A 134,425-nucleotide genomic window follows, 5' to 3' on the forward strand; every position below is an offset into this window, starting at 1 on the left:
ATTGCATCTAGCACCTCAAAAGATTGCATCCACCAGTAGTACATACCGCCGCCTTGAGATCAACAGTTCCCACTGCCCTGAGTGCTCCGATTATTTTTGCTCGAGTCCACTGCTTTGGAATTGACTTATAAGAGCGACTCCAAGGGACTTGCCATTTGCTTTTGTATATTTTGATTTGGCTATTTTGATACAAAACGCGTCTCCAACAGACTGTCTATCGCGTTGTGTAAAAATAGCCATTGGCTATCCCTCGTTTTTCGCTCGGCAAAGAAAGCTAGCGGGCTCGCTGGCTAAACCTTGCGTGAATTGCGTGGCAGCGGCCTCTTCCGCACGTCATCTCCCTTTCCCACGACACTGAGCTTCTTGGCCACGAGCACCGTTGGCTTCGTCGGGACGGCGCCTGTGACGGACTCCCAGGCAGGGGCGGTCGAGCGGTAGCGGCCACCGACGTTGCCCATGACAGACTCACGGGCGGGCCGAGCGAGCAGCAGCGGCCATCATCATCGTTGCCTGTGGCGGACTCCTGGGCCTGTGACAGAATCCCAGTTGAGGACATGCGAGCGGTAGTGACCACCGTCGGCTTCCCTGGGACGGACTGAAGATCGGCGGGCAAGCGTCAGTGACTATCGGGCAGGGGCTAGCGAGCGGCAGCGGCGGACTCCCGGGCCCATGGCAGACTCCCGCTGGAGGGCGGGCGGCAGTAGCTACCAGCTTCCCTGTGACATGGAAAGATGACGGACTCTGGATGGATGAGCGGCAGCCATGAGCCCATCACCATCAGTTTCCCGTACGGACGGGAGAAGACAGGAAGACGATGACCTTTTTTGTTCTCCTTTTGGTGATTGATAGCAATTTTTAGCTCGACTGTTGGAGTACTTCAGTTTTTTGGGTGGCCTTTTATTTTACAAAATAGCTAAATCAGCAAATTTAGAATATGTTTTTAGCCAATCTCTTGGAGATGCTCTAAACCGTACTTTTATTTTGGTTGGCGCATGCGCTGATCCGCATGCATCACCTCCTAATGAGGCCAGCTTGAGCTTGACTTCACCTCCTAATGGCGGCTGCTGGCTGCACAGCCTGCAGGTAGTGTGATTAGAAAAACAGTGAGGCACCGAACGCACCGCACCTCTGTCAGAGCAATAATTTGCATCGGAAAACCACGGAATTGGATGCGGTATAATCGGCTAACTTTTCGGTAAGGACGTACGTATAGTAAGGTAAACAGTAAACTCGTACCACTGCAGGAGGCTTGGGTGGGAGTCGTGAGAGCATCTGTCGAGACAGCGAGACACCTTGTTGGCTTCGGTCATGGAATAATATTTTCTCCCACTACCGATCACTTCGGCCAGCAGCCGTAGAAATCATCGCCCACGCAGAGATCCACCGATTTGGAAGTCGCTCGCGTGACCTCGTCAGCAGAAGGAATGCCCTCTGTAGTCAGGTCTCAGCAGTCAGCAGCCCACGAGTCGTCGTCAGCTTTTGAGTTGCTGTATCCAGGTGCAGACGTGGCCTTAAGCACAGTAGTAGCGCGCGCAAGAAGGCACTTTACCAGTAGGCAGTAGCTAGTGTATGGTACCTTTGGCACGGCTCTCGGCTGCTCCGGCTCTACTACTGTAGTACAGAGCCGGAGGAGCTTTAAATCGTGTCTTCACCGGCTCCGGCTCTTCCCAGTTTATTTTCTATCGCGGGATGAGGAGCCGGAGCCTTCAGGGGCTGCATCAAAGAGGGCCTATGTTTCGCTCCAAGCAGAGCAGACATCACCTTCTAGCGAGAGACGAGAATTGCTGGCTGCCCGATTCGGTAGCTGAACTTCTCTGATTTATCAGTTATAAAATAATATTTTTTTTCATAATAAATTAGTTTCAGCTAATTTATCCGTCATAGAAACCATGAACGGAACAGCTCCTTGATTACAGCTAGGCGCATCGCATCACGGAAGATCTTTTTTATATGTATATACTATAAAAAGAAGGAGCTCTTACCGAAGATCACGGGAGATCCTAACGAAGAATGTCAAAAACTCTACTCTAAACTACAGTATGTACCAGTGGTACACACTCTACGAGCCAGGCTGGCGCGGCAGGCCAGATCGCCATCGCCCCTCGTGGTCTGGTAGGTGAAGCTGATACCGTGCCACTAATAAATTAAAAATGCAAAGGGAATGGAACAGATGGAATGATTATATGCTGTGATATATTCTCCTTCATTTTGTTCCACACGTGTTTAGTGAAGCTGTGCCTAGTATACTCCGTTGGTGCAGTACTAAATTCTCTTTTAGATGCATGTTCGGCTGTATTAAAGTCAGCTGACTGAAGCTGTTTTGTTGTGAGAGAAAAATACTATAGATTTTCAGTGATTGGCCTTTCCATTCTGATCAGCCCAAAGCAGGGCTTAGCAGTTGACTAATCCGTCAACTTTTTTTTTTTTGCTCCTAATCCGTCAACTTTTGGCACCTTGCGTTTCGTATGGTTATGTTTCTTATGGTTGCAAATTCCATCCAAGGCATCCAAATCACTAAAAGACAGGTCAATATATCTAGTTAATCTCACGAATGAGTTGTCGTCTCTAGCGCTGCTGGTGCGTGCGTTTGGTGATGTGTCCATTAGTTTTTTTTTACTCCGTGCTGTTTCCATATAATTGTATGTCTGTTCTTTTACATTTTTAAATGCTATCATCAGTCTGTTCGGCTGGGGCTGAAACGATTGTATACGATCGTGGATTATTACTATTGGCTAATTTGGTGTGAGAGAAAAATACTATTCTGGCTAGAAATTTACAACCATTTACAACCAAACGAACAGGCTGCCTATCATCTTTCTACACTCCTCTAATCCTTCATAAAGGAGGTATTATCCCCTTTTCACCTTGCTTTCCCTTTAGTCCCCACTGTCCCTGGAAGACAAACACAAAAAAAGAAAAAACACCCTTTAACATGTGCCGATTCATTAAAGTGAAATCACCTTTTCCGATCTTTCCTAGAAGGAGGAACGATCCAATTAGCTAGAGGATCAAACAGTTCTAGGTTTAGATGGGTGGATCCAAACCGCGCCTATATCATCGCCCATCAGCTCTCCGGTTATGTGATCAGGAATAAGTTCTATACGTTATAGCCATGCGGATCACGATGGTGAAAAGATCCATTTCGTCCGAATTGAAATAACTAAATTGGAACAAAAGGACAATTGAAGATAATATGATTATGGCCTTATGGGTCTTGTGCCCGGGCCCATGCTGTGGACGTTTCGATGATCACTACGGTGGTGCGGACCCTTTGATTGAAAATGTTTCACGTGTGGTAACGTGTTCACGTACCCATCACGTCCAGGAGGAATGCATCTAAACCATTGTAAATTTATCATAATTTTATTTGGAGCCCGGTGAGCATGCCTAGCTAGTTTGACGTGAGCTGTGAGCTGTAATATGGCCATATCTGCCGTTCTCTGCAGTATGGTATTCCTAGTGTGCAGTACACTAGGTATCTTAAATTCGATCAAGTTGCCAATCGTCCAAGATGTATGATCCAGTTGTGCATATGATATCGGTAAGTTGGATAGGATAGTAGGAGTTGGATACTCCATATAGCGTCAAGCAAGCCGTCAGAAAAATCTAGTGTGACCCGGCGAAGAATCTTCTCCCATCTGAAAAAACCGCTATCGACTTGTTCTTGCACTCTGACCTGACGACATTCAACTCCAAGCCCTGAAATATCACCCACGCGCCTTTCTGAACTTGGTTTACAAGCAAAGACATATGCAGCATGTTCGGTTGGTGCAGATACGATCATATACGATCGTGGATTATTACTGCTGGCTGGTTTGGTGTGAGAGAAAAATACTATTCTGGCTAAAAATTTACGTTCGTTTACGACCAAACAAACAGGTCGCTGGAGCAGAAATGCATTGCGCCGTTTCGATGGCTCGCCTTCACCAAATGGCCTCCGACATTTCAATCCTATCGAATCGCTCCTCTCGTACGATCCGCCCTCGATTAGCACGCGAAGCACCTGCCGTTTTGTTAATTAATATACTCTGATTCTTCTCGAACCGCTGCCGCAGAGCTTGAGCAGACGATTTTTTTTTAATTTTAACACTTTTTCGAACTTAATTTTAAATCTAACACTCTCGATTTTTTTAAAACTAACACTTTTGGCCGCGCCTATTGCCCTGGCGCGGCCAAATACCTGTGCCGCGCGGATGCATGGTGGCGCGGCAGAGGTCTGACGTGGCGCCGACCAGAAGCGCCGACCGCTGACGTGGCGGGCTCTGCCGCGCCATCGATCTTGGCGCGGTAGTGCCGTGCCCTGACCCATGGCACGGCAGAGCCGGGTATAACCTCCGCCGCGGCCCGCGTGCCCGAGCGTCTCCGTTCTCCGAGTAGCGCAGCAAGGCTGGCCGCCGCGCCCGCCTTCGCTCGCGCCTGCCCGCCGCCGTGCACGTCGTCTGCCGTGGCCGCGTCCGCCCACGCCAGCAAGCCAGCCGCGTCCGCCCGCCCGCGCCAGCCTGGCAGCCAGGCCGCCGGCCGTCGGGTGCGGCCACCGTGCCCGCACGTCGGCGCGCCTCCCCCTCCAGCCAGAACCTCCGATCACGCACGGCGGCTGCCCTGCGCCCGCGCCTCCCGGCCCGATCTTACGCGCTGCAACGAGATACTCCACTAATATAGTTAGCACAGTTAATAAAGTTAGTAAAATTATTAAAGTATAGTTAGTATAGTTAGTTAGTTTAGTTAGTATATGTAATATAATAAGTTAGTATAGGTAGTAAAGTTAGGTAGTTTAGTTAGTACAGTTATAGTATGCCTTGTATAGATGTTAATATTTGATTAGTTAGTATAGTTATAGTTAGAAAATATATTAATGTTAGTATGGACATTACGTACGATGATTTCGACGACTTAATGAAGTTTCTTGAAATACTTCTGTAGATGGATTGTTGTGTTAGAGTTTTGTACGGAGGAAGTGTTAGAAGAGAGGATAGTATGTTTGAGGATATGGAAGAAGAATTGGAATGGTTTGATGAATCTCCTAGCTTCAACGACCTTTGTGTCCGTTTGAATATAAAGTTTGGCGGTGATTGCACACTAAAGGGGAGGTTTGATACTGGGAAGACTAGGGCACACTATGTCCTTATGCCCTTGCGCGACCCTACTCACTGGTCCCGCTATACTAGGGTTCTCTAAGGTTCTAATGTGCCCATGGCTGAGGTGGTGGTAAAGAATGGGTACAGGATGCATGGTGTTCAAGACGGCCCGTCCATTGATGGTTTTGGAGGTAATGAAAAAGAATTAGGGGTCGAAGGGGAAGCAACTCAGGATAACATGGATTTAGACGGTCAGTTGATGCAGGAGCAGTTTCATTCAACTGTAGTAGGCTGTATAAGAAATGACTTCATGTGAATGAGTTTGAACAGGAAGAGGATGAGCAGGAGGAGGAGGACAGGATCAGTGATATAATTAGCAGTGATTTAGACGATTCTAATGATGACCAAGGAGGTACAGATGCTATGGCAACAACGGCTGATGCCATGCCAGTATCGGTACATACTATGCCATTACCAGTACCAACTGAGGTTTTGCAAGGTGTCCATGCTCAGGGTAGACTAGTCATAGATTTGGCTGCAGATGATATCCCCTATGATTCATGGACCAGAATTAGCGAAGCGCAGCAGTATGTTCCACCATCACCTTACACAGCGATTGAGCTTGAGCAACTAAGGTCTAAGAATGTACCTTTCAGGGGCGTTTCGAATTATAGGGATGTCAGCATAACGGATATGACAGTTTGTGATATCGGTCTCTAGATGTGTAGGAATTCATTGTATAACCATAAGACAGAAACCCTTAGGAAGGGGATAATATTCAACACAATGTGAGAGATAAAACTCTTCCTTCAGGACTATACTGTGTACCACCATGGACCGTACACCATCACTCATTCGGACCAGGAGTTGACGTACCACTTGATATGCAAAAATGGTTGTCTGTGGAGGTTAAATGCACAAAGGAGACAGAGTGATGGCAAGTGGAGGATAACTAAAGTTGTTGAACCCCACACTTGCCTAGACAGTAGGGGGAATGAAAATCATCAGTAGCTCACTGCACGTTACCTTGCTCGTCGTATATTGGAGCTCATTGATGACAGTAACGATATATCGGTGTCTTCTTTACAACAGTCCATATCTAGATTCGTTAGGTACGATGTGATGTACGAAAAGGCTTGGCATGCTAAGCAAATTGCTCTGGCAATTCGATGGGGTACTTGGGAGGAAGCGTACAACAGGGTGCCCCGCATCTTATGTGCAATGCATTATTATAACCCTGGCTTGAAATGGTTTGTGGATACCGGAGGGATGTTTTTTCGGGACCCATTGAGACATGTCCTCTGTCGTGTGTTCTGGTCATTTGCGCAAATGGAACATGCATTCCAATTTTGTTGGCCAGTCATACTTATTGATGTCACTTTCCTGATAGGAAAGTACAGGGGCACCTTGATGATGGTTGCTGCTGTTGATCCTGAGGACCAAATAGTACCCATGGCATTTGCTTTGGCAGAGGGAGAGAACAATGAATCGTGGTCATGGTTCATGCGGCTTCTACGTGTGCAAGTGCTTGGCCCAACTCGCACTATATGTTTGATCTCCGACCGTCATGCAGGGCTTCTTAATGCTGCAGCTGAGTATATAGATGGGTTCCCGCCTCTAGTACATAAATGGTGCATGAGACACTTTGCCGCTAATTTCTGGTGGCGTCAGCGGAAGCAGGAGGTATGTGACAAGGTAAAGGCTCTATGTTGTGTACGTACAGAGCACCAGTTTAAGAAGGCAAAGAGAGAACTAGACAAGATGGTAAATGCAACAGGAAAGGTCTGGTTAGAGGCGTGGATGGAACAGAAGGCTCAGTGGGTGTTAGCATATGACAAGGGGGGTTTTAGGTATGGCATCATGACCACTAACTCCTCAGAGTCCTTCAACTGTGTATTCACCGGAGTTTGATCGTTGCCTGTGTCTGGAATTGTTGAGTTCTCCTTTCATAAGTGCAACGAATATTTTGTGAAGAGGTACGAGCTTGCGCAGAGGAATATAGCTGAGCAGGGGCGTTTTGGAAAGGTCGGAGCTGAACATTTGAAGGAGGTCGAGGAATTGGCCAAGCAGCACACCGCCGAGCCGTATGGACCCCGCCGCCATATCTTTAGTGTACGATGCAAGGGTGGCACAAGCCTGGGCGGCGAACGTTATGGTGGACGAAACTACTGAGTTGATCTTGAAAAGGTAGAGTACAGTTGCAACGTCCCTCAGATCATGCATGCCCCTTGCTCTCATATGATCATGGCCTACAGGGTTCGCGGGTACAACTATGAGGATCTGTCATATATGTCACCCTTGTATCTCCGTTTAAATACCGTTAGTATTTGGGAGATGAGCTTCGAGCCATACCTTGACCCAACACAGTGGCCACCTTATAATGGTTATGACTACGTGCCGCATCCAGATCTAATGAAGGTAGGAAAGGATAGGAGAAAGAAGAAGTGATTGAAGGGGGACATGGACGCTATGAGAGGGTACGGCGAAGACATGTACGGTGGGGGAGACTTCAACGAGACCCGTGGCAGAAATATTTGCTCCGTTTGCAAACAATCTAGCCACAAGGCTAGCCGGCATAGAAGACAGCAGGTGATTTCATATTATGTTCGTATTGCATAACAAGTAGTTCAAATTTTACAATGCTACATAATGTTAATCTAAAAATTGTTAATTTGAATACTCCAACCCTTTGTTTATCATTTTGTAACAGGATGGCCCCTCCCACGCCGCACCAGCTGATCCCCCATCTTGATGTGGAGTACGACGACCTCCTTCTTATACCGGACGATGAGGTTCATTACGTCATGGGACTTAGTTTATTACGTCGAACTTATGTCGAACGAATATTGTCATCGAAAACTTGTAGACTCATAAACCAATGAAAATATTATATGGCAACTTATCATCTATTTATTTGCTTCATGTTCATTTTGTACAGCACTTGTAGTTTTATACAACACCTTCGCCTGTAAGCCCACCTCCGCTTGTAGTTCTATAGTTTTGTACAACACAGATGCACCGTGGGTTATGACGCGACAAATGATTACGTTCGTTTTAGAAATTTTGAACGCATGATATAAACAGATGTGATCACTTAAGATCGATCATGGGTAATCCGAGTACATGATACATGGGTATAATACATTAGTAGTTCAAATGGAATATAAGACAACACAATAGAATTTTTACTACATGGCTACATTAATCATTAATAAAGCATGGAACTAACAGACGGCGTAATTAAAAATCCTCAGTCAGAAATATACTGAGTAAGCAACTCGTCGTCCGAGTACCAATCCTTAACCACAACCCTGATGCTGTGGCTAGGCTCACCTGCGTTGCTCTGACCCACCTATCGCCTGTAGTAAGCGGCCTCTACTTCATCTGCGACCGCTGCGGCCTGAGTGAAGAATGCGTCGTCATCCTCCTCCGTTTGTAAGCCCACCTCTGCTAGAGCGATGAGCTCACTCAGTCTGTCAATGTTGTCCTCATCCTCCTTCGCCTGCAAGTTCGCCTCTGCTAGAGCGATGAGCTCGCTCAGTCTACCAGTGTCGTCCTCATTCTTCTCTACCTATAAGCCCGCCTCTGCTACATCAATTAGCTCACTAAGTCTGGCAGCGTTGTCCTTATCCTCGTCCCCCTCATCAGACAACATAATCGGTGATTCAATGGTACGACCAGCTCGCTTTCTATGCTCATCTAACTTATTTTCCTCGTACCTTGCACGAGCCACCTCTACAGCATGTTCCTCGCTGTATCCAATCTCTTTATATATAAAATGCAATCAATTAGCAACGTGATTATATTACATTTACAATCAGGCAATGAAAATAGGCGTTCAAGCACTCACTGGCACATAATGCAGCAACATGCTCGTTCAAGACCTGCATCTATACTCTTGTCTCCTCCCTTGCCTCCTTCCTTGCCCTCTCCTCCTCTAACGTCATCCGTCTCTCTAATTCACATTTGTTAAGCCCAACATCGATCCGGTTACAAATACCGTGCTGTCTAGTAAACTTACGTATCTTTTCTTTGTGATGTTTAACGAATAGGTTGACGTAGTCAGGTCCATGTCCCCTCTTCCTTGTAATTAGTTATCTCTTCTTCAGTTCATCCAAGAACTTAGCTTGACCATCATAACGTTCCCACATGTATTTCCTAGTGCTCTGTTAAAAAAAATATTATATCATATATGTCTTAGCAAAAGAAATAAAATACGATTTCATGTTTACCATAAAAATAACGAACCTCTTTGTACTCAACCATATGACCGTAATAATGGCCTATTTCAAGCTCCGAAGGGACTAGGCCATAGTTAGAATTAACACCACATTTGCACTTGACTGATGGTGCTTTGTAAATTAACATTTCTTTCTTCTTTTGTTTTGTTTTTGGAGGTTCTTCGGGCCATTTGTTCTTAGGACCATACAACCACTCTTTGAAATGGCACTTCGTCATTGAATACATCTAAATAATGTGACATTAGTACACGACACATATAGCTCAACATTTCAACACATACACTTTGCACTTACTTCATGCTTGTTTGGACACACAAACTCCAACGTATTGTCAGGATTTATCACGGCTCGGTCTCCACAATGACATAGAGGAGGCTCCCCGAGTCGTCTAACTGCGGCTAAGTGCTCTCCTTAGCCGTCATTGGAAGGGGTTAGAGGGAGGTGGAACCCACCGCTCGAAGTCCTCTTGTGGATGTTGCTCTCTCCATCAATCATCGAAAAGGAGGTACCTGGGGTCAAATTTGTCTGCACCGTCGATCCACTGAAAGAAAAAGCACCTCTTATGGGCCTACACAACAAAAATTCAATAAAATATTAGTAACCTAGTAATACAAATGAAGAAGAAAAATATACGGAAACAATTACTTACATTAAAACGGCTGCACATGTAGAAGCAACGAGTCGCTGTGTCCGGATGTCTCGATTGAAACACGTCGGCCGGACGACCACAGTCATAATTAGAGACAGGGAGTTTAGGAGGGACGGGGACATCTTTGCTAGACTCGTCGGGGTATATTTGTTTAGGATGACCCCATTTTCGCCATAACTGCTCCCGAAACATGCCTTCCATCTAATAAAACGATTCAAATTAAACACCAATCAAAATAACGTAAATTAATGTAAAATGTAATCATTTGCAATGCAACTAAAATATTATAAACAACAATTATAGCAACAAAAATATACATGGCAAACATATTTTTAACTAAATAATTAACCTTAACATTGACAAAATTATACTAATATCTTCACCATAGTTCCCAAACATAATTTTTCTACTAACCTTAACTCATATTCATAATATCATATCCACCGTTCAAACGAAAATAAAATATGCGTCATTACCTTGAACTAGGACGATGAGAGAGGGAGGTGGCCGGGGAATGGAAGGGAGGGAGGGAGGCGGCAATGGAGGGTCGGGCTGCCGCCGTTCGTGGCGCGGCGGCCGGCGTGCTTGGCGACGGGCGGGAGCGGGAGCGATGCCTAGGCCGCTTTGCTGCTCAGGCAGCGGGACTGGCCGCGGTGAAGGTTATACCCGGCTCTGCCGCGCCATGGATCAGGGCGCGGTACTGCCGCGCCAAGATCAGTGGCGCGGCAGAGCCTGCCACGTCAGCGGTCGGCGCTTCTGATCGTTGCCACATCAGACCTCTGCCGCACCACTATGCATGGCGCGGCACATACATTTGGTCGTGCCAGGGCAATATGCACGGCCAAAAGTGTTAATTTTAAAAAAACCGAAAGTGTTATATTTAAAATTAAGTTTGAAAAAGTGTTAAAATTAAAAAAAAAATCGAGCAGACCTGCTGGCCTGAGATCCGACGAGGATTGAGGAAGTTGCTGCCGATGACGACGACATCAAATGTTCACGGGTTAACAGTTTAGTATTTTTTCAACTATTATAAACGATTATTAGAAGTGTACAACCAACTACGCAGACGTTAAACGTCCATGGCAATCGTTTCAACCGTTAAACAGCCATGCCAGTTGGTGTTGGCGAAATGTGAGCGCGGCTCGAGTGGGGCCTGGCTTCTTGTCGAGTTAGGCCCCGGTTTAGATTCAAATAATTTTGGATTTTAGTTCACTGTAGCATTTTATTTGTATTCGGTAATTAGTGTCTAATTATGGACTAATTAGGTTCAAAAGTTTCGTCTCGTGATTTCTCGACCAACTGTGTAATTAGTTTTTTTTTCGTCTACATTTAGCACTACCGTAAGATTGGATGTGATGATTACTGCGCAAAAATTTTTGGATTCTAAACAGGCCCTTACACGGTGTCTATTCCGTGGTCGCGGCGGATGCAAATGCACTGCCATCATTCCCGGGACGACGATGAACGCGCAGCAATTAAGACCCGTAAATGTCCAGTCCCTGTTCCCCTGTTCTGTTTCCAGGACCACACCAGTGACACCACCGGCAAACCCGCCACGCTCGGAGTCTGCTGATCTTCGAGTATCTCTCAGCTGTGTTCGTTGTCTAGTATAGTTGTAGGTCTATTTGTATACCGTGTGTGTGAGGTGTGCGTGTGTGTGATGGTGTGTGTCTGTATCTGAACAGATACTACAGTTATACTTAGATAAGAGGCCAAAAAAAAAACATTCAGCACGGCACGCGACCGCCGTGTACGGTCGACGGTGGTCACCACGCGCGGCCCTCACGGCCACACGATCATGATCGGCCACGACAGCTCCGTAGTTCGTACACCGCTGAAGCCAGAAGAGTCTGCACTCGCAACGACGTGTCTCGTCTGTCTCTGGCCTCGCCCTCGGAGGCGACTGAATTTTTTACTTTTTAGCTCTTTTTTTCGAAAGTTTCTCATAAATAGACCTCTGACAGAAAGAATTTAAAAAATAGACCCTTAACTCGGCGTCATCGATGTTGGCGCCGAACTAACACGTCTCGACGCTAGCGTCCCTGGCGCCGAGTTCTTAGGCGCGAAGCAGACGTGGCGGTGACATGGCAGGCATCGGCGCCATCGATGCTGGCGTCGAGCTAACACGTCTCGACGCCAGCGTCCCTGGCGCCGAACTCTTAGGCCCGAAGCAGACGTGGCGGTGACATGACAGGCAGCTCGGCGTCAGCAACCCTTAATTCGAGCTGCCTGCCTGCCATGTCACCGCCACGTCTGCTTCGCGCCTAAGAGCTCGGCGCCAGGGACGCTGGCAGCGAGACGTGTTAGCTCGGCGCCAGCATCGATGGCGGTTAAAGGTCTATTTTCTGAATTCTTTTCGTCATGGTCTATTTGTGAGAAACTAAAATAAAAAGACTAAAAAGTAAAAAATTCAGGCGAGGCGACCTGATGGCGTGCGCTAGACGCCGCTGCTGGGGCCAAGTCCGGTCCGGCCCGGGGCGGATGCGCATTGCATGGCACATTGGCACCACACGAAACACGACCCGGTTGACCGGCGAAGCAGCCCGCGGGTTTCCACCGTTTCCGCGGTTTCGTTCGGTCCCGGCGCTTTGGACAGTCAGCTCGGTCTCTCGGCTCGTCTCGCGTGCACCTGCGCGTTGCTGGCTGGCTTGGCGTGGACCTGGCGCCGGAGACCCGTTAGAAACCGCGCATGTGCCCGGGCCAGCCGCCAGCTCCAGCCCGATGGTTTTGTAATCTCCTTTACCTGCCGGATCACCATTACCATCCCAAATCCTGTAATGCTGACGTATATCATACTGTACCATACAATAAGGGGATGTTTGGTTACACCCCTAAAGTTTAGTCCCTCTCACATCATATATTTAGATACATGTATAGAGTACTAAATATAAACTAAAAAATAACTAATTGTATAGATTGAGATTAATTTACGAAATAAATTTATTAAGCCTAATTAGTCCATGATTTAACAATGTTGTGATACAGTAAATATGTGCTAATAATAAATTAATTATGTTTAATAAATTCGTCTCGTATATTACTACGGATTTCTATAATTTATTTTTTTATTAATATTCAAACATCCTATACGATATTTCATATGATATCCGATGCGATAACCGCTAAACTTTAATCCCTGCATCAAACACCCATAAGAATCCCCTCGTTTTTTTAGTTTCTCATTTCATCATCAATCAACTTGTTCTCACTTTTCCTTTTCGTATACATGTCGCTGTCGCCTATCGCTGCCTGGCTGGCAAGAGCAGTAACCAGCAAAGCACGCGTAGGTATAAGCCGAGGAGGCGAGCAGCCGCGGCGCCTATATATCGCCGCGCAGGGCAGCCGCAGTTCCATACCCCTGTCTTCCCTTGCCTTGCTTTCCGGCACATCACATTGGCAGGCGAGGGAGGGAGCGAGCAGGCAAGCCAAAGCCATCCACCAACCACCGCGTTCCGCCCCGCCCGCCGCCGCCGGCTCTCCCTGTCCCTGAGGAGCGAGGAGCGAGGAGCGAGAGAGCGGCCATGTTCTGGCACGGGGTCGCGGACCGGCTGACGGGGAAGAACAAGAAGGCGTGGAACGAGGGCAAGATCCGCGGCACGGTGAAGCTGGTCAAGAAGGAGGTGCTGGACGTCGGCGACTTCAATGCCTCGCTCCTCGACGGCCTCCACAGCATCCTCGGCAGGGACGACGGCGGCGTCGCCTTCCAGCTCGTCAGCGCCACCGCGGCCGACCCAAGTAAGCGCGCCCCCAGCCTCACGCCACCCCTCCCCCTTATCTGAACTCCCGCCCCCGGCCCCGCTCCCGGTGGCCGCGGGCCGTGACGCCGGCCGCGCGCGCGCGCGCGCGCTCGCTCGCTGGCCGTGGCCGGAACGTACGTCATGCGTCCGCCGTGCGTTTCGGTTTACCCTTTCCTCTCTTTTTTTCTATAATAAATATATATAGGATAGGCAACATTTCATCAATAAATTCAATCAACGGTGACGAAATCTGTAGAATTTGTGCTCGTCCAACAACAACAACCAAAAAAAAAACTAAGAGTACCAAACCAGACGAAACGAAGGCTTAATAACCGCGAGCCGTGAGTTGGTCGCTGGTATGTGGGACCCGCAGAGCCATTCAATGCGATGGCGCGTTTGGCGGCACTGCGCAACACGACACATGGAACCTCACATTCGTCATCGCTTCCACGGCAATACACCAACGTCATCTGCTTAGGGCCATGTTTAGATTGCAAAAAAATTTAAACTGATGAATAGTAGCACTTTCGTCTTATTTAGTAAATATTGTCTAATCGTGGATCAACTAAGCTCAAAAGATTCATCTCGTGATTTCGAACTAAACTGTGCAATTAGTTATTTTTTTTACCTACATTTAATGCTCCATGCAAGCAGCTAAAAATTGATGTGATGGAGAGAGTGAAAAAACTTGAAATTTGGAGGTGATCTAAACAAGGCCGAGGTCCTATTTAGTTTCCAAAAATTTCTACCTACCACAGTAAAAAATCATGTTTGGACATACGCATAGAGTACTAAATGTAGACGAAAAAAAAACTAATTACACAGTTCTCGACAAAATCGCGAGACGAATCTTTTAAGCGTAATTAGACCATGAAAAAACCTTAAGTGCTACAGTAGCTCACATGCGTTAATGACCGATTAATTAGTATCATCAGATTCGTCTCGCGGTTTCTTGATAGGTTCTGTAATTTGTTTTTTTATTAGTATCAAAAATCTCTCCCGACATCCTTTCAACCTATCCAATGTGACGTACAAAAAAATTTTCACCTCCCCCAAATTAACACACCCTTACTTGTAAAAAAAAAAAAAAAACGTCATCTGCTTCGCGCGAGCGTCGCAAGTCGATGGGTCTACTATTCCACTTCCACCATGGATGGATCGAGACTTGCAGGCGTTTAGGACCCGTCGAAATTTTACTGCAATGTCCATAGGAATTTTACTGGAATTTTCACTGCAAGCGACAACATGATGGTGATTAAACGAAACTTCAGGCAACGGGGGCCGTGGCAAGGTGGGGAAGGCGGCGCACCTGGAGGAGGCGGTGGTGTCGCTCAAGTCCAAGACGGACGGGGAGACGGAGTTCCGTGTGAGCTTCGAGTGGGACGAGTCGCAGGGGATCCCGGGCGCCGTGCTCGTCAGGAACCTGCAGCACGCCGAGTTCTTCCTCAAGACGCTTACCCTGGAGGGCGTCCCCGGCAAGGGCACCGTCGTCTTCGTCGCCAACTCATGGATCTACCCGCACAAGCTCTACTCCCAGGAACGCATCTTCTTCGCCAACGACGTGAGTATTCTTTCTTATGACATCTGCGTCGTCCTTCATTTTGCATTGGGTTCGCTGGTCCAGTGGTGGGTCCAGTTGCTGATGCACCACGATCGTGCCTAAAGAAAAAACTGCGATGGCCTGTGTAGGGAAAATCACCATCTAATCTAAGTGGGAACATGCGAAATCTTGTGTTTTGATCAAATGTGCACACCAATCTCTGCCCTTGGAAAAAACTGAAGCATCATTTTAAGTGGGGGAGAGGGGTGCAATATGTGTTACGATTTGTGCTCACGCAGTCATGCTAGATACGATTACGAGAAACTTGCATATACATATGCCATTGAAACTCGAGGGTTACATTTTTGCTGCTAAGAATAAAAAATGCTTTATTGATCAAATTCCAAAAAGAAAAAAAAAACACTTGCTTCTGATAAACGCATTCAAAGCTGATTTGCAACGAAACGTGGTTAGGGACCACGGATTGGATGCTGATCAACTATTCATTTTAAAAGCGAAAAGCCTTTTTATGAATTATGTACCATATTAGCTGTACCTAGATCCTAATGTTACGCATTATCTACTGAAAAGTGCATAGAACCGTGATTAGAATAAGTACTATGCTATTAGCTCTTTTTTTTTAATGTTCACCTGGATTGGATAGATCCGGTTTACTAGCTGCCAAATTGGCCAGCTTGGTCTTCGGGGTAAGTCACAGATGACCGTAGCCTCCGTTCAGCTTGGTCTTCGGGGTAAGTCAGCCTGTTCGGTTGGCTGGTTCGTTTCGTTGCTGGTTTATGAAGAAGCACTGCTGGCTGATTTGTGTGAGAGAAAAATACTGTTCCGGCTGAAAATTTACGATCGTTTACGACAAGCCATAGCCAAACGAACAGGTGAGTATTGCGCGTTTTTTTGGACGAAGGGAGTACACAACATGTACTATCGAACACCCGCACCCACACACTCATCACTCATGTTACGGCTAGCCAGCAGCAATCAAAGTGTTCGGCTGTGCTTGCTGCCACTGCAGCTACAAGGTACGGTTACAGTAATTTGTTGTGTGATTTCTGTATAGGGCTTCACTAGATGCATGTGCATCGTTAGCACTATCTAACATTGTCTTATCACTGACACAGACATTAAAAAAATAGGCACTGATTGTTTCCACGTGGAAGTCGTAGTCCTTGTAGTTGGAGATGATAAAACATTTGGCTTGCCTCATGCACTCAACAAGGCTAAACGATTTTTACTGATTGCCTTGGATTAAAACAGCAAGTTGCTCATGATCAGCAGCTCTTAGTACCTTTAGTAGCACATGACTAAAGTATCTCCAAGTTGTGCTGCTTAGTTAAGCTTTTGGAAAGGATCCATCGTGGCATATTCATTATGCTCATTTGTTGATCCAGAATTGGTTGATGGATATCAGAAGCAAGATAACGAGTCTTGTATAATGCTCTCCTATGTGTTCATTCTGGTACCATCACATTATCACAGATTGAATCCTGAAATCTAAATTATCTCATGTTGCACTATTTTTTTTTCACAAACACGAAGGAGAGCTGCATATCATTATATTGAGAGGAAGGATGTTCTTCTTTTTTAACACGCAGGAGAACTATTTGGTTCATGTTGCACCATAACAAATACACATAGATAGATTAACCCAGTTGTGGAAACAGTTTGATGGTTGGTATGGCTTGATAATTTGCTGAGTGGAATTAAAAATTATCACTTTACTCACCGTGATTTTCATGGTTGTAGTTTTTCTCTTTGGGTATTATCGGTACTAGATCCACGCAACAGAAAACACTAGAACACAAGTCAATATAGCCTTTTCTCTCCTCTCATATGATATTGCGGGAAATAAGCAGACCTATCAGCTAATCATCATACGCTTTACTTCTGCCAGCACTATATTTCTCCAAGGCTATAAAAAAACAGGCCAGTCACTCTATTCCTGTGTTGCAGACCTATCTGCCAAGCAAAATGCCTGCGACATTGGTGCCTTATCGGCAAGATGAACTCAAGATACTCCGTGGTGATGATAATCCTGGACCATACAAGGAGCATGATCGCGTCTACCGTTATGACTACTACAATGACCTTGGTGAGCCAGATAAGGGTGAAGACCATGCTCGGCCGATCCTTGGTGGCAACCAAGAACACCCATATCCCCGTCGCTGCAGAACTGGACGGCACCCAACAGAAAAAGGTAAATTGAAGTCAGCTACATTTTGGTCCATATATGATGTCAGAAATTTGGCTGAAATCCTTGTTGGTTAACCTTTTACGCAGACCCAAATTCAGAGAGCAGGCTTTTTCTGCTGAACCTGAATATCTACACCCCGCGTGATGAACGATTTGGGCATCTCAAGATGTCAGACTTCCTTGGGTACTCACTGAAGGCAATCATTGAGGCTGTTCTTCCGACATTAGGGATCATCGATGATACGCCAAAGGAGTTTGATTCATTCGAAGATATCCTCGGGCTCTATGAACTGGGTCCAGAAGCACCCAACAATCCACTAATAGCAGAGGTTAGGAAGAGAATCCCCAGCGAGTTCCTTAGAAGTATTCTGCCAAATGGTAGTCATGACCACCCCCTAAAGATGCCCCTTCCAAATATCATCAAATCAGGTAACTGAACTTCTTGGTAATTTTCTACTATGTTAATCCGGTGTTTGAACGAAAAATAATTATCATGACTAAGGTTCAATCTTGGTATACACCAGATGTATTGAAAAAGGCTCCAGAGTTTAAGTTTGGCTGGAGGACTGATGAGGAGTTTGCGAGAGAGACACTTGCAGGCGTGAACCCAGTAATCATCAAACGCCTGACGGTTAGCATCTTGTATCATATGACCAGGCAATACACTTGCCCCAGAATCGAGTAAAGAGCCTTAATTTTTTTTCTTCTTCATGATCGCAGGAGTTCCCTGCTAAAAGTACCCTGGACCCAAGTCAATATGGAGACCATACCAGCAAGATCACTGAAGCTCATATTCAGCATAACCTGGAAGGCCTGCCAGTGCAGAATGTATGCTGGACTGAACACATGCACATATAACTCAAAGATTCAATACAGATAATTGCTTAAAACCATCGATTGATTGCCATAACAAACACTGTGCAGGCACTGAAGAACAACAGGCTCTTCATCCTAGACCACCATGATAGTTTCATGCCTTACCTCAACAAGATCAACAAGTTGGAGGGAAACTTCATCTATGCAAGCAGGACCCTACTGTTCTTGAAGGACGATGGCACCCTGAAGCCCCTGGCCATTGAGCTGAGCCTGCCCCACCCTGACGGTGAGCAGCACGGTGCAGTCAGCAAGGTGTACACCCCGGCTCACACTGGCGTGGAGGGTCATATCTGGCAACTTGCCAAGGCTTACGCCTGCGTAAACGACTCTGCCTGGCATCAGCTGATCAGCCACTGGTACAGAGTTCTTCCTTTAATTGTTCTGTTGCTACCAAAACACTAAATGTTTCTGGTGCCTTTTTTTTTATGTATGGAGATACCGAGACAGTAATCTTGTGTGTCTTCATGTGTTTGCAGGCTGAACACGCACGCGGTGATCGAGCCATTCGCGATCGCAACAAACCGGCAGCTCAGCGTGGTGCATCCCGTGCATAAGCTGCTGAGCCCACACTACCGTGACACATTGAACATCAACGCCCTGGCACGCCAGACACTCATCAACGCAGGTGGCATCTTCGAGCTCACTGTGTTCCCTGGAAAATACGCGCTGGGGATGTCCTCCGACGTGTACAAGAGCTGGAATTTCAACGAGCAGGCTCTCCCCGCAGATCTCGTCAAGAGGTACGTGCTTACTACATTGACAGTAAAAGCTTTATAGAAGCGACGAGATGGTAATGCAGAAGAGCTTCCAAAATCAGTTTGATTTTGACGGGTTTACTCTTCTGGTTGTGCTTTCAGAGGTGTGGCTGTACCGGACCAGTCAAGCCCATATGGTGTCCGACTGCTGATCAAGGACTACCCATATGCCGTTGATGGGCTCGTGATCTGGTGGGCGATTGAGCAGTGGGTCAAAGAGTACTTGGACGTCTACTACTCTAACGACGGTGAGCTCCAGCGTGATGTGGAGCTGCAGGCATGGTGGAAGGAGGTGCGTGAGGAGGCGCACGGCGACCTTAAGGATCGAGACTGGTGGCCCAGGATGAACACCGTCCAGCAGCTGGCTAGGACGTGCACGACCATCATCTGGGTGGCATCTGCGCTGCACGCAGCTGTCAACTTTGGGCAGTATCCATACGCCGGGTACCTCCCGAACCGGCCGACGGTGAGCCGGCGGCCGATGCCGGAGCCGGGCAGCGATGACTACAAGAAGTTGGAAGCGGGGCAGAAGGAAGCGGACATGGTGTTCATCCGCACCATCACCAGCCAGTTCCAGACCATCCTGGGCATCTCGCTCATCGAGATCCTCTCCAAGCACTCCTCCGACGAGGTGTACCTCGGCCAGCGTGATGAGCCTGAGCGCTGGACGTCAGACGCCAAGGCGTTGCATGCGTTCAAAAGATTCGGAAGCCGGCTGGTGGAGATTGAGAATCGGATCAAGACGATGAACGACAATCCGACCTTGAAGAACCGAAAGGGGCCAGTGGAATTGCCGTACATGCTGCTGTACCCCAACACGTCGGACGTTACCGGCGAGAAGGGCGAGGGGCTTACTGCCATGGGCATTCCCAACAGCATCTCCATATGACCCTGGTCAGATTGTATCTTCGTAGGATGGTATATTGGTATGTAAATGCTGTGCTGCGCCGTACAATGTGTTTCTTCGTTGGTTTTGTCAGTTTCAGGGTAGGGGGTGGAGATGAAGATTGTTATCTGTTACCATGATCTGTTGGGTTGAGAGAGGAGCCACGCCTGAATAATGTTCGCATGTATGTTTTTTCTTGGTTAAGAATAAAAGTTTGCCAGCTCATTTCTTAGCCTATCAGACTACTGTAACTCTTCAGATAGGGATTTGATTCCAATATAGAGAGTAAGACACACCAATGTTCACCAAAACGCACGCTAAACAGTAAACAATTGGACACATCGTATAGCGCTTATTTGGTCTATATGGCCACTTAAACGGACTACAAAATTAATTAACTTAATTAAATGAGATAAATAGTTGATTAAACGGAAACGGATGATCACTTAACATTTAAATGACAGGAAAACGGACTACACGACCGTTTAGGACAATAGAAAATCCATTCATATAACAGCTTCCATGGATCCTGAGAAACCATGGATACAAAAAAATCGCATACAGGAGAAAATTCAAATACAACAACAACACCAAAGCCTTTTAAGTCTCAAACAAGTTGGGGTAGGCTAGAGTTGAAACCCAGCAGAAGCAATCAAGGTTCAGGCACGTGAATAGTTGTCTTTCAAGCACTCCTATCTAAGGCTAAGTCTTTGGGTATATTCTATCCTTTCAAGTCTCATTTTATTGCCTCTACCCAAGTCAACTTCGGTCTTCCTCTGCCTCTCTTCACGTTACTATCCTAGCTTAGGATTCCACTACGCACCGGTGCCTCTGGAGGTCTCCGTTGGACTTGTCCAAACCATCTCAACCGGTGTTGGACAAGCTTTTCTTCAATTGGTGCTACCCCTAATCTATCACGTATATCATCGTTCCAAACTCGATCCCTTCTTGTATGACCGCAAATCCAACGCAACATACGTATTTCCGCGATACTTATCTGTTGAACATGTCGTCTTTTCGTAGGCCAACATTTTGCACCATACAACATAGCAGGTCTAATCGCCGTCCTATAAAACTTGCCTTTTAGCTTCTGTGATACCCTTTTGTCACATAGGACACCAGATGCTTGCCGCCACTTTATCCACCCTGCTTTGATTCTATGGCTAACATCTTCATCAATACCCCCATCTCTCTGTAGCATTGATCCTAAATATCGAAAGGTATCCTTCCTAGGTACTACTTGACCTTCCAAACTAATATCTTCCTCCTCCCGAATAGTAGTGCCGAAGTCACATCTCATATACCCAGTTTTAGTTCTACTGAGTCTAAAACCTTTGGACTCCAAAGTCTCCCGCCATAACTCCAGTTTCTGATTCACTCCTGTTCGGCTTTCATCAATTAGCACTATATCGTTCGCAAAAAGCATACACCAAGGGATGTCCCCTTGTATGTTCCTCGTGACATCATCCATCACTAAGGCAAATAAATAAGGGCTCAAAGCTGACCCTTGATGTAGTCCTATCCTAATCGGGAAGTCATCCGTGTCTTCATCACTTGTTCGAACTCTAGTCACAACATTGTTGTACATGTCCTTAATGAGCCCGATGTACTTCGTTGGGACTTTATATTTGTCCAAAGCCCACCACATAACATTCCTTAGTATTTTATCATAAGCCTTCTCCAAGTCAATAAAAACCATGTGTAGGTCCTTCTTTTTCTTCCTATACCGCTCCATAACTTGTCTTATTAAGAAAATGGCTTCCATGGTTGACCTTCCGGGCATGAAACCAGATTGATTCATAGAGACCCACGTTATTGCTCTCAAGCGATGTTCGATAACTCTCTCCCATAGCTTCATAGTATGACTCATCAACTTAATTCCCTGGTAATTAGTACAACTTTGAATATCCCCTTTATTCTTGTAGATCGGTATCAATATACTTCTCCTCCACTCATCAGGCATCTTGTTCGATCGAAAAATATGGTTGAACAACTTGATTAGCCATACTATAGCTATGTCCCCGAGGCATCTCCACACATTGATTGGGATACCATCCGGTCCCATCGCCTTACCTCCTTTCATCCTTTTCAACGCCTCTCTGACCTCAGATTCTTGGATTCTCCGCACAAAGCGCCTATTAGTGTCATCAAAAGAGTCATCCAACTGAAAGGTTGTGTCCGTATTCTCACCACTGAATAATTTATCAAAATACTCTTGCCATCGATGTCGGATCTCATCCTCCTTCACCAAGATATGCTCCCTTTCATCCTTAATGCACTTAACTTGGTTGAAGTCCCTTGTCTTTCTCTCATGAACCCTAGCCATCCTATAAATGTCCTTCTTTTCTTCCTCCATACTCAAACGTTGGTAAAGATCCTCGTACGCTCTACCTTTTGCCACACTTAGAGCTCGTTTTGCAGTCTTCTTTGCGACCTTGTACTTCTCCATGTTGTCCACACTCCTGTCATGGTACAAGCATCTATAGCACTCTTTCTTCTCCTTAATAGCCTTTTGTACTTCCTCGTTACACCACCAAGTATCTTTAGCCTCGCCTCCACTTCCTTTGGTTACTCCACACACCTCTGAGGCCACCTTTCGAATGTTGATTGCCATCTTCTCCCACATGTTGTTTATGTCCTCATCTTCCTTCCAAGAGCCCTCTTTGATAACCCTTTCCCTGAATATCTCTGACGTCTCCCCTTTCAGTTTCCACCACTTTGTTCTTTCAATCTTAGCTTGTTTATCCCTACGGGCACGCACCTGAAAACGAAAGTCTGCCACCAAAAGCTTATGTTGAGAAACAACACACTCCCCTGGTATCACTTTGCAACCCAAGCATGCTCGTTTGTCCTTTCTTCTTGTGAGGACAAAGTCAATCTGGCTAGAGTGTTGTCCGCTATTGAAGGTCACTAGATGACATTCTCTCTTTCTAAAGAAAGTGTTGGCTATCATCAGGTCAAAAGCTACCGCGAAGTCTAGAACTTCCTCCCATCCTGATTGTGCCTAAATCTTGCATGGTTTCTTGGTACTGCTAGACGCGCGAAACAAGGCTCCACAAGATAAGTTTGGCTGGAGGACTGATGAGGAGTTTGCGCGGGAAATGCTTGCAGGCGTGAACCCAGTGGTTATCAGACGCCTGGAGGTTAGATGGTCTTCATCTTCTCCTATAGTAGTGACTTTTTTTAATGTCTGGTCTGGTGTTAAAACTTGTCTTTCATGATGGCAGACGTTCCCTGCTACAAGTACCCTGGATCCAAGAGTGTATGGTGACCATACTAGCAAGATAACTGAGGCTCACAGCCAGCACAACCTGGAAGGCCTGACAGTGCACGATGTACGCTGAACAACTCAGCACCATTTTAACTGAAACATTCTGTGGCAGGAACTGTGGATTTATGAACTCTGGATCTCTGATGTGATCACAAACCATTATGTGCAGGCACTGAGGAAGAACAGGCTCTTCATCCTAGACCACCACGACCACTTCATGCCGTACCTGGACCGGATCAACAAGCTGGAGGGCAACTTCATCTACGCCACCAGGACCCTGCTGTTCCTGAAAGACGACGGCACGCTGAAGCCCCTCGCCATCGAGCTTAGCTTGCCCAACCCAAAAGGCCAGCGGCACGGCGCGGTGAGCAAGGTGTATACCCCTGCCCACACAGGCGTGGAGCGCCACATATGGCAGCTCGCCAAAGCCTACGTCTGCGTCAATGACTCGGGCTGGCATCAGCTCATCAGCCACTGGTACGCACAGTACAGAGTCTGACCATGATGCTCAAGAACCAACATCTCATAGGGCAGTTGATCCTGAAGCTCGCCTCTCACTGTCTGCATTCCGCGATGAGCCAAAATTTGTTGAGGTTGACTGGACAGAGCCAATGTCAAAGGTTTGTACTGACACCATAGTAGAACAAAGTACTGCAGAGAACATCAAAGTGAAGAGCGCGACTGAGAAGATTGTTCAAGTGGAACCAGATGTTGGCACACAGAAAAATTCTGAGGTGTCACGTGATTTGGAATTTGACAAGTCCTATGGGGGTAAGGTACCTTCTTTCCCTTCTGGTGGTCCACCATCTCTTATGTTGAGCAGGGGAGATGATACTGATGCTGGTAATGTCAGTGGTTTCATCTCAAAACAGTCTGGTTTGGGCCGTGCAGCAAGGAGACAGTTAGCAGCAATTCTTGATGAGTTCTGGGGGCAACTTTTTGATTATCATGGTAAACTTACACAAGAGGCCAACACTAAAAGGCTGAACTATTTGATGGGACTGGACTTGAGAGCAGCTGGTTCTGCTGTGAGGAAAGATAGACTATCAATTGAAGCTTCCAGTAACTCAACGATGAGAGATGTAATGCAAGGGTCAGCTACTGTATTGAACACATGGGATTCTCATGATAAAGATATCTCTAATCAAGACATGGGTATCGGTCTGCAGATGCGTACCATGGATCCACCAACATGGTCTCAAAGCATGCATTTACCAAATAGAGATATTCCAAGTTCAGGCAGAACCTTCCTTGAGCAAAATGCTAAATTATATTCAAATTTTCATACTCCATCTTACTCCAGTAACCAGTTTTATCAGCCGGCTACCATTCATGGGTATCAGCTAGCAAACTATTTGCAAGGGATAAATGCAAGTCGAAATCCATACTCTAGCACTCCACTGGACCCATGGCAACCTCCTAGATCTTCTGAATCTGCTATTCCCAATTATACTGGCTCTGCGATGAATGCTCATACCCATAATCTCCTTGGTTCATTTGGAGATAGCTCTTTGCAAAGCCCGACATTGAACCGCTTAAGTACAATGGCAGCGGAAAGATCCTACTATGATCCTATCTCCATTGGTGGGAGTGAGAGTGTTGGCTCATCTGCTAACTCAAAGAAGTACCACAGTTCACCTGACATATCTGTGGTAATTGCTGCGAGCAGAGACGCTTTGTTGAATGAAACAAATTTGGGTGGTCCTGCTGCAAATCTAGCATACCTGAGTAGATTGGCATCTGAAAAATCACGGTATGTGGACTTAGCAGTCAGGCCATCATCTCCACTTACTGAGCTGTCACAACATAATGTTCAGAGAGATATGCTCTCTACACAGTCAGGCACGAACACCAAAACCAAATCCCTTTGGTCCCAGCAGCCATTTGAACAATTATTTGGTGTGTCAAGTTCAGTGTTGAATAGGAGTGAGGTGAACACTGGCCGGGGAGCAAGTAGTGCCATGAAGGATGATTTCTCTTGCACACAGTTTGAGGCAGAACTTCTTAAGTCTCTTAGATTTTGCATCATGAAGCTCTTGAAGCTGGAAGGATCAGAGTGGCTGTTTAGTCAGAACGGCGGTTGTGATGAAAATCTAATTGATCAAGTCTCTGAAGCCGAGAGAGTTTCACAGGAAGGAACCAATGATGACAGAGATACAAATTCTGTGCACAGAGCGCCCAATTGCGGAGATGATTGTGTTTGGCGGGCTTCCCTGATTGTTAGTTTTGGTGTCTGGTGTATCCATCGGGTGCTAGACCTGTCCCGCGTGGAAAGTAGACCAGAACTTTGGGGCAAGTATACATATGTTCTCAACCGTCTTCAGGTGATCCTTTTGACTGCACATCTGTTTTCCAGCGAACTACACATCGTGTTCTTATGCCACTAGAAAAGGGTAAACCTGAGAAATAGATTCAGCCTTTGGTTATGCCAGTGCCTCGTTCATGTAGCAAATTCTCGGTGTACGTGAAATTTTCTGTTTTGTTCATTGATCTGGGCCTTTAGGTAGGCCTATCTGTTGCGTGAAAACGTTTACATCAAGGGTTACAGGATCATGAGGTCCCCGTGGGCAAACCCATCCCTGGCAGCTTCATCACGGCAGCCATGATCCTGGAGGTGATCAAGGGCGTGGAGCAAGCTGTCTCAAGCCGCAAGGGCCGGAGCGGCACAGCAGCTGGAGATGTGGCCTTTCCCAAAGGGAAGGCGAACCTGGTCTCTGTGCTCAAGCGATACAAGCGAAGGCTTGGCAACAAGACCGCGGTAGAACAAAACAGAAAGGAAGACAAACATGTTCCATTTTGCTGCTTCTGGAGTCATGGGCGCAACTGTGCAAGAATGCCTGTTTCTTTTTCTGTACCCCTTTTTAGCATTTGGCCCGTACAAGTTTTTGCATATGATGTTCGCACGAGGGGCCAAACTGCCAAATGTTGTCCGGTGTACAGCATGAATTTTAGTTTCCTCAAGCAGCATTGTGAAATGGTGTACAGTTATGTGTAATTCTGTTTATGGGATTGGTCTACATCCTGTCATCCTGTGTGAAATTGTAGTTAAGTTGTGGTTTGCGTCCAGGCCCTTTCGCCTGGTTCCTGAAAGTCCTGTGGACTGGTCAGGTTAGGGAAATTCGAGTTCGGAAGCAAGTCATGAATGTCACCGAGGCTCGCCGCTTTCGAATTGCAATGGACGATGGCTATGAGCTTGCATGCGTGCAGGTGAAGGTGATATGCCCCATGGGAAGCGTCACAACCTGGGTGGTGGTGGTGTCAGTCTCGTGGCGTGCGGTACCCCTGCAGAGCCGGCACGCGACCGTACGTCTCATGGTCTAGGGGACGCAGTCCAGTGGGACGCACTAGGGTCGACGTTACCACTAGGATTCAAACTGGTGTCGCTTCCGCGCACCGAAGGTCTTCCAATCTCTTCTTTACGTGCGTATAAACGTGCACGCGGGTGATGTGAGTGTGAAGTGGGGCCTCCATCTCGGTCCCGTACAGCCTCTGCGACGCGTCGGCCCATCCCTGCTCGCCGCCAACGCAACGATGTATGTCCGAGGAGCAAATAAGAGAGAGGGGTCAGTTGTCTTCTTGAGTTCTTCTCTCCCATTAGCCGAGAAGGAGAAGGCACCGTAGAAAGATCCCCAAAACTTTTCAGTAGGGCTCTCAACTTTGTTTGCGCAGCGCATTTTTCGGTCTTGCCTCGTTCCTTGTGTAGAACTCTCGTAGCAGGGGAATCCCAAGCGAAATAGGAAAAAGAAGTACGTCTACTACTATACCGTTTGAACACATGAATTTTTTGCACCATAGGATCAAGATCCAATAGCTTTCACCTTTTTTCTACATCTAGCCTCCAGCCTCCACAGATCATATATCACAATTTTTTTTCTACGGAAGGATAAATCACAGATTTGCCGTATTAGTTCTTTTTGGTTTTATTACTACACTTGTTGGGAAGAGGATTCTTAGTCTGACTACTTGCTGCCTTGATGCGTGTTTCTTTTTCGATTGCTTCGGCTCTATATGATGTTGTGCTTTGATCACGTTGCAGGTGGCTCGGTGTTAGCTGTTAAGGTTTATTGCCTCCATGGGCGCAAGATCTGAAAATTGTGGTACAGAAACCTAAGCTGTGGCCCCTCTTGAAGATATATATTGGAGATTTTGGTTGGGAGGAAGACACCCCATCAGTGCTCTCACCATTTCCGTAAGGAAAGACATGCTATCCTCTCAGCCATAGTATGATAGTAGTCCACATCCTTGCAAGAATTATGTGGTGTAAATCTTTCTGAAAAAAGTTAAAGGCTGTGGTTGGGCGGAAGACGCCCCATCACTAGTGGCATGCCCTGGGTTTTTACAGTGCTGTGGATGGTCGTCTTCTCTGAAGATTGGTAGTCGACTACTAGGATCATAAAGAGAGTCAAGAGGGCCTGAGTTTGATCAACTGTTGGTTATTAGGCTTAGTGGTCTGGGTCCATATTCCATACTGAAATTTTGCTGATTAGCGTTCTGCACCATGAATTGTGTGCAGAGTATAGAATCTCTGGCCGCTGGCGATGCTCAGCATAACCTTTTCCGAACCCTTGGACCAACACTCGTGATTTCGATGGCATATATTGACCTTGGAAAGTGGTTGGTAGCAGTGGATGCTGGATCTCGGTTCGGCTATGATCTTGTGCTACTGGTGCTGCTCTTCAATTTCTCAGCCATTTTGTGTCAATATCTGTCAACTTGTATCGGCATGGTCACTGGGAAGAACCTTGCCAAGGTACGAGCACTTTATTGTTCTTGCTTCAGAGACAATTTGTAGAACTCTTGCCAGTCACTACAACCACCGTGCAGAGATCTCACTAATTTTAACTGATATTCTAGAGCTTACTAACTTAGCATAACCTCGAAAATGTTAACGTTTCTTATGCAATTCGTAACAATGATTTGGCTTCTCACCTTGGGCCTGGTAATTATCTTCGAGTAGACAAGGATGGGCTTGGATTCTCAAGTCCTGGATGCTTGTATCACTGCTGTTAGATGCAATCTAAAGAGGTCTCAGAGCCTGAAAAACAAGTGTACCACTTTCTGAATGAAACACTGAAACGCAATGTAACTAAATTAGTTACTTTGTGCTGTGTGCCTGTATTATTACTTGTTATTGTTAACATTATTTCTGGGTTGCTTTTTTTTAGATAAAGGATAGAAACTATCCGGCTTCATCTACCCGTGGGTAGAATCAGACCAAATTATTACAGCATCAAAAATTAAAGAAAGAAATTGACCGAAGAAAATACATCCCCAACAAGGAGCTCAAGTAGTCCTACGTGACCTCTGACTTCCACCGTGATGTCAATTCCACAGAATAAGATCACCAACGTCAAGACGAAGCCGCCAAACACGTTTGTCAGACCTAATAAAGGTACTGAAAACGTTGGACACCGACCACCATTGAAGACTGGATGCTTCTTCCTTGGCAACAGCACGAAGCACTTGGTGTAAACCACCAAACGCCGAGCTGTTACGCCAACGAATGCCGCCTCCGCCTTGAGTTGAACACCGAACAGGGTAACCACACGGGAAAACTGCCCGGCCTTGGCGATCAAGAACTTCGACGACGCGCCTGCGCCATCGCCGCCGGCCCGAAGAAACTAGGCTAGGTTTTCACCCAGTTATTGAACGCCCGCGGATGCAGCAAGGGACGGACTGACCAACGGCTTCAGCGGCGCCTTCAACAAGGTGCGTGGCACAGAAGTTCCACTGCCGCCGGCCCGGCGTAACACGCCAGGCAAGGATTTCGCCCAAGCCGCCGCCACCACCGTCGACACTGCGCCCAGCCAACGTGGAAGACCGCCTTCACCGGAAGGTCACCATCAGAGACGCTCAGAAGGCGGGCATCCCCGGCGCTGACCGTGGATCAGATCCAGACCCAGGGGGCCCAATCCTGACCCGCCGCCACCGCCGCCAGACGAACGGCACGTCGGCCGCCGCCGACGATCCACCACCACACAGAGCAGGGTACTGCCGGCAGAGGGACAGCACCAGCCCAGACCGAGGACGCCAGATCCAGGCCCGCAGGGCCCAAATCCGCCCGTCCGCCGCCACGGCGACTGCACACCGATGACGGAGAAGTCCGCCACCACCGCACCGCCCTGCGCCCGCCGCGGTCGGCGACCTCGCCGAGCCCCACGCGGCTCGGGCGAGTCGCCCCACCTGGCCGCGTCGTCCAGCGCCGCCACACAACCGGCTGAGAGGGCCACGCCGCCGCCATCCCGGCCGGCCGCGCGGCCCTGCCGGCGGACCGCTCTGGCGGCGGCGCGACTGGAGATTGGAGGGGAGGGAGAGGGCGTGGCGGCTAGGGTTCGGATCAGGAAGGCAAGTTCCGTTGGACACAGTCCATAACTCCTCGAGCACTGGTGAGGACTTTCAAAAATACAGTATTTACTCACAATAACCTCAGTTTCATGGATACAATGAGAGTATATATCACAGGAAACCAAGTTATCATTTTTAATCTCTGACTTTTCTTTCAACTAGCAAACATGCTTTTGCGTTGTGTCATCCGTTCCAATACGTCTTGGAATCGGACTCTACTGTGGCTAGACGCGCGCTATTTTGACTCATATGAACACAGGTCGTGAGTTCAGGTCACGAACGAGATAGTAAACCAATTAGGATTCTTATCTCTAATTCGTCACGTACTCCTACTCTTAGGGAAACCGACCAGGACTCTTATGGTCGGGGAGTGGAGGGATAGACATACTGGGGGACCAAGTGATGGATGAAAATTTGGAGAAAGAAAATTCCTTCTTTTAATATTACATATTAGGTGTAGATAAGAAACAAGGAGAACTGTCAACGATAAACTTTATAGCTTGGGGTTAAGTTCTATCAAGTAAATGCTCCTTTCATTCTAAATCATATTAAACTATTTCCTGCATAGGCTTTGGGAGATATTAACCTTACTTTCTGTACTTCTACATGACTGATAGATCTGCTGCCAGGAATACAGTCAGGTGATATGTGTTGTTCTCGGTCTTCAGGCATGGCTATCCTTGTTGACCTCTGAATTGACAATGGTACGCCTACAAACTTTAGATTTCTCGCTCTGCTGTGCTTCATTCTGGGATGTTTATGTGATCATGCTATGCATGCATTTAGTTTATGAGTACTTGTTACTCCTTACCAGAGCACATCATAGTTCTCGTCTTTTAAACACTTAACATTTGGCTACTTTAGATTGCAGGCATGGCAGTGGGGTTCAACATTGTGTTTGAACACGACGATCTTATCACAGCCATATGTTTTGCAAGTGTTGTAGTTAGTTTACTACCATACACGCTCTCTCGTTTGGTAAATCTATAAATCCCCAAATAACCCCATCATAAAAAGATTATCTTCTTAAGTCTAAGACCTTATGTAATTCTAGTTTCTTACTCGTGCTCATTATAGGATAAGAAGGTGGCTGGGATATTTAATGCCTGCATAGCTGGATTTACACTTCTTTGTTTTGTGCTTGGTTTATTGATCAGTCACCCCCATACCCCAGTCAATATGAATGTGATGTTCCCCAAGTTGAGTGGTGAAAGCGCTTACTCATTGATGGCTCTTCTTGGCACAAATATAATAGTACGCAACTTTTATACTCATTCAGCATTTGTTCAGGTAAGTTCTAACTTCTAAAGCCTCTTGCTAATGCTTAGGTAAAGTTTTCAGATGGCATGTACAAGCACTTAGCTTTGCCAAACTTATCTCCCATTAAGTTTTCTTATCAATCCTGAATGAATTTGTCTTGCACGTTGAAAGTGATCCAACAACAATAAGCCTCAGGGTGCTGAATGTAATGAAAAGTGATGTCTGGGAAAATGTGGCTGGCCATGGGGGTGCTGAATGTTGTCAGCAAATAATCTTTTGTGTCCAGATTAGAGTTCAGGTACAGATTAGTGCCCAGGTTCAGTGTGTTTGGTTGTGCTGCTTCATGTTTGAGTTGGCCTTTCAAATGTAATGAAAACAGAGTAAGAAAGTGCTCTGTCATGATTCATGAATAGGTTACTGGTGTTTGGTTGTGCTGCTTTCGTATTTGAAGCAGCCTATGTCACTAGGTGGAGCCTTTTGTTTTCTTTCGTGTTGTCAGAGTTCTCATAATAAGAAACAAGTCCTCTGTATTGCCTGTTTTTTTTATGAAACCTCTGTATTGCCTGTTATGATCCATTACTTATGAATCGATCTTCATCAAGAAATAAATGGTGTTAAGGTTGTTAGTGTTTTTAGTTATGGTAATTCATGATACATGTCAAGTGATCCTTCTATATCAATACAAGTTCGGCAGATCTCCTGCCGACCGTTTGAAAAAAAAAAAAAAGATACATGTCAAGTGGTTGGAATGTACTTTAAAAAAATAGATCTTGGGGAGAGACACCTCCTGGGCATATCCTTGAGGAAAGGTACCAGGCTTGGAACGCGGACCGGCACAGGGGTTTCAGTGATCCCCAGACCCCAGGGTTTTCCACTCTAACCACGAAGCTGGTTGGAATGTACTTTTGTCCTTTCTCTTCCATTTCACTAAGCAAATCATTCTTTTCTTTTCTCTGCTTATTTGATTTTCTTTGGTTTGTTGTATACTGATTCAGATATCATATGTGCAGGTCCAGAGAAGATCTTCAGTCCATACCCTTGGTTCCCTGTTCCACGACCACCTTTTCTCTATATTATTTATATTTACTGGGATTTTCCTTGTGAATTATATTCTCCTGAGCTCAGCAGCAGATGAATCCAGTGACACATTGGTAATGAACTTTCAAGATGCTATGGAGGTAATGCACCAGGTTTGTATCTCCAGTTTCTGTCTATTTGTCAAATCCAGAGCACATCATCGATCTGTGGTAGTTTCGCAAGAGGTGTTGATGGTTGTAGTTGCTGGTGATTTTTTTTGTTGCCAGCAATTCTCGTAGTTGTGTTTTGGTTTTGTCAGCTGTATCTGTATGTAGTTCTTTTTGTTGCAGTTCAGGCCGGTTTCACTTTTGGAACCGTGCAGTTGCTCAGTTTTTGGGTCCTCTTTTTTTTTCCCAAAGATGGACCCCAATTCCTTTTCTTGTAATAAACTTTGCAGCAATGATCTTGCTGCCCTTCAAAAAAAAATAGTTGTTAAAAGCAGAAGCAAATGTTTACACAGATGGGGAGAATGAGGTATTGTGCAATCTGAAATATGAGAAGTCTGCTGGAGGTGGTAGATTCTAATGATCCACCGTTTCTTGCTTGTAGTAGGTAAGGGGAAAAGAGTGGTCATGGTCTCATGGTAATGCCAGTGGTAGCCTTTTAAAATGTCTGGTTTGGGGCGCGCAGCACGGAGGCAGCTAGAAGTAATTCTTGATGAGTTCTGGGGGCATCTTATTTAGAGGTGTTTGGTTGCACCTTCTAAATTTTAGTCGTTGTTTCATCGAATATTTAACACATGCATGGAGTATTAAATATAGGCTAATTATGAAACTAATTACATAGTTTGTGACTAATTTGCGAGACGAATCTTTTGAGCCTAATTAGTCCATGATTTGATAATGTTTTGCTAAAGTAAACATGTGCTAATGACGGATTAATTAGGCTTAAAAAATCGTCTCGTGGAGTACTGACGGATTATGTAATTTATTTTTTATTAGTATCCGAACACCCCATGCAACATCCTTTCGACACACATCCTAAATTTTAGTAACTGGATCAAACACCCTATTATTATCACGGTGAGCTTACACAAGAAGTTATTACCATGCTATGCTGACACTCACACTGACATATATGCTCCTGACCAAAGTTTGGTTCACTGGGAGCTGGCTTTTCAACAAGCCCAACATTGAACCACTACTATAAAAGAATTTTAGGAGATAGGCCTCTAATTAATTAAGGTGGGGATCTTATTAATTGAGACGAATATTTTAGGAGACGACACACACCCACACCCTCATGTCTGTTTATTTGTGATTACATGCTTTTTTATAGGTGAACCACATACCCGCTCTTCAACGAGCTCAACATTGAATCAACATGTTTACCTCAGTTAATCATTTTCGGAGATGGACATCTTAAGAAAACCATTTTTATTAGTAGACTATTTTAAGATGTCTGCCTCTGAATTGGTTATTAATAAAGACGAACATTCTAAGATGTTGTCATTAAAAATCGATTAACAGAGATGGCACACTTAAGAGGCTCATTGTCTATAGAAATACATTTTCATATAAGGTCGAGTAAAGATAAACATTACATAAAAAATTAGAGATTGGCCTGATTTATAACTTTGTAGTTAACAAGTTTCTGATTTAAAGCTATTTAGAGTCCCAAATCTTGTTTTAATTTTCTATAATTTGAAATTTAATTTTTTAATTTTTTAATAATCTCGGATGTTGACATGGTCTACGTAACAGTTTTAGTTCTCAATGCAATGTACAACTTTGTAGTTGAAAGATTTTTATTTGATAGGTTTTTAATATAAGTCATCCACATTTTATTTAGAATTCCAAATATGTGTTAGAAATTCTTGAACTTTGACATTCAATTTTGGCCATGATCAATACCTAGTTGTCGTGGTCGACGCGATATACAACTTTATAGTTGATAAGTTTTTTATTTAAAGTTGTTGAATGCCCCAGTTTTGTTTTGGTAGTTGAGTGACAATTAGTGGACTAGGATCATCTTGCTACTAGAATTGAGTAGGAGGCTTACCCAAATTGTGTTAGGCAAAGTAATTTCGATTAGGATCTCATTTTATGCTAACTACTTTGATTTAGTGTTGTGCATTTGGTAGATAAATATTTGTAACACCCTCGGTGTTACACCCTAAACAAATCATTAAATCATGTTATGAGCATCATATTTATGTGATAAAGCATGTGATAAAGTGTGTAGATCAATTTCTTGTAACATAAAATGACTAATAAAAATGTTAAATGAAAGTTGATTCAATAGCTCATGTATGTCAAGTAGGGTTGAAAATCAATTTTTGTTAAGCAAAAGTATTATAGAATATGTGTGTGACACCTAAATAAGTTTGAAGTGCAAACTTTGTAGATGATAATATAATTCTTGCCGTAGAAAAAGAGCATTGCTAGCTAGTATTTCTAATGGCCTAAAAATGGAACCTAAAACTGAATCCAACTCAAGACTTAGAAGGTTTTCAAGTTTGAAAACAGGGTGACGACGCTGTATTGGCGAATTAATTCCGTGCAATTTAGCTAGGTAGTGGTGTCATGTTTTAGCTCATGCTGGTAGTCTGATATGCCCACTTTAGCATAGTGAAGGTGGTTTGGTCTGAACTTCCAAAGTTCGGTTGTTATTGACGCTTTAAAATTCGTGCACATCACCTGCTCAGTCTGTGTGCGCGGTCACCATGCGCCTGTGCTCGCCGTGGTCGTCCCGGCTGGGCCACGCGCGCGGGGCCGCATTTGTGTGCCAGGGTCACCCTTGGCCGGCCGTGGCTTGGCTGCGGCCTGGCCGCCATTGGCCGCTGCCGCGCAAATAAGCTGTTGTTGCTCGCCTAGCCGTGCGGTGCTACTGGCTACCCCGCCGCTCCTGCCGCACTGCTGCCCCTGCCCCGCGCCGTGGTGTAGCTACTGCTGGTGTCGTCGCCTCACCATCGCGTCCGCACCCCCTGCACCTTCATGCCACTGCTGGCCTGGTCCGATGCCTACCACTGCTACGCGCACATGGTTGGGCTCGTGTCGTCTTGCCATTTATGGCACTACGGCCGCACGGGCCATGCCCGATCGTGGACGCACGCGGTTGGTCCACAGTGTCTGCGCGCGTGTCTCCCCGATCGCATCGGTCGTGTCCTGCCAAGACGAGGTCGAGTTGAGCCCCACCTACCATTAAATCCGTCAGGGAAAGATCATCTTGAGCCGATTCATCGCGTCGCTGGCTTCGCCATCAAGTCGCCTAGCCACCTGACCCCACCCCGCCTTGGACCGAGCTCAGCCAAGCTTCAATTTTGGTGTTACCTCACCGCCGGGCCGATAAGGCCGTGTGCGTCAAAAGCCGATGGTAGTTCCCCATCGAACCCCCCATAGCCAATTCGTCTACACCACTAACCTCGCCTTGACTCTCTCTCCACCCTGCGCGCGCTAGCGGAACCGCTACAGCCTCCTCGGCGTAGCTGACGCGGCCGTATCTGTCGTGGCTTGTCGCCGAGCTCGCCGCGCGCACGTGGCCAGCCCATCCCCGGCCTCCTCCGCTACAACCACCACACCGGTCGAGCCCGCGGTAAGTCCCTAGTGCTCGCTTGCTAGCTGGTTAGGTCCTTAGGTGCCCTGGTTCGCTAGAACAGTCGCGCCAATGCCAATGATCTAGTGGTTGGCGTAGCTAGCCAATGCCAATGCTCGCCGCGCTGCCGTGCACGGGTTAGCTAGGGGTGTGTGGGGAAATTAGAGGAAGGCCAGCGGGTAAGTGAAGGGGTCAGAGAAAGAATTAGTAAACGGATGGCGACATAGTTTCGAAAAAAGATCAGGGTCTCTTTTGCAAAAGAGTCATGCCCGCGCGGGTTTCCCACTTGGGCCGCGTTGATGGACCGGCCAACGCGCGCGGTCCGCGTGTTTGTGGGCCACGAGGTCGGTTTCGTTTTTTCTTTTTCTTAGAAATAGGTAATAGCTTTCTATTTTAATTTCTGAGCTAGATTTGTATAATTAATATAAATTTGTATAGGTGTCCAAAAATTATGAAACTAATTTTGTTAGGTTTCTAAAATCATTGTCTACCTGATAGTGTAGTTAGTTCATATATATATCTGTGTTGATACTAAAGGCTATTAAATCATTTGAAAGTGCTTAATATTATTAAAGTAATTATTATAGGAATTTTTGTGATAATTTGGTGATAGCTTAATCCTGAAATTTTTACAGTAGCTTCATTGTATTATTATGTGCTCACTGTAATTTTTGTAGCCTTAGACTAGACTAAACATTAGGGTAGTTAAATGTTCTATGTTTAAATATATATTAAATCTTTAATAGAGATGAAGGCATACCATTGAATTGCGAAACTAGGTGCTTGTTAGTTGAACTCAATATTTTGTTTGATGAAGATGGTTCGCTTAGTATCTTAGTCATTAGAACTAGCTTAGTAGCTTAACATGTGTATTCTTATTTTAAAAGTTATTGTTACCTAAATACTGAATTGTTGCATCATCATCATCGTATGCATATAGAGAACGAGTTGGCGGAGATCATGACCACCGACGAGCCCGAGTTCAAGGAGATCATCGAGGATATGAGGAGATTCTCGTGCAGGAGGAGGTCCCGGAGCCGCCATTGACTGACTCAGCTGACACCACGTCTGCCCAAGGCAAGTCCTGGTGCATAACCCTTATTTTTTATAATCATCGTAAATATATGTGATATGCATTTACGTTACAGGAATTCTATGAAAACCACTTGCATATATATATATATGTGATATGCATTTACGTGCATTTACCGACAACCTAAGCATAGCAGCTACTCAAACCTGCACTAGTAGGACTCTTAGGATATATATATATATTGCAGGTTTGAGTAGCTGCTATGCTTAGGTTGTCGGTAGCATGAGTAACCTGCCGTTACCCATAATAGGTGATTATTATTACTTTCATAATAAAAATGATGAAGAGAAAATAGAGACCGGACAGGGATATAGCATGAGTTATTGGTGGGTGTAACAAGTTGTGTCCCGCGGCTATGGGGCTTAGCTTAGTTACACTGTTTTCCCTGTCCGTGTCGATTGAGGACCGTCCGTTGTTGTGGATGGTAGTTAGGTCACAGACTTATTATCCTAAGCACATACTTACTTATGGGAGCGGGAATGCTCGTTGCGCTCTTTGTCATGGGTTCCGACTCTTTTCAGACCGAGTGATTGGAGGCGGAGAAAGGTGGAGGTCTAAGCACCATGCTGAGACGGGGTCTCAAGTGTGGGGGCTTGAAGTTCAAGTTTGGACGAGGATTTGGATCACTCGACAGGAGTGGAGTGGGTTGGTCTCATTGTGCCTAGGATACAAGCGAGACGTGTGCTTCGGGGTACCTAGTATACATTGGTTCATGAATCATCGTTTCCGTGAAACGGTACGACTTGGCTATGGTCTAGCACCATAGTAAAAACTGAAAGATGAAAGATGGTGAAATAGTTCTGATTGCTCAACCCTTTCTGAAAAGTGGAACATGTGCTTACCTAGAATGGTTAGCTAATTAAGTAATCATGTCTGCTAATAAAACTTGACCCTAAGGATGTACTTTTAGTAATGCTTTTTTTGTAAACAAAAGAAAATGACAGACCATATTGCCTATCATGTTTCTTGCGAGTCGAGAAATTATTCCCACTAGTCGGGTAAGTCTTACGAGTATATTGTGTACTCAGGGTTTATTTTACCCTGTTGCAGGTGCAGCTTGAGGAGTTAGCTCTTATGTGGAGGATTCTTCTGGTGGACACGGATGGATCCGTGTATCGTTTCCGCTAGATGATTATTACATTTTCGTTTTTAATTATCGCACTATGAACTATAGTATTGTAATAAATAATTTTCAAAACTCTAGGTTGTATTAAATGGACTAAGTATTGTAAGCTCGTACTCATTATTAGATTCTGGATGTAAGCTCGTACTCATTATTAGATTCTGGATGTGCAACGTGGATTATTTCGAGTTCTCCCTTGGAGTGTGCTCGACGAAACTGTCCGGTATAATTCATTTTTTTGTGCTTAGTGTCTAGTGGAAGACGAGCTTCTCCGAAAATGTGTTATTCTAGGCGGTTCTGCCACAATATTTAGGTTGTTCAACCCTTCTAGACATTTAGATTCTTTCAATTGTTTAGAGTATTAGATATTTATTTTAAGTTCTTATATTTTGAATTGATTCATTTTTTTATTTTTTCAAAACAATCTCAGAGGAACACGCCCTATATTTAAAATTATAGCGCTTGACAAGTTCTAAAAATTTGTAGTTTTTTCATTTGATTTTTTTGCAGTCAAATAATTAATATAATATTATAAAATGTTAATATAAAAAAATAGCATCCTATATATAGCGATGAATTAGTGTGTGGTGTAGTGGTGGAAATGTGTCTAGTAATACAGATTATGGGTTCAAATCCTAGAAACCTCTGTAAAGGATCATTAACAATGACCACCTAACAAATGTGGATGACTTATCCGCTATATAAATGTAAACAAAAAATAAAATAAAATAGCAGCCTGTATAGTTAAAATATCTTATTACGATCCTAAATGCATCGGTGAGAGTGGAAGTGTTGGCTCGTCTGCTTACTCAGAGAAGTGCTACTGTTCATTTAACAGTAGCTGAAATATCTTATTATGATCCTAAATTCATTGGTGGGCAACAAATTAGAACAGATGGTCGTCCAACAGAGGCGTCTCCGACAATGCATGATCAGATGGCTCGACGACGCAGGTCGACGGTGGTGGCGCCTAAATGCATGGTTGGGACACAATCTGACTCGGTCGCCTCCACGATGGTACGGTGACCAGGCACGGTCTAGTAGCGGAGATCTAGACAATGGCCCCGTTCGCTTGGAGGAATCTGGATGAATCTGGAGGAATTTGTGAGAGGAATCATCCGTGAACAGTAAAATTCATTCGGAACAGTACTTCCTCCATACCAGCCGAACGCAGCCAATGAAGGCCGACCACAGAGAGGAGGTAATTAAGCGATTTGTTGCTACGACCCACGCTAGAGCGACGACGATGGTGTTGCTCCCGACAGAGATCAAGCTCCCTAAAGACATGCAGTGTGGAAAGCAAAACTTAAACTCATGATACCATATAGGAGGAAAGGATTTGGTGGGATAGTAGATTGTGTTGATAAGCCTCGTGATCAGATTATACTCATAAGAGTATTGTTTAGAGGCAAGAAACCTCCCTAGAGATAAGGAAGATGGGATTATCCGATCCTAAATCTACGGTGTCGGGAGATATTTCAATATCCTTGTGGTGCCCAGGTCCATTTTTGCAATTTTAATCTAAATACAAAATACTCCCTTTATCCCGTAAATATTGCAATTATAGAGTTTGAATTTATCCCCAAAAAATTGCATACATATGTACTATACCGTCGTAGTAAACTATCACATCAAGTAGGACCCACATAAGACGCCATTTGTTTTTCTCATGAATATCTCTCAAACGCTTTGTGCAGCTCGTCGTCACGAACTGGAATCAGTCTGTTCTATCACTCTATCCATGCATCTGAAACCTTTTATATAGGGACAACATGGTCATTTTACACGCATCTTAATTGCACCTCAAGTCCTACAATTACGAAAATTTTATATCGGAGGAAGTAAGTTTTAAAAAGTTACTATACTCGAAAGTAAAATTTTGACTCAGCTATGCCAACTTGGTATGGTAGCCCCCCTCAAGAAAAAAAAACTTGGGTATGGTAGCGGCTGGCCAGCGCCCAGATCACTGCCCCGTCAACCGCACGCGTGGGGGCTGCGGCTTGCTCTTGGATGAGGATGGCTCACGGCGCCGTCACGCGACGACGTCGGCAGCGGCGCGTCCCCGCTGTCCCTCCTGCATGCTTGCCACCCAGCTTCGCCTCGCCACGCGTCTCGTGGCGCCCTATTGCGTCCCACGGGCCACGGCGCACCCGCGGACATGAGTGGCAGCGCTCCCGTCTCCCGATCGAGCAAATCGCGCGCGCGGCACCTACTAGCTCGAAACCTAGGTGTGGGAACTCGGAAGACGAGGTCCTCTTCTCTGCCGCCCGCCTCCGCGCCGCTCGTCGTCGGCAAGCACCACCGCGGTAAGCCACCAACCGCCTTTCGATCGCCGGGCTCCATCGCCAAGCTATCTCGCCGCCTCGTGAGCCAACCGACCTACCATCATCAATTAGTGCCTTCCTGAACCTGCTTCGTGCTTTCTACCAGTCCAAAGCCGAAACAAGCCAGAGGTTTGAATAAATCTTCCCAGGGCTTACTGTCAATAAGATAATTCTCATTTATCACTATTGTGCTGCTCAACATTTCCATATAAGAAAGCACTTTACTGTGTCCTCGATCTACTCCTCCTTCACCCGTAACTCCCCGTAATTAACCATTTGCAGGAAATAGTGTAAAGTTTGTTTTCGTGAGACCAGTTGGCAAAGTACTGTGGCGTGATGGATGGAGCTTAAATCAGGAGCGTCTTCATTATTGTAATTGTCACGGTGCCAGACGTGGAGGTCACACTGGGCTTTGGAAATTCAAAGTAGACTGCTTGGATCATAACGAGAGAGTACAAAAGGCCTGAGTTTGTAAACAGTTGGGTTTCAGTAGAGTCGATCCATACTGAGCTTTTGCATATCATCATTGTTCCTGCACAATGGATGGTGTGCGATGCATAGAGTCCCCGGCTGCTGGGGATGCTCCGCATAATTCTTTCCGTACCCTTGGACCAACACTCCTGGTTTCAATGGGGTATCTTGACTACGGTAAATGGTTGGTGGCAGTGGAAGCAGGGTCTCGGTTTGGCTATGATCTTGTCCTGTTCGTGCTGCTTTTTAATCTATCAGCTATTCTGTGTCAGTACCTCTCGAGTTGTATCGGCATTGTCACCGGGAAGAATCTTGCGGAGGTAAGAATTTACTCAGTCCTCTCTTGCCACTGCAAACTGTAGAACTCTCACCAGAACCACAGTGTTGTATGTACCCGTGCTATTGGTGTGTCTTTTGTGTGTGTTTATGGGAGGTGTCTGGAAAAAATGCTCATGGAGTAATCATGGTATCCTAAGTGTTGTAGCTATGCTGACATACTTCTATTGAAAAAAATGCCATCATATTTCAAAAGAACACATCAGATATCCACATGTCACAACAAAAACTTAATGGCTTGAAGTTTAAATTCTATCTAGAAATATCCCTTTTATTTTACATTTTCTTCATCTATTTTCAGCAGAATCTTCTTCAGATCTTGACTTCTTTCTTGTTATATCTGTACATGAACAAATAGATTTGCCACCAGGAGTATGATCAGAAAATATGTGTTGTTCTTGGTCTTCAAGCAGGACTGTCCTTGTTAACTTCTGAATTGACCAGGGTATGTCTACAAATATTTCAGAAAATTCATTTTCTGATGATGGTTTATCTTGGATTTTTATGCTCATGATATACATTTGCTTGCACCATTACAATTAATAGAGCACTTAAGTAGCTCGTACATTTGAAACACTTAACATTTTCAAGGGAAAAACACTTAACATATGACACTTTTCAGATTGCAGGCATCGCAGTTGGGTTCAACCTTGTATTTGAAAGCAACGATCCCATCACAGTCGTATGTTTTACAAGTGTTGTAATTAATATGCTACCATATACACTCTCCCTTCTGGTAAATTTATGTCCCCAAAGAACTGTGTATAAAATTATGACCTGCTCTAAGACTTTTTTATAATGTATTCTGGTTCCTATATTTGTGCTGGTTGCAGGACAAGAGGAAGACTAGAATGTTTAATGCCTACTTATCTGGCTTTACACTTGTTTGTTTTGTGCTTGGTTTATTAGTCAGCCATCCCAAAACCCATGTTAATACGGACGTAATGTTCCCCAAGTTGAGTGGTGAAAGTGCTTACTCACTGATGGCACTACTTGGCACAAATATAATAGTACACAACTTCTATACTCATTCATCAGTTGTTCAGGTAAATTTCCAACATCCCGTTCACATGTTTAGTTGCAATTGTCAGATGACACATATGGAGCTACAGTTGGTGCACTTAGCTTTGTCAAGCATGCCTTCGATTAAAAGTTTGTCTTATCAGTCCTGAATATGTCTTTCGCGGTGCAAGTGATGTTTTATGTTAGGGTACTGAGTGCACTGGTTGTCTTGATTACCAATTCACCATATGGGTACTGAATGTACCGAGTTGTTCTTGATTCATTATTTGCTAGTTTGGTCTGCTTCAGCTTCTTGCATCAGTGTTAATTCAGATATCATATTATCATGTGTGCAGGTTCAGAGAAGATTTCAGGGTCATACCCTTGGTTCTCTGTTTCATGATCACCTTTCTTCTATACTATTTGCATTTTCTGGTATCTTTCTTGTGAATTATATTCTGCTGAGTTCAGCAGTTGATGAGTCCAAAACCACAATGGCCATTAACTTCCAAGATGCTAGACAGATAATGAATCAGGTTTGTGTCACTGTTCTCTGCTTATCCATCAAGTCTTCTGTTCAACTGGCTATTTGTTCTCTGTTCACCTTCCTATTAATGTAAGAGCAGCATTCGGATTCTCAAATTACAAGAAATGACCATGGGTTTGGTTTAGTGTTGTGGCATGCTACTATACCTTGCACGTTTGGATTTTCAACTTTGTGAAATTATTGTATTATAAGTACATTACCTAATTTTTTGGGTGGACTAATGGTGCATGAGTTTCAATATGTTACTATGATCAAGAGGACCTAATTGAAGTAGCACAGTTTTAGGAAAAATATAGTTCTAACATATTTTGGGTTCAAGTTACAGATCTTACAAAGCCTATAGGGTGTGTTTGGTTTGAGTAATTACCTCATGCTACATGAGGTCGTGCATCATGAGTTTATTCCATGAATTTCGGTGGAATCAACCCATTCTTCATGTATATACATTAGCTTGTGAGGAATGAGCTGATGATGAATCAACCCATTCTATTCTATAGACAAACAAAAAAGCAAGGTGAGAGATAATGATGGACTACCATATTACTCAAACCCAACACACACGTAGTTCTCGAAACAAGTGCTAAGGTTGAATTGGAGATAGGGAATGTGTTCTACGGAAGTCACTGGAGGTAAACTCTCCCTTAGGCTCATTCCCTGAATGGGGACATAGAGAATGAGTTATAGGGAAGCTGCTGGTGATGCTCTTATTCCTCACTAAAATTCAAATTCTTCCACATTGAATGTATAGCTGCAGCAATAAATTTTTATCAGCCTTTCTACCCTTTCTTGAAAAACTTAGCCTCCGCATGAACTGGCCAATGCATATTCAATATAGATAGTATCACTTTGAGCTTGGAGTGTGCATTGAAGGATGAAGCTCCTTCCTGAATTTCATTTGGGTTCTTGTATTTTGCAGGTATTTACAAATCATGTGGCGCCAATTGTATTATTGGTGATCCTTCTCTTTTCAGGCCACATCGTATCAATGACATGTATTATTGGTAGTGATGTAATTTCAGAGAATCTCTTCGGCGTAAAGCTGCCTCTTTTTACGCACCATCTGTTACCTAAGGTTTTTGCCATGATTGCTACTATATACCATGCGAAGGTTGCAGGTTTTGAAGGGTTATATCAGTTACTCATGGTCTGCCCAATTATCCAAGCGATGCTCCTTCCTTCGTCTGTGATACCTGTTTTCCGCATTTCCTCTTCGAGATTATTGATGGGCAGATACCGGATATCTCTATATGTTGAAATATTGTCCTTCCTAGCATTTCTTCTAACACTGTTTACAAATATCATTTTCGCGGCCGAAGTTCTGTTTGGTGATAGTACTTGGACAAATGACCTGAAAGGGAACACTGAAAACCCTATTCTACTTCCATATATCGTTGTAGTCCTGGTATCTTGTGCATCTATTGGTTTTGCACTGTTCCTTGCTGTTACTCCACTAAAATCAGCATGTAATGAAGCTGAGTGAATGTTGTCTGTGCACTCATCACACAGAGAAACGTTGGATGCCACTCATCACGGAAAAGCGACTTCTCTGAGAAATGGGGCACATGAAGAAGTTCAGAGGTCCTTAGCCATCCCTGTTCCACGGGATTCATTGAAAGGCCATCAGAAATAATTTTTGTAGCATACCGGTCATCTCAGATCAGCTTTTGATCACGTGGGCAGTTTCTGACGCTGCTCTACATGCAACTACTCATATGTAGTACGGAGTAATCCTGAAGCTCACCCTTAGCTCTGACTGGACAGAACCTACGTTGACTGAAAAGGTTGTGCAAGTAGACTCAGATGCTTGCACGGACAAGGATATTGTAGGGGCCCATGCTCTGGAATTCGAGAAGTCTGCTTCAGGTAAAACACCAATGATCAGTGCAACGAAGAACTATTCCTTTGTCAATCATTATTGTTCTTTCATTTACATTCACACTTAACAGAATGGTCCTTATCATGATTGCACCTCTGTTTGTGGGAGTGAAAGTGTTGGCTTATCTACTTAATACTCAAAGAAACACCACTGTTTCACCTGACAACTGTGGCGATTGCTGCAAACAGAATGCTTTGTTGATTGTTGAATGAAGCAAATTAATGTGGACAGCGGTGCTGTAAATCAGGTGGTTCCTCTGTAGGATAACATATGAAAAATCACCATGTGTGGAGTCCGCAACGAGGTTCTAGTCTCAACTTGCACATAAGGGGGCTCTTGCGAGTTGTGACATTCTGACATCAAGCGTGAACACTAGCGCTAATAAATCCCTTCAGGCCAAGCAGTCATTTGGTGTGGCAAGCTTGGAATTGAAAAAGAGTGAGGTGGACACTGGCAGATCTAGTAGAAGGGTCAAAGGATGATTTCTCTTACCAAGTATGTTTGCGTTCTTGAGGTGATCTTTCTCTCTTCTTACCTGTTTTTTTAGTAAAAATAAAAGTACAAACTGTAATCTTCCCACTAGAAAGGCGTGCTTCCTGAGGTCTAGATCCATTCAATGCGTTGTGGGTTTTTGGAAAGGTTTTTGTTTTAGTTGAGCATCTTGACTGCACATCTTTGCAACTGAATTTCACATTTCAGTAAACAAATTGTGACAGCTAATTGGATCATAGAAGGTTGGGCATATTTCATCTCACAGTGAGAGTTTCAACTTCTGTTTACATCATATGGTGTAGGATTTGCGTATGCCTTCAGTAGTACATTGGATATACCCTCTATAGTTTTGAACTTTTGATGGAAAAGAACTTGTAGGCAGCTTATATATAGTCTCTCAGTGGTGAACTGTGAACAATGAGTTGTCCTGTTCAAATCCCTGAGCTATTCGGCTCATTTTCGCTACCAGTTTGCTGATCTCTTTGGTTTCCTTGATGTAGGCAAACCCTTGATACCTCGTTTACCAGTTTGCTGATCTCCCTGGCACGTTCGACCTGCCGCCTGTGAATGATCTTGGATGTGGCAAGCACGTGGAGGTGGAGCCCACCAATGCACTTCAACAAAAGAGATGTAATTTTTCTGATGGGGCGCTGTAAATTTCGCTTCACCTTCAACTCTAGTGTCTTCGCAGTTTGGTTGGTGGGTTGCTGTTGTTGCTTGCTGTCCGAAAATTCTGAGTCAGGAGACCTCAAACCTCTTTGAGGCTTCCTGAACAAAACTCTCTAACGTAGCGACTGAAGCACTGAACCAAAAGTTGGGTGAGCACCATCACGTTGCGTTTCACGTGGTGCCTGCCTGCGATGGGCGGCAGCACGAATCTTGGGCCCTTCAGGCCTTCAGGAAGCAGCAGCCGGTGCAATGCAGATCCCATCCTTGGGCGGGCCTTATCTCATCTCGTGAAGCAGGTGCCATGCGGCCTGCGGGAGCAAATGAAGCGAGGACTCGCTGGCGGCTGGCCCCGACCAGACACCGTGCGCGCTGCACTGCCGCCTCGGTGCCAGGCGCGTCGATTGGCTGGTTCGTATTGTTGTTGGTTCGTGAAGAAGTACTGTTGGCTGGTTTGTGTGAGAGAAAAATACTGTTTCGGCTGAAAATTTACGATCGTTTACGACAAGCCACAGCCAAACGAACAGGCTGTGTGCCGGCCTGCCTGGACTCGGCTCGGTCGTGGGGACTGCCGGACTGGGGACGTCACTAGCTCCGCCCCCGCCGCCTCCTCGGCTGCTTGCCCCACGCCCCCACCCAGAGGGCCAGAGTTCCAGCTGCTTCGCCTTTTGCCCTCTCTGCATCGCAGCAGAAATCAGGGGAATCTCCCGCCGCTGCGGCGCTGCGCTGTCGCGTCCGCAAGACTGCAACCCAACCCCTGCGCGTGTGTGGGCACTAGCATGCGCGTATCGAACTCCGGCCGTGCGGCGGTCAGCCCCCAAGCTGGAAAACTGCCATGACGTGGGTGACCTGGAGAGTGGAGACACAGCCTGTTGATCGTCGCACGGGCCCGGGCGGGGACCCCTGCGCAGCGCCGGGATCCGGCGGACCGGCGCGCGATCGTTTTCGCGGCCGCTGCATGCCACCGCGGTACGGGGGCCTTGCTTACGGTCCTACCGAAGTCGAGCTCTGAAGTTGGTGCCTTGGTGGTGCTCGACTGATCGTGTGCATCTTGCGGAAGCCACCGAAGCATCGGAGCACTGCGCTGGGTCCTTTTTCGGATGGGGATGTACCGAGCACGTGAGCCAGGCGCCAGCCGGTTCTGCTGTTGTCTGACGTACGACCAATGGCTGGCTCCTGGCCTCCTGGGGTTCCCAAAAAAAAAGACAGCTGGCTCCTGGGCCTCTGGTTTCATTCATGCACTTTGCTGCCAGTTTGGGCTGTATCCGCGAAATTTTTCTTTGGTTTTCAGACAAGAGAGTATCCAATATTTGACTAGGCAAAACTGGGGCAGCTCAAATTTGGTTGGCCAACTTCACCAGGAACCAAATTTTGCTTTGCTCTGACTTGGCGTGGCATTGAATAGGGAGAACATATTTTTGTTTGGTTTCTTGTCACCAAACCGAAGAGACCTCTCGGGCCATGCAGCATGACCGGAATGATGCATTCAACGTCCATGATCCATTTCTTAATCATAACCATTTGCTGATGTTTCGGTATTTTTATCATGTTAGTTCTAAAAGTCTACAAGTAATTTTCATAAAAGTCTAAATATATTAAAGCATTCACTGTACAGAGGTTTGGAAACTTTCTTTCCAAACTACAAACTTGTAGCTCCCTAGCTACAAAGACAGTATTATAGTCATCCACTGCTGAACCGACAAACATAGGTGATGTCTTTATCGGCGCGGGGGGGGGGGGGGGGGGGGGGGGGGGGGGCGTCAAATCTTAAGAAACAGGTGACCACAACAAAGATACTGTGATCCTCGTTCTTGCATTGTGATAGTACTATCAGTGCACCCCTTGAATTGTCTAATGGATCTGTCTTTCGAGGATATGAGAACTTGAGCCATAGATGTGTATCAGGGTTCATTGTACTCAATAGATTAACTTTATCTCTATAGGCGTTAAATATGTGAAGCAGCTTTTGAAGGGGCCGAAGATGTCTAAGAGGGGGTGAATTTATATGCCACTTTAAAACTAAGGCCAAATGATCATTTATAGAAAACTTACACAAGTTCTATCTAGATGTGCACTAATTTTTCTAAAGTAAAGTCTGATTCACCCTCCTAAACTAGTCGCTGCTTTTGAAAGACCTACTTGAACTACAATAAAGGACAACATACCCCCCCCTAACTTTTGGAAACAAGCAAAGTACCCCCTCGACCACTTCAAAGTGGTTTCTTAGGTGGTTTTGCTGACATGGCAGTGGGGCCCACCTGTCATTTTTTCTCCGACGGGCGTGCGAGGCCGGCTGCGGCGGCTAGAGTGGGGGAGAGAGCAGGGCGGCGGCGGCGGCGGCGGTGGCCACGGCGATGGAGAGAAGCAGTGTCGCATGAGGTGCGTGCTTGGGGAGCTGAACGCTTCGGCGTGGGCAGAGGGAGCACGGCAGGGGCGTGGGGTGTGAGGGGGGAGGGCTGTGCGTAATGACCATACTGCCCTTGGACGATTAAAAACAACTAAAATGGCTATTTTGAGCGTTGGGATGTGTTAGGAAGCGATCCCAACCACTGTAAAAGCACTCAAAAAGAATAACTTTTTCATATGGAGTTGTATGAATACAAAATTTATATCAAACTTTTAGAGCACGACACGATCTACAATTTGTAGTTGATAATCTTTCTATTTATTATTAAATAGAAAAAATATCAACTACAAACTTATAGATCGTTTCAAACTCTACATATATATATATATGTGTGATGTTAGTATGTCACATATGCAATGTGGCGAAGTGTGGCTGGAAACCAAGCACGTTTTAATCTCCGTGATAGAAACAAAAAAAACGCATGTAAGACCTTCTCACCATGAATTAGCATGCCACCTTCTATGGCATGGTAACCGGTAGGCCACCATTTCGGCCTTCGGTTTGATGAAGAATATCCGTTTTTTCTATGATACGCATCAAATTATCTAGATTTTAGAAATTGTGATATGTTTTTTACATAAAACTATAAGAATACCATGTACGTTGCTATGAAAATCACATATAATTTATAATAAAATAAGATTTTTTATAGTTATTTACATGAAGAGATAAACTATCATAATGAATGTTAATGAACGGTGTGGCACGTTTATGTGGACAATTGCAAGTTAGTGGATAGCTTGAACGAAGACACATACAATGTGCTAGTGGACTGTCACAGTCGCGTGCTAATGGATATTGATGTCGACAACTTGTATGGTAAGATAAATGTTAGTGGAGAATGAAAGTATAAGATATAAAAAAGATATAGGTATACATATGGTTGTCTGATCAACCAAGGCAAGTGATCGTTGGCGATTTCACGACTTCTGATGGTGAACAAATCTTCATATTCCCAATGTATGTTTTTCAGAAACAACAAAAGCTCAGATTACGAGTTTACAAAATACAGACAATGATTCTGATTTCCGTGTGCTGGAATGCTAATTAGAGACTAAAGAAATGTTTTCGATAGAAAAAATGGTCCTTTTGCGAAGGAGCAACCCACATAATAAGTTTGTTGCCCGGAAAATCCTTCTCTCATCGCCAGCTCGGAGCAAACACGCTAAGGTAGCTTTGCGCAAGCACGATCCTGCCTCAACTGCTGCCTACCTTTTTTCTAGATAACGAACTGTCGCCTACCTAGTACTCCATCTATTTTAAAGTAGAAGACGCTTTAACTTCTTTTAATACATAGTTTTTGTTATGTATTTAGGTATACACTATGTATATATAATATAAAAGTTAAGTACTTAAAAAAGTCAAAATATCTTATAATTTGAAACGACTGTTTGTTTCAACTTTTGATCATTTATAGACTCTTTTGGACCTTTCAAAATCTAAACAGTTCCCATGAACCAAAAACTCAAAAGTTTATTATAATAAACTTCTGGTTTTTATCTTTTTCGGAAGTTTATTATGGGCTTTTGAAAGGTCCATAAGCTCTAAAAAACCAAAAAAAAAAAACATGTCCTAGGTTAGCAGTAGCAAGTCTATAGCCAGTGTATTGGTTTGAGCAAGGACCGGTGCTACCACATTTTTTGCACCTGCTATGATGATCAGCACTTCAGATTCGGCAGTCCGGACATAGAAATTCGCATGCAGCATTTCATCGAGCGGCTGCCGTGCACTAGTAAAACGAAGTAAGCACAGAAGTACGACGCGAGACCACAGATCCGGTGATACTAATTATTTATCATAAATATTAATATTTAATATTTTTAATATATATTTAATTAAACTTGTTTTTCGGGAGCGAAAACGACACGAGTAAAATGTTAAAAGAGGGTGTCGCGCCGGTTCTGGACATCGGATCTCTTGCTTTTCGGACGGGAACGGGGCTGGCTTCAGACGTCAGCCGGAGCGACAGTTGTCTGGCCTCGTGAGGTCATGCTTTAAAATTTGTTGAATATCATGTGTTTAAACCGTTCGCATGCTCCAGAAGACGTTTAAGGAGGTGTTTGGTTCCATGGACTAAATTTTAGTCCATGTCACATCGGATGTTCGGATGCTATTTAGGAGAACTAAATATAAGTTAATTATAAAACTAATTACATAGATGGAGACTAATTTATGAGACGAATTTATTAGGCTTAAAAATTTCGTCTCGCAAATTAGCCACAATCTGTGCAATTAGTTATTTTTTTCGTCTATATTTAATACTTCATGCATGTGTTCAAACATCCGATGGGACAGGAACTAAAATTTTTCTGTATACTTCTCAGAAAGTTTGGTGCCTGGTTATTTTTTAGAGTGTACTCCGTACTATCCCGTGTTCATCAGACCATCCGTGCATGAATATACGCCCGATTCGTTTGAGCTTATTTGACTTATAAATCGTATTTTTTTAGTCAACGAATAATATTTTTCTATCATACTAAATTAGACAACAGTACTTTCAACTATTACTTATCAGTCAAACAAACCTAAACGAACAGGGCGATAGGAGGAATAAATATGCAAGTGGATTTCACTATATAAACAATCGTAACTCCAACATCTAAATTGTATCAACATTAGCCCCACTGAAAAGAAAATCTTAGGTTAGAGTGGATTAGTTTTTTCGTGTACATGACGCTTATTGGAACACCTGAAAACTGTCACAACGAAGCTTATAACAAATCTACCAGTCCCATGTCTTTTTTTACTTTAGACTAGATTTTGTTTGAACCAAGCAGAGCCATAATATTTGTTAAATCTGAAAATCTTAGCTTCCAGAAAAGTGACCCGTCAAGAACTCTGTTGAATCCAAGTTTACAAAAAGTTCGTCGCAAAAATCGAAGTCTGAAAGTAACCAGAAAAAAAAAAGAAAGAAGTCACTAATCAGAATATGCTGGCATAATTAGCAGGTGAGCTGTGGCGTGCGCTGTTCTGATTTTGATGACCATCCGGGACCCACTCCTCATGGACCAGTACTAGTGTACTACTCCAACTCCCCACTTCCTAGCCCCTGGGCCCTGGGCCCTGGGCCCCGTCTCCCAGCACGGCACCACCCTCCAGTGTCCGCGGCCCGGCCGTCTCGACTCTCGACTCCATCGCCCCGCGCCTCCACTCTCCTTCCCTCCTCCGCCCGCCTTCGCCCCTCGGCCTCGCCTCACCGCGCCGCTCCCAAAAATCCCCCCCCCCCCCCGCCTTCCCCCGCAAAACCCACCCCACGAAACCAAAAAAATCCCGCGCGGCCACCCGAATCCCCCCGCCTCCTCGCTCCCCTCGCGCTGCGCCGCTCCGTGCCCCCATGGATCCGCAGGCGGAGGCGGGCGCGGCGGCGGTGCTGGGCGCCGACCCGGCGGCGCTGACGGCGCTGCTGGCTGACCTCACCTCCCCGGCCAACGAGGCGCGGTCGCGCGCGGAGCAGCAGTTCCACGCCCTCCGCGGTTCCCACCCGGACGCGCTCGCGCTGAGCCTCGCGCACCTGCTGCTCTCCCCGGCGCACCCCTCCGCGCCCATCGCCGCCGTGCTGCTGCGCCGCCTCATCGCCCCGTCATCCCAGTCCTTCGTCTACCCCGCGCTGTCTCCCGCCGCGCAGTCCTCGCTCCGCGCGCTGCTCCTCTCGGCCGCCTCCGCGCCTGCGCTCCCCAGGTCCGTGTCCAGGAAGCTCTCCGACACCGTCGCCGAGCTCGCCTCCTTCCTCCTGCCCGCCAACGCGTGGCCAGACCTACTCAGTTTCCTGTACAAGTCCATCGATTCCCCGTCCTCCCCGCCGGGACTGCAGGAGTCGGCGCTCAACATCCTGGCCCGGCTGGCCTCCCACCTCGCAGCCAGCTTCCCCAACCTCCACGGGCTCCTCCTCGCCGCGCTCTCCCACCCTTCTTCCACCGACGTGCGCGTCGCGGGGCTCAACGCGGCTATCAGCCTCATCCAGTCCCTTCCTTCTGCCGGTGCTCGCGATCAATTCCAGGACCTCCTCCCGGCCATGATGCGCGCTCTCGCTGAGTCGCTCAACTGCGGGAACGAGGGCTCCGCCCAGGAGGCTCTGGAGATGATGATCGAGCTCGCCGGCGCGGAGCCGCGGTTCCTGCGCCGCCAGCTGCCCGACGTGGTCGCCTCCATGCTGCAGATTGCCGAGGCCCCAGGACTAGAGGACGGCACCCGCCACCTTGCCGTCGAGTTTGTCGTCACGCTTGCCGAGGCACGGGAGCGTGCGCCCGGGATGATGCGGAAGCTGCCTCGGTACGTTGGTCGGCTGTTTGCGGTGCTCATGAGTATGCTATTCGATGTCCAGGATGAACCGGCATGGCATGCCGCGGTGTCAGAGGAGGAAGACGCTGGAGAGACGGGAAGCTATGTTTTCGCACAGGAGTGTCTGGACCGGTTGTCAATTGCTGTTGGTGGCAATACGGTTCTAGCCGTGGCAGCTGAGTTGCTCCCATCGTTTTTCTCCTCTGAAGATTGGAAGAGACGGAATGCTGCACTGGTGACCATAGCTCAGATTGCAGAGGGCTCTGCTAAGGTGATGATTAAGAATCTGGAGCAGGTGGTTGGGATGGTGCTGAATTCTTTCCAGGATCCTCACCCACGGGTGAGGTGGGCAGCAATTAATGCAATAGGGCAGCTTTCAACGGACCTGGGACCTGAGTTGCAAAATCAGTTGCACCATGTTGTGCTACCTGCACTAGCTTCAGCAATGGATGATGTCCAGAACCCACGCGTACAGGCAAGTGATTGCTGTATCTTTTTTTATTTCATTTTCTCATGCAATTGGCCCTTATAATATCTTTTTTGTTTCTATTTGATTTCTGAAAGCAGAGAAGATCTTGTAATCCATGGGTTTAATGCATATATGGTTAATGCTTTGTTACTTTGTTTAGTTTATATAAACAACACTGGTCTAGTGTGATTGATGACATCATCCACAGAAGTGTAGTTGCCCAAGTTATTTTAGGCACACTAAGTGGTATCTAGTGACTGTTTTGGATACAGTAATGTGCATTAGAGAGTGGCTAATGTATCACTGTTGTAGTTAGCGTATTAATGATACCATTGTACCTTTACTAGTTTATGTGTGCTATTTGGATGTGTTGAGGTTGGCTATACTTTGGATTTTTTTTTGGATTATTATTCAATAGGATAATGTTTTAGGTCTAATACATAGAAACAAGATTCAGCCTTTGTTTATTGAGGCAGCATCCAGCAGTTGGTATCTTTTGGCCATTTTATTCATCAATTAATTTTCGTTGCACTTTGTTGCTAAATACCTATGCATAGTCAGCATCCCAGCAGTTGGCATCTTTTGGCCATTTTGTTCATCAATTAATTTTCTCTGCCTAAAGTGTCGTGCTTTGTTGCTAATATCTATGCATATTGTTCGCTGAATGTTTTTTGTTGTGCATGGCATGCATAGTTTACTCAAATTTGGAGATGTTTGCATGATTACATCTACCAGATTGATCGCAAGGCATTCATAGGAGAGAGACATTTTCGGTGCTTCTTAGATTTCCTAAAGAACTCACATCTGAGGTATATCTGACCCAACAACTGAACAACTAGAAACATATGGAAGGCTAATGAATTTTAGAAGAGTCGTGTGCCTGACACTCTTAGCAATTACAGTTTACATGTAAACCATTCCACCAAAACCCAAAACTAGTGAGTGCATATGAACCACGGAAAACATGTAACCAGCGCATTTTAGATCTGAGTTGTGTGGATGCTCCTCACATATGATACCACCCTTGTGCTGTTTGAGGTACCTTTCGTCTGTCTATGCCTGCACACATCATTGCCTTTCAGAAGTTTGACTTGTATTTATATTTGTTATTACTTCTCCTTCTTTGAATACTAATGTATGAGGTACGAATTAAGATTTTTTTTCTCAGACACGCAGGAGAGCTGCGTATCATTATATTAAGAAGAAAAAGGGAAAGAGCCCTTACAACCCACACCACCACCCAAGCAACTAGACAACTAGCTAGATAGCTACGTATAAATCAGTTTACATACGCGCCAAAAATTGCAAATATCTGACCTCGACCAACATCGAAACTTCACCAGGGGCAATCGCCACCAGGTGGGAAAGCCCTCGGGCTCTTGCTAGGCACCAAAGGTGTAGTTCCTGTCTAGCAAGCAAGAGAGCTTCCTCTAGTGCAGGGGCAGAGCCATAAAAAACGCAATGATGCAATGGTTTTGGGCTTTCCAGATCGACCAAGCTCCAAGAATAATTCTTTCCCACCAGCCAAAAAAGGAAGTCTCTTCCAGACCAGGAGCTAGCATATGTAAGCCAACCCGTGAAACAGCCTGAACCAAAATTGTCTTGAGAACACACAAGAGATCAAAAGGTTCTGGATTGATTCTTCTCCTTGAACCAAATTAAGATATATTAAAGCTTTAAAATGGTTCTGTTCCAGTGATGATTGCACAGGAACACTGTAGGTTTTAATGGTACAAGTTTGTTAGGGCGCGTTTAGATGGCAATTTTTTTGGTTTTGGCTACTGTAGCACTTTCGTTTGTATTTGGTAATTAGTGTCTAATTATGGACTAATTAGGTTCGAAAGTTTCGTCTCGCGATTTCTCACCCAACTGTGCAATTAGTTTTTTTTCGTCTACATTTAGTACTCCATGCATGTGCCGTAAGATTCGATGTGACACTTTGGGGTGAAAATTTTTGGAACCTTAGTTGCAGTAGCCACATTTTGGAATTGGAGTCAAGTTGAATTAGTTTCCACTAGTTTTGGTACCATTTGAGTTCAGAGAATATTTTGATGGTTTTCTGGCTTTATGTTCATCATTCAACTATTCTTACAAGCTATTCAAGTTACTAATCTCTGATAAATCTAGTGGTATATTATATTGACTATTGGTTTACATAGAGTCGAGGGCCTGAAGTTGGGCCTGCTGCAGTGGATAAATACCTGTGTCAGACATTCTGCATGCATCTGATTCTCCTGCCACATGCTTTTATTTGTTGTAATTGACTTGCTATATCTGCTCCTCATCAACGCATAAGCCGACCAACAAGGCATGCTCTAATATTTATTTTATTTCCTACAAGTTCAGGCACATGCTGCATCAGCTATTCTGAACTTCAGTGAAAACTGCAGACCTGATATTTTGACACCGTACTTGGATGTAATAGTTGGGAAACTTCTATTGTTGCTTCAGGTGGTCTCACATCTAGTCTTTGCACCTTAACTTTATACAGTATAGACATCAGGCATGGGCATAATATATTAATATCTATTCTATTATTTTGAAACTTGTATGTTTATGATGTAGACTGGAAACCAAATGGTGCAAGAAGCTGCTTTAACTGCTTTAGCTTCAGCAGCAGATTCTTCTCAGGTATATCAGAAAATACGGTTCAAGTCTTCTTGTTGACATTCTAACAAAAAAATTCAATCTTATTGATTCAGGAACACTTCCAAAAATATTATGATGCAGTAATGCCATACCTCAAGGCTATCCTCATGAATGCAACTGATAAATCCAACAGAATGTTGCGTGCCAAATCCATGGAATGCATCAGTTTAGTTGGTATGGCAGTTGGGAAACAAAAGTTTAAGGACGATGCTAAGCAGGTAATGGTTTCCTAGTTCCCCTTATATTACAGTATACAGTCCATAACTCTTTCCTTCTATAAAAGTATTATAAAACATTATTTTTGTGGCTTTTGTACTCGATAAAAGAAATCAAATTGGACTGTAGGATGTTATATGCTATCTGTTCTGTATCTGTTAATGCTATTGATAATTCATTTTTGTGTTAGGTGATGGAGGTCCTTATGACACTGCAAGGATCTCAGATGGAGGCTGATGACCCTATAACAAGTTACATGCTGCAAGTATGTTAGAAATTGAAACCTTGTTCTCAATTTTTTTTGGCAATTCAAATCTTTTTTCTCATTTGAATTATCTGTTCGCCTCTGTAGGCATGGGCAAGACTGTGTAAATGCCTTGGTCAGGATTTCTTACCATACATGAGTGTTGTTATGCCCCCTCTGCTCCAGTCTGCTCAGCTCAAACCAGATGTGAGTGTCACTTCTTCTGGACCAGAAGATGAAAATGGTGAATCTGATGACGAGGGGTATGTTTAGTTTTTTCTTCCATATTTTTGATAGTATGTCATTTTCGTTATGTTTTGTTTCCTGGATACCTTTCATCTTTTGGTGATAGCCATATGATGGAAATGTTGAATCTAATGTGTGTGGTCATAGGCACATCTTAAGAATTTGCCCATGTCATGTTGATATCAATGGTTGTTTCATATCCTGTATTGGATTCACATTTTTGGGTCATCATATCCATCTCACTAGCAAGTTAAGCAAACATGAATTATCTGAATAGTCATGTATAGAAGGTTTTTTAGGTCTTAAAACATCTTTGAGAGTCCTCCTACACGTAATTCCCTTGTATCCTCATATAGGGTGCATCCCAACAACAAATCTCTCCAACAGTTCCTCAATCTCAAATAACATATAGTGTGGACATGTCACCACAAATTTGAGGGAGAGTGAGGGTGATTTAGGATACCACTAAACAATGTTTTCTGATCGGCTTATCGTTCCTAATCGGTCTGGTACCGATTAGGACGATCAGGACGATTAATCGACCTCTGATCGGTCTAATCGTCCATATAATCGTCCAGCATATAGCAGGACTATATAAGTATATATCATATATGTATGGTATATATATATAATATACCATATACTATATATTTATATAGTAGACATCGAACATATTTCTAGTTAGTTGGTTACTTACCTATGAGATCTGACTCCATATTCTTGTCCCAGCCTCCATATGTTTGCTGATTTTCTGCAGGAATAATAGATAACTTGAGTAAGTAGATGCAAAAGAATAGTGTTACAGACTGAAGCATTACAGCAGCACATACTCAATCCAGATCCAGAAAAGTAGGAATTAAGAAAACTAGCATAGTCCACAGCTTACTTAATATAGTACGAGTACTGAGTACATACTACAAACTAAATAATTAAACACTGCAAACAACATTCAGAGTTTTTAAGATAACACTAGCTGCCATTCAATCAAGCATTCAGCAGCCATCTAAATCTAAATAAGCAAATCATCATCCAAATTGAAGCCTCCTCCTCGAGAAACCCTAATGGGCCTGGCCCAAAATAAATATAGCCCAGTAAACTGAAGTAGCCCATCTGCCTATTTAGTGCTGATCGGCAAAGAGACCTAATCGGACGATTAATCGCGAGTAATCGACGATTAATCGGACGATCATGTTTCTGATCGCTCTGATCGAATCGGAGGGCCTAATCAAGTGCTAAGTACCGATAAGGACGACGCGATTAATCGGACGATCAGAAAACATTGCCACTAAATAAAAAATGTTGGATAAGGAGGGCTGTTGGAGGGTGATTTTTGCTCTATGAATCTTAATTTTGAGTTTTTGACACTAAGGTTGGATAGGGGAACTCGTGGAGATGCTCTCAGTCTCAGGCTCTTATTCTGTCTACTAGCAATGTTGTACTCACTGCCTGCACTACTGCAGTGTCGAGACTATCACACTAGGTGATAAGAGGATCGGCATCCGAACTAGTCTACTGGAGGAGAAAGCTACAGCATGTAATATGCTGTGTTGCTACGCTGATGAGCTCAAGGAAGGATTTTTCCCATGGATTGATCAGGTTATATCACTATTCAACCTCTTCTTTCTCCTCGGGTTCTAGTTTCATGAAAGAGCTACAGCTATATCTGGATCTGTACAGGTTACGACTACGCTTGTACCTCTCCTTAAGTTCTATTTTCATGAAGAAGTCAGGAAGGCAGCTATTTCAGGTATGCGACTGAAAATTTTGATGTCTTTACTTCTTTTAGCATGTTATCTTGTGCTATACATTATATGCTATTTGCAGCAATGCCTGAGCTTCTACGTTCAGCAAAATTGGCTATAGAAAAGGGTCAAGCTCAAGGTCGTGATAAATCCTATCTTAAGCAACTGTCTGATTACATAGTTCCAGCCCTTGTAGAGGCCTTGCATAAAGTAAGGGCGTTATGCTGATAAAAGCGTATTACTTCTTGAGTTTTTGTTATGTTCGTTAACATGATTTGATTTAAGCATGTAATTGGAATTCTAAGCAGGAACCTGAGCCACAAATTTGTGCAAGCATACTGGAATCATTGAATGAATCTATACAGGTTTGTAATACTGTACTTGTATGATATTTGATACTATTTGACTGAAGAAAAGACCTCTTATTTTCATGAGAACTTCTGCTTCATCTCAAGTACAGTTTTCATGTCCTCACATTCTTTTGTTCACATGGCTGTTAAATTTACATGCTTTATTATTTACAATCTCATTCCCTTTACCAGACTATGATTGTGTCTACTTTTGAATACATGCACGATACCATGCGGACCTGGACATATTGGTGTGGTTTAAACAGTGCGATAATGAGATTGTTCAAAAAACCGAGTTGTTTAAATTATAGTGGGTTTTCGGATTTTTTTTTTTAGTTTGTCCAGAGTTTACTTGGTTTGTCCTAAAGCTCATATTTACATGGTCCTACCATGCTACTTGGCTATTTTGGCAAAAGTCCTACCTGTACCCAGTTATCCTTTAATGTGCTGTGTTACCTTTTTCAGAAATAAAGTCTTAGTAGTTTCTTATATCTGTAACAGAAGACATTGTCATTGCTTTTAATCAACTTGTAGGCATCATTTTCCTTTTTAGCTTTGTACTACATTTGGTATTGTGTGCTGTCACTCGAATAATCTTTTACCCATTTTTCTCGATCAGCTATCAGGAACACTTCTTGAGGAAAATCAAGTAAGATCTGCAGTGGAAGGAATCAAAGAAGTAATAGTTGCAAGCACTAACAGGAGGATAGAACGAACAGAAAGGGCAAGGGCCGAGGACTTCGATTCTGAAGAAGAGGAGCTACTCAGAGAAGAAAACGAACAGGAAGATGAAATCTTTGACCAAGTAAGCTACTGAAATCTCGGAGTTTCTAACTCTCCTTAAAGGCGTACCAGATCTACTCATGCTTCTGATTGATACAAATGCTTGTGCACTAACATAGAAATTAGCTACCTCAGAAATTTACTGGAAAGGTGGATGCATTATTGTATTGTGCTTTGAACCTACTTTTTGTGTGGGGAACAATTGTTAGTGCTTATTACTTAACCTTATTGGTTTGAAAACCTGTACTTCTGTGACTGCAGGTTGGTGATTGTCTAGGCACTCTTGTTAAAACCTTCAAGGCTTATTTTCTTCCATTCTTTGATGAACTCTCCGTGTATTTGACACCTATGTTGGTAAGTGAGATGATGAACCATTGGATTTAGTGCATTTGCTTTGCTTGTTGGGGTTGTGAGCACTGAACACTACCTCACAATTTGATGTTACTCTAGATTAATTACCTCGGAACTTATATTCACATGAAACATAAATGCACTGTTGAATGATAGGTAAACTAAACATTGTTTGTACATTTTTAACATTCCACCAATTTAGGGCAAGGATAAAACATCAGAAGAAAGAAGGATTGCCATATGCATTTTTGATGATGTTGCCGAGCACTGCCGTGAAGCAGCAGTTAGGTAACAGTTGTACGATCCATGCATAGCGCTTTGTTTGGTGAAGGCGAAAGATCGGTGTGAGTTGTGATCATTTTACATGTTTTTTATGATATCTGGTTCTCAGGTATTATGATGCATACCTTCCTTCTCTATTAGAAGCCTGCATGAGTGAAAATCCAGATGTCAGGCAGGTTTGTATTTCTTATTTGTTCTACATCCCAGTGCAGCAGAATTATGTGCAACAGCAACCCTTTATCTCTTAAGAGTGTGCGATTTCATTTCCAACTCGCTGTTTTCAGGCCGCGGTGTATGGAATTGGCATTTGTGCCGAATGTGGTGGTTCTGCATTTAGGCCTCACACTGGGGGTATGTTTTGTATTTATGTTGTATTGGATTTGTGTATAGTTGCATGTCATTCCATGCTGTTAACAATCTTGTTTATTTCTACAGAGGCCCTATCCAGATTATACAATGTAATCAAACATCCTAATGCCCTGGATTTGGATAATGCGATGGCCTATGACAATGCTGTTTCCGCTCTTGGAAAAATATGTCAATTTCATCGTGATAGCATCGATGTATCTCAGGTATCTTATGCTTTCAAGATATCCAAACTCAACAATACTTAGGCATATGGTTCTTCTAGCATTTGTCTTGGCATCTAGCCTGCTCCATTGAGCCTTATTGTAGTATGTCATTCCATTTCTCAATGCAACAGTTGAAGTGATGGGCAATTCATATTAACTGCTAACAGTCTTGTTGCTACATCATTAATTTATGAACTGTACAAAGTTTTGTGACCATACATCACTTGGTTCATTGAACAGGTAATTCCTGCCTGGTTAAGTTGCCTTCCGATAAAAAATGACTTAATTGAGGCCAAGCTTGTCCATGAACAGCTGTGTGCGATGCTTGAGAAGTAAGTGATTCCCACAATTTATTTCTGCAGAGTTGCTTTTCCTGAGATTAACCAATATTCCCTATTGTCTAGACTTTTGTTTTATTTCATGTTTCTTTAACAGCTATTTTTTTTTGTGTAATCAACATTCAACAGGTCTGAGAGGGAGCTTTTGGGTCATAATAATCAGTATTTTCCAAAGATTGTGTCTGTTTTTGCAGAGGTACCTTTTCCTATTTTCCTGAATCTTGTTTTCTTTATATTATTCCCCTTTAGTCTCCCAAGGTCTATGGAATATGGATAAATTGCAACTCATGAACCGTTGCAGAGGCACCAGAGGACTGCTAAATGCATTCTTAAAGCATATGGTTTTACCTTTCCATGTGTGCTTGTTAATCAACAATTAACACCAGTTATTACAACACTACTGTTGGCATGATAATGCAATGATCTTAAGAAAAAACACTGGAAAAAGAACTAAGAATTTACAGATCTAGTGGATTCTGCCATCCTAGCATGATAACTCCACACCAGTTCAGATAGCTGTAGCTTATTGGCTTTGTAGAGAAGCTGAAGCCACTGGCCACTGGTTAACTGTTTAAAAGACCAACAATTGGAGGAAACTGAGCTATCCAAGTGACTTCTCAATGGCCTTAGAGCATTATTTACTTGACGTAATCTGCCTTTTGTACGGAATGCAGATATTGTGTGCCGGCAAAGATCTAGCAACAGAACAGACTGCCAGCAGGATGATTAATCTACTAAGGCAACTTCAGGCAACATTGCCTCCTTCAGTATTAGCCTCGACTTGGTCTTCTTTGCAACCACAGCAACAGCTTGCTCTACAGTCCGTGCTGTCGTCATAGCTAACCAAATAATCTCAACGGTGTAAAGCATATGATAGTTTTCACAGCTTGACCTTTTGTGTTCTATTTTTGTACTTCCGAGCCAGGGTTGGGGTTTGCTTCGCATTCATGTGCCCTTAGGTTTTGCACAAGGGGCACTGCTTGCATCCTGCGTGTATATCGGCTGCAGTTGCAGAACTGCACGGATGTGTACGAGACTGGGCTCTCTCCACATCGTCGATGAAGTTGTAAAGCTATATACCTTGTTCACTTGGTAGTTTTAGTTGGGTTGAAAGAATTGTAAATTAAAAACAATTTTGATAGTTGATTTAATGTCATATTTCTTTACCCATCAGCTTGGGCACTCTGCGCTAAAAAAACAGCTTGGGCACTTTGTGCTAAAAAAAAACAGCTTGGGCATCTTCTGGTGTAGTATGCCTGATATATACTCTCGCTTCGTATGTGTGGGATACAGTGTCACATTTGCCTAGTGATTTTTGTCTTATAGATTGACTCAGTCTGAAGAAGAGGAAAGGAAAGTGTAGAAATGTAAAACGGCAGGTTTCAGACAATTTGCTAGTCAGCCTTTCAAGTGGATGTAAGAATAAATGTATATTTTTTATTCTAAATTATGGTCTATTTCAAATAGACCTAAGCATTTTGTGGGCTGGCCGGGCTAAAAAAATCCCCGGTTATTTTGAGCTGAAAAAGTCCCGCCCATGACCGTTCTACTAGACAGGTTGGGCCTATTTTTTTGGGCCGGGCTTAGGCCGGGTCCAGGCCTGGGTGGGCCACCCGTGCATTTTATAGCGTAAAATAGAAAAAAAAATAGTATTTTGGACTGGGTTTAGGCCAAGAAAAAATTTTCTGGGTAGCAGGATCTTTGCCTAGGTCCTGTCTAGTAAGGTTTGTGGATGGGCCAAAACCCATCGGGCTCGGGCCGGGCTTATTTTGCTCAGGTATAATTTCAAATCAAAGTTTATAGGAAATGCACCAATATCTATAAAATCAGATTGGTTTCATTAGATTCTTCGGGATATTACACGAAGAATCTAGTTTTGTTTGATAGAACATTTATCTTAATGTGTAAAAAGTTGAAAAAAAATTGTGGAAGTGAACTGCGATTACAAGGTCTTTTGAAGTATATTTTGGCCTTTACTTGTTGGCAACATATCAGATGCAAACCAATCAACCTGTACAACTACCAATCAGGACCACTAGATGCTGATCCAATGGATGGGGTGAGAAGGCTTAAGCGCAAAAAAAAAAAGCCAACATGTGGGGGGCTTAAGCGCAAAAAAATTCCACCTCTCACCCCATCCATTGGATCAGCATCTAACGGTTCTGATTGGTAGTTTCCAAATTTGTACAGATTGGTTGGTTATATAACATATTATCAATTGTTTCGTAAGTAAATATTATGAAAATACATAAAAAATGGATCCAATATAATATAATTCTATTGCATACTAAACAAGCCTTCTGTCAAAAATTACAAAAATCTATTTTTCAAAACATGGTATTGCTAGAGAGTGAATATTACCTTTTTTGGAAAAAAAGATCTCACTGGAGCCATGTTTTCAAAAAATATGGTATGGATTTGAGTGCATCTAAACATGGCCTAAATTACAACTTTGCCGTTTCCTGGAAGGGGCTGATGCAAAAGTTCGAACTAGCAAGCTACAGTGTTGTCTACTGAAGACGAGAAAATTTTATATATGGTCAAAGTCTAGCAACGTCCAACAACAGTATCAGAACGCTCCAGTTTGATTAGGTTCCACATTCCAGTAAGGGCTCGTTCGGTTACTCCGGAATCAACCTCTCGAATGATTCCCGGCTGAAATGGTTCACAAATTTGTATGAAGTTGATGAGCAGGAATAGTTCCGGGCTCCATTCCTGACTAACCGAAGGGGCCCTAAGGCAGAACGACCGGATATGCAATTCAGGTTCTTACAAATAAGTACTAATTCGAATCACAAATCCCACAAGAATCGAACTTGCCCAGGAGTTTGTTCGGCTGGTAAGAACCGGCTGGGGCTGGAAACCAGCTGGCACAGGGAATACCATCCAGCACAGTTCCATCCAGCCAGCACACATGCAGCCAACAGAAAACCCAGCTCATTTCAAACAGATGGTGCGAACAGCACAGGATGTGTCCAGCCCAGGAAAAAATGGCGCCAACAGATCTTCCATTCAGTGGCGCCAAACCCATCATCCATTCAAATAAAAATACATCATCTCAAATAACAGTCAACTTAAGGGCTGCTAACAGTCCATTAGAAGTTAATCGATTACAAGGCACTACACATAACTGAAGCCTGCCAGAAGTTGTACAATAGTTCAAATTACATACACCAATTCAAATTACAATTCTTGCTGACAAATCATGTAGCCTGCAGGTTACACAAAACTGAAGATTCGAATTCGGTCTTCTTGCCACTTCTGTCCTCCAAGGCAGGCAATCAACATTCAAACGAGTTAGAGAACTTGCAGGAACTCTTTGGTTTCCATGGTCAGAAAGTTCCTACGGTCAACTGTGTTCTTGAACACAACTAACGCATGAGCAAACGCAGGATCAGACTCGGCGACCCCATCTTGTTTCATAAGTTGCTTCACTTTGGCCATCTCCTCCTCTTGTTTGCTTGACCCCCCTTCTGCTGCTGCTGGTTCTTAATGAACTGGGTCAGGTCTTCAAGGCACTCTTCAATGGAAGCAGTTTTCTTACTGGGGGGGGGGGGGCTGTTGATGGAATGGTCTCTATGGGTTCGTTTGGAGGACTGGCCGACACTGTGTGTACCTACAGGTTCCTGGGACATGTCGTGTGGACTTGCATTGGTAGGAGTGCTCGGTGTCCTCTCGCGTTGATGGCCACCAGCAGCGAGCAGGGTGCCCCTTTCACGGGGGGTGCATCCCCAAAGAGTGACCAGTAAGTCAAGGCATTTGGGAACTTTGGTCCGCTGCACAGCCGAGTGGCTAGTTTCCTGCACATGTGCCATGGTTCCACAAGTTAGGCCGAATAGAAAGAAAAAGGTCGAAGGAAGTACCCCGTTGCCATCCTCAAAAAATGAGGGGTCAACTGCGACGCCTCCTGTGATCGGGTCACGGCCCAGACCAGTGTGGGTTTGAAGGTCACGCCAAGCGAAATATGACCGCTTCAGGTCACTCAACTTGTTCTGAAGCTGCTTCTTGTCATAACCCAACTTTGTTCTGTTTTCGAATTGTGGGTAAAGATTGTTCCACCCGACGGTGGTGAGGCCTCGTTGGCTCCAGTGCAAGAGGTTTTTCTGTTCTATGACTAATTCGAGAAAGATCCTCAAGGTGGCTTCATCCCAGTTAGCACGGTCAGTGGACATCTGTTGGCATTTCGAAATTGTATGGTATGATGATAGCAGCATACAAGCAAATTTGCAGCAATTGTAAGAGTGACAAACAGGGGAGTTAGGTCATAATACAAGGGGACTTGCCTTGCCAGAAGTTCTCGCGCGTTTTGAACGGCGGATGCAGTGCCTGCCTTCAGGAGAGGAGCAGGACGAAGCGGACGATGCTGCCAGTGTGTCGGATCCGGCGAGAAGGATGCCGAATCCGGCGAACTGACAGGCGGATCTGTTGGCGCCGGGCGGCCTCAGCTGCAATAGGAGTATGTGGGTGTCAGATCCAGTGGGGGTGGGGGGGCGGGGGGACGACGGCGGCGTCGGATCTGCAAGGCGGGTCGCAGCGAAACCACCTGCGGGGTAAAGGCTAAAGGCCTAACCGCTTCAACCGCGCCGTGCTATGTCGGCCGAGCAAGCGCCAATCCCGCAGCTACCCGGAAAACAGGGATGGACCAAGGAACCGCGGGCGCAGCCACCGGCCACAGCATTTCCCCCCATGGCCTCGAAGAAAACGGTAAAACAAAAACATGGACGGGGGACAAGAAGAATCGGGAAAAAAGCAGGGATCTTTGGGCTGCTTACCGAACACGGCGAGCCGATCTAACGCGTAGCGGCGGCGAGGAGGACCCAGAAGCTTCGGTGGTGGAGAGGACGGCGGATTTGCGTATGGTTTTTCGCCTTTTTCTTGCGGTGGAGAAAGGCAGTGCTGTGGAGAGGTGTGAGGAGAGAGAGGGAGGGCTCGGCGGGGACGAAGTGGAGTCCAGACTGTGGGAGGTTTCGACGGCGTCGGGGAAGGAACGGAGAACCGGAGCTCACACCGGCGGCGACCCGCGCGACAGAAACCCTAGGCGTGGGGGCGTGGGGGACGGAGTGAGGGAGGGAGGACTACGGAGTGAGTGAGTGAGCGACTCAGACACACGGAGGGATGCTGGCTTTACAGCCGTTCGGCTGGACTTGGGCCAGCCAAACGGCTGGGCTGATCAGCCCAGCGAACAGCGGCCCAGCCGCTTTTGCCCAGCCGAACGGGCTCCAGAATTCCGAGCACAAATCTAATCCAACCTTGTCATGACGCAGCCACTAACCGAAGCGTTTCTTCTGAATTCTTCGCGTTTTGCTGCGCCAGGAGAGACTGCAGATCACTGCCATTTGCCAGGCTGTTGAACTCTACCGACCTTGATGGATCAGTGGGGTATTTTCTCTGGCAGAATGTTATGAGCCTCTTCACAGACTGCAGGTACTTTCTGGTCGTCTCATCATTCATGATGTGAGCCACGCTGTTCGTGTAGATCTTTTCGCGAGCCGATCGCTCGTGAATACCAACCATGGTCACACCAATTGGCCATGGCGAGTTGCCTATCGCTAGCTTGATATAGTTGTCCACTGCAGCCAAGTAGTCTCGTCTCATACAGCACTTGACAACCTCCAGCAATGCTTGCCGGACATCAGGAGGGAGAGCCTGCAATTTGATGCAAAATAATGAACCCGAGTTCTGTGATACAAGATTGTCTGCACATAGGAACATAAGATCTACTAGAGTTGCTAAGAATCCGTATTTACCATACTCTAATTTTATAAAATAAGAAGGAAAGCAAAAACAGTGCTGTAGTTGGAAATTAGAATAGCTTCAGGGCTTAACCTAGTTCACCTATCTGGCTAACTTAAAAATCTAATAGGAAGCAAACATTATTCCATGGCTCCTTAGACAGGCGAATCTAGCCGGGAACATCACCTGGGTGATCTGGGTCAACTTCATTACATGACAATGGATTTTCTTAAGTCCTAAGTCTTAACGGTGTTTTACTAAAGGATTAGTAGATTTTATCTGGTCAGTGGACCCTGATAAATGGACCTAAATTTGCCCCTGTTCTTAGATATGCAATAAACAAACATACATAAGACATGAAGAAGGCAGTCCTCCAGTTAAAACATTATTCTAAGCGTACAGTGATGCAAAGTGGCTGTAATAATGACTCTTAACAAAAATGACAGATATTCAGAAATAACTAAAATAATCTCACAGTGAAAGTTTGATTGCACAGCGATCTCCAGAGAAAATAGTCGCCAATACTGGCAGGTAGGGGAGATCATAAACAAATCAGCGGGCTTACTTAAAGCACAAGGTGCAACCGGATCGTCGATGGTTGTGTTTGTGCATTCAGGATGATGCCCTCCTATTCAAGGGCAAAAGTGAATTGTCAAGACAAATCCCTTCCAATGTTACAGAGATTTCCTCTCTGAACACCTCAGAAGATAAATCAATAATATCAGAACCCATACAGTTCAAAAACAGCATACATCATATCTCTGTTGTCTTTGTTGTATGGTTGTATTCCTTAAATGGATTGCTCGTTGCTGTGAGAATCTTCAATCAATAGAAGAAATAGTTCAGATACAGATTTAAACAAATATTTATCAGAAACTGCATCACTAATTCATCGGGTAAGGCGTCATCCATCCTTTTACAAAGATAAGATCATCTTAAATGTGAAATGAACATGGAGTATTAACAACAGCATGAACCATCATTCGTTCACTACATCATACGCAATCCACTAATCACCAAGATAATATTCACGCTTCCTACACTTCCTTATCACTAAGCGTTAGATGATAATAATATTCAATGTTGTAAAAACAAAGTAAAGCAAAATCGTACTAAGAGTTCTTATTAAAGCATGCTATCAGATGGGGAAACAAACCTATGAATTCATCCAACCAACGTTCGCAATAAGCATTCGGTCATTCAAACTGTTAGTACTACGAGACACTTGGATGCTCCGTACCTTCTTCTTGCACTGCTTGAAGAGCGGGTCGAGGTATCGCGCGCACTGCTTGCAGGTGGCTGCCGCGGCCTTCCCTTTGGCCGTCCGCCGTTCCGCCTCAGGCATACCGTCCACCTCCTGAGTCCACTCGCCCATCAGCCTCCTGAAGAACGCGGTGATCTTATCCTCGTCGCAGAGCTCCTCGAACGGCACATCTCTCGGTACGCCGTCACCCTCCCCACGCTGGGCCTCCGCGCCGGCCGCCTTGGGCTTCGTCGCGGCCGCAGCCTTGGCACGCAGCGCCTGGATGTCGCGGAGGAAGTCGTTGGTCTGCCCCTCCCCGATCTCCGCCGCGTCGACGTCGGCGAGCGCGGCGGGGTCCTCGATCAGGTCCCGGAGGCGGCGGAGGCGCGCGACGTCGTCCTCGCCGAAGAGCGTGGCCGGCTGCCGCAGCACGCGCAGGCGCCGGATGACCTCCTCCCTCGGGAGCGACTCCTCGGAGCCGCTCTCTGCCCGCGACGCGTCGGCGTCAGCGTCAGCGGCTGCGGAGGTGGGCGAGGAGGAACCGGAGGGGGACGACACCGGGCGGGAATGCCTGAGCTGCTTTTGGAGGAGGAGCTGGCGCTCGGCCTCGCGGATGCGCTGGAGCTCGCGGGCCTCGATCTCGGCTCGGCGGAGGATCTTGCGGCCGCCGAAATCGGCGTTGAGGAGCTGGCGCTTGCGCTGCAGCTCGCGCTTCAGCACGTCCATTGGCTAGCTCTCGCTGCAGCTGTGGCGGAGGTCGCGATCGCGCCGCGCGTCGGGTCGTTTGCTCGGGCAAGGAACCTCCGGATCGTGAAAATGGCGCTGGATCGTAGGGCGGGGGAGGCGCGGGGTCTCGAAGGTTCGGGTTGGATTTGTGCCGGAACCTTCTGGATGGGCGAGTGGAGCACAAGGTTGTTTTGGGCTGATCAGTGAGCTAACCGTATTTTGGGCTGACAGAATTAGGCCCAGCATAAGTTTGTGGGCTGTGGCAGGGCAAATTAGGATCTCACGACAGAAGGCACTGTTGTCATGTGGCAGCATAGCTCCGTATCCTGGATCCGTCCTGGGTTGAAAATTGAAGTGACATTTAGGCCTACTATAGTTTTGTTAACGCGTACTGTATTTGGCTAAAAGCTGGTAAATCTCGAATTCTTGCATCTGAAATCAATGCCTTGAAAAAGTTTAGTTTTTATCAATCCATCAAAAAAATGGTAAATTTAGAGATATGTGTTTGAGGTTTTTAGCGAGAAGTTATTGGAAAAGTACCACCGGCGTACTGATGATATAAGGCAAAATCTACTCATCTAGGTTCAACCGTTCGATAACCAGGTGTATACATCACAACATATGCCAATTTAGCATCTCGATGAAATTTAAATAGTCTTAACTTTTACCGCCACGTATCTCGAATATAATCCTAGAGTTTTCACTTTCTCCCGTGGACCAAACTAAAAATGGACTCTCGGGTCGTCGCGGCTCCACTCGTCAAAAAGGCGGGCCTCGCCCAAGCGTAGACGCGTACGTTGAGCAGAGCTCGCCGCAACCGCAAGGAACACGAGCCGCGCTAAAAACTACTACTCCTACTCCGGCTCCGGAAGCCCTGCCCCACGAAACCGAATTGTAGCGTGTCTCACGCACGTTGGCAGATAGGATTACCGCGCCACTTCCCCGTGGTCCACGCGGCCGGCCCCCCGCCTCGCCCGAAACTCTATTTAAACGCCACGCCTCGCTCCCCCATCTCTCTCGCTCTGCTCGTCGCCCCGGCTCTCTGCCTCTCTCCACATCACCGCGCAGGCGCAGCTCTTCCCGGTTCGGACAATTAATCTCCCCTGTTCCTCGAGCTCTCCCGCCCGTCATGGCCGCGAACTCCCCCTTCGACTGCGTCCTCCTAGGTGAGCGTCGATCGCTAGCTAGCTCGCAGTCCAGGACGGATCGGACTCACTCCAGGGCGATCGCTGCTGTCGGTCGATGATGTAATAACTCGTGCGATTTTTTTTGTGGCCCGCGCGCGCGCTCCGTGCAGACCTGGACGACACCCTGTACCCGGGCAACACCGGCATCGGGGCGGCACTGAAGCGCAACATCGACGAGTTCCTCCAGGCCAAGCTCGGCGTCTCGGCCGACAAGGCCGCCGCCATGCGCGTCGAGCTCTTCCGCACGCACGGCAGCTCCCTCGCCGGGCTCATCGTACGTGACGTTCCTTTTCCTTTACCCGACTTGAATTCTGCCCCCCTAGCTCTTGTCGCTTCTCGATTATCATCTCTCTGGTTCTGACTGCTTTGTTCGTGGATTCCGTGTCTGGTTTCGTCGATTTCCGCAGGCGCTCGGCTATGACGTGCACCCGGACGAGTACCACAGGTCAGCACGCAACACACCAACCCAATTTTGGTTCCTCATCCAAGCCTGCCGCAAGTTACAGGTGGCCGCAATCGCATTTCGTCCAAAACTGACCGGGTTCCGCTTTCACCTGCAGTTACGTGCACGGCAGGCTACCGTACGACATGATCCCCGGCGACCCGCAGCTGGAGCGGCTGCTGCAGAGCATCCCGCAGCGCAAAGTGGTGAGCTGCGCGATACCCCTCCGTCCCATCCACCAAGAAACAAGGCACTTGGCATACGTACATTACGCGACCGATCGATCAGCTGACCATGTGAGTCATGTATGATGGGCGCACGCAGCTCTTCACCAACTCGGACCGCGCGCACATGAAGCGGGCGCTGGAGCGGCTGGGCGTGGACGAGGCCATCTTCGACGCCGTCGTGTGCTTCGAGACCATGAACCCGCACCTCTTCGGCGAGGCCAGGGAGGAGCGCGGCGACAACCTGGGCGTGGTCCTCAAACCGGCGGTGGACGCCATCGTGGCGGGGCTGCGCGTCGCCGGCTCCAACCCACGCCGGACGGTAATTACCAGCAATCCGCTTGTCACTTATCCGCACTTGCTTTGGATGAAAGCAATTTAAGCTTATTATATATATATCCGTCGTATGTACCACTATTTATTATACCAACGAAATCTTTTTGGTGGTTGCTCTGTGTGTCAGCTCTTCCTGGACGACAGCGAGAGGAACATCGCCGCGGGGAAAGCGCTCGGCCTCCGCACCGCCCTGGTACGTAACGTAACCAACCTAGCCATTCTCACAGGCTGTTTGAGTCCTGACCACGTCGGTCCAAATAAACACGTACCTACGATTGTGCTCACTACACTGCCGTGGCAATTGGCAACGAGTAGGTAGGTGCAAGGTGATGCCTCTGTCTCTGATATTATAAGATCATGCATCCAACGCAGACAAACATACCCTATCTTCTCTTATTCTTTTTTCTTCTCTTGAGCGGGCGAAAACGAAAGAAAAGCTCGCTTTCCTCTCCTCATGTCATTTGTCCATGTTGAATTTTATATCGGTAGAATTCTTGAATTTGGACGGTGCCTGTCGATTCAAGGGTCTCTCTTCGCCACAAATCAGGGGAGAGCAAGGAGAAATATCATCTCCGCTGGTTTTGGCGTTTTGGGAACGGGACAAGGAAACAAAAATGAGCGCGATAGTGCGTGGTTGCGCCGTCACGTCAGCACGCACATTGCCTGTCTGCCTTTGGGGCGATCATGCATGTCGATGCATCGACACAGCAGTACTACACAATTAACTCTTGTGTCTAACACAAGTTTCTTCTCTGAACACCAGCATGCTGCACAGTCTTATCCATTGATGCGATGCCTCTCTGAAAACCAGCATTAACCCATTCGTTAATCTTTTTTTTCATTCAGGTTGGCAAGAGGGTGAGGAGCAAGGAAGCAGACTACGCTCTGGAGAACATCGGCGCGCTCCGGTGGGCCATCCCGGAGATCTGGGGCGTCGTCGCCGGCGGCGAGAGTGAACGCTCGGACCACAGCATCGACAAGATGCCGATGAGGTCCGGCGTGCGTGTGTGAATATCTATCTATCTGTACCTAGCTGACAGGCATGTACATACACATTTCTGATCAGCACCGGTTGTCAGTGCATGTAAAGCAGCAATTCCAAGTGCATGACGAGTCATCCATATGTATTATGATAAGAATAACAAATCGTACTTATGTGACTATCGCGTGTTCTCTTCTCCACATGTCCCAATCCGATCGACCCGCAGTTTAGCAATCAATCGTCACTGATTCCGTGTGAAACACGATCGGTGCGTGCTTATTAGCCTATGGATCGTCGTCGCTGTTGGGTGTTGGCGACTCAATTGCACGGTGGCACAGTGGAGCGTGACACGCGCGGGCGTTGGGCCATGACGCGGACGGATGGAAATGGAATCATCATCATGGGAATGGGACGTTGGCCTTTGCGTGCGTTCTAGAAACAACACGATCTCCTGGCTCGTAACGAGCTGCTCGGCTGGTATTAATTTTACACTGCAGCAGCTGAAAACACTGTAGCAACTGTTTTTTAGAAAAAAAAATACTATTTTGGCTGAAAAAAAATGCTGGCCAGCCAGCCGACTGTGGCCAGCCGAACAATTATTCTGCGTGGCCGCACGCCGCGTCATCGGCGATCATCGATCGATCGCCGGTCCTCGTCACGTCGCGCTGTCGTCGCTATCCACACGGTCGGTCTCATCTTGCTCGCTCGGCTTGACGATCGATCACGTCGCCGTCGCCACCAAGCTATCATCGTCGGGGACGACGGCGAGGGCGCATGCGCATCGTCGTCGTCAGGCTCAGACGAGGGATACGACGAGCTGGCCTTATCGAGTCTGACGGCGTGCCTAGCCGGAGAGGGCAGTGGCCCGTGGGGATGAGTCACGGTTCTTGTCCGCCCGATTGCATCCGGATAGCGTTCTGCTCGGAGCCTCTGCCGTGTACCAGTACAATCAGTCTGGCTACCAGTGGGGTGAGCGTCGCGTCCTGGATGTCTGGAGCGTAGTGTGCGTTCTGAAGACGGTTTGCAGTTTGGTGGGCACATGCATGTGAGCATGTCCAGGTCCAGCGTGTGTCTGCCATGCTGCGACGGTCCTTTTCGACACAAGAATGCCACGCGTGCGAGGATAAGTCGATAAGGATTGCCAGGTGAGCTGAGTGCAGAATTCAGTTCGTTTTTACTTTAGACAGTTATAGTTTCTTGGTTTAATATGAACGGTTTCTTGAGATGGTGGTATAGGTGCGTGCTCTTATTTTTGAGTAATTTTTTTTCAACGGTGTGTAACGTGCTTGTTACCAGGGTCCTAGGGCACTAACTTATTTGCCCTAGCTTCAAAGTCTTTTATTTTATTTCGTGCTTCGTCTTTCCGTTTTTTGGCTTACGACTTTAGCATTTTTCTTTATTGATGTAAACACGAGTATGTCTCATTCTAACTTTGTCATTTTAAAAAAGTTTCCTGCAAAAAGTTTTCAGCTTGATGGGCAGTCTCGATCTTACTTTGCTCACTCTTGAGGCATGAGCCTTTTTTTTATCTCCTTGATGACTCATGGACTCATGAGTCTTGAGCTTTGATAAGATAAAATCGCTAGGAAAATTCCATTTTACCTTCGTGAACTATAGCTATGGTCGATTTTCCTCATTGAACTCTAAAAAATTTTGAACCTCAATTCTTAAAATCATTTAAATCACCTCTTGGCCAGGATTAGAAGTGATTTTCAAGATGGTTTTATCTTTTTTTCAGTAAAAAAGAACAAATGTATGTAAGGTTTTTAAACCACATAAAATATCTCTAGGTTTGTAAAAAAATATGAGAAAACAATTTAGACATAGATTAGGACCAAAAACCCATATAAAATATTAAATATTAAGCTTCCAAAGTAGATATAGGTCTTGACGATGAAAAAAATCCAAAAAATAGAAAAAAAATCCAAAGCATTTTTAATTTATGCCTAAATGCATGTTAAAGACTTTTCATAATAAAAAAATAGATGCAACTAGCAAGAATGCAACATACATTTAATGTTGAATGCATTCGAATCTTATGTGTTTGCTATGAAAAAATTTCAAAATGTGTTTACAGATTGATTACAATATTTGTATTTTGTCCCATTTTTTCTATACTTTCACAAGGTTTTAGAACCTTTTATTGAGCTAAATCTAATTTTTAGAACCTTTTACATATCCTTTCTTGAGTTTTAAACATTTTTTCTGGTTTTTCGTATCTCAATCTAGACCTGATCAAACATCGCATTAGACTAAAAAAATGATTACGCACTGGTGGGTTGGGCCAGGTTATATCTTATTTTTTTGCACTTTCGAGCGGGTTAGGTCCGGTGGTGCGTGAACAAGTTTGTCTCATCTATCTCTAGATTCTTTCTTAGAATTTTAAGAGCTCTATATACATTTCCGTGGTTTAAATTTTTTTATCATGTATTTATGATATTTTTAAACTAAAAAAGATGAAACCACCTTGAATACTACTTGCAATCTTGGTAGAGAGGTAATTTAATTTAGAAATCTTAATTTACCAAGATTACGTAAGTTTTCTGAATTTAAGATTACCAAGATTACAAGTAGTATTTCAGAAAACTTACCAAGATTACCAAGCGTAAGTTTTCTGAATTTAAGATCCGAGAAAGAAAACCATATCACTATGATAGTTCAAATACTCTCTCTGTCTATAAATAAATTAATTTTTATAGCTCTCTTAAGTCAATTTGATCAACTTTAAAGGAAAGAATATTAACATATGACACCAAATGTAGACTATGAAAACATTTCATGATACGTGTCTAATAATACTACTTTCGTGTTATATAAATATTGATATTATTTTCTATAAATTTAGTTAAACTTATAAAAGTTCTATTTAAGATAACTCTAAAAATTGATTTAATTAGGAACAAATAGATAAAAAGGACTTATTACAAACCGCGCTAGTGCTCATTTTGCTTTTTTGTTTTTTTAGGAAACTATTGCTCATTTTGCTGATACTGCGTCCCGTTGGCAATAACACCATCGCGAGGATCTGGGCTGCAAGAACAGGACGTCTCCAATATCAAGGCTTTATTACTTTCTATTGGGCCGGAACCTCTGAGAATTGCCAAAATCTTTTTATTGCAAGATGATATACGGCACAAAAAAAATTGCCAGGAAATCAGAGCAAACACTGGCCATAACCGCAGCATCGGCAGCCGCCGGACGGAAGGAAGAGGAGGCCGAAGCCGTACTGCGAACACAAGCCAAGAAATGGGCGCGCTCTGCCTGCTCTACCCATCCACGCCGCCGCCCTGCCCATGCGGCGCCCGCGCGACCGCGGCCGCGGCCGCGCCTTCCCCTTTCTTCTCCTGTGCTGCCACCGCTGCCGCCACAAGGCTGCAGCTCTGCGGCAGGAGCCAGAGGCGCGCCGGAGTGGCGCGGGTAGGTGGCGGCGGCGGGGGCAAGGGGGAGAGTGGCAAGAGCGGCGCGGCGGCGTTCTTTGATGAGGATGGGGTGGTGGACGACATGGATGGGTACCTCAACTACCTGTCCCTCGAGTACGACTCTGTCTGGGACACCAAGCCTGCCTGGTCCGTTCCTTTGCTCCTCCGTAGTTGTTTCTTGCTGGACATTGCATTGATCAAAATTGGCGAAGATTATGATGTAGTATGTAGACATTTAAGCATGGTTTATTTGCCAACACATCGTAGAGATGCCGCAAATTTGTTATCGTAGCTTTGTTTATTGTCAGATGTAGATTCGAAATTATTTCTCTTGCTTGTTCGTTTTTTAAAAGAAAATTCGAAATTACTTTAATATTATTGTCAATATTGGCACTGACGACAATTTTTGAATGGCGTGCGTACTAAATACGATAGACATGAACTCTATTTTTTTTAATGAACAGCCCATCAAATTTTGTTGCAGAATCTGCTCCATGCTTAGCCCTTCCAATTTTGTTCTTTGTTTGCCTGTAAAGTGTAAACAAGCCATGATGTAATTGATGGTATTTTTTATTGCCTGTGGTTCTTGTACACAATAACAACATTCAGCTTCCAAAATTCATCATGAGGTAATGGAGCTATGCGAATAGTGCCATATCTATAGTCTAGAAAGGAGTTATTAGATTTTTCCAAACCTCTTCTCACGTTGCCTTTTTCAACATCAAGAGTTTTACCTTATGTGAAGATATCCTTTCTTCCATAGTGCTCAAGTCTTATATTTTCCCTCTTTTCAGGTGTCAGCCTTGGACAATATTGCTTACGGGAACTGTTGCGGTCGCCTGTAGTTGGGTGCTTATCCAATCAGCTGTAATTACTGCTGGAGTTTCTTTTGTAATATGTGCATGGTGGTACATATTTCTCTACTCCTACCCTAAGGTTTGCACATCATTTTTTTTCTAACAATTTAATTTCTGTTTTATGATTTCATTTCTTAGATGATTGATTAGAAGTTGTTCTTGTAATGTGTGATCCAGGCTTCAGTTTAGTTCTTTCAATAATCATGATTTTTTTTTCTGAGTGTTAATCAAGGAAGATAGCACATGTGCTTTGACATAGTTTTGTATCATCTTTAGCATACGGTGCTTTCAAACTGCAAATGGTACACTTATATCAATGCAGATTTATCTTTGCAACTGGTTTTACATATGCAAACTATAGGGTAGCAACTACTCATCATCCATGCCAAAGCTCAATGCTGAGTTGCTTACTGGCTCCAAAACTTCATCTAGTTCCAGATATCCAGATGGCTATTAGTCAGGAGGCAGGAGCATTGTCTGTGCTACCAGTTCCAATCTCTAGCTCGAGCATATCAGTCAATTAAGCATTTCTTCTGTGTCAAATACCTTTGGCCTAACCCTATTCTAAACATTGCTTCTATTGTGTTGGGTTACAAACGTAGTTCAAAGAATGATACAGTAAAATAGAACTGACCCTGTGGTGGCTTTTCTCAGGCATACACCGAGATGATAGCAGAGAGGAGAAGAAAGGTAGCCAGTGGAGCTGAAGATACCTACGGGATGGAGAAACTCCAGTGAGGATCTCCGGCAGCGCTGCTGTAGAGCGCAGAACTCTGTTGTGTCTAGCATTTCCTTGCTAAGAGTGATAGTTAGAAATGACCGCAGGCCGTGGCACATAGCACGATTTGTCTGTAAATGTATTCGCCAGAAATTGCAACAACATCATGGAATCATGCTGCTTGCTTTGTTCATATCGTCGGCTTTGCGTTCTTTTTTTTTTTCCAGAGGAACCGGGTTTTATCTTATACTCTTATAAGGCTAAACTCCACTAGAGATTTCTCTCAACATGACAAGCTATCCACGTCAACGATTCACTAGAACTTGCAATTATAGCCAACTAGCACACATAATTATAATAGTTATCTCTTCATCTACTAATATGTATTTAGTTGTCCACATCGGTGTGTCAAACCATTCACCAAAATTAATTTAAGATAGTTTTATTCATATAATTATAACTATAAATAGTATTTTTTTTAAAAATTATCTGGAATCTCCGCAGCAACGCGTGGTGTATTCTCCTAGTTTCACATATGATAGAGTACATTGGCTTCCTTACAAAGACACCCTTGAGAAAAGCAAAAAATACATTCAAGTCCTTGTAAGGATCTTCCGGCTCTCATCGGCAATCGGATGAGCCACATGACGGACCACCGCTGCACGAAGAGGCAGAGGAACTCGCCGAGCTTGCAGCTTGAAACCGACACCCTTATCGACGAAGAAACATTGTAGTTCTTGAACGGCACAACAAACAGCATATTATGCACTTGAAACGTTGAACGAACCTGTCTTACATCGCCGATGATGATGGGATCTGACACCTCAAGAATCGCAGGCATCTCCGACCCATCTCGTCGGCTTTGTGTTCGTGTTGATGTGTTACTGATCCGGGGCAATTCGCGCATGATTAAAGAGAGCGAAAGCTAAGTTCCCTGAAAGTCTTTCGAAGTTCGAATCATGGGAGCATGAGAGCGGCGGTCCGAACGAGGCGGACACGGCCGCCACGGCCATCGCCGGAGCGGGCCAAGGCGCCGATTTCGCCGACGACGAGGAGTAAGCCGGAGAAAGACCTCTCTCCCTTGACCCTCCCGATAAGGGCGTTCAAGCTCCGCCTGGCTAACGGCCCACCGCTGGCGCCGACGGCGAAGGCCTTCAAGTCCTACTCGGAGACCTGCGCCTCCCTCCTCCGCCTCTGCCGCGCTACGAGCGCCGCCTCCACCACCAAGCCCGCTTACGCGCCCTCCTTCGGTTCCCTGCCGCTTGTCCTCTCGCTGCACGCGCACACCCTCCGCTCTGGCCTAGCCGCCGACCGCTCCGTCGCGTCGAACCTCCTCACAGCCTACGCCTCCTTGGCGCGCGCCGCGGATCGTGACCAGGTCTTCCGAGACTGTGTTGTTGCCAATGCGGCATCCTCTTTCACCCACGACTTCATGGTGTCAGAGCGCGTGAAGGCCGGGGACATTGCCTCTGCCCGCAGGCTGTTCGACGGAATGCCCGAGAAGAGTGTCGTGTCGTACACAACCATGGTCGACGCGCTCATGAAGCGTGGGTCTGTGAGGGATGCGGCTGAGCTGTATGAACGATGCCCGCTCCACTCGGTTGCGTTCTTCACAGCCATGATTGCTGGGTTTGTCCGCAATGAACTCCATAAGGATGCATTCCCTGTGTTTCGCAAGATGCTAAACTGCAGTGTGAGACCTAATGTGGTTACACTGATTTGTGTGATCAAGGCCTGTGTTGGTGCAGGTGAATTTGATCTTGCCATGGGTGTGGTGGGATTGGCAATCAAATGGAACTTGTTTGAAAAGAGTATTGAGGTACACAATTCTCTGATCACTCTGTATCTAAGAATGGGAGATGCAGCTGCAGCACACAAGGTGTTTGATGACATGGAGGTGAGGGATGTCGTCTCATGGACCGCATTACTTGATGTCTATGCTGAATTGGGTGACCTCGAGGGAGCACGACGGGTTCTTGATGCAATGCCTGAGAGGAACGAGGTCTCCTGGGGTACTTTGATTGCAAGGCATGAACAGAAAGGTGATACTGCAGAAGCATTGAAGCTTTACAGTCAGATGCTTGCTGACGGTTGCAGGCCAAACATTTCATGCTTCTCTAGTGTGCTCAGTGCTTGTGCTACCCTTCATGACTTAAGGGGAGGAACAAAGATACATGCCAATGCACTGAAGATGGGCTCTAGTACCAATTTATTTGTATCCAGCTCTTTGATTGACATGTACTGCAAATGCAAGCAATGCATGGATGCTCAAAGGATTTTTAATTCCCTCCCAGAAAAGAACACAGTATGCTGGAACTCTCTTATTTCAGGTTATAGCTGGAATGGAAAAATGGTGGAAGCAGAGGAGCTCTTCAAGAAGATGCCTGCAAGGAATGCAGCTTCATGGAATACAATGATTTCTGGTTATGCAGAAAATCGGCGATTTGGTGATGCACTAAATTATTTCTGTGCAATGCTGGCTTCAGGACAGATTCCAGGGGAAATCACCTTGTCAAGTGTTCTTCTTGCATGTGCAAACTTGTGCTCTTTAGAGATGGGCAAGATGGTTCATGCTGAGATTGTCAAGCTTGGAATCGAAGATAACATCTTTATGGGGACTGCACTCAGTGACATGTATGCCAAGTCAGGGGATTTGGACAGCTCCAGGAGGATGTTCTATCAAATGCCTGAAAAAAACAATATCACTTGGACTGCCATGGTTCAAGGACTTGCAGAAAATGGATTTGCTGAAGAGTCTATTTTGTTGTTTGAGGATATGATAGCAAATGGAATAGCACCAAACGAGCATACATTTCTAGCTATTCTATTTGCTTGTTCCCACTGTGGTTTGGTGGAGAAAGCCATACATTATTATGAAACAATACAGGCACATGGCATCCCACCTAAAGATAAACACTACACTTGCATGGTTGATGTCCTAGCTAGAGCTGGCCGTTTGCAAGAAGCAGAAGAGCTTCTCATGAAGGTTCCAAGTAAATTAGACACAAGTTCATTGTCATCTCTTCTGAGTGCTTGCAACACTTACAGGAACAAGGAGATTGGTGAGAGGGCAGCAAAGAAACTTCATGAGTTAGAGAAGGATAATACAGCAGGCTATGTGCTACTCTCAAACATGTATGCATCGTGCGGTAAATGGAAAGATGCTGCTGAAACGAGGATACTGATGCAAGCAGCTAGCCTTAAGAAAGATGGTGGGTGCAGCTGGTTGCAATTAAGGGGACAATATCATGCCTTCTTTTCTTGGAAAGGGAAGCATCCTTTGTCATTGGAAATTTATGAGATCTTGGATTTGCTGATGTGGGAACTTACTACTTGAATTTGTTGTGATGGTGGGTCAGCAGTGGGGACAGTTCTGACTTCTGAGCAAATGAGGATTCCTGTGCCTTCTCTCAATTTTCAGGAAGGGTAAAGTAGCAGAATAGAGTTGATGGATAATTAACTTCCTGAATGTGTGTTCTCTTGAGTCTTAATGCAGTGACTTGCACAGGTATTCAAGGATATCTGGTTCTAAACAGTAACAATCAGCAAATTCTTTTGGCAGGTCATGAATGCTTTCATGGTGGAGAATTATGCTCTAAAGCTATTGCAATTGAGTACACTTATTTTGAACATTATTGTCATGACGCTCTACTTCACCCAGTTCCTCAAACTTTTGGCAACGTAAGATAGCTCACATGATTTGAACCAGCTTCAGAAGAACAGTAGGGAAATTACAACTCCCCTCTCCAAAAATTTGAATCTGTCTACTGGATCTTTTCTGGGCACCTCTACGACACAGAGAGTGAAGATTACAGTGGTGGTGCTCCAGAGGATGTAAATATACTACAAATAGTGTTTCAAGCTCAAGTCTAAGCATAGGTACGATGGGCTGGTTTCACCGACGTATGATGATATGACCCTGATTTGGTGCTATGGGTTCTCTTTTGAATTGAGTGCCTATGAAGGGCTCCACCATTCCAGTTGGACAAGAAGAATATTTGTAATGAAGTTTTGGAAGATCTCCCCAATTACCATGAAAAACAGGTGCATATCATTATGCTGATTGCATATTCTGTTGTCTGATCATAAATCAGTGAGTGATGGGATGAATGTTCTTATGCAAGCACTATTTTTTCTTCAACCGGAGTAGAGCTGCCTGTAATTATTATATTAAGAAAAACAATGAGTAAAGGTAGAAAAAGTCTGAAGGAAAACAAAAGGCAAACTAAGAAACTAAAGGAAAAAGGAGGAACAAAAAGTGACAACTAAACAAAGAGAAGCAAAGGAAAAGAAACGAAACAGCAAAACATAAAAAAAACAAAGCTTCTTGAAGATAATTCATTCATTCTTGTTTAATTTAATTTAATTTAATGCTTCCACTTTGAAAGCACTTGTCTCTTTTCAGTTGAAGGCTTGGAAAAATATAAAAAACACCTCTCTGTAGCCTAAATGTATGCTTATTAATTCACAATACATGCAAGGGGAATGGAATTTGTTACGTACTCTGGAGTCTGCAGTAAGTTTTTCCAGTGAAATTTTATGGTTAGTCAATGAGTCTGTATTGCTTATTGCGTCACCTACTGTAGGTGTAACAGCTATGTCGATGGTTAAATTGAATCATAACTCTGAAAGGAATTTTGTTTTGGACCTTCATGCTTGTATTCTTGTTTTTTCCTCGAGCACGCAGGAGAACTGTGTGTCATTGTATTAATAGAAAGAAATGGTCCTATCACACGCGGAATCCACTGCTTGGGTTAGTATTTCGTTACATTCACGCCCTATAATTTGTTGGTGCACTGCCCAGCTACTACTGCTCCACCATGTTCCACTTGTAAAATTGTATTCTTGCTTTGTGCTTGTTATTTTAGTCTTCCAGTCCTGAAAATTGTCTTGGAGCAGTGGAACGCCAACCAAGCACTGAAATACTGAACACAATTGTGTCCTAACCACCATACAGCCCTCCAACAAACTAATTTCTTGAAACGTGAATTGTTAAGTGCAAACTACTCCTTACATATGTAGTTGCTACTGTTAAAGGAGACCTACTGTTGTTAATTTGTTATCTAACTTGTGTGACTCTGTTAAAGGAGACCTACTGTTATATACTTTTCGCTCATCTTCTTCTTGCAGGTGAATTAGTCTTGATGCTTCTGATACACACAGTTCTTCTTCCAGACTTGAAAAGTGTCTTGGAGCAGTGGAACCCAACCAGCGCTGAATTCAGTTGTGTCCTACTAATCTACTATAGCTTTGTAACCATATAGCCCTCCAAAGAGAAAAATTAGTTTCTCAAAACACTAATTGGTAAGTACAAAATCTTTGCATTGTAATTGCTACCGTTGAAGGGCGGGCCTGGTGCAAGCGGTAGAGTCTTACCGCCTATGACCGGAAGGTCCCGGGTTCGAGTCGCGGTCTCCTCGCATTGCACATGCGAGGGTAAGGCTTGCCATTGACACTCTTTTCCAAACCCCGCACATAACGGGAGCTCTCTGCACTGGGTACGGCATTTTTGTAATTGCTACCGTTAAAGGAGACCTACTGTTGTTATCTAACATGTGTGCAATTGTGACTTCGTGATGCACCTTAGCCACACTGAGGTGGACGGCAAACCTAATTCTATATGCTAGTGTTCACTTGTCTTTTTCTTCTTGCAGATTAATCGGTCTCCAATCTCGATGCTTCTGATACACTCAGTTCTGGCTCTTTGCCCACATGGCCACATGGGAGGGATGATCTCTGGGACTGCGCCGACTCTTCGATTCCTGAATCGCAGTCGTTATCAACTTTATAGAAACCCAGATGCACATGTGGCTCAGCAGTCTAGCAATCGGTGTCCTGTTGCGCTCTACTGAAGCACTGACCGGACCGAAACCGCAGGTTAACATAGTCGGCGCCAGTGGCAGTGGCTGGTGATCCATCATCCGCCGTGGTGTGGACGCGCGGGTGCGGCTTGACACCCCGCGCGGCGCGCGCGTCCGACCCGTCATCAGCTTGGTGGTTCACGTCGGCGGGCCCGCTCTCCTTTGTTCCGAACCTTCGTCACCCTGCCCGCCTGGCCACACCCACACACGCGCAATCAGCGACGACCCCAGGCCAAAGGCCCAGCAAGGCAAGCAGTGTCACTGAATCGGAAAACGCGTCGCCTTCAGGGAGTCAGGTGCGTCTTCTAGTCCGCTGGTTTCTCCCCTCGCCTTCTCTTCCCCAACTCACCGCACCGATCCACCTTTACCAATTTTTTCTCTCTTGTGCTTGTTTTCTTGGTTCGTCCCAGAGAGCGTTGATCTCGCCTTTGCCGGTGGTCTGGTCGGTGGCAGCGGTGACCTGTGATGGAGCCCCTGGAGGTGGCCATAACGATCATATTCGACGCGCTGCTGCTTGTGTTCATGGTCAAGCTCTTCTTCGCCATGTTCCAGATGAAGCTCATCGTCATCCTCTTCTACCTCGTCATCCTCCTCTTCGCCATGGCCTTCTCCGGCCAGGCACCCAGTAGCTTCTAGCTCGTAGCAGGTGGCAAAATTCTTTCTTCCCCTGTCCCCCCTTCTTTCGTTTCTTCTCCTTTTGAGGGTATAGATCGGTGGAGTCGTGCAGCACTACGTCCTGTGAAAAGACTAAGACTATCATCTCGGTTTTTGGTTCAAGACTAATTTTTCTCTAGAAAAAAGATGTATGCATGATCCGAGGCGCAAATTGCGTACGCGTGAAGAGAAACCGTGTGCTCAAAACAGGTGAATTAGTCAATCTAGAGCTTCTCCTACGTTTCATACTTCTGTTGATAAATTTCTAAGTAATTCATGCTGTACCTTCTGCCTTTTACCCTTTTGTTATGGTTTCGTGGATCACTGATAGAGAGCCGTGGTGCAGATGAAAAGAGATGAACAGTGAACATTGTTGCTTGCGTAAGTTTCACCCTTTTTTTCCTTGGAAAAACTTCCCATATTTATGGTTTTTTTGGGGGTAAGATGTAAAATAGTGTTTCTCTTGCTTTTGTTAAAATAAACAACTTCTCCTAGAACCCTAACTCTCGCCATGTGGCCTCCATGATTGGAGAAGGCCCCGGAAGTTCCGAAATGGTAGACTTTCTCGACTGCACGCTCACTGATTTGTGCAATATATATATATATAGAACTACTATCCTGTAGCTGGCTACAGAATAACTTATTCTGTAGCCACTTTGAGTTATGATAATTACTATGTTAATTTACGAGATTATAGTAACTCCTTACTAAGTGGTTTAATATAACGTTATGGTAAATATCCCCATGTGTTATAGTAACCCAACTATCGTAAATATGTATTGACATTATAGTAAATTAGTATATAAAATTATAGTAAATGGAAGTGGCTACAGAATAACTTATTTTGTAGCCGGCTACTGAATAGCCTCTCCATATATATATATATATATATATATATATATATATATATATATAAAGGAGCATCGACTTTGGTGGGTATCAGTCTATGGCCCTTTTCTCGTCCGCGTCGTATTTTGTGGACTGCCTTTTCCTATTAGTCTCTCTCTCTCTATATATATATATATATATATATATATAGAACTACTATCCTGTAGCTGGCTACAAAATAACTTATTCTGTAGCCACTTTGAGTTACGATAATTACTATGTTAATTTACGAAATTATAGTAACTCATTACTAAGTGGTTTAATATAACGTTATGGTAAATATCCCCCGTATGTTATAGTAACCCAACTATCGTAAATATGTATTGATATATACACACACACACAATTGTTGTGTTGTGCTTTGTATATTCACGGTACATTCTCGTCGTGATGATACATGATAGCAAACGCTGATGCAAAATTGACGCCATACTCACAGAAAGCAAAGCAGTCCTAACTACCCATGCGGACAGGGGACGCCTGTTTATTAGTAGCAGCTTAAAATTTCCAAAAAGAAATAGATAGGGAAGAAATTAGTGTGCTAACTTGTTTAAAAAAAATAGTGTGCTAACAATATTCCTCCAGGGCGTATTAGTTATGGTTTTTGTTCATATATATGGAGTCAGACCATTATTGGCAACGGCGCCAAATGGTAAGATGATGGTATTGGATCCAAACCGGAGCAGATTTTGTTGAATCTGTGGTTGTTTGGTTTTATGGAATCACTTCGTTCTAAATGAGATAGTGCATAGTAGATTCCTCAAATTTGCTAGAATGACTTCATTCCTCGTACCGGTGCTAATTATTAGCTTGTGAGAAATGAGATGATGATAGATGAACTTATTCCACTTCATAAACCAAACAAAAAAAAAGGTAAAAAAATGAGAGGAGATGAACTAACTCATTCAAACCAAACACCTCTTCTCAGGCCACAGATTGGTGATGTTTTGGAACTATCTTAAGCGAACCATTACCCATTTTGTATTGAGTTTGGACATTTAAATATAATGCTGGTAGAATTGTCTTAAAGTGTACTTTATAAAAGTATATTTTGCTGTTTTATAAATATTTTATAACAAGACTAGTGGTTAAAGTCTTTTTTTTTTACCTGAAAACATTCTCAATAGACAAACTGTCACATATTTGTGACCAGAGGAAGTAGTCATTTTTTAGACGAATCTAGATTTAGCAAACTAGGTAAAATATTCATTGATATCAAACTAATTCTAAGCGACGGAGTTTCATTGTGACATGAAAATTATTATATTATTCGTACACCTGAGTTTTGGTGCCAAGGTGGAAGTATGTTTTTCAAGAAAAAAATACAATTCTTGTATAGTATTAAGGTAAACCATTTTCACCAAATTTTTAAATACCAGCATTTGTGGTATCAAATAAGTATCATTAGCTTCATCAATATTTTTTAGAGTATATCTATTTTATCATAATTGTTGATACTATTTTTTTTCTGAAGACTTGGTTAAACTTAAAATAGTTTGTTTGAGACCAAACCAACATTCATTTAGGGGACGGAGATATTAGAAACAATAGATAGATTATATTATCAAGTAAGCAGAGAGTTTTTTTTTGACAAATCAAATAATGAGAGTTAACAATAGCAATACTGCTTTGGTCGCCGAATATAAGAAGCTTCTTTGATCCACTTCATAGGACATGATTCGTAATTATTTTGGACAGTTGTGAAAATGAAAATCCCCCCTTAATTCAAGGGCGATCAACGTAATTATTTTCAAACAAGTATTTCAGACTTCATAGAGTTGGGATCAGTTTTATTATTATTATTATTTGGCTGCACCAATTGTCATATCGAAGAAGCAACATCAAATAACTGGTTTCAGGAGTGGTTAAAATAAGATTCAAATGATAAGTTTGCTCGAATCACAACAGCGTACTTAAGTCCAATTAAATCTCACGAGGAATTAGTTGCCGGCAAATTAAGCTGTTGGCCTCGTCATTCTGCTTTACCCTTGTTGGCCATGGCGGCTTTGTAGGCGGCGCCGTGGAAGTTGAGGAAGAGCGCGAGCAGCGACGCGTTGAAGACGGCGTTGAACACCCAGCCGGCCACCCCCTCGCAGCCGCCAGCGGTGAAGTGGAGCCACAGCATCACCACGGAGGCCGCGAAGCTGAAGAGGAACTGCACGATCTGCAGCTCCGTGACGGCGCGCTTCCACCGGTTGGGCCAGCGCAGCCCGACGCTGCAGGAGAGGTAGTAGGAGTACATGACGACGTGCACGCCGGCGTTGGTGACGAGCGCGATGGGCATCAGGGACTGGCGCGTGGCGAGCCAGAGGTAGCACATGGCGACGACGACGGCGTGGTGGTAGACGTGGAGCAGCGTGAGCGGGCGGCGGGCCAGCAGGATGAGCAGCGTGTCGCCCAGCTCGTACACCTTGGAGAGGTAGAACACGTGCGCCCAGAAGAAGACGGGGCCCGACGCCTCCGTGGCGCCCCGCGGCGGGAAGCAGAAGGGCCACGCCAACCGCGGCGCCGGCGCCGTGGCGGCCGTCGAGAGAGCGCACCCGGCGGCCATGGCGGCGGAGAGCGCCAGCAGGACCGCGTTGTGGGCGGCGGAGGCCGCGCGGAGCGCCGGTTGAGGGAGCGGAGGGAGGCGGGGCAGGACAAGGCGGCGGAGGACGAGCACCGCGGCGAGGTAGCCGCAGATGACGGCGGCCGCGAAGGACGCGGTCGCGCCGACCGTGCGGCCTGGCTGCCAGCGGAACGAGGCCACGGCTGGGTGCTCCACCAGGAGCCACCGCACCTGGCTCAGCAGCGACGCGGCCATCGGTCACGGTCACGCCTCGCTCGCACCGGCCGCTGGAACTGATCTGCTCGGCGACCTCGACTCTGCTCCCTCAGTCCCTCCCTGTGTGGCGTTCCACGTGCCACGTCGTGCTGGGCAAGGCCGAGGCCGCGAGGCGGTTGATCGGGAGGGAGGAGCAAGAGCCGCGTTTGGGCCGTTGCCACTCACAGTGACGGTGGACAGCGGCCGCATCCAATCCGCACGGCTAATAAATCGTGACCGTCACGTGATAAGCGTGGACATGGGACAAGGCACATGTTAGAATGATCTCTAATCCTAATCAGACCAACGGTTTAGTTGGACCTTTGATTCACGTTCTAATCGGGGGTGTCCAGCCTACCATGGTTGAAGGGCTCCTGTCACCCTGCGTTATAAAAAGAGGTTGGAGCCGACGGCTCTAATCACGAGGTTGACCTGAGCCGAGCTCCCCACCGACATCTAAACCCTAATCCGATCTAGAGGGTGCCCAGTCAGTGATGGGAAGCCACCAGCAACGCCGCCACCGGACTCTAATGCCTTCACTGTCGGTTGCCACCATGCATCACCGACCTCTTCACCGACCGTTGCTGCCCTAGCGCAGACATCGACTCCATGGCGGACGCGACCGGATCTTCCTCCACAGCGGTGTCAGGTTTGACGCGTCTATCTTCTACCTCTCCCTTTCTCTCCTTCTACCTACCGTTTCTATTATAGTAGACGTTTCTAGGATTCGTGATACTTTTCAACAGCAAGTAGCCCATCGGATCTATCCCTAGTACGATCTACAGTTCCTAACAATGGTATCAGAGTCATCGATTTCTAGGGTTTTTAGATCTAGAACGGGTAAACTGATTAGAAAAAGGAAGTAGAAGGTTAGATCCAGTGCGGGTCTAACAAGAACAGAGGGTTCGGTTGAACCCTAACCCTAACTGGGTTAAGGAAAGGAGGTTCGGTTGAACCCTAACCCTAACTGGGTTAAGGAAAGGTGGAAAAGAAGAGGGTTTCGGTCTTAAGAACGTAAGAGCCGAACCCTAAACTCGTGAAGATTTCATGGGGAAGATAAACAGTGAAACCCTAACCCTAACCCTAATCCCTAAATCAGATGAAATCCGAGAAGAAAATCCAAAAGCAGATGAAGGAAAGGATATGGGGAAGAAGGGGAAGGGCTACTGCCTCGCCGACGCGCGGGGAAAAAGAAGGCCGAGCCGGGGGCACTGCTCGCCGGGCTCCGGCCAAAGGGGCGCTGCGGCCAGGCCGCTCGACGGCGGCGCGCTCACCCGCTAGGGAGCGCATACACCGGTGAGGGGGCCGGCGACGGCGCCATGGCTGCCCGCTCCACCGTCGTCGCTCTCGGTGGCTCGCTCGGTGCTGTTGTGCTGAGGAGAGAAGAGAGAGCGGCGAAGAGAGAGAGAGAGAGCAAAGTGCATAATGAAGCTAGGGTTTTGGGTCGCACGGCCGCGACGGCGTTTTATTCGCGCGATATCGCCGCTCGGTCGTCGAATCGGCGCAGACGGCTCAGATCGAGCGGGCCAGCGATGTGGCCTAGGCAAGCGCGCGCAGTCGAGCAGCTTTGCTGGCCCAGGCCCAGGTTGCGGCCTAGGTGCGGCCGGGCGACACGCAAGGGAGGCAGGCCGGGCCGAATTCCCGGCTGGGGCGAATGAATAGTGATGAATTGAATCAGTTTTTCCTTTTTTCTTTTTTCAATAAATATTTATTTCCTAGAAAATGAATAAATGGCTTAAAGAAAATAGAAAAGAGAATTTTTCTGTGGGTAAAATTCACTAAATTGAATTATTTTCCGCTGCGTATTTAAAAATATTATTTTCATTATTAAATTCGAACCAACAGGAGAATTTAATTTTGAAAAATGAATATGTTTTAATTGATTATAATATTGTTATTATTCTGACCAACGTTGATTAATGGCAATATTATGATGTTTTGTCTTGCATTAATTCTATTTCTGCCCAACGGTGATATAGAATTAATGTAGAGAACAATTGTATGTTTTAATTTTGACCAATATTAGAACTAAGGCATGCAATTGTTATTGTTATTATTTGTGTTCTCACTCAATTTGAATTGTGTTTTCAGACGGATAGAATTTAATGGGTTGTATCAAAGAGATCCCCACTCTTAAATATGATAACTACACGGAGTGGAAGAAAAAGATAGACCTCGCTTTCATCTTGGCTAAGGTGGACTGAGTAATCACCACACCGTGTCCCACAGAGCCTGTGGCACCGGTGAGGAAGACAAATGAGGCTGATGTTGCTTGGACAACAAAAGGAGAGAATTCCTTATTTGACACTGGGAAAATGAGTCGTTCCTTTCTTAGCCCTAAAATTTTCTTCGTTCCCTATTTGACACTCACTTCAACTTTCGTTCCTAATTTGACACTGCCGTCAAATCCGTTAGCTAACGGTGTTAACTGGCCGTTAAAAAGACGTTTTTGCCCCTAGAAAAAAAAACGGCGAAGCAAATTTGAGAGGAAAAAAAACATGCGCCCGCCTCTGATGCATGCGCCCAGCTACAAAAAAAAGGCGCAGGTTTTTTTTCCTCTCAAATTTGCTTCGTCGCTTTTTTTCTAGGGGCAAAAACGTTTTTTTAACGGCCAGTTAACACCGTTAGCTAACGGATTTGACGACAGTGTCAAATTAGGAACGAAAGTTGAAGTGAGTGTCAAATAGGGAACAAAGAAAATTTCAGGGCCAAAAAAGGAACGACTCATTTTCCTAGTGTCAAATAAGGAATTCTCTCCAACAAAAGAGCGAGATTTTGCATCCCAAAGAATGTCCTATGACCTTAAGCATAGGAAGTGGGTCACTACCAACAAGAAATATTTGGCTGTAATAAAGAACATGATTGAGCCTGTAATTGTGGGCTCAATCCCAGAGTATGACACCGTGACTGAGTACCTTGAAATAATAAAGAGTCAGTTCACTGACTCTTCAAAGATATATGCTATCCGGCTGATAAAGCAGCTGGTGACAGAGAGGTACTCAGGTAATGGTGGCATAAGAGTGTAAGGAAAATAGACCCTTGGCCCATTTACTTTGGATTTTGGTGTTTGATGACCAACACAACTAAATTAGACTAATGAATTTACAAGTGTTTGTTTTGTAGTTTAATAGGGTGCAAGACGTGACTTGGACGAAGGCGACGTGATGATCCAATGATCAACACCTCAAGCAAGACCTTAGGAGCACAAGAGAAGACCCAAGAGATCAAGCAAAGTCTAAGCATGAAGATTGGAACCAAGCCAAACGCAAGATCGCGAAGAAACGAGCTCATAAAGTGCACAGGACGCTGCACCGGACGCTGCACAGGACGCTCCGATGCACAGAACGCTACACCGGGCGCTGCACAGGACGCTCCGATCAAGCAACAGCAGAGTCAACAGCAGCGACCGGACGCTGCACAGGACGCTGCACCGGACGCTCCGATGCACAGGACGCTGTACAGGACGCTGAGTGCCAGAGTCCGGTCAACATCAGTAAGGTTCTAGAGAGCCGTTTTTGTGACCGGACGCGTCCGGTCAGTACTGACAGGACGCTGGTCAGAGTTCGGTCAATAGCAGAAAAGAAGGATTTCGTTCCCAACGGCTACTTTCTCAGTGGGGCTTATAAATAAACCCCCCCAACCGGCCATTTAGAGAGTGCAGAGCTGAGGAAACATACCAAGGGTGTTGATACACCATTTTAGTGATCTCCACATGCATAGTGCTTAGTGTTTTATAAGGTGATTAGTATAAGTGCTTTGCGAAGTGCTTAGGTTGATTAGACCACCGCTTATGCGCTTGCTCTAGGTGTATGCCTAGTGTTTAATGAGGTTTGCATACCTCTTGCCACCCCGTGCTTGCGAGCATAAGTGTTGTACATCGAAGGGGCTTGAAGTCTTACGAGATCACACCAACCGCGTTTGTGGTGTGGCCGCCACCGTGTACCGAAGGGAACAAGGCCCACGGCGTTTCGGACAGAAGCTTGATAGTGAAGACGGCAGGGAGCATCCAAGAGAGGCTTGCCGAGAGGCACATCGGAGACCCACTTGCGTGTGGGGAAGGCCCGAGGCTATCCACGGAGTCATCCGACTGGGAGCTTAGCCCTTGCGAGGGATTCCTTGCGAGGGGCTCCAACGAGGACTAGGGGGAAGCTTGCGCGCTTCTCGATACCTTGGTAAAAATACTGGAGTCGTCGACAGGAGTTTGCATATCTCTACCTTGCTCTTTAGCTTCCGCATTTACATTGATTACTTTACTACGTTTGCGGTAGAGATAGCAACACACTAGCAAAACCATAGTTGCACATCTAGATAGTTTATCTATTGTATATGTTTTGCTTGGGTTAGAAAAAGAGGCCATAATTTAGAGTTAGAATTTTAAGTTGCCTAATTCACCCCCCCTCTTAGGCGTTACGATCCCTTCAATTGGTATCAGAGCCGGTTGGCTCATATTTGGACCCTTGGCTTAACCACCGTTGAGCCAACGCGATTGTAGAGTGGTTGGAATGGATACCGCTAGGCCTCCACAATTTGATGGCACTAACTTCCCATACTATAAAGCTAGAATGGCTTGCCACCTTGAAGTGGTTGATTTGTGTGTATGAAGAGTCACTCGTGATGGGACGAAACCCATCAAGAATTCCGAAAAACCCACAAAGAGTGATGAAAAAGAAATGCACTTCAATGCTAGAGCTAAAAATTGCTTGTTTGAATCACTTAGCATGAATGTTTTTAACCAAGTATTCACTTTAAATACGGCACATGAAATTTGGTTAAAACTCCAAGAGCTCTATGACGGCACAAGCAATGTCCGTGAGCAAAAACATTATCTAGCAAAGCAAAACTATGATTCATTTACTATGAATGATGATGAGCTTATTCATGATATGTATTCTCGTTTGAATCTAATTATCAATGAGCTCCATTCTATAGGATTATTAACGCTAGATGATGCGGACATCGTGAGGAAGATCATCTCCATGCTACCACAAAAGAAATATACAAGCATCATCACCATCCTTCACAACATAGAGGACTTGAGCAATATGACCCCAGGCATAGCCATTGGCAAGTTAGTGGTATTTGAAATGTCACGTAAGATGGGGCAAGAAGAAGCTTCTTCATCAAGCAAAGGCAAAGCTCTCGCTTGTAGCGAGAAGAAAAAGATGAAGGGCAAGAAAGTTGAGTCAAGCTCAAGCTCCTCAAGTGAAGAAGAAGAAGATGAGGATGATGATGAACAAGAATCAAGTGATGATGATCAATCTTCCTCCTCCACCTCCGACCTTGATGAAGAATCAATCAAACTTATCAAAAAGGTGGAGAAGATGATCGTAAGGCTCAATGTTAAGGGTGTGCCCATCCAAATTTAAGACCTCATTTTCACTAATCAAAGAGACGAGCAAAGAAAGAAAGTATGCTATGGATGCGGTGAGTTGGGGCACTTTATGGAAGTTTGTCCAAACAAGCCCACACCCAAGGCAAAGAAGAAGACGTGCAAGAACAAAGCCCTCATATCAATAAGGTCATGGGATGATTCCTCAAGTGAAGAAGATCATCACAAGAGGCGAGGGCGCAAGCACTCATCATCAAGCACTTCTCGTGTGTGCCTTATGGCACGAGGTAATGAAAGCTCATCCTCTAGTGAGAGCAATAGTGATGATGATTTGCCTTCTTATAATACAATTGTACAACAAAATCTTAAATATGCTAAAGTTTGCACTAGTCAACAAAAGAAGCTCAAAATTTTAAAAGAAGAGCTAGGTAGTTCACAAGAAGCATACAAAAATTTGCTTGAACAATATGAAAACTTTGCAAATCTCAATGTTGAACTATCTACTAAAATTGAGCAACTTGAGGCTAATGCAACAACAAATGCATGCACAATCAATGATGAGAACCTTTTAAAGAAAAATGAAAAATTAAAAGAAAAGTTAGCTAGCTCAGAAGAAGCATATAATAGTTTGCTTGCTAAAATGGAAATCATGTGCAAACATTGTGATGAGCTAACTAATAAAGTTGCTAATCTTTAAGCCGTTAGCACAAACCCCACCAAGGCATCTAAAAAGAAAAGTTCTATCTTTAACATGTCTAAAAAGAATGCCTCTACTTCTTGTAATGATTTATGTTTAGACTCACCTTTGTGCAACCAAGTTTATGTTGAGAAAGTTATTGTAGATACATGCACACAAGAGGTTGCAAAGGAGAATGAGCAACTCAAGCAAGAAGTAGCTCGCCTCACCAAGGACTTGACTCAAGTGAAAGGCAAGGCAAAGCAAACTCAACTTCATCAAGATAACACCGTCAAGAGATTGAAGAAGCTTGATGAAGGATAAATCGTGGTTTGTTATGTATGCCATAAGGAAGGTCACAAGTCCTATAAGTGCAAGGTGAAGAATGGGGGAGGAGCAAAGAAGAAGGAGAAAAAGCAAACAAGCAAGCTCTCCAACATCTACACCAACAAGGTGGACAAGAAGGCCTCCACACCTTATCTCTTGAAGAAGAAGAAAAATGATAAGGTGGTGACCATCAAGATGAACAAGCAAGCCAACAATAGGGTCAAACGCTTTTGGGTGCCAAAGGAAATCATTTCCAACATGAAGAGCACCAAGAAGGTTTGGATCCCGAAAGGGAAGTAAGAAGTCCGTCAGACTTTGGGGAATTTGGAGACTTGGCAAAGTTTGGGTGCATTTTATAGGGTGCATCAAGTTGGATAAAGTCATTGCCAAGTAGATTAGTGAATACTATGGACCCAAATTTTCCTTCCCATGTTAGGTAACTAGATGTCATTACTTCAAATTAGTATTCATTTCAATTGGTTTTGTTTTTCAATTGATATTCTATTAAAGCATGTAGTCATCTTTTATGCCTATGTTTGCATTTACATGCTTACATCTTTTGTTATGCATTCAATAGGTATATCATATGGTAGGCTTGCTCGGTTTCATTATCAACCCTTGGAGCAAACCTATATGGTTTAAAATTATTTAAGAGCACGGCACAGAGCTTGTTTTACAATTAATTATCTAATATGTGCCAAAGTCCAAATTGTAGATAATCTCTCCCAAATATCATCTTTCAAGTGATATTTTGATACTTAAATCAATGTGCACAAATTTTATAAGTATTCAACACTTGTGTGTACAAATTTAGGGGGAGCTTAATCTACAACTTGGATGCTTTGAGACTAACACTTGTTCAAATGGTATCAATTTTTTCAAACCTATCACATGTGTAGTAGTCTCATTGTAAGGAAATTGGAGTCCCCGGAGTTAAGCATCATTCTTCAATTGGCATCATCATGTTGATTTCATTTCATATCTATATGCTTTCTCCATGCATTATATAGATTAAACTCTCTTGTACAATAAATTGCTAATTATGCATATGCTTTGCTTTCTATCGTATGTATGCATATATTTAGGGGGAGCTTAGTCTATATAATGTAAGAGTTAAATTTTGTGATCCATTTCACTCTATACACAAAGGATCACGAAATTTGACCCTCCCTTGTGCTACTAATGTCTTCCTTTTCGTTGTTTGATGCCAAAGGGGGAGAATTTAAAGGACCAAAGGCAAGCATCAAGTTGATGTCTACAAGTGGAAATGGTCCTAGAAAGGGAGAAAAGTGAATTATGGATTAGTCTAAGTAATGGGAGAATCTTTTTTAGAAAGCTAGGCTTTAATCCATAATATTATATGGGGACATTTGCAAGGGCAAGATAAGTTTTTAAGTAAAGTTTCAATTAGTATCATATAACCTTGCCCTTTGCATTGCATCCTAGCAAGTAGGTAGTTTTTTAACTTCTGAATTCTTATTATTTGCTTGCTTTGGTCGTGTTGGCATCAATCACAAAAAAGGGAGAGATTATAAGAAAAATGGACCCTTGGCCCATTTACTTTGAATTTTGGTGTTTGATGACCAACACAATCAAATTGGACTAATGAATTTGCAAATATTTGTTTTGTAGTTCAATAGGGTGCAAGACGTGACTTAGACGAAGGCGACGTGATGATCTGATGATCAACACCTCAAGCAAGACCTTAGGAGCACAAGAGAAGACCCAATAGATCAAGCAAAATCCAAGCATAAAGATTGAAACCAAGCCGGACGTAAGATCGCGAAGAAACGAGCTCATAGAGTGCACAGGACGCTGCACCGGACGCTGCACAGGACGCTACACAGGACGCTCCGATCAAGCAACAACAGAGTCAACAGCAGCGACCGAACGCTGCACAGGACGCTGCATCGGACGCTCCGATGCACAGGACGCTGCACAGGACACTGAGTGCCAGAGTCCGGTCAACATCAGTAATGTTCCAGAGAGCCGTTTTCGTGACCGGACGCGTCCGGTCAGTACTGACATGACGCTGGTCAGAGTCCGATCAATAGTAGAAAAGCGGGATTTCATCCCCAACGGCTACTTTCTCAGTGGGGCTTATAAATAGACCCCCCCAACCGGCCATTTGGAGAGTACGGAGCTGAGGAAACATATCAAAGGTGTTGATACATCATTTTAGTGATCTCCATATGCATAGTGCTTAGTGTTTTATAAGGTGATTAGCATAAGTGCTTTGCGAAGTGCTTAGGTTGATTAGACCACCGCTTATGCGCTTGCTCTAGGTGTATGCCTAGTGTTTAGTGAGGTTTGCATACCTCTTGCCACCCCGTGCTTGCGAGCACAAGTGTTGTACATCAGAGGGGCTTGAAGTCTTGCGAGATCACACCAACCGTGTTTGTGGTGTGGCCGCCACCGTATACCGAAGGGAACAAGGCCCGTGGCGTTTTGGTCGGAAGCTTGATAGTGAAGACAGCGGGGAGCATCCAGGAGAGGCTTGCCGAGAGGCACATCAGAGACCCACTTGCGCATGGGGAAGGCCCGAGGCTATCCACGGAGTCACCCGACCGGGAGCTTGGCCCTTGCGAGGGGCTCCAATGAGGACTAGGGAAAAGCTTGCGCGCTTCTCGATACCTCGGTAAAAATACCGAAGTCGTCGATGGGAGTTTGCATATCTCTACCTTGCTCTTTAGCTTCCGCATTTACATTGATTACTTTACTACATTTGCGGTAGAGATAGCAACACACTAGCAAAATTATAGTTGCACATCTAGATAGTTTATCTATTGCATAGGTTTTGCTTGGGTTAGAAAAAGAGGCCATAGTTTAGAGTTAGAATTTTAAGTTGCCTAATTCACCCCCCCTCTTAGGCGTCACGGTCCCTTCAGAGAGCACATACTAAGGATGAGCAATTTGGTATCCAAGCTAAAACTAATGAATCTGGCTCTCAAGGAAGAGTTTTATTATCCATCTGATTTTTGCTTCTTTGCCAAAAGAGTTTGACACTTTTGTTGTCAACTACAACATGCAGCCCAAGAAATGAGACATGGAGAGGCTCATGGCTATGTGTATGTAAGAGGAGGAAAGAATGAAAGCTGTCAATGGTGGCTCTATTAATTATTTGAAAGACAATAAGAAAAAGAATAATAATACTAACTCCTTCTCAAAGTCAAAGGGAAAGGGTCCCATGCTGCATCAGTCTCAGCAGAACAAGTTCACAGTAGAGAAAGACCAGTGTCTCTATTGTAAGAAGACGGGATATTATAAGAAAGATTATCCCGATTACTTAAAGATGATCATGGCAAAGAAAGGTAAGAACATTATTACGTTCATAAATGAATCCTTATATGTACAGTATTCGAAATCTACTTGGTGGATTGACTCAGGTGCAACTGTTCATGTTGCTAATTTTTTATAGGGATTCCGTTCGACGAGGACTACGCAAAGAAGCGAAAGACATGTTAAAGTTGCAAATGGAGTCCGAGCAGAAGTTAAAGCCGTTGGTGATCTTTCTCTAGAGCTTGCTGATGGTTTCGAACTTATATTTAGAGATGTTCTTTATGTTCCCTCATTACAGAGGAACTTGATTAGTGTTTTATGTTTGGACAATGATGGATATGATTGTCATTTTGAAAATGGCAAATGTAAGACAACATTTAATAATACATGTGTTGGTCTTGCTATCTTACAAAATGAGCTTTATTTGTTATCACTACGTGATGATGTGAATGTTGTATGCGATGATGAGAACGTTACGTACGACAATGTGAATGTATCCTCGTCTGCGGGTGTAAACAGAAAATGAAAGAGAGCTCACGATGCATTGTCGAAATTATGGCACTATCGTTTAGGCCATATTTTGAGGGGGAGAATAGAAATACTAGTTAAGAATGATATTCTTCCTCCATTAGAGTTCTCATATTTAGAACAATGCAGAGAATGCATTAAAGGAAAGTATGTAAAGAAAATTAAGAAAGATGCCGAACGAAGCACATGAATTCTACAGATTATTCACACAGACATATGTGGTCCGTTTCCTATAAAGAGTGTGGATGGTTATGATTCATTCATAACATTTACAGATGATTACTCCCGTTATGACTACATTTATCCAATCAAAGAAAAAACAGAAGCATTGGATAAATTTAAGATATTTAAGGCAGAAGTTGAAAACCAACACAATTTAAAGATTAAGATAGTCAAGTCCGACCGTGGGGGGAGTACTACAGTCGGCATACCCCATATGGTCAAGTTCCTAGACCTTTTACAAGGTTCTTACAGGACAATAGCATAGTAGCCTAGTATTCTACACCGAGCGAACCTCAGCAGAATGGAGTAGCTGAAAGACACAATCGTACCCTCATGGTGCGTAGTATGATAAGTTACTCCACCTTACCATTGAGCCTGTGGATGGAGGCGTTAAAAACCGTCATTCATATTCTCAAAAGAGTACCAAGTAAGTCGATGCCCAAAATACCGTATGAGTTGTGGACGGGAAGAGTACCCTCACTAAACCACTTACGTGAGGGGGGAGTCCTGCTGAGGCTAAAGTATTTAACCCAAACATTAGGAAGCTAGATCCCAAAACAATATGTTGCCATTTCATTGGCTACCCAGAAAAGTCAAAAGGTTTTCGTTTCTACTGTCCAGATAGACATACAAAGTTTGTGGAAACGAGACACGCTATCTTCCTAGAGGATGAAATGATGAGGGGGGGGCATGGTAGCTCAAGAAATTGACCTTGAAGAGAAGCGGGTGTATGCGCCCACTCTGATGATTCATGAGTTATTTTTCTCACTACCTGCTGTCGCTGCACTGACAGTACAAGATATTGTGGTGCCAACACATGTTGTTATTTCACCTGTGGCAATAATGAATGATGATGAGGAACCTGTTCTTTAGGATCCCATAGAACCAATTGCCACACATGAGGGGGAGCAACAACAGCCTCAAACAGAAGATGTGCCAAATGTGGAGGCCCCTAAAAGGTCTCAAAGAGTTAGAAAATTAGCTATTCCTGCTGATTATGAAGTGTACAACACTGAGGAATTTCAAATGGAGAATGATCCCACCTCATTTGAAGAAGCCATGAGAAATGATCATTCATCAAAGTGGCTTGAGGCCATAGAAGATGAAATGAAATCTATGAATGTCAATAAAGTTTGAGATTTAGAGATAATTCCTAAAGAAGCCAAAACAATAGGCTTTAAATCGGTCTACAAAACAAAGCTTGACTCTCAAGGGAATATAGAGAGATATAAAGCACGACTTGTGGCAAAAAGCTTTACGCAAAGAGAAGAGATTGATTACAATGAGACATTTTCTCCAGTCTCATGTAAGGATTTCTTCAGAATCATAATGGCATTAGTGGCACATTACGATTTAGAATTACATCATATGGATATAAAGACGACATTTCTCAACTGGGACTTAGAGGAAAGTGTTTACATGGAACAACCAAAAGATTTTGTCATGGAAGGAAAAGAACGAATGAGATGCCACCTAAAGAAATCCATTTATGGTTTAAAACAAGCTTCAAGACAGTGGTACTTGAAGTTTGATCAGACAATAAGGAATTTTGGGTTTAAAGAGAATGTAGAGGACAATTGTGTCTATACAAAGTTTAAGAATGGAAAGTTTATCTTCCTTGTCATGTATGTGGATGATATCTTACTTGCTAGTAGTGATGTCAGTCTACTACTAGAGACAAAGAAGTTTTTGTTCTCAAAATTTGATATGAAAGATCTTGGTGAAGCTTTGTTCGTTTTAAGGATCAAGATTCACCGAGATAGAAGTAAAGGGGTATTAGGTCTGTCACAAAAGACATACGTAGAAAAGATCTTAAAGAAATTCAGTATGCACAAATATAGTCCCTCACCTGCTCCTATAGTCAAGGGCGACAGATATGGGGATTTTCAATGCCCCAGGAACCAATATGAGATCGATCAAATAAAAGTGGTTCCATATGCTTCAGCTGTCGGAAGCTTACAATATGCTCAAGTATGCACGCGTCCTGACTTGGCATTTGTTACTGGGTTACTTGGCAGATTCCAGAGCAATCCTAGAATAGAACACTAGAAATTGGTAAAGAAAGTCTTACGTTATTTGCAAGAAACGAAATGCCTCATGATGACGTATAGAAGATCTGATTCACTCCATATAGTGGGATATTTAGATTCTGATTATGCGGGAGATGATAGAAAATCCACGTCTGGATATGTATTCACTCTCGCAGGAGCTATTTCATAGAAAAGCTCAAAGCAAACCGTCACTACATCGTCCACAATGTATGCCAAGTTTGTAGCGTGTTATGAGGCAACGAGGCAGGTGAACTGGCTAAAGAAGTTCATACCCGGTTTGAAGGTGGTTGACGACATCTATAGACCACTTAAGTTATACTGCGATAATAATCCGGCAGTACAGTATGCTCACAACAATAAGTCAAGTGGTGCTGCCAAACATATTGACATAAAGTATTATGTTGTGAAAGATAAAGTCCGAGATGAAGTCATAAGTCTTGAGCATATAAGTACCGAAAAGAGCTCATGGATCCGCTTACAAAAGGCTTACCACCCAACATTTTCAGAGAACATGTAGCCGACATGGGTTTAAGGGAAAACTTATAATTTCTGGACAAAAGAAGGCCCAAAGATAAGTATCTATTTCAGAACAGAGTAGTGTGTTGTAGCTGTTAAATCTATCGGCAATGGACCGTGACGATGAGACATGCTCTATGCGCTAATCTGTAATGGAATGAACAAAAGTAAATGATATGAAAGTAAAAGATGGAAAGAGATCAAGAGGGAGATTGTTAGATAGATCTCTAATCCTAACTGGACCCAACGACCCAGTTGGGCCTTTGATTCGCGCCCTGATCGGGGGCGTCCAGCCCACCATGGCTGGAGGGCCCCTGTCACCCTGCGCTATAAAAAGAGATGGGGGCCGGCGGCTCTAATCACGAGGTTGACCTGAGCCGAGCTCCCCACCAACATCTAAACTCTAATCCGATCTAGAGGGCGCGCAGCCAGTGACGGGAAGCCACCAGCAGCGCCACCACCGGACTCCACTGCCTTCACCGCCAGTTGCCACCGCGCATCACCGACCCCTTCATCGACCGTCGCTGCCCTAGCGCAGACATCGACTCCATGGCGGACGTGACCGAATCTTCCTCCATAGCGGTGTCAGGTTTGACGCGTCTATCTTCTACCTCTCCATTTCTCTCATTCTACCTACTGTTTCTGCTATAGTAGACGTTTCTAGGATTCGTGATACTTTTCAACAGCAAGTAGCCCCTCGAATCTATCCCTAGTACGATTTACAATTCCTAACACCAGACTGAACAACAATCACATTATACTGCAAAAAATTATGGCCAAGCGCCTCCATGAACACCATGGGCAAGTTTGGGGAGTATACGGCTGCTATCTTCTCCATGCTGAATGAGTGGATCTGTATAGGTATTGCTGATACTACCACACAATAAGCAAAGTTTATTGGTGTTGCTTACTTCTGCCTAATTTCAATTTTCACAGCGTGAGAAAACGCATACCAAATTTTCATCAGTTGAGGCATGCCCAAAAAGAATGTAAGCATTAAGCAACATCCTGTATCGACAGAGCCAACAAGAAAGACCCACCGAGAAGCAGAAGGGCATGGGCATGATTCCATTCCCCTGGGCCCTGATATATATATATATTTTTCCCTGCAGTCGCAGGCTTTGAAACAACATCGCACGAGATCTTTTGAAGTTGAGGTAGCCTTATGAGTTGCTCCTCGCATTAGAACATGTTCTTCAGCCACACAAAATAAGGAAAATAACCTCATTTACCACACTGGGGAAAAGATCGAGCTTGTCAGATACAATGCCCACAAAAACACGCGCAAGACACCTTTCTATTTCTATTCTAGTTCTTGGATCACCATTATAACATACTTGGCAAATTTTGATGCATCGAAACTAGGAATTTAGCTACTGCTGATCAACATACTCTAGATGTGTTAATATAAAATCTTAATATAAATTTTACAACGTTCCTTTAACATCGAGCCTTTAAATTCGTTTGAACTTATCAGCTGGCTTATCAACTTAGTGTTTTTCTCTCCCAACAAAAACAGCTTCAGTCTACTTATCAGTCGACTTTAATACCAGCCGAACAGGCCTTCCATTTCATCAGAGCACAAAGGTAAGCACACTCAACCACCGAATTCATCAAGCAATACAACTACACTGAATTAGCCTCGGCAAATCACCTCCGGCAGGGAAGAGGCAGCCGACAAACTCAGAGCTCAGAAGCAGCAGTCGCAGTCGAAGGGGCACAGCGGGGTGCCACCGGCGTCGGCCTTGCCGAACCCGAGCTCATCGGCCGAGTATATGGCGAGCCCGTCCGCAGTGCGCCGACGCGGCCGCTTCTCCTCGAACTCCTCCTCGTCGTCGGCGTCAGCCACCCGACCCTTGCCCTTACTCCCCGGCGCCTTGTTGCTCTTCTTCTTGCTGCTGCTGCCCCCCTCGGCCCTCTCCTTGGGCTTCTTCCTCCTGTCCCCATGGGCATAAGCCTCCTCCAGCTGCGGCGGCTTCCGCTTCTTTCCCGCCGCCGCCTGCTCCGGCTGCTCCTCGGTGGGCTTCGGGGGCTTGGGTTTCTTGCCGGAGGATGGGGACTTGGGGTTGATAGACGGCTTCGACGCAGTAGTAGGCTTCTTGTTCTTCTGGGATTTCGTTGGCCATCGCTGTGGGAATTTTTTCCGCCGCCGCCGCCGCAGGCGTCGTCGTGGTTGGAGAAGGCGGCGAAAAGGGTTTGCGAACGGAAGGCGCACGATTAGCGGAAACCGGACTGGAGAGGCAAAATAAGTTCGTGGGCCTAGCTAGGAGTGGGAAGACCCGCTTATTGTGTTGAGCTAGCCTACTGCAGCCTCCGCGTATGCCCAATCGGTTTGGCCCAATTATACATTCTAGGGCCTAGCACCATCGCTGGCATTGGCCTGCTTAGCTTGAAACTAAGAAATTGTCACCCAGGCTAGTCTCAGTGCTACCTAAAAGAAATTCTCAGTGAACATGTTAAAATTGTTAGTGTTTTATATTTACAAGAAAACACATATTTTTCTATAAATAATGGAAACAACCCGGCTTCATCTGTTCAGACCAAGCAAATACATATAATTGTGATAAAATAAGGATGCTCCATATGATCATGTTTTTATCTCTTGAGACCAAGCAAATACACATAATAGTGATAAATAAGGGTGCTCCATATGATCACGTTTTTTAACACGACAGTAACTATCACACGGAGCCCGATTAGAGAAATCAAAGGCACAGCGTCAGCAACTCTCCATGTTACACAATATGCCAGCAGCACACGCGGACATGCCCAAGCCCTCCCTCCAAATGTACATCACAATTTTCAAACAGGCTAGGATGAGAAAACCAAACAGGCCGTATAAGAAATCTGTCAAGCACGAGGGAACACGCTTCCCTAATACTAGTATATCAACTCAGACAAAAAAAAAAACAGATATGTTGAATTTTCCATTTTATAAATTAAAGCAGTCCAAATTACTCCCCCAACTCTGGCATATGTCGAGATAAACCCATAAACTTGTTTGGTCGCAACTCACAACTATTGAGTATCGCTTCTACACATAATCACATATGTACAACTGGTGCATGGGATCATCTTACCCATTGCTTTTCTGCAATTACAATACCGTCCATATAAAACGAAAATAAATGAAACAGTTTTTTTATGAATGGCAATCATTACTTAACCATGATAAAACATTAAAACATGTTATTACAACCACATATGTACAACAGATGGGACGAGTTTTGTATTTACATTTTGCAACTTGCTGATCCCGCATGAGGGCCTTTTGCACTCACAGGGCCTTCATAACAAATCTGGCAGACGCAGCAGCACCCTTTGCTGCCACCTTCAGGACATGACGGCTCTTGTACAACCTGCATCCAATTCAAAAGGTAACAGTGAAAAGAACCATCAAACATGCTTTACGCACATTATTTACATTTATAGATAATAAAGAAAGTATTTTTTTTCACACAGTCACTTAAGCATAATCTTGACATAATTGTAGTACATTAAAGGACAGTTAAGGCAAAGTATGATGATATAACCAATAAAAAGGTCAATATGTTGACCTAAATTCCATCACAAATGTTAACGAGTACCAAACTACCAGTAGAAGGTTAGCACTGCAAAAATACTCTAGCATATACCTAAAGAACAACGAGAAATATAGGTTTTGAGCAAGGATACAACAAAATCCAAAAGAGGTAGAGTGGAGTAAACTTTTGAAGCTCAACTGCAAACAGGATGAGAGATTTACCCTGCTAATGTGATTCCCCAAGTGGCCAAGATATAAATAATCTGTCCAGCCTCCCAAAAGGTTGACCATCTCCATCGAGCTTTCATGCTATCTAATGCCTTTGCAACAGCTGCTTACAAGTTAAATCCAACAACATATCAGATTGCACAAGAAGATAGCTCAAACCCATCCACAAATAATAAACTGACGGAGGCAAGTAAAAAAGCAAGTTCAATCTCATAGATACTGTCTAACATTCATGTTAAACCACCCAGAGCATCTATAAGGTTAATTTAATGAGAATTTAAAAAGAAAAAAAAAACTGTACCCAACATATCTTTCACCAGTACAAGTTCATCTAACAGCAATCTGAAAACCAATTTAATCAATCATCACAATTCACATACACAACCTCATCAAAGCAGCAATGGATCCTTAAACTGTGATATCTACTTTAGCAAAGGCATTGTCTCTATAAGCCAGTAGCTTTTGCTAGCAATGGTGTGCATCATACACTATAGGTGTACACTCTCAAGTACCATAAGGATCGACATCTTTTACAATGCCCTATATATGGCTATATCTCATATGTCCTCAAGTAATCAAGAAACTAGATAAATCCCTAAACCAAAAGGGTCTGATCATCATCCATGCATAGTAATAGTAAGATATATAGTAGCAGAGTTGAGAATTGTGGGTAACTATTCAGAAATGATGAACCCCAGAAACCCGGACAGCTATTTAGTGGTGCAATGTTTGAGTGCGGCATGGTCACATGGAGGATAGACGTACCCTTCTGGAGCTGCACTGGCGATAACGACTGAAGGAAATGTAATGAGAAACAGTTAGACATCATAGAAGTGCTGAAGAGAATGCTCATCAACCATTGGTAGCATCTAAACAAACTCTTAAAGAAGGAAGTACCTTGGATTTTGGATCTTCAAGAATGCACCTAGCAACAAAGGTGGCAATACCATCGACTATGTCGTCTTCATTGATTATGACATAATTTTCATCATCAATCCCACTAATTTCCTCCAAATTAGCCCCAGCAGTATCACAAGCAACCAAGACCCACGATCCTTTCTTCCCGTTACACATTTTGTCTGGAATGTCTGCAACTTCCACCTCTAGTTCCATTCAAGCAGAAATTGGAAATGAGTTAGTTTCCTCGCACTTTGCAGAATGTATTAGAAGAACCAACAGTGACCATAAAACATAGCCTAGAAACAAACTTCACAATGCTTAGCGAGGAATGAACCTGTCATGTTGCCAGAAGATAGTTCATTATGTTCACGTGCTGACTCATCCTGTAATTTCTCGAGATGAGAAAGGAAGCTAGCATTGTTGACCGCCACCATCAGTCGGCTGTACAGCTAAATTGTAAAATCACATCCATGAGCAACAAAATCAACCCAATATATAAGAAACATGTAGCTATAAAGTGGACAGGGCATGAGAATCTATTTTGTTTGCTCTTATCTGCAATAGTTGATATATTAGAAAGTGCCACACAATAAGGTTAATCTATCATGATGAATTGATGATTGTAACCCTCCGAGGCTCAGATATCACATCTACGTTTCGAGATACACTAGGAATTAATTTGGGAGAAGAATAAGGCCCACACCCTTTGGGATATGATTTAGTTCTAGCGGGTCCAATTATCGACATACATTCCTTTTTAACTACAAATAACTGTATAAGCTAGTGCCAGCTTCCATAGGGAAAAAAACTAACAGTCACACCAACATAAAAGTATGCTTACATCAGGAGGGCACTCCTTGGAGACGCAGGGCGCGCCGTGGAGCTCGCGCAGGAGCGCCAGGTCATCTGCGAGTCGGGCGCGGAGCATGGCGTTCTCCTCCCGCAGCCGCGCGGCCTCCTCGCTGGCGCCCCCGCCGCCATCAGCCCCCGCGGGCAGCGTAGTCGGGTCCCCGTCGTGGTCTGCAGGGTGGCCGGGGCGGTGGTGGTAGGCGTAGCGCGCGACCTCGGCAATCTCGACGACGGTGTGCGCAACCTCCAGCGGGATCTTGTGCGCCGCCGATGCCAACGTCATCGTCGGCTTGACCGATCGGTTGGCCAGCAAAATCGCTTGATCTCGCCGGTATGCCTTCCAGGGACACGGAATCGAGAGGTGGAGGGAGGCGACGAGATGAACCCTAGGGCCACGCCGTACGCAACCTTGCCGGGGAGGCGTGGACGAGGAGTTTGATGGGAAGCAGAGGATTATGTTGGCCGAAAGAACAGAAATTGTGCATTCAGTCACGTCTAGGTGGGCCCCACGTATCGTCTCTACTCAGACACCGGATTTTGACCTCGTCTTTCATCCGTAACCAAGGTGTTACGTCCAGAGTATATTTTAAAGTCTTTATGTTAACAAGCAAATGTTATAATCTGGGAACTATATACTTTACTTGCAGATTGTAACAACACGCAAGCTTATAATCCACGATCCACATGCTAAAACAAAAATGCAAGGCATATCCATGATCTTCATGCATACAAAATATAGGTCCCTTCAATTCAATTTTAAGAACAAGAAAATTATGTCGATTTTCATTGAATAATGTCAATTAGCTTGTCCCATATAACTGGCATTCTGCAATATTTTTCCCTTCACATATGTGAGATCTTGTTTATTGCACAGACAAAGGTAAGGCTTGCCACTGGCACCGGAAGCTCTCTGCACTGCACTGGGTACGTCCTTTATACGTAAGATCTTGTTTGCATTTTTTTTTCCTTTTTTGCCTCAGGACTTCTTTAGATGCATATCTATTCAATTATTCATCTCAATCCACGATGAGAATTAGCCGCTCGAACACACAGATAAATACTCATATGTACTTGCATACATGACAATTAGCCTTTAAGACCAATCAAACTGGCATCCACGATCTGAACCAACTGACGGAGCGAGGGCGCCGAAAACAGCTTGTTACCGTGAATTTGCATTGAATTTCATATTACACGATGAATATGGGATTACAAGTTACAACAGAACAAGCAACGAGCTACGGGGGTCGCACACGGGCGCGCGCGGCTCACCCCAGAACAAGCAGTTCAATCCGCTGGAAGGATATACTACTCAATGCAGCAAGTCAGCGTTGCCACCCAGATACACAGCCGCAGTCTCCATTTGCTTTACATTATTTGTACATTATATGCCTGGTATGACAGGGTTACAAACAAAATTAGAAGATGGCACTAATCGGGCCCCTACTTGGCGATATGCCGTCAATCATTTACACTAAGCTCATACGCTTCTTTGGTACCGAGACTTCAGGGAAGTAGATCCTCTCCCGTCAGGAAGCACTTTCGGAGCAGACAGAGCAGACAAATCCGAGTCTGCGCTGCTTGGCCAGACTAGAGGGATCAGCTGCTGCTGGTAGGTGTTTGTGTTGTCACACACACCGAGCTTGACGACGAATGTTGCCGTGCAACCTCTTCCGGTTCCTTCGCTGTCGATCCAGATGTGCCCTCCCATGAGACTAACAAACCTGCACAGAATTTTGCAGAGATGCTGATCAGTTCTAATGAGATTATGAGAATTGATGAGTGAGTTATCTAATTAGTCCTGTGACAATGCATAAAATAAACAAATAATTGTGCTGCGTAGGAGGAAGTTGAGTCGCCAAAAACAACACCTGAACACCATTTTCAGAAGGAACTACAAGAAAGGAGCTGTAGGATCGAACTACCTCTTGCAGATGGCAAGGCCAAGACCACTACCATTCAACCCTCGGTTTCCTCCACTTTGAGGATGAGCAAACTTTGTAAATACATGAGGTAGATCCTGAGGACCAATTCCACAGCCTGTATCTTTTACCTGCAAAAGAGTGAAGTAACAGAGAATGTAAAGCAGCGCAACAGATAATAATTGCTAAGCATAGAAGTAAAACTCTGCTTCATGTGTCCATGCCATGTTCATAATCCGCAAATATAAAACCCTTTTCCAGCTGTAAGCATGAAACCCAGGACCAATAGTATCAACTAAAATGGAATTTATACAAGCATCTGTGCCTTGTGATATACAACAACAACAACAACAACAACAACAACAACAAAACATTTAAGTCTCAAACAAGTTGGGGTAGGCTAGAGTTGAAACCCAGCAGAAGCAATCAAGGTTCAGGCACGTGAATAGCTGTTTTCCAAGCACTCCTATCGAAGGCTAAGTCTTTGGGTATATTCCATCCTCAAGTCTCCTTTTATTGTCTCTACCAAAGTCAACTTCGGTCTTCCTCTGCCTCTCTTCAAGTTACTATCCTGGCTTAGGATTCCACTACACGCACCGGTGCCTCTGTAGGTCTCCGTTGGACATGTCCAAACCATCTCAACCAGTGTTGGACAAGCTTTTCTTCAATTGGTGCTACCCCTAATCTATCACGTATATCATCGTTCCGAACTCGATCCCTTCTTGTATGACCGCAAATCCAACGCAACATACGCATTTCCACGACACTTATCTGTTGAACATGTCGTCTTTTCGTAGGCCAACATTCTGCACCATACAACATAGCAGGTCTAATCGCCGTCCTATAAAACTTGCATTTTAGCTTCTGTGGTACCCTTTTGTCACATAGGACACCAGATGCTTGGCGCCACTTCATCCACCCTACTTTGATTCTATGGCTAACATCTTCATCAATATCCCCGTCTCTCTGTAGTATTGATCATAAATATCGAAAGGTATCCTTCCTAGACACTACTTGACCTTCCAAACTAATATCTTCCTCCTCCGGAGTAGTAGTGCCGAAGTCACATCTCATATACTCAGTTTTAGTTCTACTGAGTCTAAAACCTTTGGACTCCAAAGTCTCCCACCATAACTTCAGTTTCTGATTCACTCCTGTCCGACTTTCATCAACTAGCACTACATCGTCCGCGAAAAGCATACACCAAGAGATGTCCCTCTGTATGTCCCTTATGATCTCATCCATCACTAAGGCAAATAGATAAGAGCTCAAAGCAGACCCTTGATGTAGTCCTATCCCATGTTTTAAAGGCGGCTAGGCGTCCAAGCGAGTGCTTGGTACGCCTGGACGCCTAGGCGGCGCCTAGGCGACAAGGCGCCACTGTTTCCCAAGGCGAGCTGGGTACGCCTGGACGTCTGGACGCCTAGGCGACGCCTTTAAAACACTGTCCTATCCTAATCGGGAAGTCATCCGTGTCTCCATCACTTGTTCGAACACTAGTCACAACATTGTTGTACATGTCCTTAATGAGCCCAACGTACTTCGTTGGGACTTTATGTTTATCCAAAGCCCACCACATAACATTCATTGATATTTTATCATAGGCCTTCTCCAAGTCAATAAAAACCATGTGTATGTCCTTCTTCTTCTCTCTATACCGCTCCATAACTTGTCTTATTAAGAAAATGGCTTCCATGGTTGACCTTCCGGGCATGAAACCAAATTGGTTCATAAAGACCCGCGTTATTGCTCTCAAGCGATACTTGATAACTCTCTCCCATAGCTTCATAGTATGGCTCATCAACTTAATTCCCCGGTAATTAGTACAACTTTGAATATCCCCTTTATTCTTGTAGATCGGTACCAATATACTTCTCCTCCACTCGTCAGGCATCTTGTTCGATCGAAAAATATAGTTAAACAGCTTGATTAGCCATACTATAGCTATGTCCCCAAGGCATCTCCACACCTCGATTGGGATACCATCCAGTCCCATCACCTTACCTACTTTCATCCTTTTCAACGCCTCTCTGACCTCAGATTCTTGGATTCTCCACACAAAGCGCCTATTGGTGTCATCAAAAGAGTCATCCAACTGAAAGGTTGTGTCCGTATTCTCACCCGCCTATTGCCTTGTGATATAGTTTGAGTAAATGTTGTGATACCTTTATTTGGCTGACCTAGGTTTTTTTTTTTACGAAAGCTTTGTGTGTTAGCATTATAGAAGGCTCAGGGCTGGTCTAGAGTTCATGGAAGATTTGGTATAACACTTCTAATCCTAGACTTCTTTGGCTAAGGCGCTTAGGTCCCATGTCAGTACTGAGACTAATTCAATCCAAGCAACTCAAATAAAGCAACAAATGACTACAGTAAACTAATGTCGCAATGGTGTAAAGAAGTAATCAGATTCCAAAATCATCAGGCCCAACCAGTAGAAATTCTACACCATGAGATTATAGGAACAAAGAAAAAGATTTTAAAGAAACACCCCCCACCAATAGCTACAGTGTTATCTGTTAGAACCAAATCACAGGTTTGGGGCTGGAATTTATATTTCATTAGCCTTACCACAACTATGGCAGGTTGGGGATACATATAGGGTAACTTGCTTGCAACTTAAGAAAGCTACAACATATTCTAGAGATGCTAAAGTAAATGCTAAGGATAAAGATAACGGCTGACACAGCCACCAACTACTCTAGATAAGTATCCTAGGTAGATAAGGACAAGACTTATAGCCCGTACACCCCGCAGCAAAACGGCGTCGTTGAGCGCCGCAACCAAACCGTGGTGGCCACCGCCCGTGCCCTCCTCAAGCAGAGAGGGATGCCAGCAATCTACTGGGGGGGAGGCGGTGATGACTGCCATCCATCTCCTCAACCGCTCGCCCACCAAGGCCCTTGACGGCAAGACGCCATACGAGGCCTGGCACGGGCGCAAACCGATGGTCAGCCACCTCCGCGTTTTCGGCTGCCTCACGTTCGCCAAGGAGATCAACCACGTCGGCAAGCTCGACGACCGGAGCACGCCGGGGATCTTCATCGGCTACGCGGAGGGCGTCAAGGCCTAACGCATCCTCGACCCTGCGACACAGCGCTTCCGCATCTCCCGGGACGTCGTGTTCGACGAAGGGCGAGGCTGGGCTTGGGACAAGGCGGTGGACGACGGCTCGACTTCGACTCTCAGAGACTTCGTCGTCGACTACGTCCACTTCGAGGGAGCCGGAGGAGCTAGCAGCTCATCTTCACCGAGCTCGTCTACCTCAGCTCCGGCGAGTCCTCCACAGCCTACACCACCAGCGGGTCCTCCACCACCTGTACCACCGGCTACGCCTCGCTCTCCTACACCGGCTCCTCACTCTCCCGCACCGGCGCCCACGTCTCCGAGATCAGCACCAGCAGCTTCGGTTCGTGACGGGCAGCACACGGTGGAGTTCGCCACTCCGTTGTCCGACGACGAGGATCACGTCGATGCCTACCACCACGACGAGCCTCTACGCTACCGCACCTTGGACAACATCTTCGGTGATCAGCCCGTCCCTGGACTGGCGATGCATGACTTCGAGGCAGAGCTGCACCTAGCGCACGAGGACGGCGAGCCCCGCTCCTTCGCTGAGGCGGAGGGAGACGCGGCATGGCGCGCCGCGATGCAGCAGGAGATGGACGCAGTCGAGCGGAACCGAACGTGGGAGCTGGCGGATCTTCCTGCCGACCACCGCGCCATCACCCTTAAGTGGGTCTACAAGCTCAAAAAGGATGAGGCCGAGGCGGTGATCAAGCACAAGGCGCACCTGGTGGCGCGCGGGTTCGTCCAGCAGGAGGGAGTCGACTTCGATGATGCCTTCGCGCCCGTCGCGCGGATGGAGTCCGTTCGTCCCCTTGCGCTGGTGGCCCAGGAAGGATGGCGTGTGCACCACATGAACGTCAAGTCCGCCTTCCCCAACGGTGACCTGAAGGAGGAGGTCTACGTCCACCAGCTGCCGGGATTCGTCATCCCTGGCAAGGAGAACAAGGTTCTTCGCCTGCGCAAGGCCCTCTACGACTTGCGATAGGCGCCCCAAGCTTGGAACGCCAAGCTGGACTCCACCCTCAAGCAAATGGGGTTCCAGCAGAGTCCTCACGAGGCTGCTGTCTACCGGCAGGGCAAGGGTGGCAATGCCCTGTTGGTAGGCGTCTACGTCGACGACTTGGTGATCACCGACACCAAGGAGGCCGAGGTGGAGGCTTTCAAGGAGGAGATGAAGGCCACCTTCCAGATGAGCGACTTGGGCCTTCTCTCCTACCTGGGGATCGAGGTCCACCAGGACAGCTCCGGCATCTCCCTTCGCCAGACCGCCTACGCCAAGCGCATCGTCGAGTTGGGCAAGCTCACCGGCTGCAACCCAGCCTACACTCCCATGGAGGAGAGGCTGAAGCTGAGCCACGATAGCACGACCAAAGAGGTCGACGCCACGCAGTACCGGCGCATTGTGGGCAGCCTTCGCTACCTCGTCCACACGCGGCCGGACCTGGCGTTCGCTGTTGGCTACGTCAGTCGGTTCATGCAGCGACCGACGACGAAGCATCAGCAGGCTGTCAAGAGGATCCTCCGCTACGTCGAGGGCATCGCCGACTACGGCTTGCACTACCCGAGGTGTCCCAGAGCGAAGCACTTCATCGGGTACAGCGACAGCAACCTCGCCGGCGACATCGACACGAGCAACAGCACCAGCGGGACGCTATTCTTCCTCGGCAAGTGTCTGATCAGCTGGCAGTCGGTCAAGCAGCAAGTGGTGGCTCTGTCCAGTTGCGAGGCAGAGTACATTGCTGCCACAACCGCTTTGACTCAAGCTCTCTGGTTGGCTCGGCTGCTGGGCGATCTCCTGGGCAGAGACGCAGAAGCAGTGGAGCTCAGGGTGGACAGCAAGTCCGCCTTGGCCTTGGCAAAGAACCCCGTCTTCCATGAGCGCAGCAAGCATATCCAAATCAAGTACCACTTCATTAGGAGCTGCTTGGATGAGGGGAGCATCAAGGCCGGCCACATCAACACCCAGGATCAGCTCGCCGACCTTCTCACCAAGTCCCTTGGGCGGGTCAAGTTCCAGGAGCTTCGCGCCAGGATTGGGATGGTTCAAATTCCCCACAAGGCGCCACACAAGACTTAGGGGGAGAATGACAGCTATAAGTCTTGTCTTTATCTACCTAGGATGCTTATCTAGAGTAGTTGGTGGCTGTGTCAGCCCTTATCTTTATCCTTAGCATTTACTTTAGCATCTCTAGAATATGTTGTAGCTTTCTTAAGTTGCAAGCAAGTTACCCTATATGTATCCCCAACCCGCCATAGTTGTGGTAAGGCTAATGAAATAGAAATTCCAGCCCCAAACCTGTGATTTGGTTCTAACATTATCGGTACCCATCAGGGTACTAATAGTCAGCTACAGCTGAACAGGTACCGCCTATTTTTGTAAACTTGGTAGGAAGAATTGGACGATTGTACATGGACCTACATAGAGCTGACGTCCACATAGTTTATGGACAAATGGACTATCAAGCAACTTAAGAGTCTAGCCAAGTTTAACGATGCATGTGCAATTAATGACCAAGACACATGGTTAAAAGGAACAGGTAACAATTCATACAAGAAAATGCACATATTAATCAGGATTTTCAAAAAAGAAAAAGAAAAACTGTCTTTTACTACTGAATAGCATTAAAGACTTCATTGTGAGGCTAATATAGTGGATCCAAAACCAGAGTACATGAGAAATTCTGTTGCACATAAGGAGACAAGACAACAGAATATAAATGTTGTACAATGAAATAGTTGAGATTTTTGATAGGCTGCAATTAGGGTCCATGAAACTGTTACTTGGGACAACCAAATGAATGGCTCCAGTTTCATTTTTGAATTTTGGAGCTCTGCACAGCGCATACAAGTCAATTTTGAATTTATTATTATTATTATTAAAGAGAGAACAATGCATACAAATAGATTATTCAAACAAGCCTTTCTAGAATATTACCTGAACTTTCAAATAGAAATGGTCATCACTTGCAGTTGGATGAAATTCTGGGGTTCTGAACTCTCTCAAAGAGTCAGCCTTCACAATGGAAGCTACAAGCGTGATGTGTCCCTCCTTGGTAAACTTTACAGCGTTGCCAGAGATGTTCAGAATAGTTTGCATGAGTCTCTTTTCATCACCAATAGCACATAACGGCAAATCTGGTGCCAACATAACCGATACAGATAGCCTCTTGATAGATGCAATTGGTTTAATGAAACTCATCACCTGTAATATCAAATAGAAATTTTAGTTAATGGCACCGTGTATCTTGATGTTTGATACTCCATCTGTTACCAATTATAGGGCACTTTCTTTACCTAAATCAAACTTCTCTAACTTTGACCAAACTTATAGAAAAATACACCAACAATAACATCAATTAGTTTCATTAATTCTTCATAAAATATGTCTTATTAGTGCATTTATTTGAATTTGTAGAAGTTGACATATTTTTCTAAAAACTTGGTCAAAGTTAGAGAAGTTTGACTTAGAGCAAAGCTAAAGTAACCTATAACCTGGAACGGAAAGAGTATTAGAAAACTGATGGTGCATACTTCTTTGAAAACAGCATGAAGATTGAATGCTCTAATCTCCAATTCAAGGCTTCCATCCTCGAGCTTGGAAAGATCCAGCACATCATTGATGAGTGTAGCTAACAGATTGCTGCTTTTCAGTACTGTTTCCACCATTAGACGCTGCTCAGGAGTAAGCTCAGTTTCCAAAAGCAAGGAGGAAAGGGCTATTATTGCATTCATGGGTGTTCTCATTTCGTGATTCATAACAGCTAGGAAATCATTGCGAGCACGGATAGCCATCTCAGCCTCTCTTCGAGCTAAATCCAAGGCAACATTCTGCTCCATTAGTAAATCACGTGCTCTCATGGACTCTTCAAGAATAGCCGCATGAGATAGTGCAACTGCTACCTGATGAAGAAACAAAAAAGGAGCATAAACAATAGATCTGCTAGCAATACCAATTTAAACTTTTAACTTCCAGAAAGGTATAGACATTGATAAACAAGCAACAGCATGTCTCTTTTGTAGCTGGGTAGTTGGGTTCAGAATCCTATGCTTTCTAAGAACTTATGTATTGATTTGAAGGTATTCTTGTCATCATTATATTGCACCTGTGAATATAATTTCCTGTTCAATTAACGGATGCCTTAGATGACTGATCATGATCACTGAGCAGTATCATATGAATCTGAAAGATGTAAACACGTTTTTCCTCTCCTACAAGCATATACTCCCATCATCCGGAAAAGAATGTAATTCTAGCATAGTACCGAGTCAAACCGTCTTGAGTTTGACCAAATTTATTTAAGAACAATAACAATATTTACACTATCAAATAAGTATTGTAAGATTCGTCATGGAATATATTTTCAAAATACACCTATCTAATGCCATACATATTGATAATCTTTTTTATAAACTTAATCGAAGTATAGATAGTTGGAATAGAGACACAAGTAAATTTATATCCTATTCAGGATGGAAGTAGTATGTTATAGTAACCATAGCAAGAGATAGAGCACGGACCTGATCAGCAACGACCTCAACAAGCTCCAATTCATGCACATGCCATTTCCTTGCACTATCAGATGGAAGCATCAAAACCATGATTGCAAAGCTTTTCGCTGAAAGCTCAGGCCAATCATTTATTTGGAAGTTTGAAAGGTGTAGAAGAGGTACGCGGACTGCAGCCACTTCTGGCGGAACACATTGCCCTGCAAGAGGTCGAATCCGCGCCAAAGGAGATGTGTGGGGTATTATAATTGCCCGGTTGCTACTGAACACTTGATTGACGACAGGAAGATTAATGGGCACCAATGATCCGACAGTAATCTGGTGGCGCAAAGTATGAGAAAGCTGAAGGCTTGAACCACTTCGAGATGGCATCCACAATGCACATTCTTCCAGACCCAAGGTCCTTCCTAGCTCAACAAGAGTAGTCTTCAAAATTGTATGTCTATCAAGTGTACTTCTGATTTCATGTGTGAGCATCCTAACATGTCTACCAGTCTCCTCCTGCGTCCTTATCAGTCCCATCTCTCTATCAAGTTCTTCGGCTTTATTCTTCAGGAACAACTCCCTAGTTTTCACGCTCAACAAGTCGGGGATGATATGAACAAGCATCAAAGCAGTTGCACAGGACACAACTGCTGTAGAAACCTTTGCTATGGTCATGACCATCGCAACGGTCTTTGTATGTGTGGTGAAAGTCCACAGGTTTATCAGATGGGTTGCCCCACAAAGAACTATAAACGCACCAAACTGGATCAAGACCCATCTGTACGGGAAGAAGCATGACTTCTTCACAAAATATATGAGCTCCAATGGAATCGAGAAGTACGCGAGGGCTATGAAGAAGTCTGAGATGTACTGATACTTGACGAGAAGATCATCTGTAGGCCATAGTGGCTCGATGCAATCACATCCGTCCATCCAGCAAGCTTAGTTATTGCATCAGTCCTCACAACATTTCCTGCAGAAGAAACATATTGACAAATTGTTTTTGCCACACCATCTCCGGGATCTCAAGTAGCAGAAAATGCATAGCAATCTGCATTTGAATAGTAAGCCCATAAACGCGGCACGCATACTAGCAGAGCATGCAAATCGCACAAGATGTGCCATTCACCACTTCGATTCCCATTTCCAATTCCAAACGGCCCTCCGCCAAGGGCGGACCCAGTAAAGGACATGGGTGTACATGTGTACACCCGATAACTTTTTCCACGAAAATCGGAGTTAGTAGGCATAATACATGTATATACCTGTAATTAGATCAGATCCGAATACAAATAGCCCAATAGCTTAAGTTAGGGTTTGGGTGCTCGGTTTCGAACATCAGGAAGGGAGGAGAAGGGGGCGGCATACCTGGTGGCTGCTCGTCGCCGGCGAGTAGTCCGACGAAGACCTGGGGGCGGCGGCGGCGGTCGCCCGGTCGTCGCCACGAGGAAGAGAAAAAGGCACGCGGGGTGAACGGGGGAAGAAAAAGGCAGGGTGAAGGCAGTTCGGGTTGGTTTTAGGTCGTCTTGCTTTGGTTCTGATCCACCCAGCGTTAGACCCTCGCGTTCAGAACACTTGCTTCTGTCTTGATCTGAAATTCTGAACGCTATCTTCTGCAGTGGAGTAGTTAAGCACTGTCCACTGTGTCTACATTGGATCATGCGGCTACAACCACAGCATGAAAAATCACATCCGATCAGGCTGTAAACAGGGGCGAAGGTAGGCCAAAAAGATGACCAGGGTTGTCTCCACGTGCGTTGAGATGGATTTGACGTGAAAACTAAACTAATTTCCACGCTAACCCACCTGAATACATGTAAATTGACGTGAATACGTGGGCATTCAAAGAAGATCTTATATGGGTCATTAGCTGCTATAAACAGTTATTTTTTCACGGAAAATAAGAAATTTCATTGAGGTCGGTTGACCCCAGCAACCAAGACTAGATCCGTCCTCGGCTTTAAGGTCGGTCTCAATGGATAATTTCATGGCGTTGTTTTCAAAACAATGAAACTTAGATGAAACGTTCACTCTCAATGCAAAGTTTTATTCTATAGTTCCATATGCATTTAATTTCATGACTCGTAGATAGTTGTCAATCGTGCCATGGGAGTTTCATCTCAACTCTCTCTTCTTAAATATACTGTCATATCATAAAAAAAAATATCTATGTGGTAACTTTTTTAATGCAAATAAAACTTACATGAAACTCTTATTGAGACTTGCCTAAGTTATGACCTTGTTTTTTTTGTCTATGATTATATGCATACCTTTTTATAAAACTCTAATGAAATTTATGTATTTTTAAAACTATCTTTGTTTTTTTAATTTGAATACACTCCCTCTTTCCAATTCGGGAGTCCTTTTAACCTTTTACTATTTTTAAATAAAGTTCCTTAGTTTCTATAGTTTTACAGAAAAAACGCATAATTATCTACAATATCAAACTAGACTCACTCGTTAGACACCGTTTCCTATGAAATATTTTTTTTGATATTGCATTTGTTTGGTATTGTATATATTGGTATATTGTCTCTATGAATCTGATCAAAATTATATAAGTTTGACTTAGTAAAATACGAGCGACTTATAATTTAAAGTGGATGGATAAAAGGCTAAGTGAAATGTACTTTTTTTAGGGAAAGGCTAGGCGAAAAATTTATTGCTCAACAAATTATTGTCTTAATGTATTAGTAAAAAAATAGAACAAATAATGATGTTTTTTCTGCCATTAACATTTTAGAGCCCAGACATCAACTAAACATATATATATATATATATATATATATATATATATATATATATATATATATATATATATATATATATATATATATATATATGTTCGTTTGAACTTATTAGTTGGCTTATTAGCTAGAATTATAGTATTTTTCTCTCACAACAAAACAGCTTCAGTCGACTTTAATACCAGCCGAACAGGCCCATAATACTCTCTCCGTCTATGAAAGAATACAATTCTAGCACAGTGACATGGTTTAGTATCTTAACTTCGTTCAATTATAGATAAAAAGGTATCAATATGTATTGTATGAAATAAATATCATTAGATTAATTACGAAATGTATTTTTATAATAAATTATTTTGGAGCTGTAAATACGAATAGTATTCACTAAAACTTTGGTCAAACATAAACTTTTTTTTGGCGGCACGCAACACATAGTTGCATTTTTTTCTGGACGGAGGGGGCATATGCCAGTTATATAAGCTATTGCTCAGATAAGCATGCGTAACAATGGACCTCTGGTGCTTGTACAGTAGTACCTTTTTTCACTGTCGAAGTCAACCATTTTTCATGCTTCCGTAAGACTGTCTCCAACGACGTGACCTAAACGCAAAAATGCGTTCTGCACAGTGTTTTTGGGTACCAAAACACTTGTAACACCCTAGTGTTACATTGTGATGTTTTGCTGAAACATTTCGTAAGCATCTGATTTATGTGCATTTATGTATGATAGGCTCTTTAATCAATGTTTGGCATTGAAACATTTTTACGAAACGGGAAAGAAAAATGTTATGTTTCATGTCACATAACGCGTTTATTATCTTAATCAAATTATTGTTAAAACAAAATGTTATAAACGTTTTGCGAACGGCGATAAAAAGGTGCGGTCAAAGACATGGAGGGCTAGCGAGTACGTCCCAGGGATCGGATTTGGGGTTCGTCGCGAAACCATTCAGATCGACGTTCTCCGCGTAAGTCTTTGAAGTGGTCGACGAGGCCATCTTCGGCATTAGTTGTAGAACAATTGGCCTAAGAAGTAGAGCAATGTCGCGACTGATGGTGATGGTTAGGTGTACTCATATTCGCATCGAGAAATTAGATTAGCGTTTGGAACATGGCGTATGCAATTTCTAGCTGCTTTAAAAATCGTGCACGCCACCTGGCTGAGCGTTGGGCGTGGTCACCACCCCGGTCGGCTTGCCAGCGCGCTGTGCCGCGCGGGCCTGAGCCACTGCCGCGCTCGGCTGCGCTCACGACGCCGTTCACGTGCACGCCCCGCGTGTCCTGACCATCTGCCTCGCTGCTGCCCGCCTGCGCGCTCTGCTTCGCTGCTACTCGCCTCGCCAACCGACGCGTGGCGCCCTGACCGTCGGCCGTGCTCTACCTACACCTTGCCCTGCCCCGCTGTGGCCGTGGTCGGGCGGGGTCCCGTGTCCGCGTCGCAAGCGGCTGCGCTCGGCACCGCTCAGTTGACTCCTTGGCCGCTTGCGCGTTAGAAGGTTACCGCTGCACTGTCGCCTCGGCGTCGCGTCCGCCGTGTCCTTGCCTGGTGCTGTCCATAGACGTGCCATGCCAAGGCTCATCGTTTGCTGCAGCGGCCATGCAGACGGCTGTCAGGAGCACGCCCGGGGGTTCCCCATGGCCAAGCACGGCGGTACCTTGCGTTGACGACCGTAGACGAGCCATGCCGCGCCGTGAGCTCCTCTGGCTCCGTTGTCCCCTTGCCGCCGTAGCGTTTCCTTCTAATTCGCCGCAGTGGTTGCACCCCGTTCCAGTTGGTCTTGCCCGCAGCTCCGTTGGGCAGCCGGTAACCCTTCCCGTCCCTCATAGCAGCCTGTAGCTCAGTCCTGTGCGCCAATTTTGAAGGGCCGAGCTCTCGGGCCATTAATACCCGGAGTGCTGCGCCGTCGGCTTTCTTCGCCACCAAAGCAGCTCGGTCAAATTCCTCGCACCACTAGCCTCCCCTTCCATCGGTTGTCACCATGCTCGCCATATCCTAGACCCTACCGTCGTAGTGCATCTCATGGTGCGGCCGTGCCATTGCCGTGCTCTACTGCGCTCATCGCGCGCACGTGGCCGGCTTGACCTGAGCCACCTCCGATCGCTTCCTCACGTCTTCCAGTTTTGTGGTGAGTCGCTGGTACTCGTCCACTCCTGGTTTTGTCCCGACAGCGCTGATGTTCACTGGAATGGCATTGCCGTTCTTGTAGGTTGCCCACCGACGTGGTCCGAGCTTGCTGCGACGTCGCGGCGCATGTGTCTCCGCCCTGTGGTTTGCGTTCGCACGTAGGTGAGTATCAGCTCTTTATTTTAGCATGGAGAGGGCCGGGGTGGCCGACGTAGGCGTCCAATGCCGCGTCGTCGCGTCGGTGCGTGCTCTGGATGGTCAGGGACTTCACCGCGGTGAAGACGCAGTATTCGGAGGGTGCTGTTGTAAAAGCGCTGACTGTTTCAATAGTGGCTTAGGATTTGCTGCGATTTCGTTGTAGTTCGAGGGTGCCCGTGCATAATCGACTCCGCGTGTAGGCCGTCACCATCGCGGGCCGCTGGCCGGCTGGGCCGCACCTCCGCGTGGGCCGCGCGCTGGCTTTCTGTCACGCGCGGGCAGGATGACGAGTTGGATTGGGCCACGCGTCATGGGCCGGCCAAGGAGGTTTCGGTTTTCATTAATTCCTAGAATTTGAAATGCTTATTTATTTCCTATTATGAATACAACTTCGATAAATCATAGTAAATTGCATGGTTGTCCAAAAATAGCGAAACTAAGTTTGTTAGGTTCACAAAAATGTCGGCTACCTGTTAGTACAGTTAGTTCACCATTAGCTGTTAGGATGGTAGGCTCTTAAGCTTGAAGTAGAAAGCTTAGCGGTATATCGATCTTTAATTGCAAGAGTTGTTGTGGTAAACCGATGATGACTTTAGCTTTGAAAATCGTTACCGTAGGTTCCTTAGGCATTTATATACTTGCTGTAAAAATGGTAACCATAGAACGAGTCGTTTAATGACGTAGTTATTATCCTTGCTTTATCGTAAACTGGCATTAGGAGTATGAATATCCATAGTCATCGTAAGAATATAGGGCGCGGTCATACATGTTAGTAGTACTGATATGTAGCTTAGACTTTAGTAGGAAGACCTCGCTTAGTAATGTAATAGAGGTACTTTTGCATTGAGAATTGCTGTTGCCATAGTGTAATCATTGCATCGTCATTTCATATAGATCACAAACAGGTAGACTTCATACCCGTCGGTGATCCGAAGTACGACGAGGTGATCGAGGAGTATGAGGAGGAGCTTTTCACACAGGAGGGAGCCTAGGAGCCTGTTGGTACTGACTTTGCTGACTCGGCACCAGCCCAAGGCAAGCCCCGGTGCATAACCCCTATTTTTAAATGATCACTGAATATATTTATATAATATGCATTTACATTACAGGCATTTTATGGAAACTACATGCATAGATATATCCACCCTGAGTCCTACTAGTGTAGGTCGAGTAGCTGCTATGCTCAGGATGTCGGTAGCGTGAGTAACCTGACGTTACTCGCAAATAGGTGATTACACTATAATATCATGATGAAATAATGGGAAGGAAAAATGGTGACCGGACAGGAATGTGGATTTGATACTGGTGGGTGTGAGGGGTTGTGTCCTGCGGCCAACAGGGCATAGCCCGGTTACACTTTTTCCCTGTCTGTGTCGATTAAGGACCGGTCGTTGCATATGACTCTAGGCAAGTCACAGACTTTTGTCCCGAGCACACACTTGGGTATGGGCACAGGGAAGACTTGCTGCTCTCTTATCGCGGATCCGGCTCTTTCCGGACCGACTGATGGGAAGAGGAGGTGGTGAAGGTCCTTGCGCCGCACTGAGTCCGGGATTCAGAGGCGGGGGCTTGGAGTCCAAGTTTGGATGGGGACCTGGACACCCGGGACAGGAGAGTGGTAGGTTAGTCCTACTTGTGCCTGGGGTACAAGGTGGGCGTGTGTCTTCGGGGCACCCAGCTAGGCACATTGATTCGCGAATCACCGGGTTACCCGGTACGGCTTGTCTGCGGTTTAGCACCGTAGTAAGAATTGGAAGTGGAAAAGGAGAAGGAACGATATCGATTGCTCAACTCTTGCTTGAAAGTAGCATATGTGCTTATATAGATTGACTAGATAAAAACTTAATACGGCTGATGATAATAATATATAAATAAGGACTCACTATTAGTACTGCTTTTGGCTAAAAGAGAACCAGCAACCATAAAGCCTAGCATATTCCTTGGAGTCGGGAAAGTATTCCCACTATCGGATAAGTCTTGCGAGTACATTGTGTACTCAGGGTTTATTTACCCCTGTTGCAGGTGATGCTTGAGGAGTGTCTTGGGTGGAGGATCCATCTGGTGGGCTTAGACGGAATCCTCGTTATCTTATCGCTAGATGTTATCTTTTATTATTCCGCTGTTTATCATTCCGAACTCTGTATTTGGTATTGTAATAATGTACTTTTCAGAAACTCTAATGTATGAGATGGACTTGTGTTGTAACTTATTTTTATTATTGGATCCTTAGGGAAAAATGTGGATCTTTCGGGCTCTCCCTCGGGGTGTGTCCGACGGATACTGCTCGTGGTAGTGGCTTTTAGGGTGCTTAGTGTCTGGTGGAAGACGAGCACCTCTGTAAGTACGCTATTCCGGGTGGTTCTACCATAGTTGGTACCAGAGCCAATAATGGTCACGAGTTCCTCACTCTTTTACAAAACTAAAAGTTGACCAATAAAAGTTTACGAAAAGTAGGATGCGATTAAGTAAGTTATGTAAGTATAAGCCCTAGCTATATGGTATATCTAGGATAGCGGCACTAGTTTTACCTAATCAGTTTTCTATAGGTACACTGACTTACGTTGCGTAAGAAATCGCTTAGTAGACGGAAAGTGAGTGTGCGATGTGCCAAAAATGTTACGAACGCCGCTATATTCTGGCTTGAGTGAACATATAGGTCAAAGCATGCATCATATAATAGCATCTTCTTGAACTAGGACTCCCCCTTCACGTATAATGAAAGTAGTAAATGGGTAGGACTAACTTAATGAATACTTTAATAAATGTGCTGCCATCTCTTTAATCCCTAGATTCTAATCGGGAAGGTGTCCTAATGGATGGTTCGTCTCTCTTACAGATGAATCTGAGGTCCGGACGTGGGAGCACCAGTTTGGGAGCGGCCAACGAGGGCCATGGTGACAGTGCTCGGGCCTTTGAGCGTGACAACGAGGGAGCTCGGGAGGTTCCACCTTTGGTTCCTCATCCTTTCCCGCCGCCACCACCGGCTCCGCCGCTGTCCGCCGTGGAGGTCATGGTGGAGTTGTTGGCTGCTCATTGGGAGTCAGCCGTGGCTCGACAAGAGACTACTCATGCCTTGGAGATTATGGCACAGGCCGTCGCGGGTATCGCCCGTGGAGGCCCTAGAAGCAACAGTGGGAATGGGGGTGGTGTTCGCCGTCCTGAGGGGCAGTCCTCTTACTAGGACTTCCTCAAGACCCACCCGCCCACGTTCACGCCATCAGACGATCCGTTGGAGGCGGAGCACTGACTTCGCACGCTGGAGCAGAAGTTTCGGCTGCTTAGAGTGGCCAACGACCAGAAGGTGCACTTTGCGTCCTAGTAGCTTTTGGGGTCCAGAGGTGCCTGGTGGGAGACTTTCCTGGCCGCGGAACTACTAGATCACCCGGCAACATGGCAGGAGTTCTCCACCGCCTTCCGCGAGTTCTTCATACCTGCTGGCGTTATCCACCAGAAGGTGATCGAGTTCATGGAGTTGCGTCAGGGGGGTAGGACGGTAATGGAGTATGTGAATCAGTTCAACCACTTGACTCAGTATGCTAGTAGTCAGGTGGACACGGATGACAAGAAGAAGGATCGCTTCTTTCGCGGTCTTACTCCTGCTCTTCAGGAGAAACTATACCTGGGAAACTATCAGACCTTTGGGGCTCTGATGAACGTTGCCATTGCTCTTGAGGGTTTTCAGCGGACATCTCAGGTGGATTGGAAGCAGAGGAGGGTGGCAGCTGGATCCTCCAACCACCCTCATACTCAAAAGGTGCAAATTGTGAGGCGGGGGTCCTATCAACCATCCGACGGGCCTCCGTTCCAGTCACCCCAGCAGACCTCACAGACATCCGCTACTTAGTACAAGGCACCTCAGCAGCAGGTGCAGCCCCCAGTAGACTCAGGGACAGCAGGTCCCACCTCGTCAGGGATTCGAGAACAAGCCTGGTGCTTGTTTCAAGTGTGGCAAGGAGGGCCACTATGCCAGGGAGTGTCCTCAGCAGCAGACAGCTCAGCCGTCTCAGCCGTCTACAAATTCCAAGCTGATTAAGAGGACTTTCATTAAGAGGAAGGTGCCCAGCAGATCTGGTCAAGTACACTTCACGGATGCTCAGCAGGTTGTGCATCAGGAGACAGTTATGGCTGGTATGTTTACCATCGAATCCCATCCAGCTTTGGTGTTGTTTGATTTTGGTGCATCGCATTCCTTTATGAGCATGGGGTTTGTAGAGCGGCACAATTTATCACTTGTGGCTATACCATATGCCTATAAGATCTATACTGCGGGTTCTTAGATGTTCATCAACACCCGCACGGATACAGTAAGTTTGGTATTAGCCATCCACACTTACCATCTATAGTTCATGATAATGCCTGGGCAAGGCATTGATGTTATTCTTGGGATGAACTGGTTGCGGGTGTATGGGGTAGTATTGGATATGAAGAGAAGAAGTGTAGAGCTACGACTTTCGTCTTCTGAGGATAGGATGTCTCTCATCATACCCTCAGAACCGGTCTTACCTGTTGCTGCCCATGCTGAAGCTGTTCCTGATCTTACCTCCATTCCAGTAGTATGTGAGTTCCCAGATGTTTTCCCTAGGGATCTTCCTGGATTGCCACCGGACCATGAGGTAGAATTCTCCATTGAACTTGAGCCTAGTACTGCTCCTATCTTCAGACGTCCGTACCGCATGGCTCCAAGAGAACTAGCAGAAATGAAGAAGCAACTAGAGGAGTTGATGGACAAGGGGTTCATCCGCCCAAGTTCTTCACCATGGGGTTGCCCAGCGATTTTCGTGAAGAAGAAGGATGGTACACTGCGGATGTGTATGGATTACCGCCCCCTCAATGTGGTAACAGTTAAGAACAAATATCCCTTGCCCCGCATTGATACTTTGTTTGATCAGTTAGCTAGTGCCATGGTGTTCTCAAAGATAGATCTCCGATCGGGCTATCATCAGATCAAGATCAGACCATAGGATATACCAAGGACAGCTTTCTCTACTAGGTATGGGCTATATAAATACCTAGTGATGTCTTTCGGCCTCACCAATGCCCTGGCCTTCTTCATGTACCTGATGAACTCAGTTTTTATGCCGGAGCTAGATAAGTTTGTGGTAGTTTTCATTGATGACATCTTAATCTATTCCAAGAATGAGGAAGAGCATGCCCGTCACCTCCGGATAATATTGACTCGGCTAAGGGAGCACTAGCTATATGCTAAATTCAGCAAGTGCGAGTTTTGGCTTGATCGAGTGTAGTTTTTGGGACATGTGTTGACACCTGAGGGTGTTTCTGTGGATCCCAGCAAGGTGCAAAATGTATTAGATTGAAAGTCTTCAAGGTCTGTGCACCAGATCCATCAGTTCCTTAGGCTAGCTAGATACTATCGACGTTTTATCCCTGATTTCTCCAAGATAGCCCAGCCCATGACTAAGCTGCTCTAGAAAGAAGCTAAGTTTGTTTGGAGTCCAGCTTGTGAAGAAGCTTTTCAGTCCCTAAAGACTTTTCTAACCACTGCTCCTGTGTTGGCTCAACCTGATATTGAGAGGCCCTTTGATGTTTACTATGATGCCTCGAAGATGGGATTGGGGTGTGTGCTTATGCAAGAAAGGCGTGTGATAGCTTATGCTTTGCGCCAACTGAAGAAGCACGAGGTGAACTACCCTACCCACGATTTAGAGCTAGCTGCTATAGTTCACTCTTTGAAGATTTGGAGGCATTATTTATTGGGCAACAAAGTGCATATCTTCACGGACCACAAGAGCCTTAAGTATATTTTCACTCAGTCTGAGTTGAACATGAGACAAAGGAGATGGTTAGAGTTGATCAAGGATCATGATTTGAAAGTTCACTATCATCTAGGAAAAGCCAATGTGGTGGCTGATGCTTTGAGTCATAAGTCGCATCAGATTGAGGAAATACCCTTGTCACTCCACCACACTAAGGTGCTCGCTCAGATTGCCTTGACCTCAGAATTACTGGAGCAAATTATTCAGGAACAGAAGGGAGATCATGAAGAGATTCCTCACATCAAGAAGTTGCTAGCAGAAGGGCGTGGATCTCATTTTAGCATTGATGAGCAGAGAGTCGTAAGATACAAGGATAGACTGATAGTTCCATCCAATGAAGAGCTGAAAAGAAAGATTTTACAAGAAGCCCATCATTCCAAGCTGTCTATCCACCCTGGTAGCAACAAGATGTATCATGATCTGCGCAAGCTGTACTGGTGGTCATACATGAAGCAAGATATCACCTAGTTCGTTGTGGAATGTGACACTTGTGGCAGAGTCAAGGCAGATCATATGCGTACTCTAGGATATCTGCAGCCCTTGTCTATTCCTGTTTGGAAATGGGAGGATATTTCCCTAGATTTTATTGTGGGTTTACCCCGCACCTCCTCTGGTTTTGATTCTATTTAGGTCATCATGGACCGTCTCACCAAGCCTGCCTACTTCCTTCTGGTGGACACTAGATATAATGCCAAGAAGTATGCGGAGTTATACTTTAATCGGATTGTGACCCTACATAGAGTTCCTCTCACCATCATCTCTGATAGAGGGTTAGTTTTTGTCTCTCGTTTCTAGGAGAAACTCTAGGAGTGTTTGGGTACTCGTCTTCTCAGGAGCTCGGCATACCACCCACAGACAGATGGTCAAACTGAGAGGGTGAACTAAGTGCTCGAGGATATGCTGCGGGCTTGTACAATCTCTTTTCCTAAGAAGTGGGATCAGTGTTTGAAGCTGGCCGAATTTTCTTATAATAACAGCTATCAGGAGAGTATCCGTATGGCACCATTTGAAGCTTTATATGGACAGAAGTGTAGGACGCCACTAAACTGGGTTGAAGTAGGAGACCGTGGGTACTTCAGGCCTAATTTCATAAAGGAGGCTCGAGAGAAAGTAAATATAATTCGTGAACACTTGAAGTCAGCTCAGAGTCGATAGAAGCCTTACGCAGACAAACGAAGAAGGCCTTTGGAATTTGTAGATGGGGATTATGTGTATCTCAAAGTGTCTCCTATGAGAGGAGTACATCGGTTTGGTGTCCATGGAAAGTTAGCCCCTTGATATGTGGGTCCATACAAGGTGTTGCAATAGTGTGGCCCCGTTGCTTATCGTCTCCAACTCCCTAAAATTCTCTCGGCAGTTCATAATGTATTTCACGTCTCACAACTGAAGAAATGCCTATAAGTTCCTGAAGAATCTGTGGAAATAGAAGGACTTCCACTACAACCTGATCTGTCCTATGTGGAGCATCCTATAAAAGTCTTGGATGAGAAGGAGAGAGTGGCTAGGAACAGGGTGATAAAGTTTTATAAGGTTGAAAGCTCTAGTTTGGTTTTGGTTAATTGATGAAACCCTAAGTGCTAACCTAGTTTATCAAAGTGATTATGAGATAGGTAGCACTACTCCAAGTGATGAAGCAATGACGAAGATCATGACAATGGTGATAGCATGGTGATGATCAAATGCTTGAACTTGGAAAAGGAAAAAGAGAAAAACAAAAGGCTCAAGGCAAAGGTATAAAATGTAGGAGCCATTTTGTTTTAGTGATCAAGACACTTAGTGAGTGTGATCACATTTAGGATAGATAGCCGTACTATTAAGAGGAGTGAAACTCGTATCGGAGTGCGGTTATCAAAGTGCCACTAGATGCTCTAACTCATTGCATATACATTTAGGATCTAGTGGAGTGCTAACACCCTTGAAAATATTTGTGAAAATATGCTAACACATGTGCACAAGGTGTTTGCAGGGTTGAGATGGGTTTGGGGCGCTTTTGTAAAAATGAAATGTCTATTTTCTATTGCGCCGGATGCAAAATTCTTGGTGGTTGGCACACTTAAGCAAGGGTGAAGAAGTTAGAGTTGAAATGGAGTTGGTCGAAGTGATGCTGGCGTCGGTCTACTGACCGGACACTGGGTCACTCAGCGACCGGACGCTGAAGGGCTGCGTCCGGTCGAGCTGTCAGACGGCACAGTTGCTGGGGTTGAGCACCGGACGCTGGTATGCGTCTGGTCAAGGTGGACCGGACGCGCCCGGTCGAAAAAATATGCCTCAGGGAGCTTACTGGAAACGACCGGACGCTGGGGCTTCAGCGTCCGGTCAGTTTTACCAGAGCGTCCGGTCAGCTTCGTAGCCATTGAAATCTGACGAACAGCATTTGAAGCCAGTGACGCGTGGCGTCCATCAGGCGACCGGACGCTGAGGGCCAGCGTCCGGTCAGTATGACCGGAGCGTCCGGTCAGAGCGTGTTTTGCCCAGTGAAGGGGTATAACTGCTCTATTTGATGGGGGCTCTATTTATAGCCCCATGGCCGGCTCAAAGGATAACTCTTGCACATTTTCATTGACATGGCAACCTTGTGAGCTTAGCCAAAGCCCTCCCACTCATCTCCATCATTGATCCATCATCATTGTGAGATTGGGAGAGAATCCAAGTGTATTGCTTGAGTGATTGCATCTAGAGGCACTTGGTATTCGTGTTGCGCTACGGATTTCGCTTGTTTCTCTTAGTGGTTGCCACCACCTAGACGGTTGGAGTAGCGGTGGAGGATCGGCATATGTTGGTGATTGTTCGTGGCCATCTCCGGTGATTGTAAGGGGAGTTGTACCTTCCCCGGCGAAGTGCCGAAAGGTAACTCTAGTAAGTTGCTCGTGTCATTGAGTTACCTCACTTGTGGGTCAGTTCTTGCGGTGTCCTATCGTGTGGACGAGGTTTGTGAAACACCTCTTAGCCACCGAACCACCAAGTGTTGGTCGACACAACGGGGACTAGCGTGTTGGCAAGCACGTGAACCTCAGGAGAAAAATCGGTTGTCTCTTGTCATTCGCATTCTCCCGGTGATTGGCTTGATCTTCATCTTGTGATTGGTTCAACCCCTACACGGCGGTATAATCACCCTACTTACTTGTTTACATTCTTGTAAACTAGTTGATACAAGCTCTTTAGTGTAATTAGAATTGAGAGCTTGCTTTATTATTTATATTCATCTAGTTGAGCTCTTTGGAGTAGCAAGTTTGTGTGCCTAAGAAATCATTGCAACTAGAATTATTGGATAGGTGGCTTGCAACCCTTGTAGAGCTAGAGCAAGTTTGCATTACGCTATTTGTCATACTAATCAAATTGCTCTAGTTAATTTGTAGATTTTTAAATAGGCTATTCACCCCCCCTCTAGCCATATTAGGACCTTTCAAAGGTACAATGGCAAAACCATGCAGAGGACAAAGCCACCTGGGAGCAAGAGAGTTACTTATCAAAGCATTACCCCCATCTCCTCTCTGGGTCGAATAGTTAGTTTTGCGCAAAATGTACCCCATACCCTTTCTCACACTAGGCACATGAAATCTCGGGTTGAGATTTTGTTTTAGAGGGGTAGATTTGTAACACCCTGGTGTTACATTGTAATGTTTTGCTGAAACATTTCATAAGCATCTGATTTATGTGCATTTGTGTATGATAGGCTCTTTAATCAATGTTTGGCATTGAAACATTTTTACGAAACGGGAAAGAAAAAGGTTATGTTTCATGTCACATAATGTGTTTATTATCTTAATCAAATTCTTGTTAAAACAAAATGTTATAAACGTTTTGCGAATGGCGATAAAAAGGTGCGGTCAAAGACATGGAGGGCTAGCGAGTACGTCCCGGGGATCGGGTTTGGGGTTCGTCGCGAAACCATTCAGATCGATGTTCTCCGCGTAAGTCTTTGAAGTGGTCGACGAGGCCATCTTCGGCATTAGTTGTAGAACAATTGGCCTAAGAAGTAGAGCAATGTCGCGACTGATGGTGATGGTTAGGTGTACTCCTATTCGCATCGAGAAATTAGATTAGCGTTTGGAACATGGCGTACGCAATTTCTAGCTGCTTTAAAAATCGTGCACGCCACCTGGCTGAGCGCTGGGCGTGGTCACCACCCCGGTCGGCTTGCCAGCGCGCTGTGCCGTGCAGGCCTGAGCCACTGCCACGCTCGGCTGCGCTCACGACGCTGTTCACGCGCACGCCCCATGTGTCCTGACCATCTGCCTCGCTACTGCCCGCCTGCACGCTCTGCCTCGCTGCTGCTTGCCTCGCCAACCGACGCGTGGCGCCCTGACCGCCGGCCGTGCTCTGCCTACACCTTGCCCTGCCCCGCTGTGGCCGTGGTCGGGCGGGGTCCTGCGTCGCTAGTGGCTGCGCTCGGCACCGCTCAGTTGACTCCTTGGATGCTTGCGCGTTAGAAGGCTGCCGCTGCACTGTCGCCTCGGCGTCGCATCCGCCGTGTCCTTGCCTGGCGTTGTCCACAGACGTGCCATGCCAAGGCTCGTCGTTTGCTGCAGCAGCCGTGCAGACGGCTATTAGGAGCACGCCCTGGGGTTCCCCATGGCCAAGCACGGCGGTACCTTGCGTTGACGACCGTAGACGAGCCATGCCACGCTGTGAGCTCCTCTGGCTCCGCTGTCCCCTTACCGTCGTAGCGTTTCCTTCCAATTCGCCGTAGTGGTTGCACCCTGTTCCAATTGGTCTTGCCCATAGCTCTGTTGGGCAACCGGTAACCCTTTCCGCCCCTCATAGCAGCCTGTAGCTCAGTCCTGTGCGCCAATTTTGAAGGGCTGAGCTCTCGGACCATTAAGGCCCGGAGTGCTGCGCCGTCGGCTTTCTTCACCACCAAAGCAGCTCGGTCAAATTCCTCGCACCACTAGCCTCCCCTTCCATCGGTTGTCACTATGCTCGTCATATCCTAGACCCTACCGCCGTAGTGCATCCCGTGGCGCGGCCGTGCCATTGCCATGCTCTACTGCGCTCATCGCGCGCACGTGGGCTTGGCCTGAGCCACCTCCGATCGCTTCCTCATGTCTTCCAGTTTTGTGGTGAGTCGCTGGTACTCGTCCACTCCTGGTTTTGTCCCGGCAGCGCTGATGTTCACCGGAACGGCATTGCCGTTCTTGTAGGTTGCCCACCGACATGGTCTGAGCTTGCTGCGACGTCGCGACGCGTGTGTCTCCGCCCTGTGGTTTGCGTTCGCACGTAGGTGAGTATCAGCTCTTTATTTTAGCATGGAGAGGGCCGGGGTGGCCGACGTAGGCGTCCAGTGCCGCGCCGTCGTGCCGGTGCGTGCTCTGGATGGTCAGGGACTTCACCGCGGTGAAGACGCAGTATTCAGAGGGTGCTATTGTAAAAGCGCTGCCTGTTTCAATAGTGGCTTAGGATTTGCTGCGATTTCATTGTAGTTCAGGGGTGCCCGTGCATAATCGACTCTGCGCGCTGGCCGTCACCGTCGTGGGCCGCTGGCCGGCTAGGCTGCACCTCCGCGTGGGCCGTGCGCTGGCTTTCTGTCACGCGCGGGCGGGATGACGAGTTGGATCGGGCCGCGCGTCGTGGGCCGGCCAAGGAGGTTTCGGTTTTCATTAATTCCTGGAATTTGAAATACTTATTTATTTCCTATTATGAATACAACTTCGATAAATCGTAGTAAATTGCATGGTTGTCCAAAAATAGCGAAACTAAGTTTGTTAGGTTCGCAAAAATGTCGGCTACCTGTTAGTACAGTTAGTTCACCATTAGCTGTTAGGATGGTAGGTTCTTAAGCTTGAAGTAGAAAGCTTAGCGGTATATCGATCTTTAATTGCAAGAGTTGTTGTGGTAAACCGATGATGACTTTAGCTTTGAAAATCGTTACCGTAGGTTCCTTAGGCATTTATATACTTGCTGTAAAAATGGTAACCATAGAACGAGTCGTTTAATGACGTAGTTATTATCCTTGCTTTATCATAAACTGGCATTAGGAGTATGAATATCCGTAGTCATCGTAAGAATGTAGGGCGCGGTCATACATGTTAGTAGTACTGGTATGTAGCTTAGACTTTAGTAGGAAGACCTCGCTTAGTAATGTAATAGAGGTACTTTTGCATTGAGAATTGTTGTTGCCATAGTGTAATCATTGCATCGTCATTTCATGTAGATCATGAACAGATAGACTTCGTACTTGTCGGTGATCCGAAGTACGACGAGGTGATCGAGGAGTACGAGGAGGAGCTTTTCACACAGGAGGGAGCCCAAGAGCCTGTTGGTACTGACTTTGCTGTCTCGGCACCTGCCCAAGGCAAGCCCCGGTGCATAACCCCTATTTTTAAATGATCACTGAATATATTTATATGATATGCATTTATATTACAGGCATTTTATGGAAACTACATGCATAGATATATCCACCCTGAGTCCTACTAGTGTAGGTCGAGTAGCTGCTATGCTCAGGATGTCGGTAGCGTGAGTAACCTGACGTTACTCGCAAATAGGTGATTACACTATAATATCATGATGAAATAATGGGAAGGAAAAATGGTGACCAGACGGGAATGCGGATTTGATACTGGTGGGTGTGAGGGGTTGTGTCCTGCGGCCAATAGGGCATAGCCCGGTTACACTTTTTCCCTGTCTGTGTCGATTAAGGACCGGTCATTGCATATGACTCTAGGCAAGTCACAGACTTTTGTCCCGAGCACACACTTGGGTATGGGCGCAGGGAAGACTTGCTGCTCTCTTGTCGTGGATCTGGCTCTTTCCGGACCGACTGATGGGAAGAGGAGGTGGTGAAGGTCCTTGCGCCGCACTGAGTCCGGGATTCAGAGGCGGGGGCTTCGAGTCCAAGTTTGGACGGGGACCTGGACACCTGGGACAGGAGAGTGGTAGGTTAGTCCTACTTGTGCCTAGGGTACAAGCGGGGCGTGTGTCTTTGGGGCACCCAGCTGGGCACATTGATTTGCGAATTGCCGGGTTACCCGGTACGACTTGTCTGCAGTTTAGCACCGTAGTAAGAACTGGAAGTAGAAAAGGAGAAGGAACAATATCGATTGCTCAACTCTTGCTTGAAAGTAGCACATGTGCTTATATAGATTGACTAGATAAAAACTTAATACGGCTGATGATAATAATATATAAATAAGGACTCACTATTAGTACTGCTTTTGGCTAAAAGAGAACCAGCAACCATAAAGCCTAGCATATTCCTTGGAGTCGGGAAAGTATTCCCACTATCGGATAAGTCTTGCGAGTATATTGTGTACTCAAGGTTTATTTACCCCTGTTGCAGGTGACGCTTGAGGAGTGTCTTGGGTGGAGGATCCATCTGGTGGGCTCAGACAGAATCCTCGTTATCTTATCGCTAGATGTTATCTTTTATTATTCCGCTGTTTATCATTCCGAACTCTGTATTTGGTATTGTAATAATGTACTTTTCAGAAACTCTAATGTATGAGATGGACTTGTGTTGTAACTCGTTTTCATTATTGGATCCTTGGGGAAAAATGTGGATCTTTTGGGCTCTCCCTCGGGGTGTGTCCGACGGATACCGCTCGTGGTAGTGGCTTTCAAGGTGCTTAGTGTCTGGTGGAAGACGAGCGCCTCCGTAAGTACGCTATTCCGGGTAGTTCTGCCACAACACTCCTCCAACGGAGGACCGAAACCAGCTACCCATTCTGGGTCCTCTACGATTAGGAAGGCCAATCTGCGTTTCGAAGAGAGACGACACAAATGATGGGCCCGTAGGAGCCGTTGGGGCAGGGCGCGGCCGTCGGGGCAAGACGACGCAAGAGCTCTGCCGGGCGCGAGCTCCGCCGAGCCGCGGGCGCGAGATCCGCCGGCGTGGGCGCGAGTTCAGCCGGGCCGCGGGGGCGTGCCAGGCGCGAAGAAGGAGAAGGAGAGGGAGGGGGGCCGGACGCGGGCGCGAGCTCTGCCGGGCTCGAGGAAGAAGAAGGAGAGGGAGGGGGCCGGATCCGGGCGCGAGCTCGGCCGGGCCGCGGGGGCGAGTTCCGCCGAGCCGCGGGCGCGAGATCCGCCGGCGTGGGCGCGAGCTCCGCCGAACCGCGGGCGCGAAGAAGGAGATGGAGAGGGAGGGGGGCCGGACGCGGGCGCGAGCTCGGCCGGGCTCAGGGAAGAAGAAGGAGAGGGAGGGGGGCCGGATCTGGGCGCGAGCTCCGCCGAGCCGCGGGTGCGAGATCCGCCGGCGCGGGCGCGAGCTTGGCCGGGTGCGAGCTCCGCCGAACCGCGGGCGTGAAGAAGGAGAAGGATAGGGAGGGGGTCGGACGCGGGCGCGAGCTCCGCCGGGCTCGGGGAAGAAGAAGGAGAGGGATGGGGCCGGATCCGGGAGCCGCGCTAGCGCCAGAGCGCGCCGTCGCCCCACGTCGTCGCCGTCGCCATGCCCTGCACGGCCGCGTGGGAGAGAGAGGAAGAGAGCAAGGCAGCCGCATGGGAGAGAGAGGACCGAAGATATTTTACCTTCGCCATTGGAAACGGAGGAATTTAGGTAGCTCACTCATTCAATGTGCGTCAGCTAAATCACGGTATGGATCTTTGGTATGGGTCTTTCTCGTTGAAGATAACCTAAGAAACGTGGTCCAATGGGTCAGCGCACCGAGATAAAAACAGGAATTGTTCAAGGAATCATCCTACGTCACTCTCCTGTGCCAAGAAAGATAATCGACCTGACTCGATTACTCACATGGCCATCAACACTCCGAATCACTTCCCCGATTAAATTCCCCGTCGCCGTTCGCCGCCGCCGCCGTGACCGGACTCGCTCGCACGCCCACCGGCAACTCCAAGCCTAGCCGCCAGCAACAAGAAAAAGAAAAGAAAAAAAAATACTATACAACACATATGTGTTTTAGTAAAAAAAACATAGATTTTTTTATCTATGATGCCTAGGCCCATATATCATAACGAACACATAAACACTTTTGCGATCTGTGATTTGTCCTTCTATAGAAAAAAAATATTTTTTATGATCTATGATATTGTGATTTATGATTGCTTGGAGGTAGAAGAAAGCTGGAGGCTGAAAGTAAAAGAAGAATGAAGGCTGATAGATCTTAATCATATGATACTAAAAAAAAATTCACATGTTAAGAGTAAAATATATGGTCGTATAGTAGAAAAAAAACTCCAACCTCCTTCGACGCGCGTGAATAACTGCGCGCCGCCAAAAGTGACCGCCCACATGCGCGTACGGGAATCCTCTCGTCCGCGCGGGCTCGGGTCGTTCACAGGCCCACGGCTCACCGTCGCCTGCCCCACCCCCACCCCGCCACCCGCCACGCGCTGCC

General features: G+C 45.4%; 11 protein-coding genes and 2 pseudogenes across 17 annotated transcripts; 8 read left to right on the forward strand and 5 right to left on the reverse strand.

The window, feature by feature from the left end:
• The first annotated feature begins 13,304 nt into the window (after positions 1-13,304).
• Positions 13,305-20,192, forward strand: LOC136549946 (probable linoleate 9S-lipoxygenase 4). Its single transcript, XM_066541406.1, has 9 exons — positions 13,305-13,700; positions 14,974-15,263; positions 17,211-17,454; positions 17,538-17,879; positions 17,975-18,081; positions 18,171-18,278; positions 18,375-18,682; positions 18,803-19,066; positions 19,184-20,192. Exons 1-9 carry the CDS (start codon positions 13,487-13,489, stop codon positions 19,968-19,970), a joined length of 2,664 nt encoding a protein of 887 aa, XP_066397503.1. The 5' UTR covers positions 13,305-13,486; the 3' UTR covers positions 19,971-20,192.
• A 3,367-nt stretch (positions 20,193-23,559) lies between these two features.
• On the forward strand, positions 23,560-25,637 carry LOC136474208 (protein ETHYLENE-INSENSITIVE 2-like). The gene has a single exon (XM_066471810.1). It carries the CDS (start codon positions 23,682-23,684, stop codon positions 25,623-25,625), a length of 1,944 nt encoding a protein of 647 aa, XP_066327907.1. The 5' UTR covers positions 23,560-23,681; the 3' UTR covers positions 25,626-25,637.
• A 3,691-nt stretch (positions 25,638-29,328) lies between these two features.
• On the forward strand, positions 29,329-37,675 carry LOC136452543 (protein ETHYLENE-INSENSITIVE 2-like). The gene is made up of 6 exons (XM_066453154.1): positions 29,329-29,583; positions 30,201-30,287; positions 30,448-30,561; positions 30,661-30,873; positions 31,839-32,033; positions 37,598-37,675. The coding sequence occupies exons 1-6, from the start codon at positions 29,329-29,331 to the stop codon at positions 37,673-37,675; spliced, it is 942 nt and encodes a 313-aa protein (XP_066309251.1).
• Positions 37,676-39,802: 2,127 nt separating this feature from the next.
• On the forward strand, positions 39,803-44,231 carry LOC136474217 (protein ETHYLENE-INSENSITIVE 2-like; annotated as a pseudogene).
• Positions 44,232-51,006: 6,775 nt separating this feature from the next.
• LOC136550029 (uncharacterized) lies at positions 51,007-61,484 on the forward strand. Its single transcript, XM_066541496.1, has 19 exons — positions 51,007-52,544; positions 54,885-54,989; positions 55,104-55,169; positions 55,241-55,405; positions 55,594-55,668; positions 55,756-55,910; positions 57,354-57,489; positions 57,571-57,640; positions 57,718-57,845; positions 57,944-58,000; positions 58,605-58,790; positions 59,030-59,122; positions 59,322-59,407; positions 59,511-59,577; positions 59,686-59,752; positions 59,837-59,973; positions 60,214-60,305; positions 60,441-60,507; positions 60,986-61,484. The coding sequence occupies exons 1-19, from the start codon at positions 51,126-51,128 to the stop codon at positions 61,148-61,150; spliced, it is 3,336 nt and encodes a 1,111-aa protein (XP_066397593.1). The 5' UTR covers positions 51,007-51,125; the 3' UTR covers positions 61,151-61,484.
• A 1,890-nt stretch (positions 61,485-63,374) lies between these two features.
• LOC136550102 (uncharacterized) lies at positions 63,375-68,158 on the reverse strand. 3 transcript variants are annotated; one of them, XR_010782180.1, is made up of 3 exons: positions 67,285-68,158; positions 65,084-65,957; positions 63,375-64,756 (listed from the first exon to the last, which is right to left on the reverse strand). XR_010782180.1 is itself a non-coding variant. In XM_066541610.1 (2 exons), the coding sequence occupies exons 1-2, from the start codon at positions 68,011-68,013 to the stop codon at positions 65,565-65,567; spliced, it is 1,122 nt and encodes a 373-aa protein (XP_066397707.1). In that variant the 5' UTR covers positions 68,014-68,158; the 3' UTR covers positions 63,375-65,564. The 3 variants fall into 3 exon arrangements, 1 of the variants encoding a protein (XP_066397707.1); XR_010782168.1 differs by having other exon boundaries at positions 63,375-64,483; positions 64,595-65,957; XM_066541610.1 differs by having other exon boundaries at positions 63,375-65,957.
• Positions 68,159-69,035: 877 nt separating this feature from the next.
• On the forward strand, positions 69,036-71,363 carry LOC136550316 (suppressor of disruption of TFIIS-like). 2 transcript variants are annotated; one of them, XM_066541941.1, is made up of 7 exons: positions 69,036-69,179; positions 69,311-69,474; positions 69,608-69,645; positions 69,761-69,848; positions 69,967-70,188; positions 70,330-70,395; positions 71,049-71,363. In XM_066541941.1, the coding sequence occupies exons 1-7, from the start codon at positions 69,143-69,145 to the stop codon at positions 71,211-71,213; spliced, it is 780 nt and encodes a 259-aa protein (XP_066398038.1). In that variant the 5' UTR covers positions 69,036-69,142; the 3' UTR covers positions 71,214-71,363. The 2 variants fall into 2 exon arrangements, with proteins under 2 accessions (XP_066398038.1, XP_066397980.1); XM_066541883.1 differs by having other exon boundaries at positions 69,608-69,848.
• Positions 71,364-74,305: 2,942 nt separating this feature from the next.
• LOC136550509 (uncharacterized) lies at positions 74,306-76,371 on the forward strand. The gene is made up of 3 exons (XM_066542139.1): positions 74,306-74,750; positions 75,398-75,539; positions 76,115-76,371. Exons 1-3 carry the CDS (start codon positions 74,431-74,433, stop codon positions 76,196-76,198), a joined length of 546 nt encoding a protein of 181 aa, XP_066398236.1. The 5' UTR covers positions 74,306-74,430; the 3' UTR covers positions 76,199-76,371.
• A 327-nt stretch (positions 76,372-76,698) lies between these two features.
• On the forward strand, positions 76,699-82,329 carry LOC136550240 (pentatricopeptide repeat-containing protein At2g13600-like). Its single transcript, XM_066541776.1, has 3 exons — positions 76,699-80,222; positions 81,309-81,482; positions 81,833-82,329. The coding sequence occupies exon 1, from the start codon at positions 77,146-77,148 to the stop codon at positions 79,513-79,515; it is 2,370 nt and encodes a 789-aa protein (XP_066397873.1). The 5' UTR covers positions 76,699-77,145; the 3' UTR covers positions 79,516-80,222; positions 81,309-81,482; positions 81,833-82,329.
• A 1,604-nt stretch (positions 82,330-83,933) lies between these two features.
• Positions 83,934-87,152, reverse strand: LOC136550436 (fatty acid elongase 3-like). Its single transcript, XM_066542040.1, has one exon. It carries the CDS (start codon positions 86,382-86,384, stop codon positions 85,554-85,556), a length of 831 nt encoding a protein of 276 aa, XP_066398137.1. The 5' UTR covers positions 86,385-87,152; the 3' UTR covers positions 83,934-85,553.
• A 13,699-nt stretch (positions 87,153-100,851) lies between these two features.
• On the reverse strand, positions 100,852-102,425 carry LOC136452554 (uncharacterized; annotated as a pseudogene).
• On the reverse strand, positions 101,285-105,640 carry LOC136550673 (uncharacterized). 4 transcript variants are annotated; one of them, XM_066542361.1, is made up of 7 exons: positions 104,805-105,640; positions 104,298-104,412; positions 103,961-104,166; positions 103,829-103,856; positions 103,058-103,166; positions 102,550-102,671; positions 101,285-101,743 (listed from the first exon to the last, which is right to left on the reverse strand). In XM_066542361.1, exons 1-6 carry the CDS (start codon positions 105,093-105,095, stop codon positions 102,590-102,592), a joined length of 831 nt encoding a protein of 276 aa, XP_066398458.1. In that variant the 5' UTR covers positions 105,096-105,640; the 3' UTR covers positions 101,285-101,743; positions 102,550-102,589. The 4 variants fall into 4 exon arrangements, with proteins under 4 accessions (XP_066398458.1, XP_066398522.1, XP_066398402.1 ...); XM_066542425.1 differs by lacking the exon at positions 101,285-101,743 and adding an exon at positions 102,221-102,403; XM_066542305.1 differs by lacking the exon at positions 101,285-101,743 and having other exon boundaries at positions 102,221-102,671; positions 104,805-105,637.
• Positions 105,641-106,148: 508 nt separating this feature from the next.
• On the reverse strand, positions 106,149-115,853 carry LOC136550590 (probable ethylene response sensor 1). Its single transcript, XM_066542247.1, has 6 exons — positions 115,660-115,853; positions 114,319-115,264; positions 113,332-113,700; positions 112,736-113,002; positions 106,738-106,865; positions 106,149-106,536 (listed from the first exon to the last, which is right to left on the reverse strand). The coding sequence occupies exons 2-6, from the start codon at positions 115,222-115,224 to the stop codon at positions 106,293-106,295; spliced, it is 1,914 nt and encodes a 637-aa protein (XP_066398344.1). The 5' UTR covers positions 115,225-115,264; positions 115,660-115,853; the 3' UTR covers positions 106,149-106,292.
• Positions 115,854-134,425: the final 18,572 nt, after the last annotated feature.

Source organism: Miscanthus floridulus, chromosome 1 (genome assembly GCF_019320115.1).
Source record: "Miscanthus floridulus cultivar M001 chromosome 1, ASM1932011v1, whole genome shotgun sequence".
Classification (NCBI taxonomy): domain Eukaryota; kingdom Viridiplantae; phylum Streptophyta; class Magnoliopsida; order Poales; family Poaceae; genus Miscanthus; species Miscanthus floridulus.

Coding starts and splice junctions, on each gene's coding strand:
- LOC136550102 (XM_066541610.1), bottom strand. CDS start 68,013: ATGGACGTGCTGAAGCGCGAGCTGCAGCGCAAGCGCCAGCTCCTCAAC. Junction 65,958..67,284: donor TCAAGCAGTGCAAGAAGAAG/GTACGGAGCATC, acceptor ATCAAATTGCAG/GCTCTCCCTCCTGATGTCCG.
- LOC136550509 (XM_066542139.1), top strand. CDS start 74,431: ATGGGCGCGCTCTGCCTGCTCTACCCATCCACGCCGCCGCCCTGCCCA. Junction 74,751..75,397: donor TGGGACACCAAGCCTGCCTG/GTCCGTTCCTTT, acceptor CCCTCTTTTCAG/GTGTCAGCCTTGGACAATAT. Junction 75,540..76,114: donor TTCTCTACTCCTACCCTAAG/GTTTGCACATCA, acceptor GGCTTTTCTCAG/GCATACACCGAGATGATAGC.
- LOC136474208 (XM_066471810.1), top strand. CDS start 23,682: ATGACTCGGGCTGGCATCAGCTCATCAGCCACTGGTACGCACAGTACA.
- LOC136550590 (XM_066542247.1), bottom strand. CDS start 115,224: ATGGACGGATGTGATTGCATCGAGCCACTATGGCCTACAGATGATCTT. Junction 113,701..114,318: donor TTGAGGTCGTTGCTGATCAG/GTCCGTGCTCTA, acceptor TTTCTTCATCAG/GTAGCAGTTGCACTATCTCA. Junction 113,003..113,331: donor TTCATGCTGTTTTCAAAGAA/GTATGCACCATC, acceptor TTGATATTACAG/GTGATGAGTTTCATTAAACC.
- LOC136550436 (XM_066542040.1), bottom strand. CDS start 86,384: ATGGCCGCGTCGCTGCTGAGCCAGGTGCGGTGGCTCCTGGTGGAGCAC.
- LOC136452543 (XM_066453154.1), top strand. CDS start 29,329: ATGACGGAGAAGTCCGCCACCACCGCACCGCCCTGCGCCCGCCGCGGT. Junction 29,584..30,200: donor CTAGGGTTCGGATCAGGAAG/GCAAGTTCCGTT, acceptor CATGACTGATAG/ATCTGCTGCCAGGAATACAG. Junction 32,034..37,597: donor CTATGGAGGTAATGCACCAG/GTTTGTATCTCC, acceptor ACCCTGTTGCAG/GTGCAGCTTGAGGAGTTAGC.
- LOC136550240 (XM_066541776.1), top strand. CDS start 77,146: ATGAGAGCGGCGGTCCGAACGAGGCGGACACGGCCGCCACGGCCATCG.
- LOC136550316 (XM_066541883.1), top strand. CDS start 69,143: ATGGCCGCGAACTCCCCCTTCGACTGCGTCCTCCTAG. Junction 69,180..69,310: donor CTTCGACTGCGTCCTCCTAG/GTGAGCGTCGAT, acceptor CGCTCCGTGCAG/ACCTGGACGACACCCTGTAC. Junction 69,475..69,607: donor GCTCCCTCGCCGGGCTCATC/GTACGTGACGTT, acceptor CGATTTCCGCAG/GCGCTCGGCTATGACGTGCA.
- LOC136550029 (XM_066541496.1), top strand. CDS start 51,126: ATGGATCCGCAGGCGGAGGCGGGCGCGGCGGCGGTGCTGGGCGCCGAC. Junction 54,990..55,103: donor AACTTCTATTGTTGCTTCAG/GTGGTCTCACAT, acceptor TTTATGATGTAG/ACTGGAAACCAAATGGTGCA. Junction 58,001..58,604: donor CATTGAATGAATCTATACAG/GTTTGTAATACT, acceptor TTTCTCGATCAG/CTATCAGGAACACTTCTTGA.
- LOC136549946 (XM_066541406.1), top strand. CDS start 13,487: ATGTTCTGGCACGGGGTCGCGGACCGGCTGACGGGGAAGAACAAGAAG. Junction 15,264..17,210: donor GCATCTTCTTCGCCAACGAC/GTGAGTATTCTT, acceptor CCTGTGTTGCAG/ACCTATCTGCCAAGCAAAAT. Junction 17,455..17,537: donor ACGGCACCCAACAGAAAAAG/GTAAATTGAAGT, acceptor CCTTTTACGCAG/ACCCAAATTCAGAGAGCAGG.
- LOC136550673 (XM_066542361.1), bottom strand. CDS start 105,095: ATGACGTTGGCATCGGCGGCGCACAAGATCCCGCTGGAGGTTGCGCAC. Junction 104,167..104,297: donor ATCTTCTGGCAACATGACAG/GTTCATTCCTCG, acceptor GAATGGAACTAG/AGGTGGAAGTTGCAGACATT. Junction 103,167..103,828: donor GCCAGTGCAGCTCCAGAAGG/GTACGTCTATCC, acceptor ACTTGTAAGCAG/CTGTTGCAAAGGCATTAGAT.